The sequence below is a fragment of the Hyperoodon ampullatus genome (genome assembly GCF_949752795.1).
Source record: "Hyperoodon ampullatus genome assembly, chromosome: 6".
Lineage (NCBI taxonomy): Eukaryota > Metazoa > Chordata > Mammalia > Artiodactyla > Ziphiidae > Hyperoodon > Hyperoodon ampullatus.
In genome coordinates, this window is record NC_136919.1 from 113,102,193 (window position 1) to 113,214,357 (window position 112,165).

At 38.8% G+C, this 112,165-nt stretch overlaps 1 protein-coding gene across 4 annotated transcripts; it reads left to right on the forward strand.

Annotated features, from left to right (window-relative positions):
- Positions 1-13,588: 13,588 nt before the first annotated feature.
- PPP3CC (protein phosphatase 3 catalytic subunit gamma) lies at positions 13,589-103,186 on the forward strand (the record flags this gene model as incomplete). 4 transcript variants are annotated; one of them, XM_079706504.1, is made up of 15 exons in its annotated part: positions 13,589-13,637; positions 50,242-50,439; positions 50,777-50,901; positions 62,014-62,125; positions 71,775-71,920; positions 73,700-73,839; positions 76,577-76,654; positions 76,884-76,978; positions 80,665-80,790; positions 81,529-81,600; positions 91,826-91,852; positions 92,783-92,864; positions 93,488-93,585; positions 101,215-101,244; positions 102,342-103,186. In XM_079706504.1, the coding sequence occupies 15 exons, from the start codon at positions 13,589-13,591 to the stop codon at positions 102,557-102,559; spliced, it is 1,596 nt and encodes a 531-aa protein (XP_079562630.1). In that variant the 3' UTR covers positions 102,560-103,186. The 4 variants fall into 4 exon arrangements, with proteins under 4 accessions (XP_079562630.1, XP_079562629.1, XP_079562628.1 ...); XM_079706503.1 differs by lacking the exon at positions 91,826-91,852; XM_079706502.1 differs by lacking the exons at positions 91,826-91,852; positions 101,215-101,244.
- Positions 103,187-112,165: the final 8,979 nt, after the last annotated feature.

Genomic DNA, 112,165 nt, shown 5'->3' on the forward strand with positions numbered 1-112,165 from the left:
CACTGAGACATTTTGAATCCTTTGCCCGACAATGCAAAAAGATAGCCAGGGCTCACAACTTGGTTAGAAATATCAGGAGGTGAATCTACAGTTTGGGGCCCATAAATCTAAATGTGTTTCCTCGGCCTCAAGGTGACCCATTTTTAAGCGAATCCGCCTATTTTTACAGAAAAGGTATAGAAGACAGGAATCCCTCTTATTTTTTCAAAACCCGTTCAGTTGCCTATTCTTTCAAAGAGAACTGAAAGCTGGAAACAGATGAGTAGGACGGGAGGGAGAGGCAAGGATCACCCTGAGATGGGGGTGTGTGTCTTGTCAGGATGGTTACCTGTTCCCACTGGGATGCTTGGCACCGGTTCTGCACCTGGTGTTGCGTGGCCATCCAGGTGAGCCAGCAGGTAGGTTCTGTTGCCTGAACCTCCCCTCCTTTTGGATGAACACTGGCAGACTGGAGGGCAGAGAAGAGAGACCTGTGAGAAATCCGTTGGCTTTGCTGGGATTTCCAGCCCCCTTTCCGCACCCCAATCTCCTGGGAGACTCCCTGGAAGCACATTCTAAGCACATTGACAGTGCCCGTGTTCAGAGGGCAGACTGCACAGATTTACCTCCCTGGTCAACAGTCGTGCTGACAGGTGGCAAGCTGACTTACAGAATTGGAGTGCAGCTTGTGGTCTTGACAAGGGTAATCAGAAATGGAATCAGTGCAGGCAACGTTTAGGGTTTACTCATTCCATAAGTAACAGTGATAGAACTCTGAGATGGAAGGTCCAGAACTTGGATGGGGGCATCCCTGGGGTTTGCAGAATAGAGGACCCATGGGTTCTGCTGCAACGTCTGGGGTTCCCCCTTCCTCCCTCACCCCAAACAAGCAAGGGCGAATCCTGTATTGAACTGAATAGGAATTGCTCTAACTCTCTTCAGAAAAACGGATCGATAGACTTGTGTGTGAGACCGTAGGCCAGCCGCCGGCCCTGTGGAGCCCTCTCCTCAGAGCTCTGGCTTCTAGGGGAGCTAATCTCCAGGTTCACTAGGTGAATTGCTTTATTATTATCATATTGATAATGTGAGATTCTTTAGCCACTCTGGGGAGCCGACCTCTCCAGAAGCCTTCCTCAGTGGTGCCCACAGTCGCAGCCCAGGAGCTGTGTTCGCAAACTGACTTGTGCACGTGGCTGACGAGTCCTGGTCCGTCACCACCACCCGTTAGTTTTTCCGTTCTGACAGGAAAACTTTCCATTCTATGGTAGTTAAAAGCAGCATCTACTCTGGCTTTTTCCCCACCCCGCCTCCCCCCACCCCTTGGGAAACATCCGTCAAACCAGGACTATTCTTGAAAAGAACATGAGTGGGAAAACCGCTGGTGATGCTTTATAAGTTTTTCTCATCTTGCCTATTGACTTTGATAGATTTGAGAATGGGCAGAAGAAGAAGGAAAACTCAGTTCTCACGATTCTAGATGAACTATCAGGACACACTCCTGGTAGGATTATGGTCCAGTTTTTACCAAAGAACCAGTTCCTTGAATGTTGGAATCTAACTTTTTATATTGTCATTATTATTGTCATTGTTACTGTTTTAAAACGATTCTTTGTCTTTTCTGTTTGATTCCCCTCAAACTGCTTTCAGGAGCTAGCAGGAAATAACACTCAAACCTTAGGACTTCAGAAGATTTTGCTTCCCTTAATTCACATGGATGTATTAAATTTATAATTTTAGCATCCCCTATAGATCTGTCATTCCTTACAAATACTGTTATCCTTGGGGTAGAATCCTAAGTAAGAGTTAGTGGGTTTCTAGTTTTAGGAGAAGAGCTCAAAAATGTAACCTTGAGCAAATTAAAAGATAAAATACGAAGTAGCAGGGTGCCTTCCCTTCTCACGCACACCTATATTAAGAACTAACTTTCCTTTCACAGACAGCTGCCTCAAAGGGAAATTCTCTTCAAACTAATTGGTCCAGAGGCCAGTCGTAGTTTGAGCTTAGGGGTGGAGACACTGACATCGTGCAACTGATTATGTGTTGCCATTGGCAACAGATTTTCCTCAATTGAAAATGTGGCCATTTCTTTTTGAAGTGTTGGATTTGCTGTTTTAAGCATTTGTACATATTAGAAGTCTGAGGAGTATCGAGTTCTGAGGACCTTTTTTACCTCTGGCATTAGCATCTTCACCCTGCCTTTCCCTGCGTGGACCGGCTCCCGTTAAGGATAACAAGGAAAGTATGTGTCACGTGCAGGAGCAGTGACCCAGGAGCAGGGCTTCTGCTGCTTCTCACCCTCCCCCTGGCTTGCAGGTTGCCTTCTGTCCTTGCCCCAAAGGTTTTTTGTGTCTAGTGTCAACTTAGGTCTTTCCTTCATTGGTCCTTCACCCTGGATTTTAAAAAGAAGGCTTCTCTGTTCGGGTATCCTAAGACCTGTTTTTAGTAAGTCCTCTTCCACATGGTAATGTGGAGATGGTAATACGTTGGAAATCTGCTTAAAAAACGAAAAGTTGGGCTTCCCCGGTGGCGCAGTGGTTGGGAGTCCGCCTGCCGATGCAGGGGGCGCGGGTTCGTGCCCCGGTCCGGGAGGATCCCACATGCCGCGGAGCGGCTGGGCCCATGAGCCATGGCCGCTGAGCCTGCGCGTCCGGAGCCTGTGCTCCGCAACGGGAGAGGCCACAACAGTGAGAGGCCCGCGTACCGCAAAAAACAAAAAAAAAATGAAAAGTTGTCTGATTTTTGCAAAAGAGAGGTTAGATTTTTATTATTCATATTTCCTTTTACAGTTCTGCAATTCCATCACAGTATTTTTTAAATAACTCAGGTGTTATGAGGATAAATTAGGAAAAAAATAACTTAAGTTATGTGGACTGTAAATGTTTTTATTTGTAAAATTCTATAAATAAAGCTATATTCTGTAACTGTTGAATCGCAAGTGTCATCTTTGGCAATAACGTGGGTGTAATGAAGACTCTTGAACACAAGATGGGGGTGGTGTCTTGCTAACTTAGAAAGCTTCATTTTACTGGTTCAGCTTACATTTGGAGAGGGGTTTTAGAAGGAACCTCAGATAGCATAACATACTCACTTTAAATGATTAACTTATCTTTTAATGGAACCCATGACTTCATCAGTGATGGAAGAACTGTGGTGTTTCCTAAGAAGAGCTTTCTGTCACACTGTTTTCACTTGTATAAATCCATGATTTGAAACTTGGAGAGTACACTTGGTTCATTTAAACCACATCTCCTGTATGTCTTACAGGGAAACGTTCTCTCCTGAGACTTAAAATTCTAAACCTGTTCTTATTCCAATTCATTCAAAGGGCCAGGGATCTGTTGTTTATCTTCGACCACAAAAACGAGCAGTGGTGTAAAAAAATTGATGCCATCTTATTCATACATACATTAGAGATTCCCAAATGCCTGTTGCTCAGTACTCCCATTTTTTAAAAACTCAAGAATAATATATTAAGTGGCTCCTGTTGGCATTTTAAATTTCATTAAGTAGCTGCTATATTGGACTAATGTCTGCTACAGCTGTTCAAAATGATAGTCACTCTGTCCTTCGGCTTGTGCCACCTCTGGAGAGCCTACCCAGGCTGGGATTAGTGCCTCCCTGTTCACACCTCAGTTACTGGACTTGCACTGTAATCTCTCTTGTTCTTTATAAACTGAGTTCCTTCTGGGTAGAGGCTATATACCTGGTTTCTTTCTGTGATACCAGCACCTGCCACACAGAAAGAATGAATGAAAAGACGAAATGAAATGCCTGCAAGTTCTGTGTTGATGGAAGGGCTCCTTTTCCACTGGAAGCAGTTCCTGTTGTGTTTTCCTGTCTTTGGTGTTGGTTTTGCGAATGCCTTGTTTCCTGATCCTTCTTTATTTAGAAACAGAAATTTGAGAGGTGAGTTTGTGGCCAGTATAGAATAGAGCTAAGCAGAGTAAACAGGTCCCTAAGAAGATTAAAACTTTGATCTCAGCCATCTCTTTGTGATACTGCTAACCAGCTAAGCCATTCAGGACATTTTTGGTAGAAGGTGAATGCCCTTCTCCTATCACGTTGCTTCAGCACACTCTTCTTGACCATTCAGTGATGCTGAGATCTGATTTGAGCAAAATCCATTTCGAGAAATCATGAAGACACCGAACGTGGACACAGGGTTTTTGATTTGTGGGAAAACAAAATGCTCATCTATTTTAAAGATTTTTGTACTCTTAATGATCTAGTGCGATACATGTGGACTTCTCAAGGATGAGAGGTTTGAATCCCAGCAGAAGTGAATCCTTTTCATCCTTCTGGAATAAACTGAATTACATTCCATTTAAATATTTTTTTTTAAATGGTGGTTGGAAAAGATCCATAGGTCCTTATCATCTCACAGCTAAGTATGTTTAGATCTGTCAGCCAAAAAAATACTTTTCTTTTCAACATCACAATTCTTGCCAGATGTTTCTTCAAGGTTTATTTTAAATGAAGGAAGGGAGTTAGACTACCCTTCCTGTATAACAGCAATCTTTGACCCTAGCAGTGGATGGGATCCTGAAACAGTGGCATCAGTTATCGTTAAGGAATAACCTAAAAGTGTTCTAATTCTGGCAATCAGAAGCCAAGAAGTAGTTCTTTCTTCCATTAAGCTCTGGATTTCTTTTTTTTTTTTTTCTCCATCTGTGGTTTGCTTCTCTATTGAGGTTGCCTAAGAATGAACTTAGGCAGTAATCCACAGGTTGTCATAAATACACATATGTAATAGAAAACCATCAGGAAATTCCTAGCAGAGGCCCCTGGAAAGAAATTTTTTGATGAGGTAATTCTAAATGTGAAATGTGCTCTTAAAATACACGTCGTCCTACATTTGGCTTTTTGTGTGAACTCATTTCATAAGAGAGATGGGGTATTGCTGTCTTTGTGTGAAGGGTGGCAAACAGACCAGCAGAGGGCCTTGTGCTGTTCCACCCCAGGCTGGGGGAGTGGGGAGCAGATTGAGGGGACGGGGGAGGTGTGTAAAAAGGGTAGGGGGACGCTTTGCAGACATCACTGAGACCAGTCTAGGCCCACCCAGTTAAAAGCAAGAAACGAGGGCTTTCCTGGTGGCGCAGTGGTCGAGAGTCCGCCTGCCGATGCAGGGGATACGGGTTCGTGCCCCGGTCCGGGAAGATCCCACATGCCACGGAGCGGCTGGGGCCGTGAGCCATGGCCGCTGAGCCTGCGCGTCCAGAGCCTGTGCTCCGCAATGGGAGAGGCCACAACAGTGAGAGGCCTGCGTACCGCAAAAAAATAAAAAAAGTAAAAGCAAGAAACGAGTAAATAAAGAGCAACCCTGGGGTTGGGAGATGGGGAAGAGGAAGGCACCAGGGCACCCATGCCCACAACCCACGTTCAGGGCTGCCAGATTCTGGCCAGAGCCTCTTGTCCAGTCACCCCTAGGTACATCCTTGCGTGAGCTAGGCCGGGCCTCCATGCAGCTACTGGTGTAACATAGGCCTCATCTGCTTTAATTATTAAGAAAAGGGTACATTGGCCTAAAGTAAAGAATGTCCATGTTAAAAGTAAAGATTAGATGTCTCCCTTCCTGGGACGCCAATGCTGATACTCTTTCAATGATAAGACTCCTTTCCCAGATGCCAAGGTCACACTGACTCGCTGTGTAGTGCTGATCTTTTTTTTAACCTTGAAGGAATGTATCCCTGACTTGTTTAATGTTCTTTGTTCCGACAACATATAAAACTGCTGAAAACCATGCTTCTCTGGAGCAGTTCCTCAGAGTTATCTGAGATGCTCTCTTGAAGCTGTAGTCGTCAGTTTGGCTCAAAAAAAACCTCTTCTATTCCTATTATAGATTGTTAATTGATTATTTTCATTGACACCAGCATAGGCCGCCACCACGACGAGGGCATTGGAGGTCAGTGCCAGGCTCCATGGGTGCTACGATGGCTCTGCAGACTTGATATGAGGACAGGAATAACCCAGAGCCATGCAACGCCTGGGTGCCGCGCTGCCCTGGTCAGCCACAAGGATGTTGCTGCTGGAATCCACAGCTACTCCCGTGGGGGCGTTGAACTGCCCGTTGCCCTCCTGTGGGAGCCAAACCTGAAGAGGAACTCTAACAGCCCCGTCCACCTTCATGGAATGGTTATGGAAATCTGTCGCTACAATCTCATTCTTGTTCACAAGATGGGGCCCTGCAAAGTGTTGGTCAGTGGCCTCATGGCCCCCAAAATGGCCAACCAGCTTGCCACTGGGCCAGAAGGTAGAGATGCAGCAATTTCTCAAACACAATGATATGTCCATTCACTTCTATGGCTACTCCCTTGGGGCCTATGAGGCAACCAGCTCCAATCTTGGTCTTGAACTTGCCCTCAGAAGAAAAGATGCTGACCCAATGGTTGTCATAGTTTGCCTTGAAAATGTCTCCATCGGTGTCCACTGCCACACCTATGGGCTACTGCAGCTGCTCAGGGGAGGCCCTCGAACCCCATAGTGGAACTTGAACTGAACTTGAATTTGATTTCTCCTCATTGGAGAAATCCTGGATACCATGGTTACCGCTGCCTGCACCTAGCTGTGGACACACCCTGTAAGTGGATGGATTCATGCTTCTCCCTTCCAGGCTGTCCTTCCTTTTGCTGCCCTTGCTGTGCGTGAAGCTGGGCCTCTGCAGGCGGTGGGGATTGGGTGCTGGGCTTCACATTGTCCAGGGAAGGTGGCAGGTCCCAAGACGCCAGGCAGACACGCTGCTAGGCTAACATTTTTATATACATAAAAATCTAAGAATGACACCCAGACCGGTTAAAAGGAAATTCCTTCCAAAACATGACGTTAACCTTGTGGGTTTTAAGGAGAAGAAAACAACTAATTCAATAAAGGACACATTTTTTTCTTCCTTAAAATAAAGGATTAGGTCTTTAATTATAGATGCTCATAAGGAAGGAAAAAAGTCTCTTTGATCTACTGGATCCTCCCAGAATAGGAAATTCTTTCAAGTGACATGTTCCCTTTAAGTTCTTGAGATTAATGAAGGAAGCTCTTTTGAAGCTGGTGTCTGGTTGTATCCTACAGGCATGCCCTCCCCTTTTTTCTTTGATTGGAGTATAGTCGATTTACAATGTTGTGTTAGTTTCTGCTGTACGGCAAAGTGAATCAGTTGTACGTATATCCATTCTTTTTTAGATTATTTTCCCATATAGGTCATTACACAAGCATGGCCCTTGAGATGAAATATCTTTGCTGCCAAATTCACATGGTTTAAATATTTTGTGGTAATTCTCCAAATAATGTAGATCCCACCCCCCATCCAATTTCTTTTGAAAACTGCATGAGCAGGAGAAAGAGATTAAATTTAGATTTTTCTTTTCTGGGAAAACTAACTAACTTTAAAAAAAAAACTAGATTAATTGATTTTTCAGGATAGATGGTTCAGTTGTGTATGCTAACTAAAAGGGTAGGCAAAATCTAAACATTAGAGATCTCAACATTATTTTCATTCGGTTTTAAAGTGTGTTAAATTTATTCCTGCAAAGCTGTTTCCCCAGTTATGCTCTACTTAGCTTAATAGAAAACTCTTTTGCACCCCTTTGTTCATACATTAAATTTTTGCTTGAAAACTGCCTTGATCTAGCTGATGATAAAATTTTTTTCATTGAAAATTTTAATGCAGACTTATAAGCTAGTTTAAATAAGAAAGCCCTTAGAAAAGTGTTTAACTTTGATGTTTTTGAAGCAAATGAAGATAAGCAAGAATGGACTCTGTCTTGGTCTTCAGCCAAAAGGGCACAGGATTTTGAGTCCAAAAGAATGGATTTGTGTCAAGTCCATCGCTGACTGGCTGTGTGAACTCTGATATATTTAACCTCTTCACACCTCAATGTCTATTTACGAGGTAGAAATGATCATTTCTATACTATCTACCTGCATAAACGTAAAGAGAAGTAAATGTATAAGAAAGCGCTTTATAAATTAAAACTCTATACCAGTGGTCATTAACATTTTATTGTCTGGATTCCTTTGAGAAACTGAAAAATATATGCTTTCCTACATATTTCTCACCCATACCCCAAAGCACTTAAAAATATACTCAAAACCTTTATTTCATTTATAGTTGGGATCTGGATGAGGAGGGAATGATTTGAAACCCTGTGGTACAGCAAATGCAAGAGCTCTGGGACAGAAATGAGCTTGGTCTGTTTGAGGTTATTTGTATAAATTGCAGTATATACAGTATAAACAAGGCCACTATGTCTGAATTGTAGTGGATGTAAGGGAAGAGGTTTGAGCTGAGTTCAAAGAAGTAGACAGAAGTCTACTAAGAAGTAGATCACTTTCAGGAAAAAAGGAGACACTTGAGGGTTTTAAGCAGAGGAATGATAAAAATCAGACTTAAGTTGAGAAAGATCTGTTGTATGGAAAAATGGACTGTAGGGGGAGTAGGTTTACAGGATATGGTGTGTGAGGGATTGAGCCTTCCTCTCTGCCTGGCCCCTCTAAATTTGTGGCCCAAGCAACTTGATGAATGCCTGTGACGTTTACCTATGGCATCTTACCTGTGGAATGCTGGAGCCCAGGTATGAGAGAGGTATTAAATTCTATTCTCCTAGACTGTACTGTATTACGTAGCCAGTAATGACTGCCACCATTTTCTCTCCTACTTCGTAAGGATTTAAACAAAAATAATAGGGGGTGATGGCAGCTTTGGGGCTCCCCAGTCCTTGTCACAGTTATAGTATTGGGTTCTCCCAGGAAGACCAAGGGATAACACACTGTTAAGAGGTTTGAATATTACCCCCCAAATGGCCTGAATATCAACCTGTAAATATATATTTACCAGTCAGCAAAACTTTCATTCGCATTTTCTACTTACAAGAGTCTAAAGGGGGGAATTCCCTGGCAGCCCAGTGGTTAGGACTCCACGCTTTCACTGCAGAGGGCCCAGGTTCAATCTCTGGTCAGGGAACTGAGATCCCATAAGCCACAGGCAAAGCCAAAACAAAACAAAAAAAGGCTAAAGAGATTATAAATTTGATATCAGGCTATGATTGGTAGAATGTTGCTTTAGGCCATGTTTTTCCAATTGCAAAAAATATTTTTTTAATATGGAGTCGCTAATTTTTTTTAGACCTCAACTGTGGTGGGAGGAGTCCATTCTGAGGTAATTTAATCAAAATTAAATGCACTCATAGGAAGATATGAGTAAAATATAGTATACAATGTCCATACAATATGTATTACTAATAAAAACATTTATGTAGTGCTTTTTCATATAAAATGAGAGATTATACACTATAAAATACCTTTTGCTATTTTATTGCAGTTTTAAAAATATTCTGCAGTTCTCTGCATTTAACACAGAAGTTTAATATTTAATGGCTTCATACACGCAGAAACTGAAGCCAGGTTACTTTTGTACAACAGTGGAAACTAGGATTCCCTGTGCTTTTGTTAAATTAAAAGCATTCGTAATTATTTCTCAGAAGAGTTAGTCATTAATTAAGGTTTATGAAGTGCTTAGGGAGTGTCATAAGGAAATATACCAAGTCTCACGAGCCCTGTAACATGGAAACCTAAATTTGAAGAAATTAGTAGAATTGCCAACTTAGCATGAATCTTGATAGTTTTAAGTAGTCAATTCTGACCAATGCAAAAAGTAAAAGGAAAGAGAATCAAATTCATCAGTTAAATGAAAATGCAGCTGACCCAGGCCAGGTGGATATGTGTACAAGCTGAGTGAAATAGAACCCTCCAGTTGTTGCCAGGAGCTATTGATGTGATGACTAAAAACATTACCACTACCACCAGTACATTTAAGCCTTATCCATTAAAAAAAATTTTCTGGGAAGGGAGCTTAATGAGAGTTTTCTTCTGTTTATATTTTCATTGAGTGGTTCTAGATGTTTTGTTTTGATCAGAGAAGTCTCTCAGAAAGTTCCCCAAATGAATATTTAATGCTACTGGAAATAGGCGTGGACAACAGGCCTTTGAAAGAAAAGAGCATTTAAATACTTTTTTCTCCTAGTTATAAAGTAATACTTTCTCACCATAGAAAATCTGTAAAATACAGAAAATTAATTTTTTTTTATAAGTGACTTTTAATCATACCACCAAGAGATGGCTACTGTTAAGTTTTTTCCTCATCAGCTAGTGCTCCATGGTGGTATGAACTGTGTTGATTTTAGTTCATCACTGTAACCCTACTACCTAGCACAGTGCCTGGAACAGTTGGCACCTAATTAATATTTATTCAATGAGTGAACATATTAATATTTCCTTCTAGTATTTTTATGCATACGTTAGCTTGTCTGTTAATAATATGGGGTCCATACTGTACTTTTTCACTTTTCGTTATCTCCTGAGGCTTTTCTCATGATAGCCAATATCTTTCCATCTAAAGTATGATTTTGCATAATGCATAATGTTGCATCCAATTTCATACTTCATTTAACCATTTTCCTATGCAAATGAAATCATATAGTATGTACTATTTTTTGTCTTGTTTCTTTTGTTCACCATAATGTTTTTGAGATTCATCCATACTGTTGCATGCATCAGTCATTATTTCCTTTTTATTAGCTGAGTAGTATTCTACTGTTTGGGTAATTATTGCTGTTGGGTAAAATACCCAAGAGTAGAATTACTGAATCACAGAGTAGGTGTATATTTAACTTTACAAGAAACTTCCCAAGTAGTTGTAGCATTTTCCTCTCCCACCAGCGATGTAGGAGAGTTGCCCCCATCCTTGCCAACACTTCCGTGTTGAGAGTCATTTTCTAAAATTAATTAATTATTTATTTTTGGCTTCGTTGGGTCTTCGTTGCTGCGCACGGGCTTTCTCTAGTTGCGGCGAGCGGGGGCAACTCTTCATTGCGTCTGCGCGGTTTTCTCATTGCGGTGGCTTCTCTTGTTGCGGAGCACAGGCTCTAGGTGGGTGGGCTTCAGTAGTTGTGGCACGTGGGCTCAGTAGTTGTAGCACACGGGCTTAGTTGCTCCGCGGCATGTGGGATCTTCCCGGACCACAGCTCGAAACCGTGTCCCCTGCATTCTTAACCACTGCGCCATCAGGGAAGCCCGAGAGTCTTTAATTTTAGCTCTTCTACTAGGCTAGTAAAGTGGTATCTCAGTATGGTTTATTTTGCATTTCCCTGGTGACTAACAATGTTGAGAATCTTTTCATTGGCCATACATATATCTTCTTTGATTGATACTGCCAAATCCCTTTCCAGAGAGATTGTGCTAATTTATAATTCTACCAAGAGTGTCACCTTTTTAAAATGTTTTCCATTTTGCTATGTGAAAAATACCATCTTGTTTTAATTCTCATATTTTATTACTTATGAAGTTTGGTGTTAAGGAGTGGCTCCAATTTGAGACCCAGGGACTTCCCTGGCGGTGCAGTGGTTAAGACTGTGCTTCCACTGCAGGGGGCATAGGTTCGATCCCTGGTTGGGGAACTAAGATCCTGCAGCTGCCCAGTGTGGCCAAAAGAAGAAAGATATATCTGAGATCCAGATAGTTGGTTACTGCTTCCACAACTATTATTGGATAATCCATCTCTTCACATTGGTTTGCAATGTTTTCCTAAACTCTTTGTTTTTAGTCATCCTGTTTATGTTCTTCCAGATGACTTTTAGCCTCTACTACGCTGCAGGGGCCAATTTATTTTTGACCACTAGAAATTTGCTCTGTTTGATAGATGTGTGGAGCTCTGATTACTTCCTAAGTGAAGAACTTCCTCAGGATATCTGAACAATTCTCTTGGGTGGAAGCCTGAAGTCAAGACCCAAGAAAACAGAACCAAAATCTATTCACCTCCTTCAGGTGCTCCTGCCTTGCTGGGATTGCTATGAATGGCCTTAGGTCAAAACTGCAAGGCATAATTCAGGGTCTGACTCCAGTGTGTATCCCCAGATCTCCTCCCAATACATAAATCTATATTAAAGGAGATTTGGTTTAACTCCTATAATCTTTTACCTGGAAGCTGTACAAAAGAACTTTCTGCGGTGATGGAAGTGTCCTATTCTACCACATCCAATTAGTTAGCCACTAGCCACAGGTAGCTATCGAGCACTTATGTGGCTAGTGCACTTAAAGAAATGAATATTTATATTTTGTTTAATTTAAATGTACAGAGCCAACTATGACTACTCATTGGCCACCACAGTGACTGTTAAGACCGGTTTGCCTGTAATTTGCATATACTTCCTTGGATCTCAGTTTCAATATTTCACTATCACGGCTAAAATCAAAATACTTTTGACTTTACCAGGCACTATACTCGATGAAGGAAGACAGTTTCTATTCTAGGCTTACAATTTAAGGAGAGAAAAGGTCAGTTTTTAACCTGGAGAGGAGCCAGATTGCTGACTCTACGGAGACTTGCCCGTCGTGTTCCACAGTAAGGATGACCGGGGGAGGCAGGTACTGTGTCACTGCGTCAAAGGGGAAGAAAGGATTGCTTCTAGCTGTGTAGGTGACACGCAGAACTTATGAAAAGGTCAGTTCCTTGCACAGAGGAAGTCTGGCCCAGGGGCTCCATGGAGCCGGCTGCCGTCCCCTTCCTGACAAGTGCAAAGGCAGAGAGGAGGCCACGGCGCCTAGCGGAGGGTCTTATCCACCCACTCGGAAACCGCCCCTCCCCGCGCACTACTGGATTAGAACTAGGATGGACGCGATCGTCCTCCTTACTATACTAACCGCCCTCGACAAATGTGACAACTTAAACCAGGGGTTTAAATGGGTTTTCTGACTGGGGGGAGGGTAAACTGTGGGAAGGAGCCTGATCAAATTGATAACGACTCCTAGACAGACTGGGGGGGAGACCCCGAGGAAAGGGAGGGAGGTCACCCGTGGGGAAGGTCTGGGAGGACAAGGGATCCCTGCAAGGTGGCCCCAAGCGGACAGGAGGTGCACTGCTCCGCCGAGAGGCTGCTGGGTCGCTCGGGCCGGGTCACAAGATGGCCGCTGCTCCACTGGGGCCTTTGGTGCAGGACCGAGGGGCCGCTGTTAGGTGCTCCAGGCCCGGGCGGCGCAGGCAGCCGAGAAGAAGTCAGCTGCAGGAGGGGCAGGCAGAAAAGGGAAAACTACTGTCGGAAGCTAAAGCGGAAGGAAGCGCGCGTGCGCGGAGGGCGGCCGCGCGGGCCGAGAGCCTCCGCGCGAAGGGTAAAGCCGGGGTCGCCGACTGCCCGGGAGTAGGAGGTCAGGCGGCCGAGCCGGCTGAGGCAGCGAGGCCGCGCGCTGGGCCTCGGCGCGGCGGCGGCGGCGGCGGCGGCGGCGGCGCGCGGGCCGCCGGGAAGTTAGGAGGGCGTCGAGCGGGAACGCGCGCGCGCGCACGCGGGGCCGGGCCGCGCGCAGCCGCGGCCGCTGGGGTTGCCTCCCTCAACTGCGGTCGCGGGCGGTCGCGACTCCGCGCCTCAGGAGGGAGCGGCCGGTGGGTCTGCATCCTGTCCGTGGGGGTCGAGGCCGGGCTGCCGCGGCCGCCTCCTTCTGGTGCCTGGGCCGCCCTGAGGAGCCGGGCCGGGGCACGGCTGACTGACCGGCCCCGAGGAGCCGAGACCGCTGGAGGCGAAGGCGGAGGCGCACGTCTGGCGGTCTCCTGGACCGGGAGGAGGCCGAGGGGACCATGTCCGGGAGGAACCTCCACCTCTCCACCACCGAACGCGTCATCAAAGGTGCCAAGCGGGCCGGGCCTTCCAGTCGACCAGCGGGAAACGGCGCTCGGCCGGGCGAAGGCTCGGGGCCGGAGGGAAGGAGCCGAGGACAGGAGGCGGGAGGGCGGCGGGGTCCCTGGCGGCGCCCATCCCGGAGGAGGACCTGGAGGGGGTGTGGGAGACGGGAGGCCGGGATCCCCACCGGGGCTCCCCCGCGGGGGCGCCGGGCGTTTTCTGTTGCACCTGGACCAGTAGCTAGCTGGAGATTGCTTATTTCTCTCCCGTAGTGTCGGATTTCCAGGCAGGGTGGCGATTTCTTCTCCCACCACCCCCAAAGAGTCTGGATCCACATATTTTTCAAAAGAAACGATTCCTCGTTTCTAGGCTCTTACCTGGGGGAAGCCATCTAGGGGGATGTGGGTAGGGAGTTGAGTAGACCCTTCCAAGTCAGATCTTTCTGCCGCTCCTCTTCGGTAGGATCAGATCTTTCTTGCCTCTTCCCCACCCTTTTTTTAAGGATGGATACCACGTACCTTTTAGCCCACTTTCTTCAGATCATCACAATTCACTGCTGTTAGTAAAAGAAACAATAGAGTGAAATAAATGCAAATAAATTCATATTGTGATATTTGAAAGGGATCTCCAGATCTCTTGACACGATTTTTGGTGTTTTATTTTCCTTTTGGCCATAGAGACTTGGAGAATGATGTTCTCTGTTTCAGATGTCCAAAATAAACTAAAGTGTTCCTTACTAATACATACAGGGTTTTATATTGTAGTTGTTTCTGCCCTTAAACTAAGAATAGTGGTTTAAACATAACCACTAATTTATGTGCCTCTTTTGTTCAGACATAAGACAAGTACAACTCTTCTTTCTGAGTTTTAATACTCGGTTTGAAAGCACTATTTTGTAAGAAGGAAATATACCGAGACCAGGTGTGTTAGTGACCTCTGAATAAAGGGGTTAGCTGTAAGTGGGGAAAACTATTAAAATACTTTTATTTTTTCATTCTGGTAATTAGAAGGAGAAAGGAAACCAGGATTGGTGACAAGAAAACTTTTTTTTTAAGTGGAGAAAAATTATTGAATGTTCAATGAAGGGAGAGAATTCTAGTGTATAACTTAGGTGGTTTTTTTTCCCCCTTAAAAATTAAGCATCATAAATGTTGATTGTCTGCAGTATGTAATTTTAGTGTGTAATGTAGTTTCCCCCCCCAAAAAAGTCATCATCATAAGTGTTGATCATAAATGTTAATTATCTACACTATATAATATTTACTAAATGTAATGAGGTTTTTGAGATTCATCTACTCAGCATTTGTGTGGTATCATTAGGGGTTTAAGAGAATTGTTCATAGAACTGACAGCCCTTTAACTGCTAAGTTCTTTTGACCATTTTAATGTCAGTCTTTATAGTATATAACCCATGAAGAGTATATAACCCTCTCTTAAGATTCAGAATCTACTAAACATAATCTTTTTTGATAAATCAAGGTCATCATTATGTACATTAATTTCTGTCCTATGCAGTTAATATGGCCGGTGCATTCTGCTGTATAAGGGTGTTGGCAGTTTCCTCCTGTGCTAAAATGACTTCTCACTGCTATACCCGTTTAGTGCTTTTGTCTGTTCTTAGTTTATCTGCTGCAGTACTGCTCTCTATCTGTCAAAATATGCCCTTCTAATCTGCCACTTCTAAGCTGAAGTAGGCAGGGAAACCAGATAAACCAGAATAGTGTGTGAAGTCAGAATAAATAGGATCTGAGTGAAGCTTAGTGGTAGTCCTCAGACCTTCATGAATCTCAAATTCTGATCGCCATTGTAGTATGTAATTTCTACCATAACGTGCTGTAAGATATCAAGGAAATTTTTAAATGACCCTTTCAGACCCTTAAATATAGAAGTAAAGTAAAACAAAATGTCGCTAAAATGCAGGTGCTGGCTTATTGCTAGGCATGCCCACAGTTAAGTGAATACCCATAGTCTATATGATTCAAATTTGTTTTTTGGTGAAATTTTATAAATTACTGCATGTTATTATAAGATTACCCTTAAAAAATGAAACATAAATGATTTCAAGCCCTTAGAATGTGTGGATTTGTCTCGTATATAAAAACTTTAGTATAAGAACTTGAACACAGCAATTTTGGCTTCCTAGTGACTTACGTTGCTTTTTTTCTGGGTTTTCCTGAGTTTGAAATATTGAGGTTTATTCTAAGAAAGTAAGGTGTCACTGTATATATAGCTAAGGTCCGGTTGAACTGTACTGGGTTCTAAATCCTGATCTAATATTATCTTTTCTGGTCAGAGTTGTTTGCATTTATTCACAGCTGGAAATCTTTTTCAGAGGTGAGACCACACCCCAGTTATTCTTGGTTTTGTCATTTCCTGTTAACTTTAAATTCTGCTTAATTGTTTTGCTTGAGCAAATCTTGGAGAAGCGTGGGTGGGTGGGAGTGATTTGTATTTTGTGTCTTTTAAATAGCAACCTTCCTAAAAGGAAGGACTAGATTGGAGGTTTTACTCCTACTTCTCGGGCTTACTTGTGACCTTGCCTTTCTTTTTTAACCTTGCCTTTTTACTTAAACTCTCTCTTTTTTTGCTTCAATAATCTCATCTGCAAAATAGGGTTAATAATACCTTCTTTGTCAAGCATCTCAGCCACGCAAATGACATAACGGATGTGAAAAGCTTAAGACAAGGTAGTATTATGAAACATGATAGTAGTGTGAGACTAGATCAGCTACTTCATAAGTGGATAATAGAGAAATCATTAACATTCAAAAAATATCAGAATCGGAAAGCATATGAAATTATAAGTTAGGAAACTGTTCCCAGTCAGGAAAATACTTCTTCTACAATATAAAGGATATCTGGGTGGAATCCCATGGATAACAGCGTACAAGCCAATAGTACAGTCTGTCTAGTACTTCCCTGGCAGCTGGTTTCTCCTCTAGCAGTTGAAGGTATTTATTTTGTGTTTAAAAATATAAACATTCTTATGATTTCACTCATTCATTAAATGTTTATGGAGAGCCATCTGTAATGTACTCCTAATTGGTGCTCATTTGCTTCTTCTTTGTTTTAAAAATTAAAATTTGTGTGAGCCTCTAGAACAGTCCATATACACTGGGGGCAACACTACTCGTATCTGGAGCAGAAAACGAGAAACCCAAATAATTGCATTTTGAAAATCTTTCAGCTTGATTATTTTTCTGGTTTCCAAGTTTCTTTTCCTATTTGAAGGAATTTTTTTTCTTTGACAGTGATTTTTATAAAAAGTTTATTCCTGTAGGCTGAATCTTTTCAGAAGCAACAAGGAAATTTCACTAGGCATTACATAACAGATATAGAGAATCCATTGTCTGAGTTTGCCCTTTGGTGGCCGAATGGGTTTTAACAGATGTCAGACTTCTTTTTTTTTTTAATCATTGAATTGTGCACTTTATTTATTTATTTTTACTATTTAAAAATCTTTATTCAAATCAGATCTATGCTTATTATTTACATTATCTTTCATTTAGGATTAAAATATAATATCCATCTGTAGTTTAAATCATACTTTTAGCCCTTTACATAATATGAAGTTAAAGTTGTTATAGTTTAAAACTGAATAGAATTGGGGACATTAGATTTTTAAATGAAAATGAAAAATTATGATACATTAGAACATACATGTACACATACTACTGGACAAGGAGTGGTAGAACAAGATAAAATATAGTAATTTTCTATTTTTTCTTGTGGCTATTTTCTATATATTATAAATCACATACTTTTAATAAGTACTTACATAAAACTCTCAATTAATAAATCAAATGCCAAATGAAGGATTACAAGAAAAAAATTTTCCTGAACTTTTCACTTACTTAAACTGCATGTTTTCCTAGGTTAGAAATTATCCATGTTTAGAATATCTTAAAGTATAGATACATTTGATCCCCATATGTTAAACACTGTACAACTGGAAGTTCTCAAAAAAGAGGTAAAGAAAAAGAAAGAAATGGTACTCTCAATTTAGCTTCCCAAGAGTTAGAAGGATGCCCACAGTCTGTGCTTAGTTGTCTATATATGAAACAACAGTGTTCACACCCCTCTTACTCTTTGTTTATATCCTTGACTTTTTTATGATTTATATTACCTTTCTGTTTTCTTTCAAGGATGGAAACATCTGACTGCGATCTATCTTCTTTATTAAAATATAAATATTTTCTAGAATATGGACAGATAAGTTTTAATGACAAACAGCAAAATACAGCAACCAATATTCAATAGGTATTCTGCCACTTAGTGGAGTTTTTCAAGAAAGCAGTTCAGTACACCTTCTCAACTTACAAATGTATGTGCACTTTATTTTTATTTATTTTTCAAATAAATTTATTTTATTTATTTATTTTTGGCTGTGTTGGGTCTTTGTTGCTGTGCGTGGGCTTTCTCTAGTTGTGGTGAGTGGGGGCTACTCTTTGTTGCAGTGTGCGGGCATCTCATTGCGGTGGCTTCTCTTGTTGCGGAGCACGGGCTCTAGGCACGCGGGCTCAGTAGCTGTGGCTCACGGGCTCTAGAGCGCAGGCTCGGTAGTTGTGGCGCACGGGCTTAGTCGCTCTGCGGCATGTGGGAACTTCCCGGACCAGGGCTCGAACCCGTGTTCCCTGCATTGGCAGGGGGATTCTTAACCACTGCACCACTAGGGAAGCTCCAGACTTCTTTTCAGGAGGATGCTGATAGAGTTCTCCCATTCTCTTGGAATTCAAGTGTACAATGTACTGCCATTTGTAGCACACATTGAAGGCTGCTGGTTCTTTGATATCCTGGCACTGGGAATACTGTGGCTATAGCTTTCTTTAAAAATTTTAGGAAGAGTAGTATGGACAGAAATGGCTATTTCCACAAGTATATCCTGAACCCCATTTCAGTCCCTGGTACCTGTACCTCATTTATTTCCCCTCTGTCCCCTCTCTCCGTTTTTCATATTATGAGAATGGATTTACCAAGGATTAAAAATTTTTTTTCTTTTAAATGTAAGCGTAACCCTGCTAATTATAAAATTTGAAAGGCAAAAGGGAAGAAAACAAAGGCTTCATATTCTTTCCTTCCAGAAACTACTACTCTTAATACTTTTCATTACTATACTTTCATTAATACTTTTCAATACAGTTGACCCTTGAACAATACAGGTTTGAACTGTGGGCCCACTTATACGTGGATTTTTTTTCAATAGTAAATACTACAGTGCTACATGATCTGAGGATGGTTGAATCGAAGGATGTGGAACCACGGATAGGGAGGAACTTTGGGTATGGGGGAACCACCCGTGTATATACAGAGGGCTGATTGTAAGATGTACTTGGATTTTCTATTGTGTGGAAGGTTAGCACCTCTAACCACCTCTTTATTCAAGGGTCAACTGTATTTCCATCTACTGGTATATTTTAAATTAAAAGGAAAATGGATGACATATATTAAACCTTTTATTATGCAAATATCTCATATTATTTTAACATAAATATTGTAATTTTACCTAAATTCTTTCATAGTGGTTTCAGTCAGCATGAAAATGATTTGAAAGTGCTTGTATTCATTTTTTTTTGCGGTACGCGGGCCTCTCTCTGTTGTGGCCTCTCCCGTTGCGGAGCACAGGCTCCGGACGCGCAGGCTCAGCGGCCATGGCTCACGGGCCCAGCCGCTCCGCGGCATGTGGGATCTTCCCGGACCGGGGCACGAACCCGTGTCCCCTGCATCGGCAGGTGGACTCTCAACCACTGCGCCACCAGGGAAGCCCTGTATTAATATTTTGGTCCTTTATATTTTCAGTCATTTGATACAATGCCAACCCAGAAGAAACATTTTCAAGTATAAATATTCGATGTGAGCAAGTCATATAGCACACATCTGTTGAATTTGTCAACATTATTTAAGTTATACTTAGTTTACCATTGTAATTAACAACTGCCAAACTATAATATTTATTTTTTAATTTTTTTTTGGTGTATACATTTTTTTTTTACATCTTTATTGGAGTATAATTGCTTTACAATGGTGTGTTAGTTTCTGCTTTATAAGAAAGTGAATCAGCTATACATATACATATATCCCTGTATCTCTTCCCTCTTGCATCTCCCTCCCTCCCACCCTCCCTCTCCCACCCCTCTAGGTGGTCACAAAGCACCGAGCTGAGCTGATCTCTCTGTGCTATGCGGCTGCTTCCCACTAGCTATCAGTTTTACATTTGGTAGTGTATATATGTCCATGCCACTCTCTCACTTTGTCCCAGCTTACCCTTCCCTCTCCCCGTGTCCTCAAGTCCATTCTCTAGTAGGTCTAAGTCTTTATTCCCGTCCTGCCCCTAGGTTCTTCATGACCTTTTTTTTTTTTTTTTTTTTAGATTCCGTATATATGTGTTAGCATACGGTATTTGTTTTTCTCTTTCTGACTTTCTTCACTCTGTATGACAGACTCTAGGTCCATCCACCTCACTACAAATAACTCAATTTTGTTTCTTTTTATGGCTGAGTAATATTCCATTGTATATATGTGCCACATCTTTATCCATTCATCTGTCGATGGACACTTAGGTTGCTTCCATGTCCTGGCTCTTGTAAATAGAGCTTCAATGAACATTGTGGTACATCACTCTTTTTGAATTATGGTTTTCACAGGGTATATGCCCAGCAGTGGGATTGCTGGGTCGTATGGTAGTTCTGTTTGCAGTTTTTTTAAGGAACCTCCATACTGTTCTCCATAGTGGCTGTATCAATTTACATTCCCACCAACAGTGCAAGAGGGTTCCCTTTTCTCCACACCCTCTCCAACATTTATTGTTTGTAGATTTTTTGATGATGGCCATTCTGACTGGTGTGAGATGATATCTCATTGTACAGACTATAATATTTAAACACTGGAAATTGATGCTCTTTGAGATTCACACCTCTGAGTGAAAGTCTCAAACCTCAGAAAGGACATCTTAATTTAAACACTTAATTATTTCCAAGCAGGAATAAGATGTTCTTTTTTACCCGTATGATAATGGTTGTGATTGAAGCCTTATGTATATCAGACATTTGGTAATAAAGCTTTCTTAAGTAAAGTAACATTATCACATTTTACTGTAAAATTTAAAAAAAAAGCTATCGGATTATTGGAGAGACAAGTGCTAAGGACTCATTACTTAAAGTGAATTAAAGAATTAGTTAACACGGGACTATATTCAATATCCTGTGATAAACTATAATGGAAAAGAATATGAAAAAGAATATATATATGTATAACTGAGTCACTTTGCTGTACAGCAGAATTTAAACACAACATTGTAAATCAACTATACTTCAATACAATTTTTTAAAAAAAGAATTAATTAAAACACTTTTCCTAAGCAGTATTTGATAATAGAGTATTTTTCCATTAAAATGACATTTTGGGGAAAAGCTAATTTTTAGACATACGTCTATGAGAGACAGAATTATTCAGCTATTTCTCATATTTTTGGTCCTTTCAGAGCTTTGCTGCTACTAATGGCAATAAAGAGGTGTCTTTTAATCTTTTCATCCTTTGGTGCAATCATTAATAGAATATAACACTCTGTTTTAAAGTTTCATGTTAAATTTTAGCTTCATTTGAAATTGCAAAACTGAGGTCTAAAAATTTCAACCTAACCTAAGTGATGTCTGACTTAGTTATCCTTATAGTCTACCTAATTATTCAGATGTATGCAGAGAGAACTTTTAGTTTCCTATATTCAGTTTTATTTTGTTGGCAAACTAGATTTTTATCATGAAATCTTTTAGTTTCTTGAGTCTTTGTCTATTATTAGAAGAGGGTATAACTTGGTAATTAGGCTCTCTAGACTGGGTGACAGAAAAATATGCTATATTAGCTGGACAAGGGAATGTGTATCTTTGATGATCATTATTAGATTTATTGAATACTAAGAATTCATGATGTTTTTGTGCAGTGTCTAGACAATATCAGCCCAAGAGAGTGAAATTCTGAATGAAGTAAACACTACGAGATAATTTAAGAATTCATTCAAGAATTGCCAATGGAATCCTTGCTAAAAATGTTTAACCTGTATCTAGTTATAGTAAATGATCAGACAAATCCAGGTTATGGGACTTTCTACAAGACAAATGGTCTGAACTCTTCAAAAGTGTCAAAATGATAACAGTAAACATCAATTTTAATGGTAGAATTCTGTGGCTGTCCAATAGATTTTATTACAATGGCAACAGTGTTCTCCACACTGTCCAATAGAGTAGGCACTAGTCAAATGTGGCTATTGATCAGTTGAAATGTGGCTAATGGTATTGCAGAGCTACATTTTTAATTTTATTTAAAAAAATGTCAAAGTGATGAAAAATTAAAAAGGCAAGAGGACTATTCTAGATGAGAGAAGATGAAAGAGAAATGACAGTCAAGTACAGTGCCAAGCCTGGATTGGGAAAATGAAAAAAGTCATAGAGGACATTTTGGGGACAACTGGGGAAATTTGAATATGGAGTATATATTAGATATAGTATATCAATGGGAAATGTCTTGGGTGTGTGATATGGTATTGTGGTTATAAAGGAGAATGTTCTTATTCTTAGGTAATACCTGATGAAGTATTTAGGTTGAAATGTCATGATGTCTGCAATTCGTTTTCAAACGGTTCAGGAAAAAAAAATGTACTTGTTAAGAGAGAAAGCAAAAGTGGCAAAATGTTTACCATGGTGAATATGGGTAAAGAGCAAATGGATATTCATTTTACTATTCTTTCACTTTTTGATAGGATTTCAGTTTTTCAAAATATGAAGTTGAGAGAAAAAAGAGTACAGTTAAGAAATGCCTCACATAACTAGACTCAGGAAAGTCACTATCATATTTGAGGATTCAGTGGTGGCTTAGTGAAGGCAAGCTAAAGAGAAGAACATGAGTTTTAAAGTATATTATAGCGGGGTTCCCTGGTGGCGCAGTGGTTGGGAGTCCGCCTGCCGATGCAGGGGACATGGGTTCGTGCCCCGGTCCGGGAAGATCCCACATGCCGCGGAGCGGCTGGGCCCGTGAGCCATGGCCGCTGAGCCTGCGCGTCCGGAGCCTGTGCTCCGCAACGGGAGAGGCCACAACAGTGAGAGGCCCGCGTACCGCAAAAAAAAAAAAAAAAGTATATTATAGCTGATGTGGCGTGGGGGCAACTTGCTTAGTTGGAAAAGAGGTTGTTGCAGCTACATGATGGGTCTTGGAAGTAAGGATGGAGAAAACAAGTATACTTGACTAAGGACTTGAGAGGGTGGGTAAACTCGAAGTGTCAGAGAATGGGAAGAGGTTAAATGAAGAAAAGGAGAAGGAAGAGGAATAGCTGAAATCTATCAGTGATCAGTTGACAGTGATCTCATTAAGGAGACAGCAAGATTATTTCGATGGTTATGTGTTAAAAACAAACAAACAACTGAGGCTTAATTGGCTTATAAATGTAATCCAAAATTATGGAAAATGCAAACATTACCCAAACAGATATGGTGACAGACTTGTTCTTGTTTTTTAGAGAGATTCAAGTGAGTAAGGCGGTAGACGGATAAAATAAATATTAAAAAGCACCAATAAGGAGAGAAGATGGAAAGGATTTCCTAAGTATATTTCCCATCCCTGTTAATCATACCACTTACCCATTTAGTCACTGGCTCACATGACAAGCCTGGGAGTCAGGCCAGACTCTCCTATCCCTTTCACTTCACATCCCTTTCTACCAGAATCAGTTCTGTGGACTTCTGGTTTCTGCATAAACTTCTGCTTCATCTCCCTCTCTTACTTCTTGCTTGTACTACTGCAGTAGCCACTTGCTAGGGCTATTTAATCTAATCTCCATGCTGCCATCATGATCTTTGGATAATGTAAAGGATCATTCTTGTGCTTGAAATCCTTCATGAACGTTTCCAGACCATAGGATAAACTCTTAAGTTTGTTGATGTAGAAGTTCCTTCGTGCTAAACCTCTAACCTTGTGTTAGTTCCTCCTCGTTTCACACCCCCATTGCCAAACCTACTTTCCTACTCCTTGTGGTTCCCTAGAATGCCATGTCGTATTGTATCTGTGAATGGTCTCTTTGCATTACTTCTCTGAAGAATCTTGTCCCCCAGCTTGACTAGCTCCTATCTATCTTTCAAGATTTAGCCAAGAGGACATCTGAGAAGCTTTTTCTCCTTTACTTGGAGGTTGTATGAGTAATGGTTTTAGAACATGGGCTTTGAAGTCAGGTGAACCTGGATTCAAATTCTGCCTCGTTTGGTATCTGTGTGACCTTGGACAAATCACTTAACTTTGTTTTACCTCCGTTTCCCTATTTGAGGGAGAGGGATAATAAAACTTAGCTTGCAGGATAGTTGTGAGGATGAAATAGACTCCACAAAGTACAGTGACAGGCACATAGTAAGTGCTCAGTACATGTTAGCTGCTATCATCATCATCAGAAGAATTAGATATTGCCTCCCATGTGCTCCCATGAGCAGTCTCATTGCTTTACAAATTTCTTTAAATATTTTTATTTTATTTTATTTATTTATCTGGCCGCACCGTGGGGTGTGTAGGATCTTAGTTCCCCGACCAGGGATCAAACCCACGCCTCCTGCATTGGAAGCGTGGAGTGTTAATCACTGGACCTCCAAGGAAGTCCAAGAACTTTGTGTTCTTAATGTTGAATACAGTGCCTAGCACATAGGCGCTTAGTAATTGTTTAAGTGAAAGCATAAGAAGCTTATTTTATTGAAGACGGTGTAGGAAAGAACACAGGCGCTGCTAATTACTAGTTGTGTGACTTTTGTCATTTGTTTTCCTTGCTTCAAGTTTAAAATGGGAGATAACAGTACCTACCTCAGAATTTAAAGATTGTATTTCATATTGTACAATATTATGTAGAGTGCTTAGCATAGTGCCCATAGTGGGTGCTTAATAAATGTTAGCTGTTCTTTATTAAGTGAATTCTTCTTGAATCTTGGTGAGGTCTGACAGCAGGTCTGTTTGACTTTAAGTGGCATATGTGCAATGATAGTTTAGCAGTGTTATATTTTATATTTTCCAGCCTTAATCTCCTTAGCTTTTGAAAGGACTTAAACATAAAATCCTTAATAAAAATGGTAAAAATTTCCTTTTCTATAGTATAGATAGAATTTTGGAAATCATGTATTCAGAAACAGATATTTGATGAATTCCTACTTCAGGCAACACATTTCTGGTTATACTCAGAAGCTTAAATACTGTCTTGAAAAGTACTCAGTATAGCATATGATAACTTCCCAAAAATGTGACAGAAAATTAGAACTCTGGAGCTTCCTGTGACTAATAACCACCGGGAAGAGCAGATGACTAAACCGTGGACTGTATCTCGTAAGAAATGTTTGCTCCTTCACTCTATAAATTGATAATCCTTTCAGGTTTAAACTTTAATGGTTGATCAGTGGCCTAACGAGGTAAGACTTAATTTGTGTTTTTTTGTGTGTATGCCTAGGTACATTTTATTCTTGTGACCTAAGGCTTTGTGGAAGTTTAAAAATAAAGTAAGATCATTTTAATGAATGGCCAGAGTAATAATGGTAATTGGTGGATTTATTCATGAAAGCAAGTTAGTTGTTTTTTACTATTGTGCATTGTTTTATTGAACACATATGATCACTATAAAGATATTGTTTCTGTCAGACTAGTGAGTTCTGTGACTATCAAAGAACAGAGGGAATAATCTGAAAGAGCTATTTCAGATGATTGAAATAAAATTATTTGTTCTGATTAGTTATGAAAGGACCTGAAAGGTACATATGACTTTCACTAATAATATCTAATATAACCTCTTAAGCAGTGTTTAACTGGTTCATGATTGGACACGCAGGTGAGTAGATTAGGAAATAAGTCTGCAGAAGTAGGGCAGGCTTGCTGGCTTAAAATAGGAATGAAAGCAGGGTTATTTGCAGTGAACAGAGATAGCTATTTAGGTAAATCCTAGTGTCCCGTGAGGATAAGACCACACAGTAAGCTAAAAATAATAGCTTATAGGCCAATAACTTTTAAGGGTTAGCTTTCATACTTACTGTAGGATTAAAGTGGTCGTCACCAATGTGGTCTTTCTCTTTAATGCAGTTCTGCATCAGATGTTGGGCATATGAAAATATGTGTCATTTATGTATTGGATGTATATTGAAGCAATATACTGAATTGAATTGAATTTGACCATGGAAAGGCTGAAGAATTTCTTCAGTGTAGTTTAGGAACTTAGTTTTAAAAATTTATTAATTTTTTATTTTGATAATTATAGATTCACAGGATATTGCAAAGAAAGGTACAGGAAAGTCCTATACATCCTCCCCTAGGTCTGTTCCACAATGTCAGTATCCCACACTACCACAGTACTATACCAAAATAGAAATTGACATCGGCACAATCCAGATAGCTTATTCAAGTTTCACCAGTTATACATGGACTTGTGTGTGTGTGTGTGTAGCTCTGTGCAATTTCACGTGTGTATAACTACCACCACAATCAAGATACTCAACTGTATCATCACCACAAGACTCTTGTGTTACTACCCCTTTGTAGCCACACCCATCCCCTTCAGAAACTCATTTTTATAGTTTGCTTATTGTTTTGAATCATGTGCAAACCTGATTTGATTAGGGCTTTTGCTTCTGAGTTGGAAGCATTGTAAAATAATCTTTATTGCAATATAGGTAGTCTAACAGCAACTGACTCATGGTAAAAACTAGGTTAAAATGTGTTAGCAGTTTGGGAGCACTGAAAACTTTCTTGGCTAAATATATATAGACTTAGAATGAAGATTCTGAACTCTGGTTACCAACCAGAATCACCTGTGGAGCTTAAAAAAACATGAAGAAAACATGGGTACCTTGGCCTCATTCCAGATAAATCTGGAAAGCAATGTTGAATATAAAAATGCAAGTTACAAAAGGATACACAGGGACTTCCCTGGTGGTGCAGAGGTTAAGAATCTGCCTGCCAATGCTGGTGACGTGGTTTCGAGCCCTGGTCCGGGAAGATCCCACATGCCACAGAGCAACTAAGCCCGTGCGCCACAACTACTGAAGCCTGCGCGCCTAGAGCCCGCGCTCTGCAACAAGAGAAGCCACTGCAATGAGAAGCCTGCACACTGCAACGAAGAGTAGCCCCCGCTCCCTGCAACTAGAGAAAGCCCGCGCGCAGCAACGAAGACCCAACGCAGCCAAAAATAAATAAATAAAAATTAAAAAACAAAAGCACAGTGAACTACTGCTACACACCCATTAGAATGGCTGAAATTAAAAAGACAATTACCAAGTTTTAACAAGGATGTGGAGTGACTGGAACTCTCAGGCACTGCTGGTGGGAATGTAAAGTTGTAAAACTACTCGGGAAAATTGCTTGACAGTCTCCTCATATGTTAATTATACACCTGTCATACATCCCTGGCATTCCACCCCTAGGTATTTACCCAAGAGAAATGAAAATAAGATTTATCCACAAATGTTTATAGCAGCTTTAGTCATAATAGTCAAAACCAGGAAATATTCAGCAGGTAAATGGATAACCATATGGTATATCCTCACAATGGAGTACTACTCAGCAATAAAAAGATACAAACTACTGATATATGCAATAGCACAGGTGAATCACGAAATCATTATGCTTATGAAAAATACCAGACACAAAAGACTATACACTGGACAGTTCCATTCATATAAAACTAGAAAGTGCAAATTTATGTGTAGTGACAGATCAGTGGTTGCCTGGTGCTGAAGGCAGAGGACAGGATTCTTCAGGAGTAATAGAAATGTTTTATATCTTGATCGTGGTTGTGGTTTGACAAATAGAGACATGTCACGTTTTATCGAATTGTATACTTCAGTGGATACAGTTTATTGTACCTAAGTACACCTCAATAAAGCTTATTTTTAAAAAAGAAGTTATGGATGCTGTACCCTAAAATTAACACAGGATTTAGTGCAGATGACTTACTTTGGCTAAAACAAGATTGCAGGTTGATAGACTACTGCAAAATTGAATTGAAAACCTGAAAGAAGGAAATAAATAGAGACTCCCTCTGAACTAGGGATTAGTAGTTTGCTTTAGAAGGATACAGTTTACTTTGAAACATTGCCTAGAGTTGAAATGCCTCCTTTTAAAAGTATGCTTTAGGGATAAAATATTTGCACTTTATGGCTAGCTTCAATACATGGGTGTATTTTTAGTCATCTTTTATACTTATTAAAGAACTGCAAATCACACAGAAGGACAAAAGAAATGAACAAAGGATATGATGTGTATAGATAATTTATAAATGAATAAATTCAAATGGCCAATGAACATGTGAGATTATAGATGTATGGACAAAGATATTTGTTCCCACATTATTCATAATAGCAAAAATAAATAAGAATAACTGCATTGTTTAATAATAGCAGATTAATTAGGTGAATTATATTATTTCCATGATGCAAACTTTGAGAATTATATTGTAGAAGAATGTTTGTTGGTGTGAGAAAATTTTAGTAGTGTAATACAAAATTCAAAAGACAGATTACCAGTGAAGGATTCTGGAATATTTTTCAAAAGACAGATTACTAGATTGTATACTACAGCTGATTATAAAATAATATATTTCAATATTAAAAATATTAAGATACACACCAGAATTTTAACAGTGGTTATCTTTGGTTGATGGCATTCTAAGAAATTTGTTTTTGTTTTTATGGTAGTTATTGTTTTTTGTGCTCGTTTTTAAAAATTTTTTAAATTGAAGTATAGTTGATTTACAATATTTTGTTAGTTTTAGGTGTCTAGCAAAGTGATTCAGTTATATATAATATATTTATATTTTTATATTGTTTTCCATTATAGGTTATTATAAGATATTAAATATAGTTTCCTGTGCTATACAGTAAATCCTTATTTTTTAAAAAAATTTTATTTATTTTATTTTTTGCTGTGTTGGGTCTTCATTGCTGTGCGCGGGCTTTCTCTAGTTGCGGCGAGCAGGGCTACTCTTCGTTGCAGTGCAAGGGCTTCTCATTGCGGTGGCTTCTCGTTGCAGAGCACGGGCTGTAGGCGTGCGGGCTTCAGTAGCTGTGGCACGTGGGCTCAGTAGTTGTGGCTCGTGGGCTCTAGAGCGCAGGCTCAGTAGTTGTGGCGCATGGGCTTAGTTGCTCCACAGCATGTGGGATCTTCCTGGACCAGGGATCAAGCCCGTGTCCCCTGCATTGGCAGGTGGATTCTTAACCACTGCACCACCAGGGAAGCCCTACAGTAAATCCTTATTGCTTATCTATTTTATGTATAGTAGTTTGTATCTGCTATTTAAAAAATTCTTCTGCATTGAGTATATAGTTTCTTTGATGTAGAGAAATAAAGAGTAGCTTGAAGATTAGCAGAAGGTTGAACATTAATACTATAGTATTCATTATACTGTTCTTTCTATTTTTGTAAATTCTTTGAGAATTTCAAAAAAGTTTTAAAATAGCTTGAAAACCTTCACTTTATTTATAGCACTGTATGAGCCATATTTATCAAGCGTAGCTCCATTTATGAGGCTATTTAATGGCAGGTTAAAGGGTCTTTAAGCTTGATTTTAATAAATGCATAGTATAATAAAAATTTATTCACATTAAATACAAAGCAAATTATCACCTCTAACTGCTGGCTGATTTAGATTTAACTTCCAAACAGGAAGAGATTTTCAGTTTTGACACAAAGATCTGTTGATGATGTATTGAAGATCCATTAATGGTCAGTAATCTTTGGGAATGCCCTGGCAACCAGTGGTTAGGACTCGGTGCTTTCACTGCCTGGGCCTGGGTTCAATCCCTGGTCGGGGAACTAAGATCCCGCAAGCCGTGCGGCATGGCACCCGCACCCACCCCCCCAAAAAAATCAGTGATCTTTCTAGCCTTGTAGAAACAGGTGGTGAATTTTCCTCTTTGACATCCAGCAATACTGTGATTCCTAGGTGAGTTGCAGCCAAATTGGATATTGGTAGTATTTCTCTTAATTAATTCATTTATAATGAGTTATATACATTTCTAAATTCTGATTTTATTTATTTTTTGGATAAATAATACGGTATAAAATTTTAAAAGGTGTGTAGCAAAAAGTCGTCTTCTATTCCCTGACTCTGAGCCACCAGTTCTCTACCTTGGGGATGTTAAAGCCTACCACCAAAGACCACCAGGAACACATCTGTATCGTAACAAAAATAAGTTACATTTAGCTTGTTGCAGCAAGGAATAACATATACTAAAATAACTGTGGGGCATCTCAGAATGAAGGAGTTAGAAAGGAGGATATACAGGGTTTTAGGAACTGAGACTGGTCATAGAGTGATTTTAGGGTGGAAGTTAGTAGTCTGGGCAGGGACTGGCTGGAATATGTAATTTAGGTGAGTTGCTGGAATGGTCAATGGTTTTATCTTTAGTACACCCGAGTCCCTGAGGAGTTACTATCAGATCAGTTTGTCTATGGTACTAGAACATAATGAGCCGATGTTAAAAAAAAAAAAGGGCTTCCCTGGTGGCGCAGTGGTTGAGAGTCCGCCTGCCGATGCAGGGGACACGGGTTCGTGTCCCGGTCCGGGAAGATCCTACATGCCGCGGAGCTGGGCCCGTGAGCTATGGCTGCTGAGCCTGCGCATCCGGAGCCTGTGCTCCCCAACGGGAGAGGCCACAACAGTGAGAGGCCCACGTACCGCAAAAAAAAAAAAAAAAAAAAGTTAGAGCTTAGATAATCTGTAATGCATACTGTGGTTTGGTTTGGTTCGCTTTATCTGACTTTTTTTTTTTTTGGCTGTGCTGGGTCTTCGTTGCTGCGGGCTTTCTTTAGTTGCGGCGCGAGGGCTTCTCATTGCAGTGGATTCTCTTGTGGAGCATGGGCTCTAGACACGTGGGCTTCAGTAGTTGTGGCTCGCGGGCTCTAGAGCGCAGGCTCAGTAGGTGCAGTGCACGGGCTTAGTTGCTCCGCGGCATGTGGGATCTTCCTGGACCAGGGCTCAAACCCGTGTCCCCTGCATTGGCAGGCAGATTCTTAAGCCCTGTGCCACCAGGGAAGCCCTATCTGACTTTTAAGTCAGTGTTTTTCTGAGCGTTTGGGAGCAATTTGTAGTTTCTGTTTCAATTTTTACTCTTTGCTTCTGATCATTTGTTAACTAAGCCAGAGGATTTACCATTTAGGGTAAGTGATCAATCAAGATCTGTATCTTTGTTAGATAGGCTGTGAGTGTTTATCAAGCTTTTGATGGTAGTAATTTTGACCTCTGTAAGCACCAAGCCATTTTTTTTCTTTTTCTTAGATGATTGTTTTTTGAATCACCTGGCATGATAATGGCTGACTGCAGCATTTAAGACTCGAGATCACACACATGGCATCTGTAGCAGACAAAACCTCAAACAAGAATTATTATTAAAGTTTGAAATAATGTCCCATATATCCCGTATCTATTTGGATCTTCCTTTGGTAACCAAATCATTTTTTCCCCTTTAATTTGGATATGGATTATTCACCTTTGCCTGTGTCTAAAGAATTAGTCTTGCATTTGGTGATTATCAAGGATAAAGGTCTTGGTAGTACTAGGAATAAAGGTCAGGGTGTTTATTGACAGTCTAGAATCTTGAACCAACAGAGAGAGAAGAAATAGCCAAGAGAATAAAGGGCAAAATCATGGAAACTGCACGGTAATCAGTGGCTTCTGGCGTCTGAGAGATTGTGTTCTGTTGATCTTGGCCGTAAATGGTCTATTCACATTATCTTCTGCTTTTGGACCAAAACAATTCTGGAAATCCTAACTCAGACGCAGTGTCTGGCCATAGCAATGATGTCAGTAATACACATAATTAATTTGTTCTCTGTAGTGTTAATAGTTACAAGTACATGATACATACCTTAACAGAAGTTCTTTTGACATGTCTCCACAAGGCTCAATTCTTGATATTTAGATTATCACTGGGAGCTTTAGGTGAATGTAAGGAAGAAGCAGAAACTACTGTTGATGTTGAATCTGTAGGTTTTAGTTAATTTATTATTATTAACCAGCCTTATCAGAATGGAAGAGAGTGGAATCTTCTGTTAAAGTACATAATCAGTTTTATAAGGAGTCAGTCATTGATTATTCTGAAAGTAAGAATATGTTCTGAACAGAGAAGGACACTGACACATCTCCAGGCCTTCGATTTATCCTATAAAATATAAAATGTATTAAGAATTTCACCAATCCAAGCTTATTTAAACCTAGAGATAAAATCTTTTTGTAGACAGCTATTGTGTCATTCTTGGTATATCAATATATCTGTAACCTGAAAGTTGTACAAACATTGAAACATATCTACTTTTAACACATTTTACTTACACATGATTAACTTAGGAAGGCTGTACTCTTTTCATTCATTAGTTTTTTTTTTTCTTTTTACCCTATTTTTTTTTTTTTTTTTTTTTTTTTTGTGGTATGCGGGCCTCTCACTGTTGTGGCCTCTCCCGTTGCGGAGCACAGGCTCCGGACGCGCAGGCTCAGCGGCCATGGCTCACGGACCCAGCCGCTCTGCGGCATGTGGGATCCTCCCAGACCGGGGCACGAACCCGTGTCCCCTGCATCGGCAGGCGGACTCTCAACTTCTGCGCCACCAGGGAAGCCCCTACCCTATTTTAATAAAGCAAAGAGCTCTCACAATAGTTTGAGTTAGTTAAAAGTTGGAGAATGCCAAACAGAGCTAATAATTTCTGTAATCCTTCAAAAATATTTTTAATAAGGTAAAGGACCAAGTCTTTGTGTAACTTAGTGTAAACCCAAAGATATTGTAGGTGTGAGAAACATCTTCACAGTTTTATTATTCTGAATTTGGAGAAGAACAAAATCAAAGAGAATTGTTATGTGACAAAATATTAGCTGTGACTATCCAAAGGTGAGAAGTAGTCACAGGCAGTATCTTTAAAAGCACAACAATAAGTGACAGTGTTTATTAGGAATGTCAACTTGTTTCCAAAAGTAATGAACTTAAAAAAAAAGATTTATGAGTTTGTCAAAAAGCACAGAGTTAATAGAATATTTTGATGATTTAAGGAATGTCTTCCCTGGGCACAGAATAACTTTGCTCTTTTAGCAGAAAGAAAACAGTTTTACTCTGTTTATTATTCATGAAAGAATTTGCATTAAAAGGATTTATATTATTCCTTATGAAAACCCCCTCACATCTGACCAGTTTTGTCAGAAATTTTAACGTATTTTCTTTCTCCCTTCAAAGGTTTTTTTTGTTTGGTTTGGTCTGGTTTGGTTTTTGTAGCTACTACAAACCCAGACAAATAAAGTATACTAATTCTCATACTGTCTACCCTTATGGTATGCTGTCTCATTTGTCTATCACTATATTCTGTCACATTTTGGCACGACCAGAAATTTCTCTTTCTTCCCCCAGCTTTATTGAGATATAATTGACATATAACATTGTGTGAGTTTAAGGTGTAGAACGTGTTGATTTGATATATTTTGCAAAATGATTACCACAATAGCATTAGCTAACAACGTGTAACACCATATAATTACCGTTTCTTTTTTGTGGTGAGACAGACATTTCTTATTTTAAGACAAAATTATTCTCTTTATTTCTAGTTAAGCAAAAGCACATCTGATACCATACATTCACATTCCCCTGTCTTCACACACATTCTTTTACATTCATTCAAAATCAATAACGGAAGACATTGTTAAGAGTTAAAGGTTGAGGGACTTCCCCATGGTCCAGTGGTTAGGAATCCGCTTTCCAATGCAGGGGACACGGGTTCAATCCCCGGTCGGAGAACTGGGATCCCACATGCCACAGGGCAACTGTGCCCGCGAGCTGCAACTACTGAGCCTGTGCACCACAAGTAGGGAGAAGCCCGCATGCCTCAACGAAAAACCCCACATGCTGCAATGAAGGTCCCGCCTGCCGCAACTAAGATCTGATGCAGCCAAATAAATAAATAAATAAATATTAAAAATATATATATATATAAAAAGAGTTAAAGGTTGAATGAGAGGGTAATTCTGAGGGCGTTAGAAGTGAGTAATCTTATAACTTCCAAAGAGTTACAAATTGTAAGGGCTTTCCTTGTTTCTTAAGGATTAATTAATCTCTAAATTCTCTTTAGGGTGAGGCCAATTAGTCTTTTCTAGGTTTTGTATCTCCTAGGCACATCAAAATAGGGACTAATTGCTAGAGATCGGGGAAGACTACATAAGCCTGATTTCTTCAATAAATGTTCTTTTTTCATGGGGTTTGGGAAGTCTTTCAGGGAGGCACTTTTAGAATTTGAATTGCATTTGGAAGCCTCCTCATATTAAAGAATGCAGACCACTGGGTATTTAGAATTCTGTTTCCTATCTTGTTTTAAGGTGCCTCTCAAATAAACAATTTTGTTCAGGTTAAAATTTCCCCAAGAGGACTTCCCTGGTGGCGCAGTGGTTAAGAATCCACCTGCCAATGCAGGGAACATGGGTTCAAGCCCTGGTGTGAGAAGATCCCACATGCTGCGGAGCAACTAAGCCCGTGTGCCACAACTACTGAGCCTGTGCTCGAGAGCCCGTGAGACACAACTACTGAGCCCGTGTGCCACAACTACTGAGCCTGTGCTCTAGAGCCCGCGAGACACAACTACTGAGCCCTGGTGCCACTACGGAGCCTGCACTCTAGAGCCCGCGAGCCACAACTACTGAAGCCCATGCGCCTAGAGCCCGTGCTCCGCATCAAGAGAAGCCCATGAACCGCAATGAAGTGTAGCCCCCCACTTGCCACAACTAGAGAAAGCCCGCGTGCAGCAACAAAGACCCAACGCAGCCAAAAATAAATTAAAAAAAAAAAAGGTCTCCAAGAGGCCATTTGTAATTTTTCCTTGGTGAAATTATGGCGTTTATTGAGTATATTCATAATCTGAAAATGTGAAGGAAGCAGATAGAGGAGGCACAGAGGAGGCAAAGATTCAGGCTGAGAAAACACCATGTGACCTGCAACGATTGTTAAGGATGGCACTTTTGCAGCCATATGTCTCCAGAAGACATGAAGTGATACCAAAGATAAGCCGTCATCAATTGAGGGCTGATCAGAGCCTCAGCCCCAGACAGAACTAAGCAAAACACTTCTCAGGATTGTAAGGACTAAGGAAGGTCCTTAGGAAGTTTTAGAAAAATTGACCCAATGCAGAGTTTGCCTAAAGATACTGGTCTAATGAGACCTTCTGAACTTGTCAGCCTTTGGGGCTGGCTGGAAAATACACTTATTAGGTCCTAGTCTGTCCTCTGCCTATGGGCCTCCTCTTATAGATGAATGACACTCAAGATACTGAACAAGCAGACAGATGATAGGAATGCTGTTAATTAGGTAGAAGCCAGATTTCACTCCTGAACAGAACAATCTGATAAGACTGAAAGTCAGAGGACCCACGTATCACCTTAACCCTGAAGTGCTTGGGAAAATTATTGAAGATCAGGTAGCTCACTCTAGTAGGCAGGGTGGCCTTGAGCAGGTGGAAATCAAGTGGCCTCATATGTGCACACTGTTACAAAGTCATGGGTCTCCCCAGAAACAAGGTCAGCTGAAGGATTTATTTATAGTTAAAGAAAAAAAGTTAAGTTTATTTAACTTGCTGCAACAAGCAGAGAGAACTAGAGGAAATAGGGATCTTCTCTATAGGGGGAGGCAGTTAGGAAAGGCTACTCATTGGATACTGTTGTTAGATGAAGGACTATTGTTGGATTTTAGGGTGGAAGTTTGTAATCTGGGCAAGGACTAGTTAGAATTTGTAGACTAGATGAGTTGCTAGAACTCATGAAGTTCTAGTGTTAGATCAGATCTAGTGTCTATGCAGAGTTACCGTTAAATTAGTTTGCCTGTGGTCTTATCTTGAAACATATGGATCTGAAGCATCTGGTATTAAAAAGAATTTGAGGGCTTCCCTGGTGGCGCAGTGGTTGAGAGTCCGCCTGCCGATGCAGGGGACTCGGGTTCGTGCCCCGGTCCGGGAAGATGCCACGTGCCGCGGAGCGGCTGGGCCCGTGAGCCGTGGCTGCTGAGCCTGCGCGTCCGGAGCCTGTGCTCCGCAATGGGAGAGGCCACAGCAGTGAGAGGCCTGCGTACCACAGAAAAAAAAAAAAAAAAAAGAATTTGAGCTTAGATAGTCTGTGATGCATGTTGTGGTTTGGTTCGGTTCACTTCATCTGTTTTATGAGTCATAGTGCAGTTATAAGTTGGGACTTCTGTTTTGATTCTGAGAGGCTGCTGGTGTTAGTTTCTATGTGTATAAAAGTATATTTGTAATTGTTGAAAGGCTTTAGGACAAAACTTTGACTTCAAGAATTCAGTATTAGTTTTCTATTGCTGTGTAACAAATTACCACAAACTTAGTGGCTTAAAACAACGTTTTTTTAGCTCCTAGTTCTGTGGGTCAGAGGTACGTTCGTGGCGTAGACTTCTCAGGGCTCAAAGGCTGAAATCAAAGTGCCTACCAGGCTGAGTTTACATGTGGAGGCTTGGGGGAAGAATCTGATCTTTAGCGCATTCAGGTTGCTGGCAGTTCCTTGTGGTGGTAGGAGTGAAGCCCTTACTTTTAGCTGGGGGCCACTCCCAGCTCCTGGAGTCTGCCTTCATTCCTGCTCTGTGGCCTGCTCTATCTTCAAGCTAACAATGGAGAAATTGCACATCAAATCCCCCTCATGCTTCAGCTCTCTGAACTCCTATATCTGACCTCTAAATCCAGATTAAAAGGTCTTCTGTGATTAGGTCAGGTGCACCTGGACAGTCTCCCTATTTTAAGGTCATCTGATATGGGACCTTAATTATGCTTGCAGACTTCCTTCCAGCAGTACCTAGATGATTGTTTGATGGAGTAACTGGGAGAAGGTGTGTGTATACCATGGACCAGGCATCTTGTGGGGTCTGCCTTCTGCTCACCACAGTGCCTCTGTGTGTTTTGAAGCATAAGCCACAGAATTTCCTCTTTGTCATCTTAGTAACTCTTGGTTGTTTATAGGTGTAACTTAAATTTTAATGTTGCTGGTAAGAGTCAGTTTGGGGTATAGCTCTGCTCATTTGAGAAAAGTCTTATTTATGTATAAAACGGATTAACATAAGGAAAGTTATTGCCAGTGGGATTGCCTTTCTTTTTGCCCTTGGCATCTGTTACTTTTCTTTTAATAAAGTTTTTTATAAAAACATGGAAAAATGTAGGGCAGAGCAGATAGGAAAAAAAAAACTGTCTGTAGTCCAAACACTCTTGTTTATATTTTCATCCTTTTCTTCCAATTTTTTTCTTTTTTTTGCGGGCCTCTCACTGTGTGGCCTCTCCCGTTGCGGAGCACAGGTTCCGGACGCGCAGGCCCAGCGGCCATGGCTCACGGGCCTAGCTGGGCCCAGCCGCTCCGCGGCATGTGGGATCCTCCCGGACCGGGGCACGAACCCGTGTCCCCTGCATCGGCAGGCAGGCTCTCAACCACTGCGCCACCAGGGAAGCCCCCTTTTCTTCCAATTTTTATTGTTCAATTAAAAGAATATCATTATGACTATATAGTGTACAAAATAATTGTATACTGACTTCTTATATACATTTTTTTCTGATTATAAAAGTGATACAGGGTAATTGGAGAAAGTTTAAAAATAGGCAAGTCGGAAGAATAAGATAATTTGGAATCTTGTTACCTAGCACTAATACTTGGGTATATTTCCTTATTGCCTTTTCTAATGCATTATTTAGTCACAATTTAGATCATATTGTATGGATTTATTTTTAAACAGAGTTAAACACTGGACCACTTGTTAATTTTAAATAAAAGGTATTTGGCATATTACTTATCACCTATGAGTTTTTTGTATCCTAACCTTTAAAAGTGACTTCTTTAATTCTGTGTGAGTTTTAGATTCATAAATATGCCTTTTATTTTTAAACTTTTACGTGTGTATGTACATATACGTATATTTATGATCAGTATCTTATGGGGGAAAAAAATAGAGAAAGCATTCCATTGTCAGTTCAAATTGACTCACTCCCTCAGGATCCCTGACAGCTGAGTTTTCACTATACCTTATGTTTTAATAACATCAGTGGACCAAGGACATCAGCGTTTCCATTGGCTCTTCTTCCCTCTTGCTTTTTGAGACAAGATACCATGGCTCTGGCCTCCCTGTGGGGAATAGCAGCTCAGGAGAAGAAAATGCTTTGAAAAGAGGTCTTTAAAGAACATTCCAGACGTAGAGAGTGAAAGAGAGCACCATGTGCCTCCTTTCCCCTCTTCTCTTGGCTTCTCATACTGACTAGAATGCCAAAATGTCTCAGCTGAAGGTGCAGCCTGGTATCGGGCAGTATTTCCCTGCTGAAACATTGATAGACTGGGCACTCGCTATATGAATTTTTAAAGAATATAGAAAATCATTATTTGAGTTACTTGTTAATGAAAGTAGTTTGTTTTATTACTTACTATCCTTCTGTTTTTGAGGAGAGAGGTGAGGTAAAGACAAATATTTTGTTTTGTAATGTTCCTTGCAAAGTGTCCAAAATGTGATTTGGATGTGGTCATCAACCATGTCAAGAATGATTCTATTTTAACAGTGGCATGAAAAAAATCATTCTAGAAACACATTTCTTAGGATTGGGAAGGAACTGAAACATAGAATTTACACATGAGTGGAAGTTTGATCTCTGAGTTACATAATCTTCCTGAAATCAACCTAGACTTCTGAATCTGGGGTTCAAAGTGAATAAAGCTAGACTTGAAAATCTTTGGTATCATGACTTCTGCAGTTTTTTCCTTAATTTTAATTCAACTCTGGCTGGGGTCAGCTAGGCTCAAGTGTTTTTGCATTAAAAAGGTTTTTTAAAAAAATTATTGACGTATAATATACAAAAGTGCACAGATCCTAAGTGTACAGCTTGATAAATTTTCACAAAGGAAACATACTTGTGTAGCCAGTATTCAAATCAAGAAAATAGAACATTACCTACAGTAAGTGTTGAGGTAATTTTCTTTCAAGAAGGCTATGTAGGTGATATATTTTCTGAGTCCCTTTGATTTTGTGAATGTCTTTCTATGACCTTCACATATAATATAAAGTATTTGGCTGAGTACAAAACTTACCAGTTACAACCTTTTCTCCTTAGAGTTCTACACATATTCCAGTGATGTTAGAAATCTAATATTCTAGAAAAAAAACTGTAGACCATCATGATTTAAGTTTTTTCTTTATCCTTATAATTCAAAATTTTTTCAAGAATGTGCCTCCTGATTAGTTTTTCCTGAAATGCAGCAATTCAATGTGTTTAAATAAACCTTTCTATATAGCTCAGAAAATTTCTAATTTATTTTGAGTATTTTTCCTGTTACATTTGTTCTAGTTTAGTTTTTCAGGAATATCATTAACCTCTTATTTGGGCTCTCCATCCTCTATTCTTTGTATGTCATTGTCTCTCACCATTTTCATATTTGTCCTTTTCCTTTGTATTCCAAAAGAACTTCTCTAGTTTGTCTTACATATTATATACTTTATTTTTATCAGTTTCATTTCTGTTCTTTGCTCTCTCCTAGCGTTCTCCTAGAATTGTTACACAGTCAGTTCTGTTGTAATGATTGTCAAAATTCATTGAATTCTATGCTATGTAAAGATGATTAAGCAAAAAAGCATATATCTGATAAAGGACATACTCAGAATATATAAGAACTTTTATCAGTCAATGGAAAAAATATATTGAATAAATTTTTAAATGGACAAAAGAATTGGTTGATTAGACATGTCCCAAAAGGAAGATAGCCAGATAGTCAGTAAACAAGTGGAAGCGTGCTCAGCATCACTATTCACCAATGAAATGTAAATTAGAACCACAAAGAGATAGAAGTAGACACTCACTATAATGGAGTAAAATTTAAAAGTGACCAATACTAAGTGTTGACAAGGAGTAGTTGGAACCCTCACACCTTGCTGGTGTGAGTAAAATGGTATAAGACTTCGATGAACTGTTTGATGAAACCTGTGCCTACCCCCCTAACCTTGCATTCCCAATCCTGGGTGAAAGGGGTGCTTACATCCACCATAAGACAGATAGAAGAATGTTCATAGCAACATTATTCATAGTAGCTCAGAATTGGAAAGGTTATCTAACACATTTTACTGCCCCTAGCCTTATTAATGCAGTCGTGCTTAACATGTAGCCATCTGCTTTTAGTTTAATATGTGCTATTAATGAAAATTTATGTAGGGTATCCCCCCCAATTTTCTAATTTTTGAAATGTTTTTCAAATTTCTTAAAACTTTTTTCTTTAAACTAGTTTGATTTTGGAGCACTAAAAGAAAGAATTTGTTGCACAGATAGCCTAGAGCACCAATTATAAAAATGCCAACTTTTGGTCTGCATTTAGCCTAAATACTCTTATTCTTGGATCATTCTTAAGTTTCATTAATTTTAACTGCTCTTAGAATCTTACACGTTACTTTCCTATTTGAATGGTGCATTTATTTATTTATTTATTTATTACTCACTGCACTAGTTGTTTGCTCAGATTAACTTGTTAATGCTGTTTCATTTTTTGAATAAATATTATAGAGCAGTGCTGTTCAATATAACTTTCTGAACTGATAGAAACGTGTATTTATGCTCTCCAATATGGTAGTCACTGAGCACATGAGGTTATTGAGCATTGAAATGTGGTCAGTGCAACTGAGGAACTAAATTTTAAATTTTATTTAATTTTAATTAATTTAAATTTAAGTCTAAATGGCTAGTAGCTACCTTATTAGACAGTGTAGCTCTAGAGTTAAGAAGGATGAATTGAGAAAAATACAAGAATTTAGAATGATATGAAATTAGGAAAAAATGCATTTATCATTTAACTTAGAACATTGGTTCTCAATTTGCACATTAGGCTGCACATTAGGATTACTTGGAGAGCTTTTTGAAACTACCAGTTTCTGGGACACTAATCTAAAACCAATTGAATCCAGATTTCTAGAAATGGATGAGGGCATTATATTTTCAGAAACTCCCTAGGTTATTCTAATGTACAATTGGAGTTAAAAATCAGTAAATTATAGTAGTGCTTCTTAATGTGTACCTGAGCATCTTGTTAAAATGAAGATTCTGATTTCAGTATATCTGAGCTAGGCCAGATATCCTGCACTTCTAACAAGCTCCTGGGTGATTTTGATATTTTTGATCCCCAGACTACACTTTGAGGAGGAAAGAATTTTAGGATGAAAGGTTGATCAGGAGTTTACCATATCTGAAATGAACATTTGGTGGCATAATTGTAGAATTCAACAGTTGATATCTGGCTCAGACTTAGTTTCTATATGTCTCAACAATAGTGTGCACAGAATATATACCTCAAAGTACTTAATTAGAAATTGATGAAGAACCAAACCTTTTCTGCTGGCCAGTGTCTAGGGAAGAGGTTTTGTTTTGTTTTGTTTTGTTTGGATAAAATAGGGAAGAGATCTCTGAAGAAGTAACATTTAAGCAGAGAATTGAGTAGAATGAAGGGGCTGCCATGGCAGGTATGCAGTGGGAGTGATTGAGGTTCATGGCAACCAGCTCAACAGATAACCCAGCAGCTTTCACCACTGAAATAACAAAGATAAGAGTAGAAGTAAGTGAAATAGGACCAGGAAAACAATAGAAAAGATTAACAGAATTAAGAATTGGTTTTTGAAATGATTAACATAATTGACAGACTTTAGACTGAGAAAAAAAGAGAAAAGACAAATAAATAAATTAAGAAATGAAAAAAGGAGACATTACAACTGATACCACAGAAATATAAAGGATTATAAGATACTACTGTGAACAATTATCCACTAAAAATTGGGTAACCTAGAAGAAATAGATAAATTTCTAGACACATTTAACCTATGAAGACTGAATTATGAAGAAGTGGAAAGCTCTGAACAAACCAATAACAAATAAGGAGACTGAATCAGTAATCTAAAACCTCCCAACAAAGAAAAGCCCAAGACCAGATGGTTTCATTGGTGAAATCTGTCAAACATTTTAAAAAAGAATTCATACCAATCCTTCTCAAACTCTTCCAAAAAATTGAGGGGGAGGGAATGCTCCCAAACTCTTTTTTTTTTTTTTTTTGTGGTATGCGGGCCTCTCACTGTTGCGGCCTCTCCCGTTGCAGAGCACAGGCTCCAGATGCGCAGGCTCAGTGGCCAGGGCTCACGGGCCCAGCTGCTCCGCGGCATGTGGGATCTTCCCGGACCGGGGCACGAACCCGTGTCCCCTGCATTGGCAGGCGGACTCTCAACCACTGCGCCACCAGGGAAGCCCCAAACTCATTTTTTTTGAGGCCAGCATTACTCTGATACAAAGGCCAGATAAGGAAACTATAAGAAACGAAAACTGCAGACCAATATCCCTGATGAATAGAGATGCAAAACTTCTCAACAAAATATTAGCAAACCTAATTAACAGCATGTTAGAAAGATCATTCACCACAATCAAGTGATATTTATCCCTAGGATGCAAGGGTAGTTCAGCATATGCAAATCAACAAATGTGACATACATCACATTAATGGGATAAAAGGTAAAAATCATATGATCATCTCAATAGATGCAAAGAAAGCATTTGACAAAATACAGCATCTTTTCTTGATAAATACACCCAACAAATTGCATATAGAAGGAACACCTCAACTTAATAAAAGCCATATATGACCAGCCCACAGCCAACATCATATTTATCAATGAAAGGTTGAGAGCTTTTCCTCTAAGATCAGGAGTAAGACAAGGGTGCTTACTCTCATCTTTCTTATTCAACACAGTACTGGAAGTCCTAGCCAGAGCAAGCAGGTAAGAAAATCAATCAATCCAGATCAGAAAGTAAGATGTAAAATTGTCTTAGTTTGCAGATGACATGGTCTTACATAGAGAAAATCCTAAAGACTCCACCAAAACAAAAAACAAACAAAAAAACTTTTAGAACTAATAAACAAATTCAGTTGTTTCAGGATACAAAATCAACATACAGAAATAACTTGTGTTGCTATACACTAACAATGCAATATCTGAAAAAGAAGTAAAACAATTCCATTTACAATAACATCAAAAACAATAAAATACTTAGGAATAAATTTAATCAAGGAGGTGAAAGATCTGTACACTGAAAACTACAAGATTTTGATGAAATTGAAGAAGACATAAACAAATGGAAAGACACCCTATATTCATAGATCAGAAGAATTAATTAATTAATTAATTAATTTTTTTTTGCGGTACGTGGGCCTCTCACTGTTGTGGCCTCTCCCATTGCGGAGCACAGGCTCCGGACGCGCAGGCTCAGTGGCCCTGGCTCACGGACCTAGCCGCTCTGCGGTATGTGGGATCCTCCCAGACTGGGGCACGAACCCGTGTCCCCTGCATTGGCAGGCAGACTCTCAACCACTGCGCCACCAGGGAAGCCCGAGAAGAATTAATATTATTAAAATTTCTATACTACCCAAAGTTGTCTGGAGATTCAATGCAATTCCTATCAAAATGCCAATGGTTTTTTTCACAGAAATAGAAAAAACAATCCTAAAGTTTGTGTGGAGCCACAAAAGACCCTGAATAACCAAAGCAATCTGGAGAAAGAAGAACAAAGTTTGAGGCATACGTCCTGATTTCAAACTATACTGCAAACCTCTAATAGAACGGTATGGTATTGGCATAAAATAAAAACAGACACACAGGCCAATGGAACAGAACCAAGAGCTCAGAAATAAACCCTCACACATACAGTCAACTAATATTTGACAGGGGAGCCAAGAATACTCAGTGGGGGAAAGGATAATCTCTTCAATAAATGGTGTTGGGAAAACTGTATAACTACAATGCAGAAGAATGAAATTAGACCACTCACAAAAATTAACTCAAAATGGATTAAAGACTTAAACGTAAGACCTGAAACTGTAAAGCTCCTAGAAGGAAACATAGGGAAAAGCCTGTTTGACATAGGTCTTGGTAACAATTTTGGGGGTATGACATCAAAAGCACAAGCAACAAAAGCAAAAATAAGTGGGACTACATCAAACTAAAAAACTTCTGCAGAGAAAAAGAAACCATCAACCAAGTGAAAAGGCAACCTACAGAATGGGAGAAAGTATTTATAAATCATATGTCTGATAAGAGGTTAATATCCAAAGTATATAATAAACCCATACAACTCAATAGCAAAAAACCCAAACAATCCAATTTAAAAATGGAAAGAAGAACTGAGTAGACATTTTCCCAAAGGAGACATTACAGATGGCCAACAGGTACATGAAAAGGTGCTCAACATCACTAATCATCAGGGAAATGCAAATTAAAATCATAGCAAGATATCACCTCAGACCTGTTAGAATGACTGTTTTTTTTTTTTTTTTTAATGTGGATACACTTTAGGTGGCCTTTTCTAGCACCAATCATCTTTGAGTAACAAGAACCTCCTCTAGTCTTAAAAAAAAGCACTGTAGTTTTATTACCCCTAAATTATCACATTTCTGGATAAATGGCCTTTTGATTCATAGTCAAAAAATATTTTTAACTCTATGCTCGTGTTTTGAGACCGTTTAATCCCTCTGTTAACCCTACTTTCTTGTTGGTAATGATTATAGTTTATAAAATAACATGCCTGTATTAAAAATGAAGGAACCAGGAACCCCAAGTGACAATATGAAGAAACCAATAAAGCAGTAACTTGAGCGCTGACACTACTGACATTTTGATTCTTTTATTTAAAAATGCCTATTTAATTTTTTGAACAAATAAAATGTCTGGAATTACTTATTAGCCTTGTAATCACTTGAGTACCTTTTCTTTGAAATTTGAAAAATTGTGCTAAGACATGATTTTGGAAGGATGACAGCTTTATAAATGGAATATTTAAAGAGGCAACACACAGCCACAGAAACGAAGGGAAACTTCCATGTGTGGTGGTGAGCAGTTTATTTATAATTTGAAGGGATGCAAGAATTGAACCTCTGTGTTACAGTTCAGATACTTCATAGTTCAAAGCATGGGTAAGATGTTAGAAGCTACAACCTCAGAGTCCAAGTGTTTAAGTTGTATTTCTTATTAATGAAATCCTGTGTGCCATTAAAGGCAGTTTGAAATGAACTTGTCAGAGATTTGGGTTTAGATTATCATCCACTGTGAAGTGAGTAGTGAAGCCAGTTGAATATCATCTTTTGTATACATTAGACATAAGACATAATAAAATCTCCAAACTTGGGCTTAGAGACATGTATATGCATAGTATTTAAGTTTTGATTCTAGTATTATTCTTGTTCCCCCAAATCCACATTTATCCAAACCAGTGTTACTCAAAAGTGTGGTCCGTGGACCAATGTCTGTCCACAAATTGTTACCAACTGCAGTAAATACAGAGAGTGAGCATTTAAAAACTTTTATAGCAGCTTGACATTGGCATAACATCTGTGCATGTGATCATTTTTCTAGTAATTTATTTTTATTGCATTTTACAAAGTATAGTTTTCCACTTGTTGATGCTGGGGTGGGGGCAGTTCCAACAGACAGTTTACAAAGCGCTACTCTAGATCCTCTATTTTTCACTCAGAAATTCTGAACTCCATGTATTCATATGGCCACATAGGGGCTGGGGCAAGGGACATGAAGACCAGTAAACTATGACTATGTGATGACTGGGAATGCAGGTGCTGATTATCTGAGATTAGTGGGCATGAGAATTGCCTTGGGTACTTGTTAACCATGCGGATGCCTGTGTAGATCTCCAAAGATCCTGATTCCACACGTATGAGACCTAAGAATCTATGTTCTAAACAAATGCCTCTGATCAGTTGATTCTGATTAATTTTGTTCCCTGATAGGTTGTTTAAATCAGGATACTTGAGAGTAAAAGGAAGCATTATTAATAATTACATCAGGACAAAATAAATAAACCAGGATACTCAGACATATGGTCACTCTGTGTCTGGGGCATATTTTTTTAAACAGAGGTTTAAAGTTTACTTGGAAAGTTTCTACTGTTTCCTTTCATTAGCAAACTTAGCTTGATTTCCTTTAGTCTTCTGTGGATTGTGGCTCTTCCCAGTCTTCTGTGAATCAATATCAACTATAGTATGTATAGAACTATCCAGTACAAGAAGGGAAATGGAATTCAGGGCTCTAAACATAGCTAGGGGTAACTTGGAGGGTGGTAAGACCCACTCCTTTAAAGTTGAAGATTCTTTTTTTCTGACTTGAAGGATATTGATGTTTAAAATAACCCTTATCATTTATGATAAAAACTCTCCAGAAAATGGGCATAGAGGGAATCTACCTCAACATAATAAAGGCCATATATGACAAACCCACAGCAAACATCATTCTCAATGGTGAAAAACTGAAAGCATTTTCTCTAAGATCAGGAACAAGACAAGGATGTTCACTCTCACCACTATTATTCAACATAGTTTTGGAAGTCTTAGCCACGGCAATCAGAGAAGAAAAAGAAATAAAATGAATACAAATTGGAAAAGAAGAAGTAAAACTGTCACTGTTTGCAGATGACATGATACTATACATAGAGAATCCTAAAAATGCCACCAGAAAACCACTAGAGCTAATCAATGAATTTGGTAAAGTTGCAGGATACAAAATTAATGCACAGAAAGCTCTTGCATTCCTATACACTAATGATGAAAAATCTGAAAGAGAAATTAAGGAAACACTCCCATTTACCATTGCAACAAAAAGAATAAAATACCTAGGAATAAACCTACCTAGGGAGACAAAAGACCTGTATGCAGAAAACTATGAGACACTGATGAAAGAAATTAAAGACGATACCAACAGATGGAGAGATATACCATGTTCTTGGATTGGAAGAATCAATATTGTGAAAATGACTGTACTGCCCAAAGCAATCTACAGATTCAGTACAATCCCTATCAAATTACCAATGGCATTTTTTACAGAACTAGAACAAAAAATCTTAAAATTTATATGGAGGCACAAAAGACCCTGAATAGCCAAAGCAGTCTTGAGGGAAAAAAACAGAGCTGGAGGAATCAGACTCCCTGAATTCAGACTATACTACAAAGCTACAGTAATCAAGACAATATGGTACTGGCACAGAAACAGAAACATAGATCAATGGAACAAGATAGAAAGCCCAGAGATAAACCCACGCAACTATGGTCAATTAATCTATGACAAAGGAGGCAAGGATATACAATGGAGAAAAGACAGTCTCTTCAATAAGTGGTGCTGGGAAAACTGGACAGCTACATGTAAAAGAATGAAATTAGAACATTCCGTAACACCATACACAAAAATAAACTCAAAATGGATTTGAGACCTAAATGTAAGACCGGACACTATAAAACTCTTAGAGGAAAACATAGGAAGAACACCATTTGACATAAATCACAGCAAGATCTTTTTTGATCCACCTCCTAGAGTAATGGAAATAAAAACAAAAATAAACAAAGGGACCTAATGAAACTTAAAAGCTTTTGCACAGCATAGGAAACCATAAACAAGACGAAAAGACAACCCTCAGAATGGGAGAAAATATTTGCAAACTAATCAACGGACAAAGGATTAATCTCCAAAGTATATAAACAGCTCATGTAGCTCAATATTAAAGAAACAAACAAGCCAATCCAAAAATGGGCAGAAGACCTAAATAGACATTTCTCCAAAGAAGACATATAGATGGGCAAGAAGCACATGAAAAGCTGCTCAACATCACTAATTATTAGAGAAATGCAAATCAAAACTACAATGAGGTATCACCTCACATCAGTTAGAAAGGGCATCATCAGAAAATCTACAAACAACAAATGCTGGAGAGGGTGTGGAGAAAAGGGAACCCTGTTGCATTGTTGGTGGGAATGTAAATTGATACAGCCACTATGGAGAACAGTATGGAGGTTCCTTAAAAAACTAAAAATACGGGCTTCCCTGGTGGCGCAGTGGTTGAGAGTCCGCCTGCCGATGCAGGGGACACGGGTTCGTGCCCCGATCCGGAGGATCCCACATGCCGCGAAGCGGCTGGGCCCGCGAGCCATGGCCGCGGAGCCTGTGCGTTCGGAGCCTGTGCTCCGCAACGGGAGAGGCCACAGCAGTGAGAGGCCCACGTACAGCAAAAAAAAAAAAAAAAAAAAACAACTAAAAATAGAATTACCATATGATCCAGCAATCCCACTACTGGGCATATACCCAGAGAAAACCATAATTCAAAAAGACACATGCACCCCAATGTTCATTGCAGCACTGTTTACAATAGCCAGGTCATGGAAGCAACCTAAATGCCCATCGACATATGAATGGATAAAGAAGATGTGGTACATATATACAATGGAATATTACTCAGCCATAAAAAGGAATGAAATTGAGTCATTTGTTGAGACGTGGATGGATCTAGAGACTGTCATACAGAGTGAAGTAAGTCAGAAAGAGAAAAACAAATGTCGTATATTAACGCATGTATGTGGAACCTAGAAAAATGGGACAGATGAACCAGTTTGCAGGGCAGAAGTTGAGACACAGATGTAGAGAACAAACGTATGGACACCAAGGGGGGAAATCCATGGTGGGGTGGGTGTGGGGGTGTGCTGAATTGGGCTATTGGGATTGACGTGTATATACTGATGTGTATAAAATTGATGACTAATAAGAACCTGCAGTATAAAAAAAACAAAATTCAAAAAATAATAATAATAACCCCTACCTAAAAACTTAGGACTCTCCTGGAACTTTCTTTTATGCATGTTGTCCCAAGCCAATCTTAATTCCTCTTAGTGTTCCTGGCTCAGCTGTGTCCCATTTCTCTTAGCTAGGCATAATCCCCTTGATCCATTTCATCCTTACTTTCATTTAACTGACTTGTTCACTTGTTTTAAATAAATTACAACTGAAGAATTTGAGAGAAAGAAAAAATATCTTTCTAAATTTCCTCCTCAGGAGCTCTTTAGGTTGTTGTCACCTCTACTTAAGTAACTTTTATGATATATAAGAAAAACGGGTTTCCTGTTTTGTAAACTGTTCTCTGATTACAACTGAGATTGGAGGAGAATGATTTTTATTAGTAAGTAATAATACTACTGGTAGAAGTCAAATAGTATCTGTGGATCTCTTGTCTCTCATACTACCTCTGTTATGATACGTTTTTGTCAATTCCAACATATTTGATTTTGTATTATTTCATCTTGTTTTTAGTTTTTTGACCAATTTCTTTGATTTACAAAGTGGGCAATTAAAAACAATTTAGTAAAAATTTAAGTAAACTTGTTCAGGACTAACCTTCACCCTGTCTTATAGACTCACCAGATGAATGAATAAAAGACTCATCATAATATTTTATTTTTGTCTTATTTTAGATTTAGATTATCCTACTAAAACAATATATTGATATTCCATATGAATTACACAAATTAAGACTAATTTGTCCTTTAAATTGAGACAGTTTTAAGAGGGAAAGGGGATGCTATTAACAGTTATACTAGGAGAGCAGCTGAAATCTAGGACTGTCCTGAGTAAACTGGGATGTATATGGTCCCCTATCTCAGGATAATATTTGCTAGTTGGATAGCTACTATGATATTTTCAATGGGCTTTGAATAGTCAAAATGAGTCAAATTATAGCTAAGAGCATTACAAAACTTAACCATAGGACTTTCTTTACTTGTAAAAAATACAAAATGGAATGGCTAGATCAAGTCTAAAATTGTTTAAGTGCCTGTAGATTTCAACTTGGTTCTTAATAATACTTCCATAAAGCTAGAAGTGGAATAACCAGACAGTAACCACAAATTGAAATGAATCTCTCCTTTAAAACTTATGGTTTATAGACTTGTGGCTATTAGGTCACAGGGAATCTAAAGTAGACTACATTATAAGATAGGTAAAAGAAGAGGTGATAGCCAATTTTAAAATGTCAAAAAATTTTTTCTGTTCAAGTTGCTAATTTACCATGATGTTGTATATAAACTTTATATCCAGTGTAGACTGAAGTTGGTTGTTAGCATTTCGAGATTAGAAAACACAGCTAGACCTCCCATACCTAGTTTTCTCAAGTTTATGCTCTGTTACTATAGCAAGTTATTCTGTGGAAGAGCTCCACCCTGTTAGTTGTGTTCTTGTTATCAGTAATATTTTAAGCAACTACCTTTTAGTAATACATATGTACATACATAAAAAACACCTATGATTCCCCTGATCAGGAACTGAAGTCAAACTTCCAAGACATGGTTTCATTAGGTCTGTTCTTTGGAAGAAATAAATGCCCTTTTAGTGTTGTGATTTCTTTTCCTTCATTTTTTTAAACCATAGTTTCATTTTTAACACGTTTTCCATAGATAAAAGATACTCATATCATCTAGTCCCTTGTCTCACTTTTAGCTTATCTACTGAATCAACTTCAAGTCTTTCATCTTTATGTATAACATAATTTATACACGCACACACACGTATATCTTTTAAATGACTTTGACTTTAACTGTGGCCTTTTAAAAAATTAGCATCGATCATCTATAATATATAGTATCTTCGATTTTTTTTCCCATGTAGTTCTGGTGCTGTGGATGTGAAATCGTGGTGATGCATTAGGTTTAATTTGTTACGTAAAAGTAATGTGTTTATGGTTTTTCTCTATACCTTTAACTGTTAAAAATTTTTTTTTTCTCTCTTCCTAGCTGTCCCCTTTCCTCCAACACAGCGGCTTACTTTGAAGGAAGTATTTGAGAATGGGAAACCTAAAATTGATATTTTGAAAAACCATTTGGTGAAGGAAGGGCGACTGGAAGAGGAAGTAGCCTTAAAGATAATCAATGATGGGGCTGCCATCCTGAGACAAGAGAAGACTATGATAGAAGTAGATGCTCCAATCACAGGTATGAGAAGTATTCGCATGGTGGTACTTAGATTTGAGCTAATTTGAGAAGTGATTACAAATAACCAACTAAAATGTGTGATAATTATTTTAGGAATTGTGAGCAGTCTTAGGATTGTTTAGTATGTTTGTTATTCATTGAAGAAATACAATTTAAAATGTCTGATATTTCCAGTAGGACTATTTCGTATTGATAGATTGCCTGCAATTATCGAGCAGTCCAGTCGAAAGCTAGACTGATTTAAGTTAAAAGTTAAACTGTGGTCCTATTGGTGTAATGCCCTTTCTCTTCTAAGACATAATGTTTCACCTCACCCTAGGTCTGTTTTCTTTCCTAGTATGTGGTGACATTCATGGACAGTTTTTTGACCTGATGAAGTTGTTTGAAGTTGGAGGATCACCTAGTAATACACGCTACCTCTTTCTGGGTGACTATGTGGACAGAGGCTATTTCAGTATAGAGGTAAATATTAAACTGGATGTGTTGAAACTATCATATTATCTTTTTAAAAAAAATTCTTTCCATTCTTCAGTAGAAGAAATTAAAATGAGAACACTGGCAGAATTTATAAACTTTGTTAGTTTCAATAATTAAAGTGATAGAGATACGTTTTAATTGATATAAAAAGTACTATTCCTTTTATTAACCAGTAAAAATCTGACATATAGAAGGCTATGTTAACCCTGCTTTGCAAATAACTTAAGTGTTTACCAACCTTTCCTCTTTGTAGATAGTGTACAGGCTGTATATAAATGACATAAATTGCTATTCACCGTAAGTGGGGTTTGGATTAGCTCACCTTAATTATAAAACTATAAGCTGCTGAGCTACATTGAACGCTTAGACTAACTGCCAATGCTGAATAATCAGGCACTTAGCCTCTTGTAGGAATAATTTATGATACCGTTGCACATAGGAAGTACATGTTCATTGAAGGAAAAAATGATTACAGTTAATGAAGTTAATGAAAACTCAATTTATACATTTTGAAAATTGTATGATGACAGAAAAATGGTTAGATTTAAAACAAAGTATAAGCTTTTATGTACAAAAGATAAAACTATTTCAAAACCTAACGCAATGACTTGAGTACAGTGGAACCACAGTACATTCATATTTAGTGTCCATTGATTCAGCTCTACATGCTTGGCAAATAAAAGAGAAGTAACTTTTGAAATGGTGCAGGTAATCGAATTTATACTATCCCCAGAATAAGCATGAGATGAGAAATTGAGTCTGCTTGCTGTTCTTGCAGTCTTTAGTTCTGCCTCTCCCTCGTAGTGTGGGACCCTCACTGTACTATGTATGTTTCTGGTGGTTAAAGGTTTATTGTTCATGCAGCATCACTCCTACATACAAGTCAACTATCTCACCTGGTACTCAGCCAAAAAAGCAGCTGGGATACTAAGGCTGCCAGAAAAATAAACAACAAGAGAAATATATCTTACTCTTTAGTTAGATAGACAGTCTTAAGTTCATGAATCAAAAAAGTTCAGTGTTATCTTGCCAGTGTCTCAAATTCATTTAGTGTCATCTATGAGTTCTAAAGTTAATGATAGAAGCTAAGGAAATAAGCACATTCTCCCTGCTGCTCAGTAAATTCCCAAGATTTCTAAATAGGTACCTGGGATGGGTGGAGATCATACTTGCAGACTGTAACATTAAAAGCTTCCCATATTCCTATCCACATCCTATTTTAGTAGGCAGTATGTCAAAAGTATGGGTGTTTGAAAGACACATTGAATGCTTAGTTCTTTGTGTTTAGTAGCATGAGGAAGTTTTAGAGGCTGAAGAAAAGAATACAGAACTTACTGAATTTTTAATTAATTTTATTTAATGAAATAACTTTTTTTAAAAATTTAATTTATTTATTTTTATTTTTGGCTGTGTTGGGTCTTCGTTTCTGTGCGTGGGCTTTCTCTAGTTGTGGTGAGCGGGGGCCACTCTTCATCGTGGTGCGCGGGCCTCTCACTGTCGCGGCCTCTCTTGTGGAACACAAGCTCCAGACACGCAGGCTCAGTAGTTGTGGCTCACAGGCCTAGTTGCTCCGCGGCATGTGGGATCTTCCCAGACCAGGGCTCGAACCCGTGTCCCCTGCATTGGCAGGCAGATTCTCAACTACTGCTCCACCAGGGAAGCCCAGAAGTAACTTTTTAAAACGATAAATGTTGTGCCAAATCATCCTCTGATTATTAACTCATATACTTTAAAAATAGTTTCAATGCATCAATATATTCACAATACACACACACACACACACACAATGATTTTTGTACACATATGCCATATTCAGAATATTTTGTGTTAACGTATTTTTTCTGTCACTCATCAACAAATGTTTCCTGAGTGCCAACTTTATGGCAGGCTCTGAGCATCAAATAATGAGTAAGATTCATGGTCTCTATGGGAGCTGACAATCTAATAGAAAAGATATACTTATGAATAGATCGCTCAGTACGATATGAAAATATTTATTTATTTATTTTAATATTTATTTATCTATTTTGGCTGTGCCGGGTCTTTGTTGCAGCATGCGGGATCTTTTAGTTGTGGCATGCAGACTTCTTAGTTGCAGCATGTGTGCTTCTCAGTTGTAGCATGCGAACTCTTAGTTGCGGCATGCATACGGGATCTAGTTCCCCGACCAGGGGTCGAACCCCGGCCCCCTACCTTGGGAGCACGGAGTCTCACCCACTGGACCACCAGGGAAGTCCCCAAAAGTGCTTATTTCATTATTAGCAATATTCTTCATATTAGGACTGAGCACAGTGCCTGACACATAGTAGGCACTCAGTATTTGTTGACTGAACGAATGTTAATAAATCATAGTTTGTATTTGGCTTTATCATGTTATTTGATGTTTGGCTAACAAAGCGTTTTTCTGCAACAGCTTAAGAGATAAATGAATCAAAACTTTAAATTGACAACGCTGTATTATACCAGTTTTAAAACTGAACTGTAGGATATATCTCGTATTAGTTGGAAGCCACTTATAGACCACTAAGATTATAGATTTCTGTAAGCTACAACTTAGTCTAACATGATACAAGTATATACTTGAACAATAAATTTTTATCAATGTCCTTGATAAGCATGAGTGTGATGTTTTTGTCAAACAGATGAAAATAAGGTAATGGGGTCCCTATTATAATTTTTTGTTATAAGTAGTCAATTTTTGTAGAAAAATTGGGAAATGCAGAATCTAAGAAAAATAATTCTTATAAATGAATTATAATGAAATTACTGTTAACATTTTGTTGTATTTCCTCACAGTCTTTTTCTTCTTTTACATGTGTATATTTTTTAAAGAAAGTTGAGATCGTTGTGTGCATCCTCTTTTGTAGTCTTTCGCCCCAACTCATCATTGTCTTGAGAGCACTTTTCTCTATCGTTAAAATTTCTCCAAAAGTATGATTAATGGTATAAATACCATAATTTATTTCACCATTTCTCTTTGGATAATTTGGTTTATAGCAGGTACTGCTTATTTGCCTACCTCTTCTCTCCTTCTTACTTACTACCAAATCCCTGTTTTGTTCAGATAAATGGGATTGGGGGTTGTCAGGGAGAACTAAATAGGTACCTGGGATGGGTGGAGATGATACTTGCAGATTGTAACATTGCGGACTGTACCTATTTAAAAGTTCTCAGGGGGCCTCCCTGGTGGCGCAGTGGTTGAGAGTCCGCCTGCCGATGCAGGGGATACGGGTTCGTGCCCCGGTCTGGGGGGATCCCATATGCCGCGGAGCGGCTGGGCCTGTGGGCCATGGCTGCTGGGCCTGCGCGTCCGGAGCCTGTGCTCCGCAACGGGAGAGGCCACAACAGTGAGAGGCCCGCGTACCACAAAAAAAAAAAAAAAAAAAAAAAAAAAAAAAAAAAAAAAAAGTTCTCAGGGAGAACTTTTAATTTCAGGGAGGGAAAGCCCTTATCCCAGCCCAAGGGAATGAATTCTGGTTGGTTTGAACTAGTCATGGCAATCCATTCCCTGTTACCAGTGACTAGTCCAGGGTAAAGATGAGATCCTCTTTTGCCCAGTAATATATAAAGGGACTTCTGCACGTTGTTTTGTCGTTGTTGTTTGTGTGTGTTGTTTTGAAATTTTTTCTTTCCAGATGAAAAGACTCTTGCAAGGTGAAAGCTTTTGGACCCCCATTCCACTATGTCATGGCAAATGTGGGTGTGTGTGCTGTAGCAGCCATTTTGTGACCACGAGGAGGTGCTATAACTAAGAATGAAAAGCAGACCTGCTGGGGCTTCCCTGGTGGCGCAGTGGTTGATAGTCCGCCTGCCGATGCAGGGGACACGGGTTCGTGCCCCGGTCCGGGAGGATCCCACATGCCACGGAGTGGCTGGGCCCGTGAGCCATGGCCGCTGAGCCTGCGCGTCCGGAGCCTGTGCTCCGCAACAGGAGAAGCCACAGCAGTGAGAGGCCTGCGTACCGCAAAAAAAAAAAAAAAAAAAAAAAAAAAAGCAGACCTGCTGTGAATAGCAGATCAAAGAGAGAGAGAGGGCATGATTTCTTGGTGAAGATGTTGAGCTGGTACACTAAACCTAGACATCTTGCCTCCAGACTGCTTGTTTTCTGAGATGTTTAAATGTCTTTATGGCTTAAGCAGTAGTTAATTGTATCACTTGTACTGTAAGTGGTACAAGGTTGTTTCCAGTTGTTTCCATTCTGCATATTGCTGCAATTAACATCTTTTTGAATACATCTTTAATAGCATTTCTGATATTTCCTTAGATTGGATTCTTATAATAGAATGAGTATTTTTAAGAGTGTGAGCATTTTTAAGACTTTTGATATGTATTGCCAAATCGTTTTTACAGAACTTTATTTTCTCTTCCATACTTAATAATTTCTCTTTCCTCGAGCCTGTATGAGAGAATCAAGGCATGATGATTTTTTTTTTTTTCCATGCCCAGAGCAAGCATTGATCTTTCCTGAAGCAACGTGGTCTTTGGTAGTACACCAGGGACTGGTCCAAATGTGACTGATAAAACAGAATAGTAAAGTTTCACTTTTGTCTGAGCCTTTTTTTTTTTTTTTTTTTCTCTTTGTGGTACGCGGGCCTCTCACTGTTGTGGCCTCTCCCGTTGCGAAGCACAGGCTCCAGACGCGCAGGCTCAGCGGCCACGGCTCACGGGCCCGGCCGCTCCGTGGCATGTGGGATCTTCCCGGACCGGGGCACGAACCCGTGTCCCCTGCATCGGCAGGCTGACTCTCAACCACTGCGCCACCAGGGAAGCCCTGTCTGAGCCTTTTGATATTCCTTCTTCATTTGCACCCATTATAAAGTACTTCCTCTGTGGTAGGGGAAGCTAAATTTTAGTTTCCTTTCATTGATTTTATAATAAGAGAAAGGATTAAAGGGAACATTTTCAGCATAGGATGTGTTGTACTAAATGCACAGGAGCCACCAAAGAGAAAATGTTATCAGATGTTTAGGTGATGTAAATGTTATCAGATGGACAACTAATGAACAATTGTTGACATATAGAAATGATTCTTGAGGTGGAGTAAAAATTCTGTTCACATAGAAATACAAAGAGTATTGAACAGATCTTCTGATAATCATGACCTTTAACTGATGTGTACAAGATAATTGTACAGTTGCATCCTGATGTATAATACAAGGAAATAAAACTTGAGATTAGAGGCTGAGAAGTATATCAACCAAATTACATTGTAGTGTGGATGAGCATTATATAGCTCGTTACTTCAAAAAGTTTAGTTGGTCATTTCAGGAGGCAGAGATAAAGACCAAATAATTCAAAAGATATATCATGTTCTTGGTTGGGAAAGGTAAAGAGAAAGTGCTTTCTATGTTTATATATGAATTTAATGTAATTTTTCCTTGGAATATTTTGTGAAATTTGAAATATTATGTTGAAAACAAAAGTCAACCCAAAAAAGGAAAAAGCCATCCAATTATATTTGTATGTGTCTATATATTTACATTTTATAGTGTTTATTTTGCAAGGTCTGTCTCAAAATATACATTATTTTGATCCAACAATTTCCTTTTTGAGAAACTATACTGCACATGTACTCATGTACAATGACATATGAATGGTTTGTCACAATAATTGAGAAGTTCTGGGCTTCCCTGGTGGCGCAGTGGTTGAGAGTCCGCCTGCCGATGCAGGGGACACGGGTTCGTGCCCCGATCTGGGAAGATCCCACATGCCACGGAGCTGCTGGGCCCATGAGCCATGGCCACTGAGCCTGCGCATCCGGAGCCTGTGCTCTGCAATGGGAGAGGCCACAACAGTGAGAGGCCCACATACTGCAAAAAAAATAAATAAATAAAAAATAATTGAGAAGTTCTACTGGCATTTAATGAGCAGGGTTCAGGAATACAGAACATCCTGCAACAAAGAATTATGCTTGTTAATAGTACCTAAGTTGAGAGACATTGTTAAATTCTGGGGATGTGGAGATAAACAAGCAAAGCCAAGTCCTTTATTGTTTTGTTTTGTTTTTTTAATATTTATTTGGTTGCACCGGGTCTTAGTTGTGGCAGGTGGACTCCTTAGTTCTGCAGTCAGGCTTCTTAGTTGTGGCATGCATGTGGGATCTAGTTCCTGACCAGGGATCGAACTTGGGCCCCCTGCATTGGGAGTGCGGAGTCTTAACCACTGCGACACCAGGGAAGTCCCTATTGTGTTTTCTAGTGAGAGAGATGGCATCTTATATTTGCTTAGTGTCTATGAAAATCAAATCAGGGTAAGGGACAAAAGGGGGACAGGAGTAGCTAATTTAGTTGGAGATCAGGGAAGTCCTATCTGAAGAGGTAATATTTGAACAAAAACTTGAATGACCTGAGGGAATGAGCCATGCGTAGATGGAGGGGTGGGGTGAGTACATTCCAGGCAAAGGGCATATCAAGTGTAAAAGCTCTGAGGAAGGAGCAAGCCTAAGGCAGCCCAGGAATAGAAACAAGGTCAGTGTGGCTAGACAGAACGAGTAAGGGGACAATGTAGACAGTGTATCAGAGACATAGGCAGGGTTTACACGATGTCAGGCCTTGCAAACCATGGTAGAGTTTGGGTTTTATTCTGAATGCAGTGGAAAGCCATTAGAGCTTTTTTGTTTGTTTATTTGTTTGTTAAGCATGGAAGTGACATATTCACATTTATGTTTTAAAACAATTACTCTGGCTGTTACGTGGTGGACTGACTATGGGAGCCCAGAAAGACTAGTTAGTAATCTCATCCAGTAAGCATAGGCAGGAGATGTTGGTGACTTAGAGTAGGCATTTTGAGAAGCATTTGGATTCAGGATTTTGAAGTCTTTCCTTTCAAAAAGGTGGGAAATCTTGGTTGGATTAAGCTCTTAAGGTCATGGCACATTTATTATTAGTCTTTTCTAAGTCCCTTTGTTGTTTTGTTTTGTTTTTCTTATCTGTGACCTCTATTTTCCTTACTCCCTCTCCCAACTATACATGTTTCTGTTGTATTTAGTATATGTCTCAGAATACATATATTATTATTAATTTTTTAATATATAACATTTTTGTGAGAAAAGTATTTTAATTTTACATAAATGTTATGGTGCTATTCAGTCGCTCTCAAACTTTAGCATGCATCATAATTACCTGGAGGGCTTGTTCAAAAACAGATTGCTGGAGCCCACCCCAGAATTCTGATTCTTTAGGTCTGGGATAGACCCTGAGAATGTATATTCTAACAAGTTCCTGTGTGATGCTGATGTACCACACTTTGAGATGAATGTGACCACCCTGAGAGAATCATTGCTGTAGCTCTCTTGTGGTTGATTTTTGTTTTTACATATCAGTATGTTTTTAAGATCTATCTGGGTTTCTGTCTGCTCCATAGTATCCCATAGTATATATCTATGACATTTTAGTTCTCTGTTCTCAGTGGTGGACACTAGGTTGCCTCCAGTTTCTTTCTATCATGAACACTGCTGTGAGGCACACCCTTATATAAATCCACTACGGTCCCATGTTTTAGTTTCTCTATGGTTTATGAACAAGAGTGGGATTGCTAGGGAAAAGGGTACCTACTTCATATAATACTTGAACCGATTATTGCAGATCACTCTTCAGAACAGCTGTACCAGTCTATACTCCTACCAGTAGCACCTAAGAGTTCATATTTCCTCATGTCCCTCCTCCAGAATTTGGTTTTATCTCATTTTCTAGTATTTACCAAAATGATAAAGTAGTATCTTATTGTCATTTCAAGTAATATTTCTTTAATTACTAATGACACTGAGGATCTTCTCATATATTAGCCATTCCACCCATACAATCACTGTTGAGTTTCTTGTATGACATTTCAGAGATAGGTTAAGCATATACAAACATATTTGCATATATGTTTTAAAAAATAAATGTACTTATTAAGGTACATTGCCCTTTAAGTGCTGCTTTATCTGGGTCCCACAGATTTTGACATGTATTGTTTTTATTATCATTCAACGTTTTTTAAAGAATTATTTTTAAACCCTAAGACAATGAAGCAGTATGTTTTTTGTTTCCAGTCATGTGGGATTTTCTTAGAGTTAGTATTTTGTTACTGATTCTAATTAGTGTAATTTAATTAGAGAACATAATCTGAATAATATTCATTCTTTGGAATTTATTGAGACTCCCTTTGGAATTTATTGTGGTACCCAGTAGATTTTTGTGACTATCCCATATATACTTGAAAATAATGCATTCTATACTTGTTCACTTGTTTTCTATAAGTTTGATTATTTTTGTTTGCTTGAACTATGATTTACTTTTGGGTTTGCATCAAAATCTCCAGCTACAGTTATTGATTTATCTGTTTCTCACAATAGTCCTGTCAATTTTTGCTTATGTTTTGAAGCTGTATATGATTAGATATGATTAGATTTCATGATTAGACTATATGATTGATTTTCATTATTCATGGATTCTGTATTTGTATATATGCCTCCCTACTAAAATTTATTTGTAATCCCAAAATCAATACACATAATGATTTTGAGGTCCTAGGCCCTCTCAGCAGAAGGAGCTAGGGGATATATATGCATATGCGTGTGTGTATATATATATATATATATATATATATATATATATATATATACACGCACATGCATATATATATATATGTAGCTTGGTTATATATAGTGTGTGTATATGTATATTATATATTATATACATATATAACTTGGGTTAGTTCTCCCCCATCCCGTCCCTTTCTTTGTTACCTTGTTATCCATTTATAATACAGTTAGGCTCATTTGTTACTGTTCATATTATATTTGGGGTTTCTATCACATGCTGGTTGATTTAAATACTTATTTTGAGTAATTTTAATACCCAAGTAATTTTAATTACTGTGGTTCTAGAGGTCAAACCTATCCGAAGAGGTGTGCTTTGAGAAGTGTCACTCTGGCCTCATCCCTCCTAACCTGTTCCCAATCCCCACTGCTTTCCACCCATTTCCTCTATGCCTGCTCTAGGTAACCAGTCTCTTTAGTTTATGATTTATCTTTCCCTTATTTCTTATGCACAAATGAGCAGCTAATATATGTTTTTCTTATACCCTTTCTTTATTACATAAACAGTAGCATACTGTAGATACTCTTTCATTTTGCTTTTTTCTTAACAGTGTATCCTAGAAATTGCCCCAAATCGGTTTATAAGAGAGGTCTTTCTCACGTTTTTTTTCATAACTTCATAGTACTTCATTGTGTGGATGTATCATAATTTGCTCAGCCTCTCTCCTTTGTATGGTCATTTAGGTTGTTTCAAATACTTTGCTGTTACAAATAACACTGCAACCTGTGTGTATGTATTTTCTTATTGTTGGAAGTGTATCTTCAGGGTAGGCTCCTAGATGTGGTCAAAAGTTAAATGTATATGTGATTTTGTCAGTTCTTGCCAAATTGTTTTATACCATGCAAATTATTTTTATGTAGTCAAATTTACCCATCTTTTCTTTTTTTGCCTTTGGACTTTTAGTCATTAGTTTTAAAGTTTTTCCCTATGCTAAGGCTAAAGAAAACTCACCTACATGTTTTCTTTTAGAACTTGTATGGCTGCATTTTGATATTTAGCTCCCTTATCCATTTGTTATTCATTATGTGAGATATGGATCTAATTTTTTTTTGAAATAGCACCAGTTGTCCCAGAGACATTTATTAAGAAGCTCATCATTTCTCCAGTGATTTAGGGTGCCACCTTTCTTATATCTCAAATTTTTATATGTACGTGCATTAATTTCTGACCCATTTTATTCCACTGATATATTTATCTACATATGTGCCAGGACCACTATTTTAATTTAGAACGTTTATAGTATGTTTTAACCATCTTTTTCAGTGTTTTTCTGGCTGTTTCCTGGCTGTTCTTACATGTTTATTTTGCCATATAAATTTTATTATCAACTTGTCTAACTCCGTAACATAGCTTATGGCATTTTTATTGGAAATGTAATGGGTTTATAAACTAGGAAGAACTGTAATCTTTTCTTTTTTCTTTTTTTGGCTGCACTGTGCAGCATGTGGGATCTTAGTTCCCCGACCAGGGATGGAACCCTCGCCCCCTGCAGTGGGAGCGCAGAGGCTTAACCACTGGACCGCCAGGGAAGTCCTAAGAACTGTAATCTTTTAATGCTGAATCATCCTATCCAAAAACAGGGAATGTCTTTCCATTTGTTCATGTCTACTTTTGTGTCTTTCAGGAGTGTTTTTTAAACTTTTTCCTGGTATGAGTTTTGTACATTTCTTGTTAAATTTATTCCTATGTAGTTAATCTTCTTTGCTGCTATTGTAAATGGAGTTTTGTCTACCATTGTGTCCCACTTATTGTTTGTGTATATGAAGGCTATTGATTTTGTATGTTAATTTTATATCCTTCCTTGTTACTGAATTTTTTATTAGTTTAGTTAGTTGTATCATTGATTTTTCTGGAGTTTATCAGGTATGCTATTATATCATCTGCAAATAGAGATAGTTTTTGTTTTTCTGTACTCATTCTTAAGCCTCTAACTGATTTGTCTAATTCAGTTGGCTAATACCTCTAGTACAATGTTGAATAGTAGTGGTATTAGTGGATATCCTTGCCTTGTTCCTGATTTTAGTGGAAATGTCTCTACTGTTTCTCCACTAAATAAAATACAGGTTTTAGGACTAAGGCATGTGTGTGGGTGACTTTATCATAGAGATCTAGATATTTGGATGGAGCATGGGAACAGAAATTAAGAAGAGATTTCTATGAAGGCTACTCTCTTACGTCCTTTCAAATTCTAGGGCAGGGAGTTCCCTGGAGGTCCAGTGGTTGGGACTCTGTGCTTCCACTTCAGGGGGCACGGGTTCAATCCCTGGTCTGGGAACTAAGATCCCACATGCCGTGTGGCACAGCCAAAAAAAAAAAACCACAAAACCAAAAACAACAAAAAAGACAAATTCTAGGGCAATAGCACAACACACTCAAAAGCTGGAATTCTTCATGTTTCAACTTGGGAATATCAGTGAGATACGCCATTATAGCAAGTCATTTGAATTTGTATAAATTGTCTTTATGTGTTATTGTGATCAAAAATAAAAATTTTATCCTTGTGTTTGTCTTGTAGTGTGTGCTGTTTTTATGGAGTTTAAAGATTAATCATCCCAAAACATTGTTTCTGCTTCGAGGAAATCATGAATGCAGGCATCTTACAGAATATTTCACCTTCAAACAGGAATGTAAGTATAATCACTCCTCCAGAACTTTTTAAGTTATCCTTTAGCCAGTCCCAGCGAATTAAACACAAAGAAAAGAAACTAATGGACCTCAAATGCTTCCTGTTCTGTTTTTGTTTTTGTTTTGTTTTATTTTCTGATGAGAACCTAGATTCCACTTTTTAACACTTATTTTGAAAATAACTTTTGAGTATCCCTCTGGGTCTATAAGTAATACATTTAGGATATTTGGAAAACGTTAAAAAGTCCAAAGATATTAATTGTCCACAATTACACCACTTAAAATTAATCACTGTTATCTCACTATTTGGTATATAGTCTTCTATTCTTTTCTGTATACATAAAAACCTATCATGAAATAGTTCAGATATATCTATATCCATACAATCCTCCCTTGATTTCCCAGGAATTGGTTCCAGGACCCCCACAGATACCCACATCCGCAGATTCTCAAGTCCCTTATCTAAAATGGTGTAGTATTTCCATATAACCTTCATATATTCTCCTGTATACTTTAAGTCATCTCTAGATTATTCATAATACCTAATACAAATGCTATGTAAATAGTTGTAAATACAATGTAAATGTTATGTAAATAGTTGCTGGCCCACTGCAAATTTAAGTTTTGCATGTTGGAACTTTCTGGAATTTTTTTTTCCCCAAATATTTTAGTTCCGCAGTTGGTTGAATCCATGGATGCAGAACCTGTGGATATGGAGAGCCAACTGTATATATTTTTGCAATAAAGTTGGGCTCATAGTATATGTACTGTTTAATAAATTGCTCTTTTCATGTTATGTAATAGCATTTTTCCATTTTGTTAAATACTTTTTAACATGACTTTAAAATATAATATTAATGTTTTTAAAGTATTCCATCTTATGAATGTAATATCATGTGTGTGGCCAATTTAGTAGCAACTGTAGGGCACTTAGGTTGATTCCAACTACAAATAATACTGTAATAGTAAAAAAAAATTTATTATTAAAGGTAGAATTTTTTTGAAACTCAAAACATTACAAGCTGATTTAAAAAAACAAAAACAGGGAATTCCCTGGTGGTCCAGTGGTTAGGATGCCGTGCTTCCACTTCCACTTCCACGAGGCCCAACTAAGATCCTGCAAAGCCTCAAGCCTTGAGGCGAAGCACAAACAAAAACAAAAACCTCACAGATTTCTTTGACCAGAATCTAGGTACTCACAATTGGCTCTAAGTAACATGCAGCATGATGGTGACTATATTGAGCTTGTTTGGGAGAACTTGCCTCTGGACATTTGCACGTATCATCTCTTGTTTCCCCAGGTGTCTATCTGCTTAGAAGACCTACATCCTTACTTCATTCGTGTCATAGCCTCAGAGATTTTCTTCCCTGGTTGCTTTTTCTAAATTAAAATCTCATCACTTTATTCTCATACCCTACTTTTTTTTCCCATAGTATCTATCAATACCTGAAATTTTTATATATCCTATATATATAAAATTTATATTTTAAAATATATTTATTTATTTACTGCCTTTCTCTCCCACCAGAATTTAAGCTGCATGACAGCAGGGACGTGTTTTGTTCTCTGTTGTTTTTCCAGAACACTATCTAATAAGTCATAGTAGATGCTGAACAAATATTGGTTGAATTAAATTGTTGAATGAATGCTCCTTTGTGATTTATATCTTTAGGATAGACTCTCAGAAAAGAATTACTAGGTGTCAGGGCATGAACATTTTAAAGACTTTTGGTACGTACTCTAGCATTCAAAAAAATTATATATCAGTTTATACTACATGGAATTTTTGTATTGTTATAGTGAAAGGAAAATATTGAAACAAAAAACAGAATTATACCTTTTTTGATTTCTAAAGTGTTAGTATATTCTTTATAAAATAAGAAAGGTAAAATTATCTCTTGTCTAGCCCTAAAGTCTACCTCTTTCCCCCCATAATCCTGAATATATAAAAATGGTTTGGGACTTCCCTGGCGGTCGACTGGTTAAGACGGCACTTCCACTGCGAGGGGGCGAGGGTTCCTCCCCTGGTCAGGGAACTAAGATCCCACCTGCCATGTGGTGTGGCCAAAAAAAAAAAAAAAAACCTTTATTGTTCATATAATTGATATTTTGATCATGGATTTTACTTTGTGTCCTATTCAGATTTCTCTTCAGATTATCATCTTGGAGGAATATATTATATCTGAAGTTTTATTACCAAAAGAACATTCAAAGTTGAAAAAAACTTTTAAATTTGTTTTCAGAGACTCAGTTTATTCAGCTGCCACAAAGTCCCTCTACTTACAATTTGAAAATGTTCCCAATGCTCATTTTAACTCTTGTTACCAGTAGCTTCCTACATTGAAGTTAGCAGTTGTGATGACAGCCTTCCTCCTAGTAATGCCTGAAAGGAAAGGTCTTTCTTATTGAAAGAAATTTTAGAGTGTGAACACTTAAAAACCCTGTGAGAGAAAAGTCAGCTACAAATGGGCAAGATATAGATCATTCCAGGCCTTGGAACTTATTGAAATAAACACTTTAAATCAGTAATTAACCAGGAAGTTTAAAAAAAATTAGATCTACTGTTGGTGAGTGTTTAAATTGGTATAAAGTACTTGAAGAGTAATTTTGGAATATCCGTAAAAATTTCTGACCCAGCAGTTTGGCTTCTAGGAATTTATCATGCAGATTGTATCTTTTCTTTTTTAAATTTATTTATTTTTATTTTTATTTATTTTTGGCTGCTTTGGGTCTTTGTTGCTGCACGTGGGCTTTCTCTAGCTGCGGAGAGCGGGGGCTACTCTTCGTTGTGGTGCACGGTCTTCTCATTGCGGTGGCTTCTCTTGTTGCGCAGCACGTGCTCTAGGTGCGCAGGCTTCAGTTGTGACACACTGGCTTAGTTGCTCCACGGCATGTGGGATCTTCCTGGACCAGGGCTCGAACCCGTGTCCCCTGCATTGGCAGGCGGATTCTTAACCGCTGCACCACCAGGGAAACCCTGTATCTTTTTTTTTTAGTACTGCATAACAAATTACCACAAATTTAGCTGCTTAAAACAGCACATTTGTTATCTCATAGTTACTGCAGGTCAGAAGTCCAGGCACAGTATGGCTAAATTTGCTGCTCAGGGTCTCACTGGGCCAAAATTAAGGTGTCACCAAGGGCTGTGTTCTCATTTGGAGCTTGGTGTCTTCCAAGCTCACTAGTTGTTGGTGGTCCTTATTGACTGTAGGATTAAGGCCCCTAGTTTCCTGCTAGCTGTTGGCTAGAAACTGCCCTCAGTTTCTAGAGCCCAAATGCATCTCTCTGCCTTCCTCTTCTGTGATCAGCCAGCTGGAGAAAACCCTCTGCTTTTCAGAGGCTCACCTGATTAGGTCAGGCCCACCCAGGAGAATCTCCCTTTTGTCATAATGATACATAATCATGGGAGTCTCAGCTTATTTCCAAGTTCCACACTCAGAGGGGCACAGATTATACAAAGGTATAGGTCATTGCAGGTCATTTTAGAATTCTGCCTATCATACTATATACTCAAAAAGATAAGAAGATATGGATGTATAAGGATGTTCATTATAGTGTTAATTGTAATAGCAAAAAAAAAAAAGAATCTAAATGTCAATAAAAGACTGCTTAAATAAGGGATAATACATCTAAAAAATGGAATGCTAGGCAGCTGTTGTAAGATCAAGGTGGATCTAGATGTACTGATATGGAGAGCTGTTCAGATATATTGTTAGGTGAAGGAAGCCATTTGCAGAACACGTATAGTGTGATCTCCTTTGTAAATTAAAAATATATAAGGTGCAGAAGTAATTGGTAACAGTGATTACCTGTGGGAAGTTGGACTAGTACTTTTAATTTTTTATCTTCCCATAGAACTCCATGAATTAGCGTTTCATCACCACTATGTAATACTATTATAACAATTTTTTAAACTGGTAACTTTCAAATTATCCATTTAGGGCCTAAGCATTTAAAAGGCTTTTTAAAGCATCCCAGGTAATTCTGTAGCACACTGCTGGTTAAGAACACCTCTTCCAGAGGCTTGGAAAGTATCTACTGTTTGTCATTTGAGAACCACTTCATCAAGTACTTTAAAAATTGTAAATATTTTGCATTGTTTTTCTAAGCCAAATATTAGGGTGGTCCTCATTACACCTCTGTTTCTTTACCTGGGAAAATTAAACAGTGCCTATCAAGCAGTTAACAAAGGCCCTGGAATGCTCAGTATTTGGCAATAGATAAGTAATGAAGAAAAAGATGTGTATGGATGCCTCTGAATTAAGATTCATGTTTTTTTGGTAACATTCTATCTAATTCTTCCTCTGTTTTTTCAGAGTTCTTTTTTTGATTAGTATAATTGGTTCAGACTGTTTTCAGAAAATAGAACAATAGGTTTGGGAAACATTTTGAGTGTGTCATTTTGCACAGGATTTCTTATCTCAGGTTTTTCTTTGCTTTTCACATGCTTTAATTTAGTTAAACCACGTTTCTTTCTTTTTCTCTTATCTGCCAAGATACTCCTGTTTCATTCTAATGCTGCATCCGAAATGTTAATAAATCTTGGAATAAGCACACAAATTCAAGTACAATTTTTAATTTTGTTCCTGTATAAGGAAAGAGCATGTGTGCCACTTTGCATGAGTGTTTTTACTGATAAGCTGATCTTTCTTAAAGGGCCACAGTGACATTTAGAATCAGCACCTTATAATTACTGTTAAGCGATGCTTAGTTCCAAATTGTGCAGCTGCAATCTTGTTAATATTTCTAGGAGGGGCAGGTGGAGGCTTTTTTTTTCTTATATCATGTTTTGAAGTGCTTTATATTGCAGAGTTTTTTTTTTTTTTTTTTTTTTGCAGTAGGCGGGCCTCTCACCACTGCGGCTTCTCCCGCTGCGGAGCACAGGCTCCGGACGCGCAGGCCCAGCAGCCATGGCTCACGGGCCCAGCCGCTCTGCGGCATGTGGGATCTTCCCGGACCGGGACACGAACCCGTGTCCCGTGCATCGGCAGGCGGACTCCCAATCACTGCACCACGAGGGAAGCCCCAGAGATTTTTTTTATTTCTTTCAAATCCAGAGATAATTTGAGTAGCAAAGTATAACAGTTAATTTTTGACATATCATTTATCTTTGCAAAAACATTTCTTTATTGTTATGTACTTGGAAAGCAAGAAACCTAGTGGTTTTATGATTCCATCTCATAGCTCTGGGTCCATATTTCTAAAGTAAATTAATTTCTTATTTCCAAGGGCCCCTTTTTTGATGTGTAGTTAAACAGCTTACTGAAATTACAGGAGGTTCCAGAAACTCCTGTAATTTTGCTAATGAAAACAGTATTGTTATGACAGGTTGATTTTTTTTTTTTTTTTGAAATAAACAAATGTTTGCCATTGTTCATTACTTATAGTAGCAAGAGATTGGTGTGGTTAGATTGTGGTATATCCATAAAGTGAAATATTATATAGATATTTTAAAAATAACAAAACTCTTCATATAACGATATGGCATGATCTCCAAAATATGTTAGTAAGTCCAAAAAACGGGAATTCCCTGGCGGTGCAGTGGTTAGGGCTCCATGCTCTCACTGCCAGGTGCCTGGGTTCAATCCCTGATCCGGGAACTAAGATCCCTCATGCTGCACAGCGCAGCCAAAAAAGAAAAGTCCAAAAAGGGGCGTCCCTGGTGGCGCAGTGGTTAAGAATCTGCCTGCCAATGCAGGAGACACGGGTTCGAGCAGCGGAGCAACTAAGCCCGTGCGGCACAACTACTGAGCCTGTGCTCTTGAGCCCGAGAGCCACAACTACTGAGCCCGTGAGCCACAACTACTGAAGCCCGCACGCCTAGAGCCCATGCTCTGCAACAGAAGCCACCACAATGAGAGGCCTGCACACCGCAACGAAGAGTAGCCCCCGCTTGCTACAACCAGAGAAAAGCCCACATGCAGCAACGAAGACTCAACGCAACCAAAAGTAAAATAAATAAAACAAAATAAATAAATTTATATTAAAAAAGAAGTCCAAAGAGCAAGCGAAACAGTGTACACATTCTACATTTATGTTAAAAAACAAAAGGATGTTGTGAAAATGGAATAAATATACATATCTGCATATGTATGCATAGAATATCTTTATAAAGACACCCAGGAAGCTAGTTGCCTGCAAAGAGGGGGAGGAGGCACTAATTCTGAACCTTTTTTTTTTTTTTTGAACCTATTACCTTTGTTTTAGAAAAACAATGAAAACAAATAAAAATTAAAACAAATATATAATCACTGTTTAGACCGGGTCATGGTTTCCTACAAATAGTGCTGACTCTCAAAATTACTTTCAAAGAATATTGTTGAGAATTTTGTTTTGTTAATGTTATATTATTGATACTAGTTAGAACTTGTATCCGTGTGATCCTATGGCTGAGGTGCATGTTTCCTTCATTATGGGATATATCTTACAACTTATCATGAAAATAAAACACTTGAGTCAGCTAATTTAACCTTTGGTAATTATATATTTGGCTCTTTAGATTCTCCTACTAAATATTTCATTTAAAAATAATGATTGGGGGCTTCCCTGGTGGCGCAGTGGTTGAGAGTCCGCCTGCCGATGCAGGGGACATGGGTTCGTGCCCCGGTCTGGGAGGATCCCATGTGCCGTGGAGCGGCTGGGCCCGTGAGCCATGGCCGCTGAGCCTGCGCGTCCGGAGCCTGTGCTCCGCAACGGGAGAGGCCACAACAGTGAGAGGCCCGCGTACCGCAAAAAAAAAAAAAACAAAAAAAAAAACTAATGATTGGGAGGAGTATTGCATCATGTTAAGAGCATGAACAGGTTCTAGTTCTGCCACTTACTAGTTGCAGCTTTGGACAAGTGAGCCCAGTTTCCTCAGCTTTTTAATGAAGATAATGTACCTACTCCACAGGGTTTCAGTGAGGATAAAATAAGGTAATTTTATTGGTTAACCAACTTTGTGTCACACATTATTCAAAGCATTTTACATATGTGAATTAATTTAATCCTCACAGCAACCTTGTAATGTAGGTGGGTATTATGTTAGGCCTATATTATAGATGAGGAAGTAAAGGCACAGAGAGTCAAGTAATTCGTCCAAAGTACTATTGCTAGTAAGTGGCGGAGCTGAGGTTCGAATCCAGGCAGTCAGGTTCCAGACTCCATTCCACTGTGTTGAGCACTTAACTCACTGATGGCACAGGTACATTGTGAGCCTTCAACAGATTTCAATAATAAAGGTGATATAACAATAAATATTACTATACAAGGATTATATATCCATCCTAGAAAATACAGCTAAACTAAGTCATCTTCAATCTAACCCCTCAGAAAATAAAAAATGTTGGTATTTATATACATATTCATAAACTTTAAGAAAATTAAAATGGTAACATTCTGTAACCCATTGTGGTTGTGCGTTTTGTTTAATTTGATTTGTGACTTCCTGTTTTTTTTTTTTTTGCGTTTTTTTTTTTTTTGTGGCACGCGGGCCTCTCACTGTTGTGGCCTCTCCCATTGCGGAGCACAGGCTCCGGACACGCCGGCTCAGCGGCCATGGCTCACGGGCCTAGCCGCTCCGCGGCATGTGGGATCTTCCTGGACTGGGACACGAACCCATGTCCCCTGCATTGGCAGGCGGACTCTCAACCACTGCGCCACCAGGGAAGCCCATTGTGACTTCCTGTTTTAATTTACAAAATGGGTTAAGACACTGTATTACTTTCTGTCTTTCTCCAGACTTGGTAGTCTTCTGGAAGTAGGCTAAGGAACTCTTTTGAGTCATTCTTTGGGTTGAAAGGCATCTTATTGATGTAACATGGTATTTGGAGCATGAATTAATAACTAATTAAAATCCCTGCCTATATGCAACCTTAGGACTCTTACAAAGGAATTCCTTATTGATGTTGGCAACAGGGGAAACTCTGACTCCATGGATTTACAGGAGAAAAAATCAATCACTGGCCACAAATGAAAGGGTTTTTTCCCTTGATTTTTTTTCCTTTAACACACTTTTTGGCCATTGCTGGGTCTACTTCTGAGATAGCCAAACGTGTAGTGCTCAGATACAAAGCAGAATATAAGGATGTAATTGCAAGGAGATAAAAAGATGCAGAAGACATGGCTCTTATTAACTTGGATGTCATAATAGAGTTAGCATATATTGTGAAATAGATGATCTTAACTGCCTTTGTGGTAATACAGAATGCTCTAAAAGTTTATAAAAGGAGCTCACAGCCTCCCTTAATGCCCTCAAATCCTGATCAGTATTGGCAATAGACAGTCTTCACCTTCAGGGATGAAGCACCTTAAGTGTGGTCCACTGGTTACACCTTCCCTTTAGGGATCTGCACTCTGGCCCAAATCTGGACACATCACCCTTCATATTATTCCTCAAAGCCTTGCCAAGACCAGGCTCTGATGCTTGAACATGTCTTTTCTAAAAGCATGGAGATTACAAGAAGAAAATAAACACAGAAATAATTACCAACTAGATAATCTGACTCACTTGCTATAGTGTTGTTCTCTGGGCCCTGTAGGCTTTGTCTCATCTTCACAGCATCTTGGAAGAGAAGGAGCTCACAGTTCTGTAGGGCTGCCTGCCTGTATAACTTGTGGCCATCTCCACCAGTATGCACCTCCTAGCATATTGGCTTTTTGAACCCAAGGCCAAAGAAGAAAACATTCCCTTTCTCTTTAAACTAAAGCCATCTGCCAACTATTATTTCATGACCTGTTCTTTTTAGATAATTGTGGAAGCCAACCCACTGTCTGCCCACTGGAGTGTTTTTTTGTTCTGTAGCCTCAAAATGACAACCACATCAGAATACAGTTCACTGAGATGAACATTTTTACATAAAATAAAATCAGGACATAATTTGCTTGAAGACCTTAAAAATCATGAGCAAAAATATTATTGACATCTTGTTGATGACGTCTAAAACTTCAGTTTCTATTTATATATCTTCAATACCACCAGGAAGTCTTTTTAGACCCCACAAAATATTCAGACTCACGAGAGACCATGGGGCATACATGGCATCCATCCTAGAAGAGTACAGTTCAGGAAGGTCAGCATCAGCCATCCCTTTTCCTGGAGTAGTCCTCATAGAAGTACATGCCGCAGTCTGGAGCTTTTCTGCCTTTTGCCTCCCTTTCTCCCACCCTCTCCTAGTCACAGCTCAGGTGCAAGGAAACAGTATCCACGTTGGGCAGATTAGGGAGCCACCCTGGCTTAGAAGCCTCATGCACCACAAGTGCCAGTATCTCTTGTAAAAGCTTTATTGGCATAGCTTCCAGGGTCCCACGAGGGACATACCTTATGAGTCACGGCACTCAGAGAAGCCCAAAGCTATAGCTTCCGCCAGGTAATTGGGTAATTTTTGCCATAAGAAATGTTGCCTAATAACACAGCTGATTACACTCACCTTATCAGGTTTCCAGGACAACAGAGCTAGAAAGTTAATCCAAGGTCACACTTGTAGAAAAAGAGGGAGATTTTGTTTGCCCTTTATCCACAACTTTTCAGAAATATCTTTACAAAGATGGTTGTGTTTTCAAATTTGCCTGTAACAAATGGCTTTGGAGTAGCTTCATAATCAACTGGCATATATCCTTTTTCATGTATGATAAATTTTAACTCTCTTCCTTTGTTTTTCCTTTTTTGATAGGTCGAATCAAATATTCTGAACAGGTGTATGATGCGTGTATGGAAACATTTGACTGTCTTCCTCTTGCTGCCCTCTTAAACCAGCAGTTTCTGTGTGTACATGGAGGAATGTCACCTGAAATTACTTGTTTAGATGACATTCGGAAAGTAAGTAATCTTTCATTAGTCTCATGGAGTAAATATGCTTTTAATTTTGTTTTTTATTACAGTCAACTAATATGTTTTTATTGCTAAAAATTTTTAAATACATATAATTAAAAGTAAGAAAATGGAAATCACCTGTGATCTTGTCATTGGGCAATTACTGTTAACATTTTCCTATATATCTTTCAGAAAATGTCTAATTTTTTAAATAAATTTATTTATTTTATTTATTTATTTTTGGCTGCATTGGGTCTTCGTTGCTGCGCGCAGGCTTTCTCCAGTTGCAGCAAGCGGGGGCCACTCCTCGTTGCAGTGCGCAGGCTTCTCATTGCAGTGGCTTCTCTTGTTGCGGAGCACGGGCTCTAGGCATGCAGGCTTCAGTAGTTGTGGCTCGCGGGCTCTAGAGTGCAGGCTCAGTAGTTATGGCTCACGGGCTTAGTTGCTCCCCGGCACATGGGATCTTCCTGGAGCAGGGTTCGAACCCGTGTCCCCTGCATTGGCAGGCGGATTCTTAACCACTGTTCCACCAGGGAAGCCCAGAAAATGTCTAATTTTTAACGAAGTCTGTGCTTTTACCAACTAGAAACATATTTTGAGTATAACCCTGAAACTTTAAATTATGTAGCAGTAAGGAAGGAAGAAAGCCAGGGTTCTAATCCCTGTACTGCCATTAATTGTGTAACCTTTACCAAATCACTTAACCTCTTAGATTTTCTTCTCTGTAAAATGAGGACGTTGAAATGGATGGTCTGAGGACTCTCCCAGCTCTGGAATTCATTGACTTTGACATTTCAGATGATAGAGTTTAATTGCTACACTTGCCTTAGTTGGTAATTACGATTTTCAGGATTGTGTATCTTCATGACTGAAAAAAGGTGATCAGTCTTTTTTCACTTATATTGTTCTACATCACCATCTTCTCTTCTGTACCTTGTATTCTCTTACCTCTCTTATATAGGTACAGAAACTAAAAAATTTTCTGTTTGTAAAACTGTTTTCTCTGAATTAAAGTTACTATCCTCAAGGTAAGAGGGTATGCCTGTATGCACAGCTTTTTCTGCTGCCGTATTGTTATTAAATAAACAACATTTCTCTTTTACATAGTAAATCTTGAATTTTACAATTCTGAATCAATTGTATTAATAAAAAGCTCCCCTTTCACTTAGTAGAGGTCCTCTTCTTATTCAGGTACCCTAGTTACTTGTTTTCTCTTGGCTTTCATGCGTTAACTAAAGCAGCAAGTGACTAAAGGCTTGAGTTAATAACTTATGTTGAAATGCCTCCACTGAATAGAACGGAAAGGATGAAAGCCTTTTGCAAAATAAAACTAGCATTCTTTAAAATAAAGAAATCTCCATTGGAATGAGATAAACAATGAACAGAACCATTGCAAAACCCTTCCTGCTCTCATGGTAACATTGGCTCACCTAGGCAATTGAAATAAACTTTACAGGGTCTTTCAAATAAATAGTATGTTTCTATAGTGATGGATTTCATATTCAAATTAAATGAGCACCGCTTTTAAGATTAGGATGTAAGGAGGTCCTTTTCTACTGTAGGGATAGGGATATTTATTAAAATTTAATACCAAAAATAAATAAAAATTGTATCTACATTTATTAAATGTTCATTTTCTTCCTAAAGGAAAATTCTTTAGGGGCTTACCGCCCACTCTCCTAATACATTCTTATGGGTGGAAAGGTGTTTTTTGACCCATACCATTTTCCAAAAGCTCTTTTGCTTTCATGATTTTTCTTCTTTTGGCTTTTACGTGTCTTCTAGTTAGACAGGTTTAAAGAACCTCCAGCCTTTGGGCCAGTGTGTGACCTGCTTTGGTCTGATCCCTCAGAGGATTATGGCAATGAAAAGACCTTGGAACACTATACCCACAACACGGTCCGAGGGTGCTCTTATTTTTACAGGTAAGCTAATCCTCAGTTAGAAAATTAGAAAAAGGAAATTGTAACATATTTTATCAAATTATTTTTAACTACATATTTTGTATCTTGAATTTGTGTAGCTCAGGGACTTCTATTTAATTTTTTGATTAACTGAAGGCAGAAAACTGTTTTGTTTTTTATATTTTACTAGGTATTATGCCCTAATAAGTGTAATATACTGAACACGACTGAATAGAACATCAGGCAGTGCTTAAATATTGTTGTCTGACTCTAAATGACCTAGATTATTTGTTCCCAAACATCATCTATTGACTTTTTTTAAAAATAAAGATTTCTTGGCTCTTCCCTCAGAGATTCTGATTCAGTAAGCCTGAGACAAGGGAATCCTGTTATTTTTTTTAAAAAGCTCTCCAGCTTTTGGAACCACTGATATTGGCAAAGATATAAAAAGAACAGGACATTGTGAACTAAGCCCAGGACATTTCCTGGAAGTTGGTTGTTGTCTTAAATCTCATATGTGAGCTTTAATTGTGCTTTGCCACTCCAAACTAGGGAGATTCAGGGAAGTTTGAAGCCTGAATTTTTTTAAAATCCCAATATTTTATTCTGATAAATAATACCTGTATTTAGTACCCTGAAAAATCTTTGATAATTGCCTAAGATAATGCATTCATTAAATGAAATCCTGCACACAAAAGGAAGCCTCAGTTTAGCCATAGTTTTAACATTCTTCTAAGTAAACTTTTTTCATTCCATTCTGCCAACTTTAGTAGCGACTAATATGATGAAGTCATTTAAATTTTACTTCTCTTTACATTGCTTAAAATAAAGAACATAAAACTTTTTTATTTTTAGCACATTATAAATTGGTACAATTTCTATGGCAGTGAGCTTGACAACATCTCTCAATTACAAATGGCCATGGCTTTTGTTCCAGAATTCCTACTTCTAAAATGTAATCCTGTGGCTATACAGTCAGTCCTCATTATTCACGAATTCTGATTTGCAAATTTGCCTACTTGCTAAGATTTATTTGTAACCCTGGAATCAACACTCACAACACTTCCAGTCATTCACAGACATTCAAGTGTACAGAGCAACGGAAAATTTGAGACACCCTGTGTGCACGTTCCGGCTGAGGTTGAACGTGCAGCTGCTCTGCCTCTTGTTTCAGCTCTCCTACTGGAAGCAAGTATTCTTTTTGTGGTCTGTTTAGTGAAACATTTCCCACAGTTTTGGTTGGTGTTTTGCTGTTTAAAATGGCCCCAAGCATACTGCTGAAGTGCTATCTAGTGTTCCTATGTGCAAGAAGGCTGTGATGTGTTATATAAGCTCCATTCAGGAATGAGTTATGGCACTGTTGGCCATGAGTCGCATGTTAATGAATCAACAATATACATTAAATAAGGTGACTTTACACAGAAACACACATAAAACAAGGTTATGTGTTGATTAGTTGACGAAAACGTTGTGACCAGAGGCTCACAGAACCGTAACCCTGTATTTCCCCTAGGAGCAGTCGTTCAGTATTCACTAACTCAGTTTTTGCAGCAACTTTATAGAACAGAGCTACTGCAAATGATAGGAATCAACTGTACTTGAAAACGTGTAAAATGCATGTACAAGTTTTTCATTGTTGCATTATTTATGATGATGATTTTAAACAACCTAAACGTTCATTAGGAGACTAGTTAAATAAATGCTTGTACATCCAGACAGTGGAATGTACCAGACAATGCAATGAGGCTGTTTTTTAAAAATGAAAAAAAGAAAACAAATCCTTTTATACTGATTGGAATAATCACTAGTGTAAAGTGAAAAAGAAGACATAGTAAAAAGCTATGTGTACCATCTGATGACATTTCTAAAAGGGGGGCTGTGCATATGTGTGTGCATAATTGCTTGAAATTGAATATGGTATCTCTGAAAGGGCACTCAAAGAAACCAAGAACATTGGTTGCTTCAGGGTAGCTGGAAGATAGAGGTAAGATGGAGGGAGACATTTCACTGTATAACTTTTTATATCTTTTAATTTTATGCCATGTGAATGTGCAGCCTATTTTAAAACTTATTTTTTTCTAATGAACATAAGAAACAAATATTAAACGTAAATTAAATAATTAACACTTGGATAATTCCAGGATAATTTTGTATTCTCCAGTTCTTCGTATCAAACATTTGCCATTCAGAAAGGTACTAGTGCTAAAAGAATACAATAGGAGAGATGCAAATATCATACCTTTCATTTGAATTAGGTTGGATATAGTATTTGTATTTACTCCTGAAATATTCCTGCATAATATCATCTTGATATTGATATTACCTGTGAAGCTATAAGTAGGTTCTTTAACTTTTCTAACCGTTTGACAGTTTGAAAATTGTGTGTTCAGTTTTTAGCACCTACTACACACACCCAGACACACACACACACACTGCTGTGATACTTCTTTTTATATCAAGATACCAAGAAAAGTTTTGGTGGTGTATTATTATTGTTGTGGGTTAAGAAAAAAAAAGGTGGGGGAGCTCTTCTGTCCTAGGGTTGTCTGTTATCTGTGTCCTTGATCTGGAATGAGGAATATCAGTGACATGGAAAAACAAGAGTGATGATTGCTAAGCTATTAATAAAAGTTCAGTGGTAATGAAAACCTATAATTTTGAAACAAATTCAACTCATTTCGTCTTGACTTTTCCCCTTTCTCCTATTAAAAAACAAGTGTTTTAATTCTGGATTTGTGTTTTCTATTTTCTTTTTCAGTTACCCTGCAGTTTGTGAATTTTTGCAGAACAATAATCTGTTATCAATAATCAGAGCCCATGAAGCCCAAGATGCTGGGTAAGTTACATTAAAACTGTACCATGACTTCCCTGGTGGTCCAGTGGTTAAGACTCCACGTTCCACTGCAGAGGGGCACGGGTTCAATCCCTGGTCAGGGAAGTAAGATCCTGCTTGTGGTGTGGTGTGGCCAAAAAAAAACAAAAACAAAACAACCAACTGTACCAAACAGCACTGCAGAGTTTTTGCCTTTAACCTCAAGACAGACGGGCTGTCATTTCTCTTCCAGGTATCGAATGTACAGGAAGAGCCAAACGACAGGCTTTCCATCACTCATTACTATTTTCTCTGCCCCCAATTACCTAGATGTCTATAACAATAAAGGTAAAGGAAACCAGCAATATTTGAGTTTGAATTTGTGAGTGAGTAAATGTGAGCTCTAGTTTAATATGTATGTGCATAGGTAATTTTCTGAATATATATAAATTTTAAATAAGAAAAAAATGGGTCTTAATTGAAACAAAGGCCAAGAAACTTAGCATTTAGGCTTCTGCTTGGTTTTCATCTCCTAAGGATTATTGGGCTCTTTGTGAGTATAAATAATGATTACAAAAATAGGTCTGATTTGTATGACTGAATCAAAATATAAGAAGAATAAATTACTTCAGGTTCAGGTTAGAACAGTCAGCATAAATTATTGGTTTTGGTGAATTTAATTTATTTATAACAGTACTACCTCAATAAGATGTCACTGTTTAGTGTTTTAATGCCTGTCCGTTAAGCTGTTTTTGCTCTTAAGAAATGATACAGTTAGAATGAATACTCTACAAAAAGTCAGAAAAATCTTCATTTTAGTCCAAGCCCTGCCAGAAACTAATAGTGTGACTTTAGGTAAGTCATATGATCTTTCTTAACCTCAGTTTCCCATATAAAAAAGATAATTGGATATACACATGCCTTTTGATCCAGAAATTCTAAGACTTTTAGTCTATTTTAGTCATTTTTTTAAATTTAACTTTTATAGTTCCTAGTTCATAAGTTTTGTATCAGGGCAGTGGTCTACTTAAAAACCTCCTCTGTAACTATTTTGTTGTATGACTATAAAATAATAGAACTTTTAAACAAACATGCCAGAACAAATATATCCAAGTGAGTATTGTCCCTTCAAGGTAGTTACCTTGGGAGGTTATACACTTATTCCAACAATGCTGCCCGTTGTTCAAACATTTTTGGAACTCCTCTTTTGGCATTGCCTTCAGAGTCTGCGACACATTCTTTTGATTATCCTCAATGATGGGAAATCTTCGTCCTTTGAGGGTGGATTTGATTTTTGGAACAGCCAAAAGTCATTCGGAGTCAAGACTGATGAATAAGGTGAGTGATCAAGCTAGACGATACCATTTGGGGTCAGGAACAAGGTATGATTATAAGGTAATGAGACTGGTTTTTCTTGTGTTGCTTATGAAATGGCTCTGGAGGCAATTCCAAAGGAGGAGTTCCAGAAACGTTTTGAGTGATGGCAGCATCTTTGGATTAAATATACGGTAAGGCAGCAAGGTATATTGATAAGAGCACCGAGCTAGGAGTCAGAAATCCTAGTCTAGTCCTGCTTCACTTTTAAATTCACAGTTAATGAGATACTTAACTTCTCTGAGCCTCAGTTTGTCCTTAAAATAACTGTGATATAGGCTTGTTGGAGATAAGTTGGAATAATCAAAATGAATATTAAAAGCATTGGTCAAACTATAAATTGCTCTACTACTATAACATTCTACTGTTATTGTGCCTGGTGTGATTACAGCAAAGGACCACACTCATCTGATATATAAGGTCTGGTGTGTTTGTCGTTGGTGGTTTCTTAAGTCTCATTACTTTATAGTCATATCTTGTATATGCAGTTTGGGAGAGAAGTTTAAAAGAGGTCCACAACATATTTACTACTTCCTCTATTTCAGAGTAGACTATGAAGTGACACATCTCATTTCAGTCTGTTTTGGAACAGTTATCTCTGAATGTCCTTAGTGACTTGCTGTCCATTTTAAAAAGACATTTCTTTGACTTAAATTCTCTTCCAGTCTTATATTTCCTTTTTGCTACTCGTCAATCTTTCCTGAGTCTTAGCTATCCTATAATACTCTGCTTCTCCCTAACTCCATTCTTTCTTATTTCCTTTTTCCTAATATTTCCAATACATTAGAGACTTAGTTTTTGTTCTCGATTCCTCCCTTATGAATGGTATGTGCCACTTATGTTGTCAAACTTCCTCAAGGACAGTGTCCCTAGTCCTCTTATCTATGATGAAGACTTTCCCTTCTTACTTCCTTTATTAACCTTACTATTAAAAGTGTGTCTATTGAGGGAATTCCCTGGCAGTCCAGTGGTTAGGACTCGGCGCTTTCACTGCCAGGGTCCCAGGTTCAATCCCTGGTTGGAGAACCAAGATCCTGCAAGCTGCACAGCATTGACCAAAAAAAAAAAAAAAAAAAAGTGTCTATTGATTGCCCAGTGGATTTATCAGTGTGCTAATCTGAAACATGTCATCTAAATCAGCAGTCACTTTACTAGCTTACTAACTGCCAGTTCATTCTTTGCCATATTCTAATCTGGTCTTGTTCTTGATTATTCCTTTAGTAAACTGTTAAAGTCACAGTTGATTCTGAGTTTTTTGTTGGCTTTGACATAATTGGTAACATACTTTACCTTGAAACAATCTTATTTTCCTTGGTTGTTTCTTAACCTTTGGCCGGGGGGAGGGGAGCATGTGGCATCTAAAATAATCTCTGGTGGTGCTCAGTTATTCACCACACAAGTACCTCTTTTCTTGAAAAAGGCAACTCTATCCCCCTTTCCTTCTTCTCTTTCTTTTACTGTTGTTTTTCTTTCTTGTATATTCTTTAGACTTATTGGTACCAACAGGCATGTCTTAGTTCCACTGGTTACATGAAAGATCTTTAAGTCATGATTTTTAAACATCTCTATTTCTATTTTTGTGTCCACCTCCCACCTCTTTTTCTTGTGTAGATTGAGGGAGTTGTTGAATATTTACATATTCATCTAACCTAAGTAAAATACATATACTTGAAAATAATGGGACATGTACATTGTAACCAGCATTAGAAGCTTCTTAAAAGCTGAAAATCCTATTTTCATATATTTTCTTTATAATCTATGGTGTACATTTTAAACATCCAGTGACTTTAATTTTGAGAATACTAGGCTATCCTGCAATAAGCAAAGAGACAGGAATCAGGAGATGACCTATAACTGTCATTTCTAGAGAACTATTATACCCTATTCTATTTATGATCATAGTAAGAATGATTAAGAGAATAATGCAAGCCACATTGCATTGCTGGTGATGAAAACTAAGGGATTGGATTTTTAAAAGTTTTAAATATAAAGAAAATCAGTTTGATACCAAAATATATATATGAACTGGTTAATATTAAACATTTATAGAGTGTGAGCAATATACTAACTGTGTATAGGAGAGATGGGCATTTTTTTCTTCACATACTGTATGCAGAGATGATTTAATCTACTTTGAACCTTATTAAATTGCTCCAAGTTTACCATCTATCTGTATCCCCCACTATGAATTAATAACTACTAGTTATAAACTCCTAAAAAGTTTATAAAATCTTTGGCTCTGGCTAATGACTAGGAAAACAGGCTGTATTCATTTAATGAGAAATGTTTGCCCTCAGAGGAAAGTTGTAATTGTAACCACTTGGCCTATAAAGGGAAATTATGATGAAATTTTTCTCATGTGGAATCTGAGATTTCTATAGATAGTTACTGTGCAAGACCCTTTGAAGTTTCAGAGCTTAGTTTCTTTTGTACTTTTATTATATATAAGAGCTCTTCAGGTAACTTTGTTTCTTGGAATAATTCTTAAAAGAATGAACTATATAAGTTTTATAAGATTTTTAAGATTTTCCATCTGTCTTGAATTTATAAATGGAAAGTAAGTTCTTGAATTCTGCATAGTAGGTACACAGCTGTACAAAGTGTACCAGTTGCCATGTCATTTTCCTCTGTGCCAGACTTTCCTCCTTTTTCCTTTTTAGCTGCTGTGTTAAAATATGAAAACAATGTCATGAATATCAGGCAGTTTAACTGTTCTCCACACCCATACTGGCTTCCAAACTTTATGGATGTTTTTACGTGGTCTTTGCCTTTTGTTGGGGAAAAAGGTAAGAGAGCTAAAGCATCTGGACCATCAGTTGTCCTAACTAGTGACTGAGCACGCTTATATTTGCACGAGTCCTCTGATGGTTCAGAAATGTTTTTCTTAAAGTTATCAGAAATGTTTTCTATTTTCATTGTTCTCTACAAAGATTTTTAAGTGACACTTAATTGGTTTTTAAATTGTAATTCTAGTTGATTATGCTTTTCTTATTCTAAATATCAATTTAAAATAGCTGTCGTCCTATAATCAAGATGTTAAAATAACATAAGTAACAATAAAATAACCATTCCTTCAGTGATTTCTGCAGTGATAAAGAGATTTAAATAGGAATTATTTTTCTTGGAATTTTATTTGTGCACCTATACAAATAAGCTATGCAAATATATAAGCCTGTTGTACATAGGCCTGGTGGCTTAACTTCTTTGTAAAATGGGAGGAAATCCTTTCATATGTATATCAGTGAAGAAAAGGCTCTGGCAGCAGTCTAATGAAATCAAGTAGTAAGTATTCAATGGAATCTTCAAAGACTCCATACTTTAACTGGAGCAAGTAATCTCCCCCAAATCTATATAAACTTGAAGGTCTGCATTTAATGCTGTTCCTTACAGCTACTCTGAATAGCAAAATGACAAATCATTTTTATCTATGTTTATTTAACATGTATGTTTATATATCCACATCATTTTAGAGAAAGTACCTTATTAATTATATAAATTTTGAGTTATTTTATCTTATCATCTAGTCACAGAGATGCTGGTTAACATTCTCAACATATGCTCTGATGATGAATTGATTTCCGATGATGAAATTGAAGGTAAACTTGCCTTTTCCTCCTTTGAATCAGAAACGAAGAAGTTTTGGTTTTGGTTTTAGTTTGTTGTGAATAATTTTCCTTGTCTAATTAAAAAAAGAGTTCTGCTCATTGTAGAAAAATAAAATTTGAAAAATACAGGAAACCATAAATAAGAAAAAAAAGTCACCCATAATCCTACCATCTCATAGATATCCACTGTTAACATCTTGATATAAATACATTTTTGGTGTCTTTTTTTCCTCTTTTTTCTTTTAAACAAAAATGAAGTCATGTGATAGTTTCACAAACATTTCCTGGGTTTTTTGTAGACTACTTTTTAATGGTTACATAGTTATCCATGTCAGTCATTCTTTCTTTTATCCAATCCCCTGCTGTTGGATATTGGATTTTTTCCAAATTTTCTTTTAAAACCCCACAGTTTTGAAAAATTTTATAGATAGATCTTTGCCTGTTCTGTTCAACAACCAATGCTTATTATATGCCTTATATGTGCCAACAATTGTATAGGTCCTAAGCTCTCAAAAAGCTTATATTCTGGTGGTGGGAAAACAAACAAACAATGCATATGAGTCAAATATTGATATGTGGTATGAAAGAAAGGAAAACAATACTAGAAAATGAAAATTAACACTTTCTTGATTATTTCCATAGGATAAATTTCTAGAAATTGAAAATTTGTGTCAATTAGTACTTACAGTTTTAAATTGGATACAGATGACCTAGAAAAGCTTTATAGTTTACAGTTCACAGTTTACATTTTGTGTATGTGATACATAGTTCACAGTGTTCTCTCCAATACTATTTATTATAATTTTTATAGTCTGCTGTTTTTTTTAACTTAAATATTTATTTTTATGATGACTAATGAAGTTTTTTTCTTGTATTTATTGACCACCTTTATTTCTTTTTATGAGTTGTCAATTCATTTATTTTGCCCACTTTTCTACTGTTATGTGCATGTTTGTTTGTTTTTCTTCTTATTGGCCTGTGAGCGATATTTATATAGTTACATTTTGTTGTACACATAGCCAAGTATTTTTTCCCTAATATGTTTCAGGAGGTTTGATTTTAAAGATAGGCCCTAACTTATCTGAGAATGCAGAAGATTCTGGAGAGATGGTAGCACCTTAGCACAAACCTCTGACCGTCTCATTCTCCCCAAGCTTATGCTAAGGTGATTCACTCAGCTGTTAGGATGAGCTATGTACATAGTGGAGAAAGCCTAGCTTACTTTGAGAATATAGATGAGAGTCCTATACATACTTATGCTTCAGATTCCACATTGAAGTTGCAGAGCAGATGGAGCATAGCTTGTGTTTACCTTTATGAATGGGATAGTAGATCACTGCAGGGAACCAGGTCTTGAGAAAATAGTGCAGCCAAGTGAAAATTAAAACAAAGAATTTAAGTTAGGAAAGGATGAAATATGTAAGAAATACATCTAGTAAATTTTATATTTAAATCTAAGTGGAAATGGAAATTATTGTGAACTCTATTGTATGTATTAACTCTATTGTGTGTATGTATCCTTGATTATCATAAGGACATGCTTACTAAATTATGCCCAAATATATTTATTTGGATATATTTATTGAAGTATCATCTGTAGTAGCAAAAGAGTCAAACAGTCTAAATATCCCTCAGTGGAGAGCTGGGTAAATCAGTCACGCTATATCCATATGATAGATTCTCCACATGGAATATTATTTCCCTTCTGTAAGCCTCCTTTCTTCTCCCCTTCTCTTCTAGTTAGTTCCTATTCAGCTTATTGTTACTTCGTCATGGAAGATATTTCTGATCTCCCTGACTAGAACCAACACCCCTGTCATGCTCTCATATCAATGGTGCTAACTTCTTAGCATTTGATAAAGTTGCGATTTTACATTTATTTATACTGTTACAGGATTAATATGTTAATGTATTTACTAAGTGACTTAATACTGTTAAGTCATTCAACAGTAAATTCCCTGAGTGCTGGGACAAAATTCGTTCTTGCTTACCATTATCACCTTAAAGCCAAGTATAGTGCAATGAGCATAGTAGGTAAATATTTGTGGTATGAAGTACAACTATTAAAAAAATAAAAGAATGGCGTAGAGCTGTTGGTGCTGATATGGAAAGTGTATTAGATGTTAAGTACAAAAGTAAATGGATAGAATCCTCTTACTCCCATTTTTTACAAGGTATGTGGGTGTAAGCTGATACAGGATTTTAAAACTTTTTGTCTGAAAGGAAATGAAGAATAACCGTTAGGTTAAGCTGGTGAATTGAACACACTTCTAATTCCATTCCTTCCTGAAACCACACTAAAACTACAGTACAATTTTGGTTTTATCTAAGTGATATAAACTAAGGATTTTCACTTTAGTAATGCCAGACAGATAGTTTAAATCAATCCTGGCTCTTAAGACAACTAGAAAAGCTAGACAAAATATTTTAAAAAGTTGATTCAAAGGCACTCAGAAAACTAAGAAAGTAATAAAGAATTACCAAGTAGAGATCTGGAAAAAGGCATAAATCCAGAGATATAAGACATTTGGTTAGGTATGGGACCAATTTCCTCCTAAAGGCATTCATGAATATCAAAAGAGGGGGCTGAGAGGTTGACCAGCCCTCTTGATAGAAGCTAAAAAAAGTTGGGGTTCCTGACTTGCCAAAGATGAATTGAGTGCTGGTAAGCTTCTGCTCATTGGTTTGGGACCCCCAAATGTTGCATCTATATAAGAGTAAGGGTGAACTGGAAATAGAATGCCCTGGAAGGGACTACAGCCTGTCTTCAAGTCATTTCAGTCTCTGAAATTTAAATAAGGTAGTCCCAAGCATCTGGCAAAAGCAAACCGCTTTAGACTAAGGTAGCATTACGTGGAACTTTAAACTACTGCAAACTGTCTTTCAAATATAATACATGGCTCACAACCAAAAATAACTAGGCATATGAGGAGACATAATGAAATGAATGAGAACCAGCAGAAAAAGCAAAAAGTAAAAACAGACCCTCAGGTTCTCCAGACACTGGCTTTATCAGACCAAACTTTAAAATAACTATTCTAAAAAATAAAACAATGCTAACTGTTCAAGAACATAAAAGACTAGATTAAAAATTTTGGCAGAGGACTGTGAATTATAAAAAGGGATGAGCAGAGTTAATAAAGCACAAAAAGAAAATTCTAGGAATGAAAAATAAAAAACACAGCAGATGAATTAATAGCAGATTCAATAAAGCTAAACAAAGAATAAATGAACTAGAATATAGGTCAGAAGAAACAACCTAGAATAAATCACAAAAAGAAAAAATAAAATACCCCAAAAAGTATACGTGACATGGAGTATACAGTGAATAGGTACCACCTGTGTGTTTGGAATCCTAGAGAAGAGAGAGAGAATGGGGTAGAACCAGTATTTGAAGAGATAATGGATTGAAATTTTTCTAAAACTGACAAGTTAAGCCACAGATTGAAGAAGTCCCCCAAACCAAAGCAGAATGAATACAAAGAAAACAATATCTAAGCACATCATAGTAAAAGTGCTTCAGGTGAAAGACAAAGAAAAAAATCTTAAAGCAGCCAGGAAAAAAAAAATCGATTACTTTCAAAAGAGAACAATTAAACTGACAGTAGATTCTCAGTGGAAACAATGGAAGCAGAAAACCATGGAATGACATATTCAAAGCACTGAAAGATAATAATTGGTACATCTAGAATTCTATACCTAGCAGAAATACCCTTCAAAAATGAAGAAGAGGGCTTCCCTGGTGGTGCAGTGGTTGGGAGTCCGCCTGCCGATGCAGGGGACACGGGTTCGTGCCCCGGTCTGGGAGGATACCGCATGCCGCGGAGCGGCTGGGCCCGTGAGCCGTGGCCGCTGGGCCTGCGCGTCCGGAGCCTGTGCTCCGCGGCGGGAGAGGCCACAGCAGTGAGAGGCCCGCGTACCACAAAAAAAAAAAAAAAAAAAAAAAAAAAAATGAAGAAGAAATAAGCATTTTTCAGCTATTCCTCCCTTTAAAAAAGGTACGAAGAGAATTACCAGGAGACCCACACTAAATGAAATTCTAAAGAATATTATTCAAACAGAAGGAAAATACCAGATGGAAGCTTGGAGAGTCAGGAAGAAATAAAGAGTACAAATAGTAGAAAATATGTGGGTAAATCAAGTGAATTTAGACCTTATTAAACAATAATAATTTTTGTTGGATTTAAAAGACAATTAAAATATATGACAATAATAGTCGGCAGTGGGATAGAGTTAAAGTGTGTGAGGATGCTGTATTATCTGGGGAGAGGAGAAAAGTACCTGTTAACATTATACTTTGATAAGAGATGCATGGTATAAGAGTAATTTTCAAGAAAGGAGGGCTTTTTAAAAAGTATGTACCCTTTGGGCTTCCCTGGTGGCACAGTGGTTGAGAGTCCGCCTGCCGAAGCAGGGGACACGGGTTCATGCCCCGGTCCGGTAAGATCCCACATGCCGCGGAGCGGCTGGGCCCGTGAGCCATGGCCGCTGAGCCTGCGCGTCCAGAGCCTGTGCTCCGCAATAGGAGAGGCCACAACAGTGAGAGGCCCGCGTACCGCAAAAAAAAAACAACAAAACTATGTACCCTTTAAGTTATAGAAAAAATGGCATGATAAAAAAAATAACCTAGAAGGCAAGAAAGGAGGGAAGGTACCTATAACACTAGGACAAATAGAATAAATTATGTTGATAAATTTATCAGCAACTTCATTAAATGTAAATGAATAAAAGACAGATTGTCAGGTAAGATTTTTTAAAAAACATTTTATGATGGTTTATAAGAGACAGATCTAAAACATAAAGATACAGAAAATTTGAAAGTAAAAGGAGAATAAATATATAGTCCAAATACTAACCAAAGAAAAGCTGTTGTAGATAGATTAATATTACGTGAAATAAATGCTAAAACAAAAATAAGATGGGGAATTCCCTGGCGGCCCAGTAGTTAGGACTTCACGTTTTCACTGCTGAGGACGCGGGTTCAATCCCTGGTCGGGGAACTAAGATCCTGTGTGCCACATGGATCAGCCAAAAATTAAAATAAAATTAAATTAAATGAAGTGAAATGAATTACCCATGGGTCATATATCACAATGAAAATTTCAGAATATTTTGAACTGAATGAAAATAAAAAGCAGTACATATTAAAACTTGAGGGCAGGCAGTGCACCAGGCAGGCCTGGGTTTGGGGCTGGAACCAGAACCTCAGCAGATGTTCACTGGTTGACAGCAGAGGAGAAGAACCGAGTTATACTTGACCTTAAAGCAGCAGGATGGTCAGAATTAAGTGAGAGAGATGCCATCTACAAGGAGTTCTCTTTCAAATATTGTAATCAGGCATCTGGCTTTATGTCTCAAGTTACCCTACAAGCAGAGAAGATGAATCATCACCCAGAATGCTTCAGTGTGTACAACAAGGTCCATATGCCCCTCACCTCACATGTCCATGGGGGACTGACCACAAGGGATGTGAAATTAGCCAAGTTTGTTGAAAAAGCAACTGTTTCTGTGTGATTTCTTCCAAATGTTTGTAAAATTTTATATACATCTTAGCTGCAATGTATTTTGAAGGCAATTTACATGAACAAATTAAGTTGTAAATTTAGTTCACCTTTATACCACATTTTGTAAAATCAGTGCTTAAATACAAAATGATATAAATTGGAAGAAAAAAATAGAACAACAAAACTTGAGGGTTGCATCTAAAGCCATGCATAGAGGAAAATTTGTAGCCTTAAATGCATAAATTGGAAAAGAAGAAAGGTGAAAAATCAACATCTATCTCAGGAAGTTAAAGGCAAAAAATGGATAGCACATTAAACCTAAAGAAAGGAGGTGGAATGAAATAAAAAGTTAAGAGTAGCATAAGAAAACAGAAAATAAAATATAATGTAGGGAATTCCCTGGTGGTCCAGTGGTTAGGACTCCACGCTTTCACAGCTGAGGGCCCAGGTTCGATCCCTGGTCAGGGAACTAAGGTCCCACAAGCTGTGCGGTGCAGCCCCCCAAAATAAATAAATAAATAAAATATAGAGGATATATAATATAATATAAATATAGAGGATAGAGGAGCAGTAAAACCAGAATGTACTCTTTTCAAGAGACTAATAAAATGGATAAATCCCTGGCAAGACTTATGAAGTAAAAAAGATAAGATAAAAATAACCAATGACAGAACTGAAAAAGGAGACATCACGACCAATCCTATAGATATTAAGAAAAATAACAAGAATAAATTTATACCAGTATAATTTAAAACTTAGATGAAATGGGTAGATTTCTGGAAGAATATAACTTACTCAAATAAAATGTTTGAAGATTTAACATTCAAAATTCATTGAGCACATTCTAATGTAAGATATTAATAATATTGGAAACTGGGTGAGGGGTACAAGGGAGTTCTCTATGCTATCTTAACGTTTCTGTACATCTAAAACTATTCTAAAATAAAAAAATTTTATTTAAAAACTCAATCAGTCAACCAGTATAATTCACTACATTAAGAAAAAAATAGAGAAAAATCATTACCTCATCAGATGTAGAAACAGCATTGGATAAGATTCATGTTTCATTTACAGTAGATCTCTTAAACTAGGCTTAGAAAGGAATTCTTTAATCTGACAAACAAACATATCTGTGAAAATCGATAGCGAACGTCATACGTGAAATATTGAAAGCTTTCCTTAGTGACTGGGAATAGACAAACATGCCAGCTCTCCATACCTCTTTACAATATCATATTAGAAGTTATAGCCAGTACAATAATGCAAGAAAAAGAAATGCAAGGTATAAAGATTGGGAAGGAAGAAACAACGATCATCATTTATAGACAATAAGATTGTGTATAGTGGAAATTTAAAAGAGTCTATAGATTATTTATGTGAATCAATAAGCAGATGCAGCAGAGCTGCTGGATACAAAGTCAAAAAGCAAAAATCGGGCTTCCCTGGTGGCGCAGTGGTTGAGAGTCCGCCTGCCGATGCAGGGGACACGGGTTCATGACCCGGTCCAGGAGGATCCCACATGCCGCGGAGCGGCTGGGCCCGTGAGCCATGGTGGCTGAGCCTGCACGTCCAGAGCCTGTGCTCCACAACGGGTGAGACCACAACAGTGAGAGGCCCGCATACGGCTACAAAAAAAAAAAAAAAAAAAAAAAGCAAAAGTCGTTCGTATTTCTGTTTACCAGCAACAAACAGAATGAAATTTTTAAAAAGATGCCATTGACAATGTCATTCCTAACAATAAATCTAACAGATGATGTGTGATACCTCTAGGCAACAAACTGTAAAACGTTATTAGAAAAATTAAAGGACATCTAAATAAGTAGAAAGAAATAACATGTTCATAGATTATTGGAAGACTTAATATTATAAAGATATGTTATTCCCAAATTGATCTACAGATTCAATACAAAGTCAAATATTAACAGACAATTTGACCCTAAAACTTATATGGAAATACTAAGGATAGTTTCTGAAATTCACATGGAAATACTTAAAGTCTTGAAGAAAAATAAGGTGAGAGAACTTGTTCTATAGGATATCAAGATTTATTACAAAGCTAAATTAACTAGAATTATTAGTGCAAGTACAGACAAGCAATGAAACAGAACAGAGAATCCAGAAATAGATCCACATATATATGGACACTTGATTTACACTAGAGGTGGCACTGCAGAGTAATAGGAAAATGATGCTATTGGTATGGTTTGGGGATATCTATTTGAGAAAAAAATTAAACCTGACCCCTATCATATTCCAAACAAAAATAAATTCCAGATGGATTAATACATTCAAGTATGATAGGCAAAACAATAAAGCTTCTAGTATTTATAATATAGAATGTGTTCATGACCTTGAGATAGAAGAAAGTTTCTTGAACAGGACACAAAAAGCACTAACGATACAGGAAACTATTGGACTACATTAAAAAATTAGAACTTGTATTTATCAAAGGACTCTATTTAAAGAGTGTGAAGGGACTTCCCTGGCAGTCCAGTGGTTAAGACTCTATGCTTCCACTGCAGGGGGCACAGGTTCGATCCCTGGTCAGGAAGCTAAGATCCCGCATGCGGCGGGGTGGAAAAAAATAAATAAAATTAAATTAAAATGTAAAAAAAGAGTGTGAAAAGACAAGCTACAGAGTGGGAGAGGATATTTGCTGCACAACCAAAAAATGGCTCATGCAGAATGTATAAAGAACTACAGATCAGTGAGAAGAGACTTGAATGAGCACTTCACAAATGAGGATATCCAAATGGCCAGTAAAAATATGAAAAGTTATCCAACCACATTAGTCATCATGATAATGCAAATTAAAACCACAATGGATGATTCTACACACCTACCAAATTGGCTAAAAGTGAAGATGAATCACATCAAGTGTTGGCCAGAATGTGTAGCAACAGGAATGCTCATATACTGAAGTGTAAATTGGTACATCCACTTTAGTAGATAATGCTAAACTGTTATCCAGAGTTGACCATATACATACCCTATAACTGAGCATTCTAATTATAGGAATGTACTTAAGAGAAATATGTGCAGCAAAGACAAATGCACTGGAATATTCACAGCAGCTGAATTCAACATAGCCAAAAATTGGAATCAGCCCAAATGACCACTGACAGAAGAAAGGATAAATAAGTTGTGGCGTATTCATATAGTTGAATTGTATACAATAATGACAGTGAACTACAGGAACAGGGAAAACATGGATGCGTCTTACAAACATAATGTTGAGCAAAAGAAGCCAGACACAAAAATACATTATTTGATTGTTCCAATTACATAAAATTTAAAAAAAATTAAAACTTGTACTTGTGGATACATGCTTAAATGATAAAACTATAAAGAAGAGCAAGAAAGTGATTTCAATAGAAGTCAAGAGAATGATTTTCTTTGGGAAGAGGGAGACTCTAATTATTAGGAAGGGCCCAAGGTGGGGAATCTGGGGGTGCTGGCAGGGTTCTGTTTATTGTCCTGACTGGTTATATGGCCATTTGCTTTTAATAAATCATTGAGTTATACATTTGTTTTGTGCACTTTTCTGTATGTTTATCATACTTCACAATAGAAGAGATTTTTACAAATTTATAAGCCTACAAAAATGTGGAGATTTCTGTAGGGATTTTGGAAGCTGGAAAACAAATGAATTAGTATTACTGACTTGGCTGATTCAGGAAAGCTAAAGACCAGTTTCGTAATGGGGAATACTGAGTTCCAGTACAGAGTCCTCAAAAAGCAAAGGAATTGGTAGCCTACAGCAGTTGCTAGAATTGGGGACCTTGAGTTGAGGGGAGGAGGGAGATGGGGGCTGAGCTAAAATGAGTAGAGGTAAAAGCTGTTTGAAAGGCAGCTAAAGTCCTAGCTGCTGCTTCTCCGAGACTGCAGGCTAACCTCTAAAAAGCATAAAGCAAAGAATTTCTGGACCAGGATACAACTGAGGGCATCGATACTGTGCCAAAAACAGGTGAATTAAGTGACCATATGCATTCTCAGTACTGATACAGAGAATTCCCTAACAAAGACCCACCCTGGTTATTCTGTGTATGTAAAGCTCCAAGTCAGCAGCTCACCAGCAACTCTGAAAGCTTCCTAGTCCCGCATTCTTAATGATGAGCAGGCACCAAGGATTATAGGACTCCTCGGGAAAGTCTCCAAGAAAGACAACAACAAAAACAGCAAAAAGCAACTCAAATGAACTTGAGATTCCGAAGAAAATATAAAACTTAAAAATGGAAAAACTAAAAAAAAAAAAAAAAAAAAGGAAAAACTATATCTCTAGAAAGATATGAAAAGATATTGAATCCATTATATAAAAACATGATGCTCTTATGAAGAGATTTGTAAGCTGTTCATTCCGTCCTTTGTTTTTATTCATTGTTTTCAGCATTATTTGTTCCACAAATAATATCTTTTTCTTTGTCTAATTTTATTTTCATGATCTATGGGGATATAGAATATGTTGGAAAATAATAGATGTCAACTGATGTAAAACTTTTAAGAAATAGAAACACTCCTGGCAAGAAATCTGTAATTTAATATTCTATCATGATACCAAGGATGTCTCTTCTGAGCTGATAAAGATAAAAGCCTGCTTCTCTCATTGCATTTTGCTTTGATTTTTTCTTTTCTCTCTTCCATGCAAACTTAAATTTCTCTTCCCATATGTCTATTTTCATCTCCTTGTTTCTTGGTGTCTCTTCTCCCTGAAGATCACTACATTTCAAGCTATCAGAAAGGTATCTGACCAAAATGTGCTATGAGCTTACTACTCGCTGTCTGTCCCACCACAATCTATTAATTAGACTTTTTTAGTTGTAGTTGAATAATTTCAGACAGGCCCTCCATCCTCCCTTTCTGTTTCAATGTATACGTTTTCTCTGAACCCTGCTGTATGATCCTGCAGGATATCTAGAGCTGGGGGGCGAGGAAGGAGAGGCCACATTTCTTAGTTTCTGACGTTTGAATGCGGTCACCTGATGCATGCCTGGACATTGGCTTCTCATGTGTGAGCTGTTTCCTAAACCTTGGATGAGAAAAGGCCATAAAGTCTTAACGTTAACTTTTTTGATGTTGCTTTATAAAATACCTTACCCATCATCATAATTTATACTGCACAGTTGTCTCTGGTAGGAAATAACTCACCAGTTTGTGAGTAAGTGAGGACTGTAAAATGAAAGCAGCTCTCACTAAGTTCAGGAGAGCTAGCTGTGTGTTGTGTTTACATGCAGAAGACAACTGCTCAAGTCATCACTTGCCATCTGGCAGGCTAAACCCTGCATCCTGAGGTGGCCCACAGCATTCTCAAAAGAGATCTTTGCTGTAGCAGCTGCCTTTGTTTATATGTGTGTATTTAATTCTTCCCTGTGTTCTACATTTCAGAACCACAGATAAGTTCCTACCTCATAGATCCACTCAGTCTGTCTTTTTTGTGGCCCCTCCATTTTTTACATCATCTTTTTTTTTCTCTCTTCTGGGTTTTTTTTTGTTTTTTTTTTTCTCTTGCTCCTTACAACTTCCTGGGACTTTGGTTTGTTTAAACAAACTTAGGCCTTGATCTCTTTTTTAAAAACAATTTCTTTAACTTAGAAAGACGCTTCATCCTGCATTTTTAAAAACTAACCTGTTAACATATTCCTTTAACTCACTTATTCTTTGTATTCTCTAAGGAGGCACTACAGTTCGAAAGGAGATCATCAAGAATAAAATCAGAGCCATTGGGAAGATGGCACGGGTCTTTTCAATTCTTCGGTAAGGATAACTCTGTCATTACACTGTGGGATAAAAGCATTTTGAGAGTAATTTAGAAGTTGATTTCAGAACAGTTTTTTTAGAATTGGAGTTTGGTATTAGAACTGTTGGTCTTTGGGTTGAGTACAGTTTGAATCAGACCTACATGTTAAAGTGCCTAGAAATGCCTGGCAAACATTTATTTGGTATGAGCTTAGATACAGTGCAGTGAGTGCAGTGATTTAGTGTGGATTCTGGAGCCAGATTGCCCGTGTTCAGATCCTGGCTCTGCATCTCCTCAGCTGTGTGATCTTGTGCCTCATTTTCCTGGTCTGTAAAAGAGTGATAATAGCACATCTGCCTTACAGGGTTCTTTGGAGGATTATATGGGGTAATATATGGAAAACATTAGAACAGCACCTGATTATTAAATGGCTTTAATTGAAAAGCAAGACCTGGCTAATTGTTGTTAATTGGAATATTTACAGAAAACATCCCTTTCTTTGGGTCAGGGAAGGGATAGGGAGAAGGAGAACCTATCCTCCATCTCTGGGCATCTTTTCTTAACTTCTTTCAAGTATCTTTGTAGGTACTGAGCGGTAGACACCCTAGCATTAACCCTGGGCTTTGATCTTCCTTTGCAGGGAAGAGAGTGAGAGTGTGCTGACTCTGAAGGGCCTGACTCCTACAGGTACCCTCCCTTTGGGTGTACTCTCAGGAGGAAAGCAGACTATTGAGACAGGTGAGTATGAGAAATGCTCCTTTCATGGACGGTGTGCTCCCGTTACCTAGCAGTCAATGTCAAATTGAAACGTAGGGCTTCTTTCAATAAATGGTACTAAAGCAACTGGATATCTATCTCTGGGGGAAAATGGATCTCCATACACAAAAACTGAATCAAAATAAATGTAAAATCGGGCCTCCCTGGTGGCGCAGTGGTTGAGAGTCCGCCTGCCGATGCAGGGGATACGGGTTCGTGCCCCGGTCTGGGAGGATCCCATATGCCGCGGAGCGGCTGGGCCCGTGAGCCATGGCTGCTGAGCCTGCGCATCCGGAGCCTGTGCTCCGCAACGGGAGAGGCCACAACAGTGAGAGGCCCGCGTACCACAAAAAAAAAAAAAAAAAAAAAAAAAAAAAAAAAAAAAAAAAAAAAAATGTAAAATCTAAGACAGTAAAACTCCCGGAAGAAAGTATGGAAACTAGGCATTGGGGTAGATAAAGAGTCCTTAAATATGACACACAAAATACTAACCTTAAAAGAAAAATTGAATAAATGGCTTTCATGAAAATTAAGAATGTGTATTCACAGAAATTCATGATTAAGAAAGGAAAAAGACAAACCATAAACTGGGAGAAGATTTTTGCAGTACATATGTCTGACAAAGGACTTATATTCAGAGTCTATAAAGAACTACAACTCAGGGACTTCCTGGTGGTCCAGTGGTTAAGACTCCACGCTTCCATCACAAGGAGCATGGGTTCGATCCTTGGTCGGGGAACTAAGATCCCTCATGCCGCACCCCGTGGCAAAAAAAAAAGTACAACTCAATAAGAAAAACACAAAACAACCCAATTTTTTTAATGGTCAAAAGATTTTAACAGACACTTCACAAAAGAGGGTATTAAAATGGCCAAAAAGCATATGAAAAGGTGCTTAAAATAGTTACTCATCTGGGAAATGGATATAAAACCACAGTGAGATACCACTACGTGTGACTATACCAAGTGTTGATGAGTTTGTGGAGAACTAAAACTAGATACATTGCTGGTAGGTTTGTAAATTGGTTCAACCACTTTGGAAAACTGTTGGGCAATAAAGCAAAACATATGTCTACCCTACAACCCAGCAAATCCATGCCTGTTTTTTTTGTTTGTTTGTTTATTTTATTTTATTTTTGGCTGCGTTGGGTCTTCGTTGCTGCGCGCAGGCTTTCTCTAGTTGCGGCGAGCAGGGGCTACTCTTCCTTGCGGTGCACGGGCTTCTCATTGCAGTGGCTTCTCTTGTTGTGGAGCATGGGCTCTAGGCATGCGGGCTCAGTAGTTGTGGCTCACAGGCCCAGTTGCTCCGTGGCATGTGGGATCTTCCCGGACCAGGGCTCCAGCCCATGTCCCCTGCATTGGCAGACAGATTCTTAACCACTGCGCCACCAGGGAAGCCCCCAAGCCTGGTTTCTATCGAAGAGAAATTAGTGCATATGTCCACCGAAGGATGTGCATAAGAATGCTCACCTTAGCTTTACTCATAATAGTCCAAAATGGGAAACAACAAAATGTCCATCAATAGTAGAATAGATAGATAAATTGTGTTATATTTATACAATGGAATTTACTCAGCAATAAAAAATAACATTATGAATACATGCAAAAACATAGTTGAATCTCACAGACATCATGGTAAACTAAAAAAGCTTCCCTGGTGGCGCAGTGGTTGAGAGCCTGCCTGCCAATGCAGGGGACACGGGTTCGTGCCCCGGTCCGGGAAGATCCCACATGCCGTGGAGCGGCTGGGCCCGTGAGCCATGGCCGCTGAGCCTGCGCGTCCAGAGCCTGTGCTCCACAACGGGAGAGGCCACAACAGTGAGAGGCCTGCGTACCGCAAAAAAAAAAAAAAGCTACACCAAAAAGAGCACAGACTGTCTGATTTATATGATGTGCAAGAACAGGCAAACTAACATTTCTGGGTGGGATCAAAGTGAGGTGGCGGGGAAGCAACCGCGGCGTATATGGGCCTCACGGTGCCTCTCGTCATGATGAGCGTGTTCTGGGGCTTCGTCAGCTTCTTGGAGCCCTGGTTCATCCCTGAGGGTCCCAACTGGGAGTTATCATCACCTTGCTGGGGACCTGTTCAGTTTGCTGTTATCTCTAGTCATGAAGAGATGTTAAATCACCTCCATACCTAGACCACCTTCCTTGATTTGCCTATTTTGGCCATCAGCTGCCTTAAACATTCACAGCATATTTGAACATCTTATTCTACAATGCAGTATTTTTTTTCCCGTCACCTTTTTTACACTTTGATGAATTATGTACCTACTTAGACTGTGCAGGCTCCATAAAATGTCTATGCACTCCTCGGAGATAGAAAATGCTGTTCTTCTGAGAAATATATGACTCTCTCTTTGGAACCTGTGGATTTGAAGGTGGCTCCTGCCTGCTCACTACATGGGAATCATCAGTGTTTAAGAACTGTTACAAGACAGGAAGACTCCAGTGGGGCGGTCAATAGGAGAACATGTTCAGAGGGAAGATCTATCCCACCAAAATTATGCCAAAGTATATTTTTAGGATGAATTTATTTCTGCTATCTTTTGGAATAAATTATTTTTCTGTTTTCAAAAAAAAAAAAAAAAGAACTGGGACTTCCCTGGTGGCACAGTGGTTAAAAATCCGCCTGTCAATGCAGGGGACATGGTTTCGAGCCCTGGTCTAGGAAGGTCACCCATGCCATGGAGCAGCTAAGCCCACGAGCCACAGCTGCTGAGCCCGCATGCTGCAACTACTGAAGCCCGCGCGCCTAGAGCCCATGCTCCGCGACAAGAGAATCCACCGCAATGAGAAGCTTGCGCACTGCAACGAAGAGTAGCCCCCACTCACTGCACTAGAGAAAGCCTGCGCACAGCAACGAAGACCCAGCTCAGCCAAAAATAAATAAATAATTATTTTTTTTTAAAAAAAGAGCTTCACCGTGTCCCAGGCACTGAAGTGAAACACTCGATAGGTATTTGTGCTTTCTGTTCTCAGAAACACAAGCAACAAGAACAAAAAAGGAACTGGCAGGCTCATCAATGGTAAAAGAAGTCAGAATGGCACGTCCTCTGGTGGGAGCATATGGACCCAGAAGGAGCACAGGGGACTTCTGGAGTAGTGGGAATGTTCTATATCACTATCTAGGTGATAGTTACACAAGTGCATGCATATATAAAATTGTATTAAGCAGTACACTTCAGATTTATGCACATCATATGCCTCACTTGTGTGTTTTATACCTTAATTTTGGGGGGTTAGAGTTTCTCAATCAGAAAGGGAGTTTGCCTCTTTGCCTGCAAACCATATCCTACAACAGTGCCTCAGTCACCTCTTCAACCAGAGTGTCAGTTCTGAAAATTACGTGGGCATTGACTTTAAGGAGAGGGCTTTATGGAACCCAGGAATGATAAGGTTGATATTTGTCAGAATAAACAGATCTGGTCAAGCAAGGGGAAGAAACGTGAGATCAAATCATTGGATGACTAATTCTAGGCAAGAAAACTGGAGTTGAAGCATTAACAACTTAAAGCAGAGTTTCACTGCTTTTTTTGCCCCCCTTGTTTTTTGAATTGCTTCTACTTAAGTTTTTCTTTTCCTTGTCACCCTGCCTCTTATAAGAATTCTTTGCATTTTGTGAACATTCCAGGGCTATTGATTAATAGGAACAGCCCCCTTTCCCCCTCTTCTTTTTATAGGATTGATTTCCTCCTCTTTCAAATTGAATACTGAAATATTAGAGTTGTTATTTATAAGGAAGAGTGAACATTTTCTCCTTGGAAGTATAAAATTAATTTTCTTAACTTCTGTAGTTTCATAGGAAGGATCAGTAAACTTTCAGATTGAATTTTTCCTCTCAGATGTGCAGTTTCTTGTAAGCAAAATACTTTTCTGTCATTGCTCTGCTTATTAGTCATGTGAAATATTCTGAGAGCAGCTCTGACAAAGCATTTTAGAGTTAATGGGTAGTAATATGGGTAAAGAAAAAAAGGAACATCCTATACGTTCTTTCTTGAAAAGTTTTGGAAATTTGCTGATCCACAGAGTTGTTGTTTTAATCTGAATGAAATTTTTCTAGACCTTGACTTGAAAGAGTAAATCTGCAAATCTGGGATAAGTAGCAAAGAGAATTTTATGGATGTGTTATTTGGAGATTTGTTGTTTATAATCCTTGGTCTATCTTTTGTTCTCAGTCCCAAATATATGCAGTTTCTCTTCATTACTGATTTGAATATGAGTGTTTTAATCAATATAGGATTGTTTATTGATACTCCAAAATTGATAGAAATCTCAGGAATGTGTAAGAACAAAACTAAAGTTGCAGCCAACCTTTTAGAGCTTCTTATTCTCTCTTATTGATTGACAAGAACTGAGTTTATTTGTCATTTTCCCATCAGAGTCTCAGTTCCACAGGTTCACTGGCAAACTGGAGCATTAGCTGAAAAAGATCTTTTATTGTTCATGTAACTTTACTTGGAGAGCCTTCAACCAACAATATCCCATCCTATATGGCCTTATAGCCTACATTCATTTATACCCCACCTTGTTCCACAGGGGATTTGAGTAAGTTACAGTATACATCCAACACAGTGAAGGGAAATAAATATGCTTGGAAATTGGAGCACAAAGGAAAACAAACCAGTGAAAGCCAATAGTCAGTCACAAATTTGACTCCAAGCTTCCTAGTAGCCAAAGTAAAGAGGGAAGACCATAAGATAAAAAACAGGTCAGTTATAAATTGGACTCCATCAAAAGTTTTAAAGTTTTGTGCTGAAAATGGAACCATCAAGAAAGTGAAGGGCTTCCCTGGTGGCGCAGTGGTTGAGAGTCCGCCTGCCGATGCAGGGGACACGGGTTCGTGCCCCGGTCCGGGAATATCCCACGTGCCGCGGAACGGCTGGGCCCGTGAGCCATGGCTGCTGGGCCTGCGCCTCCGGAGCCTGTGCTCCTCAACGGAAGAGGCCACAACAGTGAGAGACCCGTGTACTGCCAAAAAAAAAAAAAAGAAAATGAAAACACAACCCACAGCATGGTTGAAAATATTTACAAAGCATACATCTGATAAGAGACTAGTATCTAGAAACTGTAAAGAATTCTTGTAACTGAATAATAAAAAGACAAATAACCCAATTAAAATGGGTAAAAAATTGAATAGATGTTTTTCCAAAGAAGACATACAAATGGCCAATAAGCATGTGAAAAGATGTTCCACGTCATTAGACATTAACCACAATGAGATACCACTTTAAGCCCACTGGATAGTTGTAATCAAAAAGGCAGAAACAAGTGTTCGTGAGAATGGAGAGAAAGTAGGACCCTCATACACTGCTGGTGGGGATTTAAAATGGAGCAGCACATTGGACACCAATCTGGCAGTTTCTTAGATGATTAAACATACCGTTAATCATATGACCCAGCAGTTACACTCCTAGTTACATACCCAGAGAAATGAAAACATAGCCACACAAAAACTTGTACACAAATGTTCATAGTAACAGGCTCTGTAATAGCCAATAAGTGGAAACAACACAAATGTCTATCACCTGATGAATGGATAAACAAAATGTGGTATATTCATACAATGGAATACTATTCAGTCATAAAAAAGAATTATGTACTGATACAATCCTCACATGAATAAACCTTGAAAACATTATGCTAAGTGAAAGAAGCTAGTCACTAAAACCACATATTATATGATTCCACTTATGCGAAATGTCCAGAACAGGCAAATCTGTAGAGACAGAAAGTACTTTAGGGGTTGACTGTAAAGTTAGGGGAAGGGATGAGGGAGGGAAATGGGGTTTTAGGGGGTGATGAAAATGTTCTAACCATAGATTGTGGTAATGGCTACACAACTCTTAAAATCATTGAATTATCACTTTGAACAAGTGAATTTTATGGTTATGTGAATTATATTTCAGTAAAGAAATCTCATTCAGTAAAGAAAAGTATATTTCAGTAAAGGAAAAGAAAAAACAGTTTCTCAGTTTTATATGACTGTTTCTTGTAAAGAATATCCTTCAGTGCAGGCTATCTTAATACCCAATGCAAAAAGCAATTCTAGGAGGACCCAAAACAATGTGATACTAGTACACATTTTGCCACAGACACAGCTTTTAAATTCTAATTAAACCGACACTGTGTATACAATTTCAGGTAAAGCTTTGTTCTCCCACTTCTTAACAGTTGCTTTAGCGATGTACTGTTTGAAGGCACTATCGTTTTCTTGTGAAAGTTTGTTCTATGTGAGGAGATTTGAGAGGGTGTGACATTGCTTTAACACATGCCAACACATGGTTGACAAATGTAAGCAGTTGATAAGTTGATTCCAAGTTTCCATTTTCCCCATTGCCTTCGGAAGTTAATTTTCAGTTCTTCCAGTTTCTCCTCTCTGATTGATATAAAAAGCCTCAGGAACAGCAAACTGTTACTGTTCATTATCCTTCCCTGCCTTCTTTTAAAAAATTAGGATTGGAGGAACTAACAGGGTTCTCCTAATAAGATCTTTCTTGCTACAACTGGTAACCTTTTCATATATTAGCGCTTTTACTGTCTTAAAATGAAGATGCAAGAAAGTTTACCTGTTGATACTAATTTTTAAATAGCTTCCTTTTCCAAAAGTGAAGAAGAGGGCCTTCTTAGTAATTGGCCTGCTCTCTTGCACAGCGAATGGAAGCCACGTGGGTTGGAAACGTCAGCCTCTGCTGTGTCTCTCCTTCCAGATGGTACATAAATTTGTATTCAGAATTGAATAGATGTATGCCTTTGCCAGCTTAGTACTCCACCCCCGGAAAAGAGATAACCCCTCACTTATAACCCATTTTTCTCTCCTTCCAAATGCCAGTCTGTTATTCAACGGCCACTCTCTTTCATTAAGGACAGTTGGACCCCACACAAGTTGCTTGAAATCATTAAGAAATAGTTTTAAATAACTTCCCCCTCCCCGCCCCCGCCCCCGCCCCCGGTACGCAGACCTCTCACTGCTGTGGCCTCTCTCGTTGCGGAGCACAGGCTCCGGACGCGCAGGCTCGGCGGCCATGGCTCATGGGCTCAGCCGCTCCGCGGCATGTGGGATCCTCCCGGACCGGGGCACGAACACGTGTCCCCTGCATCGGCAGGCGGACTCTCAACCACTGCGCCACCAGGGAAGCCCTAAATAACGTTTTTTAATAGAACACAGCAGCTACAGATCTAATATCATCTGAACTATCACAAACTAAAGAACAGTTGTAATATTAAATGATTTGACTGGACATATTTTGATATGTGAATGTTAAGACATAGATTAGCAGCTGGCTATCTAAAATGAGGAAAACGTCGTAACTCTTGTTTCTTCTAGTCAGCTTGATTGACCCCATTGTCTTAGCTGTGGATGACATTAGCTAAAAGGTTCTCGTGCCGCTCACAATGTGAACAATCTTAGAAACTCTCCCCACCTCATATTTCCCCCCAATTTAGTTTTTCGCAGTAATCCTGTCGCTTCTCTAACTAGTCGACTTTTATTAGGGATGGGAGTAGGCTTAAAGGTGGGACGCTGGGATGTCTGTGCTGGCAGCAGTGCTGTTGGTTTACTCACTCTTTTTCTGCCTTCATTTTTGCATGCCACTGCTCCTGCCTCTTACAGCCACAGTAGAAGCAGTAGAGGCCCGGGAAGGTATGGCCATATTCCTGTGATAGATGTGATCATGTGTCTGTCTACTAGTTTTAAAAGCTTTGTCAACATTCGAAATCTTTTATTATTGCATCACCAGAACTGTAACAGTGAGGAAAGGAAGAGATATCTCTAGGCGTGCTCACAAAGTATTTCCTTTGTGTCCTGTATTTGTATTAATTTAAATGACCTTCTCCACAGCTGAAGTCCTTTCTGGGCTCTCTCAGTTTTAATGCAATGACTGAAGCTTAAGCAACTGGTCATGGGGGTTCAAATGGTGTAATCTCATAGCCCTTCCATATCCAAGAGGCATCCACTTGATTATCAGAAATTCAAACCGTCAGCCTCTTTATCTAATGATTTCAAAGGACATCAAAAGTGGAGGCAAAAGTAGATAGGAGTTAGTTGGATTTGTTTCTGAGGTTGCCCTAAGTCAGTCAAGCTAAATTATCTTTGTTTCTATGAAAACAAATTTTAAGTCACAAATTATCTATGAATTCTGAGGATGAAAACCATTGGAATCGATAAACTTGTGTTATAAATTTAATTGTTCTGTTAGATAAGATGGTTCACAACGGGAATGCCTTTCCTTGGTGATACAAAAGTTCAGTCAGAAAGAAAATATCTAGGAACTATTGTTTAGATGGCTTTTAACTTACATTCAGCTCCTGGTTGTGCAAGATAAAAAGCTCTCCTTCTAAACTTTTTTGTGTGGTCTATGTGATGTTTGTGTTAGAGCAGCTACTCTGCTTAACTTGTTCTGTTATTCTAGTGTTGCCTTTTTTTCTCTCTCACTGAGCACGTTTCTGGCCCATAAGAGACTCTTTCAAATGTATTGGGGCTTTTTGTCAGGTCTACTTCTGCTGTGATTAATTGAGCTATGAAAATGACTTTCAGTTTCCGTGGCCCTTTGGGCCTTAAGGAAGCAGTAGCTTCAGACCAGGCTAATTGAAATCAAATATTGCTCAATCCCTTCACCAGACATGTGCTCCACAGCCACCCTTCTGTATTTTTCTCTAGGAGGTTGCTGTATGCTAAGATACTTAAAGCTGGTCGCTTTACTGTCTAATTGAGCTCCTCCCTTTCCTGTTTTTCTGTAGCCATCAGAGGGTTTTCGCTTCAGCACAGGATCCGGAGTTTTGAAGAAGCCCGAGGTCTGGACCGAATTAATGAGCGGATGCCACCCCGCAAAGATAGCCAGTACTTTGATGGGCCGGTGAAATTGGCCCAACCAAATGCTGCGCACAGGAGTGACAAGGGGAGAAGAGCCAGTAATGACTCAGAGCCCTGCTGTGGCACAGGTGGATCCAAGACTTAACAATCAATTTTATTTATTTATTATTGGAAAACAAAACAAAAACAACTGAAACAACTTAAACCTGGAGGTGCATTCATAATACACTCTGCATTTACTCTGTAAGAAAGGTGACCATTTTATAAATTCTTTTAATTTATGTTTAATATATACATAAAAAGTGAATGTGTTTTGTTTTTCCTTTTTTTTTCCCCGTAATTTTTAGGAACTGATCTGATTGTCTGATACATAGTGAAGTCTTGTGCTATAAAGGGGACCTTCCCCTAATAAAAGGGCCTTGGAAACCTCTACCCTGGGTTTCTGACTTGAACTAGCCAGCCTTTTCTCTTTTTTTGGAGGGTAATATCTTTCATTTCAGACTAATCATTTTTCAAACACAAAAGGGTTTTTTCTTTTCTTTCTTTTTTTTTTTCCTTTCTACAGGGTACCATTGAAGAAGATCTCTTAGATTTCAGTGGCTAAAACGTCTCTTCTTATGGAAAACTTGATTATAGTAGAACTCCTAAGTGAATAACCCAAACCCAGTGATTTTAAGGGTCAAGGGAAATGTTTTCCATAAAAACTTACTTTCTTCTGAACTCTCAATTACTCAATGTATTCTAGTATGGCGAAATAAAAAATAATGAGGGATTTTCGTAGAGTTACTTAAAATTTGTTCATCTAACCGTGGGCATGATTGATTGGTTTAAACTTCCCTTAGAACTTTGGAGGTTTCTTAACTGTTGCCAGATCCTTTTGCTTTTGTTTTTGAACACTAGGTGATTTACCCCATCTGCAAAGGAAGCGACATTTCTAAATATTCTATAAATGCCCTCTGTAGAACCTTCGATGGTAACAAGTGTTTATGCCCTTCTGTGTTACTGCATCAGCTCTCACATCTATCCTCCCCGTCGTCCGTCTGTTTTTCTGTGTCAGCATTTTTGAAACCAACTGGGGTAATGGAAACTGACTAGGTTAAAATGGTCCCCCTGTGAACTGGAAGTCTTGCTAAAGGGCATTGGATGAGTGAGGATTTCCTGTCTATCAATTACTGGAATGTTCCTCCATTTTTCAACACTCATTATATTGAACTGTGTGTCAGTCTCTGTCAGCATATTTTGGAATACAAAAACAAGTGATCAAATACAAGGTTTGAATAATCTTTCCTTAGTTTTTCAAGTCACAACCAACTAGTGAAGGAAATTTCAGGGATCCTTAGGCTCCCATTTTTGGTTTAGCCTGATGACAGGTGCCATGTCATAATACTCACTGGTCAGCCTTGTAGTGAAAGTGCATGTCTGGGCCACACTACACCAAAGTGCATATTTGTGGAATTCCTTAATGTCATTTGGGATGTAGGAGTCCAGCATGAAAGCAAGTATCCCAGACAGTAGTACTTTATGTTTGGAGCTTCAAGGACACCAGAAACCTTTTCTCAAAAAACATAATTTCAGGGAATTCCCTGGCAGTCCAGTGGTTAGGACTCTAGGCTTTCACTGCTGAGGGCCCAGGTTCAGTCCCTGGTCGGGGAACTAGGATCCCACAAGCCGTGTGGCACGGTTCAAAACAAAACATAATTTCATCAGAAGAATGAGGGTTTAGCCCATCTATCTCTGTTTTCCTATGCCTTGCTAACAGTTCCCAGTTTGTTTATGACAGAGATCAAAGCACTTTGGAGATTGGAATCTGGTGGCTAGACTGCTCTGTTAACAAAAAAGATAGGAAGGATGTTGGGAAGGAGAGGAAAGATCTCTTACTGGGTTGTGAGTAAAATCTTTGAAAGAGGAGAGAAAGAGTCTCCAGTCGCTGTCTTTACTGATCATCATTTCTTTATAATCAAAGAGGAATTCATCACCTGGATATCCTCATACTCCTCCCTCCCCCAATCCCAATAGGGAGAGGGCCGCTGTTGTGGAAATCTCACCTAATGTGACAGTCAGTTCACAGGACAGGTTTGATAGATGGGAGTCCCTGATTCCTTTCTCTTTTCCATTGAGGCTATTGTTATACATATACAGTCCACAGGTAGAAACCGTGGGCTTCAATCTTAAGGGCTTCAATCAGCAGGCAAATAGTGAAATAGTTACTACAAATCCTTATAAGCAAAAAGTAGTATTAGGAAAAAAAAAAAAAAAAGACAATTACTTAGGAAGGTCTTCATTTTCTTCCCAAAATGAAGTAGTACGATTAAGCAATTTTCCTTGACCGAGCCGTGCGAAAAGGTGTATTTTACAGATAACTTTTGAGCTGTTGAAGGTTCAGCCAGAGTAGAGAGTTAAGTGGTCACGATTCAAGAAAATTGGAGGGGGTTTAAAAGAGCATAGCAGCAGCTCTGGAAGGAAGTTAAGTTTGAAGATCCTGTTGAATTCTAAAGGTTAAGGCATTTCTTATGTTCTGTAGAAAGCTGGGGTGTGTATTTCAGCACTTTAGAAAGTTGTGTGGTGAGTGTGTCTGTCTGGTACAAGTAGCTTTTTTTTTTTTTTTTTGGCTGCATTGGGTCTTGGTTGCTGCACGCGGGCTTTCTCTAGTTGCGGTGAGCGGGGACTACTCTTTGTTGCGGTGCGCAGGCTTCTCATTGCGGTGGCTTCTCTTGTTGTGGAGCACGGGCTCTAGGCACGCGGGCTTCAGTAGTTGTGGCTCATAAGCTCTAGAGCGCAGGCTCGGTAGTTGTGGCTCATGGGCTTAGTTGCTCTGCGGCATGTGGGATATTCCCAGACCAGGGCTCAAACGCGTGTCCCCTGTATTGGCAGGCAGGTTCGTAACCACTGCACCACCAGGGAAGTCCTACAAGTAACTTCTTAAAGCCAGACCAGCAGGCAGTGCACCTATATATGCATTTGTACCTGTGATTCAAGACAGTTTAGAAGGCGTAAACCGGGGCTTCCCTGGTGGCGCAGTGGTTAAAAATCCACCTGCCAATGCAGGGGACACGTGTTCGAGCCCTGGTCCGGGAAGATCCCACATGTCGCAGAGCAACTAAGCCCGTGCGCCACAGCTACCGAGCCTGCACTCTAGGGCCCATGAGCCACAACTACTGAGCCCACGTGCCACAACTACTGAAGCCTGCACACCTAGAGCCCGTGCTCCGCAACAAGAGAAGCCACCGCAATGAGAGAAGCCCGCGCACCACAATGAAGAGTAGCCCCCGCTCTCTGCAACTAGAGAAAGCCCGTGTGCAGCAGCGAAGACCCAACGCAGCCAAAAATAAATATTTAAGATAGATAAATTTTTTTTCAAAGGTATAAATAAATAAATAAATAATAATAGAAGGCGTGAACCTTAGGAATATATTGATATAACAACACTTGTTCTTCCCTTTAGACTTCATTGGAGGGTTTTAACATATTTTTTAACCTTTTAATCTGAACAGTAGCTCCCAAGACGACTGGTGGCCTGCCCTGAGTTTGCCGTAAAACTACCTGGGGCCTGATAGTCTGACTGGGGCCATCATTTCAAACAAACATTTTGACTGCTGTCAGCGCTCTGTGGTGTTGCTGTTTTCAAAGCCTCTTCTGTTTTTACTAAATCTTCCCCCGAATGTTCTAAAGATACTAAGAATACTTTTCTCTTGTTCTCCTTCACTTAAAAGTCCACAAAGACCTTATTCAACTTCTCTCATGAGGGTGGGGGGGACGCGTCAGAGGGCTCCTTTGTAAACTTTTCTGAAATACCAGTTTAGAAATGACACTTCCCGAAGACCAGTTTTCCCAATTTTGTTTACATCCACGTCATACGAAGTTACAAATTGATCAGATGACAGTTCTTGTTAATAAAAATTTTACAACTCATCTAATACAAGTTCAAAACATACATCTTTTTTTAATCTCTGTGTTCTGAATATTTAGAGAAAAAGTAAAAGAATAAGCCGCGTGTGTGTGCGTGTGTGTGTGTGTGTGTGTGTGTGAGAGAGAGAGAGAGAGAGAGAAACGGAATGCTAAAACAAAAGCAGCCTGTTTTCTTTAAAACCTCAAGGTAACACTTAGGTTATGGGTACAGACATTGCTGATTCACTGGCCTTTTTTGACTAGATATTGACCAGCAAAGTGAAAATGGCTTATGGATGGGTATGATGTGGCTTCTTGCCTAGGGATAGAAGAATCAGACTCTCCAGGAATATCAGTATTTTTCATACCCTTTCATCTATATTTACATTGCCTTTTCTGTTCCTACAGAACATTTGCAGTTCCATGAATCAAGTTTTTCTCAATAGCAAAGATTTGCTTTCTTATCCTGATAACAGGATAACTGACTTCGTGACACTATTCAAAATAGGAAAAGGAAAGCTCTTAATAGTTTTGTAAACACATTATTATTACTTAATGTCATTATGGAGCAAGGGTGGGATTCCTTCAAATTGGATAACTTGGGACCTTGGCATTGTCCCTTAGATCCTCTTCTGAGTAATTTTAAAACACAAAGTTTGGGACTTCCCTGGTGGTCCAGTGGTTAAGACTCCACACTTCCAACACAGGGGACGTGGGTTCGATCCCTGGTTGGGGAACTAAGATCCCACATGCCTTGGGGTGCGGCCAAAAGATTAAAAAACAAAACAAAACAAAAAACAAAGTTTGAGGCAGCTGCTCTCTGTAAGAAAAATATTGCAAACCACGCCTACATGAGATACAGCCAGACTTATTGCTCATGGACATTATTCAATAGTCCCTCTAGGCTCTTGGAGTAAGTAAGGCTGAAATCTGTTCCCTCTACCCTCCCTTGTTTTATGTAAATATTGTAGTTGATCTCCAGAAGTTTTGACTGTCCCATATCTGTAAGTATAAAACTCAAGCTCTTGAGAGTTACGTTCATCCTGACCAATCTGGGTGACCAGTCAGTTAAAATGGTTTAGGAAGAGCTTGTACCAGATTGACTGATTCATAGTTTTTCTTTGTATTAATTTTCAGGTTTTTTCCTCCAGTTTTTGTATTGAAAATTACTTTCGTACCCAGAAAGACTTGTTGACATATCATTCTAGGATCTCCGATATTTATTATAGTTGTTATAGTAACAGTGGAACCCAAGTGTTTTTCAAAGCATTATTCAGCTTTCCCTACCCTGGGAGAAAAGACTTTTGAGGGAGTGTGAACCCAGAGCCCCAGTTGTGGGAATGAGGCTCCAATTTCCTAAATCACTTGTGGTTATAAACATGGATACCACCTTGTCTGGCACCCAGGTCCATATCTTTTCTGAAATCTGCTATAGCAGAGAGTAAAGGGTAGTTTAGGGAGCCCAGCAATAGCTGGAGGAGGGTTTGGATTACCTGGAGGGCACCTCCGAAGCATTGTAATGCCACGGTCCCTCTTCAGCACTGCTGTGATCAAACACTCAAAGGAAAGCCATAAGAAAGGGCAGACGCGCATAGAGCAAGAAAGTTGTGTAGTCGAAAAACGGGGCTGTTACTCTTGAGTCCAGCAGAGAACTGTATTCACAGTAGAGCTTTGTGCCACTGATAGAGTGTGAAAGAGGAAACCTATATTACTTTGAGACTTGTGTCCTGACCTGCCTATGTCTAGCCAGCCAAAGTGAATGGGGTCAGGGTAGGCTGCCTTCATCTGTGCAGTCACAAAGGTAAAGATGATACTGGAGACTATGTTCCCTCCCGGGAGGCCTTGGCCTCACGCCCCATCAACCTTGGCAAGACTTGCTAAATAACACCTTTGTCCAAGACGGGGTTATGCATCCTCTCGTCTTCTATACCCTCATGACAAGCCGAGGTGGTTTAAGATCAAGAAGTGAGGACGTGGATGTGGATCATCCCTCTGAGCAGCTCTAAAGGAGGGCCATGTATACTGCCTTCCTGTAAGTTCTTGCCCAAATTCCCTTCACTCCCTTAACATAGCTGTCTCCAAATAACGTGTGTGTGTGTGTGTGTGTGTGTGTGTTCATGTTAAAGTGAAGTGCATGTAGTAAGAAGGAGCTCTACTGTACATTTTGATTTGTGGCAATAAAGATGTGGGTTTTGTCTGTCAAAGAAACTTTTTGAAGATACCATCATGAATGCCCCACTTTTCCTTTCTCAGTGCGCTGTGACCAATAGCTCTGTTTCCTAATAGAAATGTCAGCAGGCATTTTCCAAGAAAGGATCCTGGTTTTGCTTCCTAAATGAGGGGGTCAGACACATGAGACTAGCTAGTGGTGTAACTTTTTTAAGGCTTTTCTGAATGATGAATTATTTGCTTGTGCTTAGAGGTTACTGGCTCTTTCTTGCTTTCAGTTATGTTAAGGCAAATGGTGGAAATGTTATTTATTGGCAGAAATCATAAGTCTTTTTTGTGAACAAGAAATTAATTTGTTAAAACTTTCTTACTGTATGTTGGAAGTCATCTTGAAAAAAAGAAGAAATTAAATGATAACTTTATTGGCTCCCTGTGTCTTTATTTCCTTGATTTCCTTGTGGAGCACACTTGTATTTGGCTCTTACCCATTCAGTAATTCCAGAAGTCAAGGGAAAGCCTGATGTTTGATGTCTGGTCTGGTCTCTGACAATGCCAAGGCATTCTCCCCTCAAGGAAAGGAATCCCATCACAATAAAAGGAACCTCTTTTCTTCACCTCTTCAGCTCCCTCGTTTTCAATCTGCTTTGCTGGCTGCGGTGGTGGTTCTATTTCTCCCACTCAGAACCCGTTCCCTTGCCCTGGCCTCGTTCCTGGCACTCTGCCCACCACGAAATCACGCTCATGTCCCAGCTCCTTCTGTGGTTTCTCCGGCAGAGGCCGCTAATTGAAGAAAACAAAGAAAGACATCCCAGAAAATGTACAGTCTTTACAAAAGATAAAAATAATTTTTATTATAGCAATTTAATAACTCTGCACATGGTCCTAATTATAGACACAGATAAATTCCATCTTGGGAAAAGTTGAAGAAGAAGAAGCCAGAGAGGAATGTGGAGTTGAACCCCTCAAGAGAGGAAGTGTCAGACCAGCCTTGATTCCTCTGGAAAGTAGAAATACCATGAGGTGCTGTGGACTCACAAGGAAAAATAACTCTCTGGGCAGGTGGGGGTTAGGGGATAGGTTCTTTAGAGAGGAAAATGCATCAGTGAGCGGATTCTATGAGCTCTGGCAGTAGAGGCAGAAAGTCTAAATCAGGACCAGCCAGGCCTAAGTAAGGCAATTTCACCATCGGTACAGACACACCAAGGGCCACATACGGGCTCGAAAACGAGCCCAGATTTCTCATTCCAAATGGTTAAGTGTGCATTTTGGGATCTTTGTTTATCCCAATAGCATCCTAACTTAGCAATGTCCTTATACCTCAGCTAAAGCTTCAGTAAAACGAGGTCATATTTGCCCTTATTTCAGAGTTGTGAAAAAAAAAAATTTAAGCCTGGAAATTAAGAACTCAAATGCAAATTCATATTTACCTCTCACTACATCTAGATCCAATCCCTACTTTCTTGCCTGCTATGTGTAATCGCCTGGTCTTTTTGTTTTTTTTATCACAACTTTCAGGTTTTAGAAAGTTGGTTCAGTTTTGATACAGTGGATTAATAATGGTAAATTATCCTTTTTAATGTTGCTGCAGCTCAGGAGAAGATTCATTTTAGAATTCAAGGAGGTGGGAAGACAAGGTCATTCTTTGTTTGGAGGCCAGACCTCGTGGTGTCCACTGGCCAGCAAATCAACCCGTCTTATCTTCCTTATCTCAGTTTACCTGCTAGGAAAGGGTGATGCAGACCTAGTTTTCCAGCTCTTGGTCTGTGTGCCCTTCTTTGTGGCTGAGTTAACTTGGCTGGGTTTTCCCTCTGAGGTCATTGCTTATTTATCTTTCCCTTATAAAATCTGCTTTCTGAAGAGCTGACAGCCACTTGCTTGCTCTTTCTCTCCTGAGAACTAAAAGAGGTTCGTCTAGCTCAGTTCTTCTCAAAGACACTCCATCTGCACATTGTGCTTGTTTGCTCATCTATAAAAGGAGGGAGAGAGAGAACAGTCATTGGTGTGATGTCAGTGTAAAGGCCTCCTTGAAGACAGACTAGATAATTGGACAGAAGGCTGAGTTCTCTCCCAGCCTTTGGGGTTTGGATGTGGCTGACTCTGAGAACCTTGGATAGACTGCTGTTACATCATGTGTGTGCTATGGAAAGATCTGTGCCAGGCAGGCCTGAAGGCCTCATTCTGTATCCCATGGGGATCCACTCACCCTGGCTGCCAGGCTCCAACACTGACTATCCATGACCTGCAGTGGTATTTTTTCACTCACAGAGATCCCTTGCTTTACAGCAACTATACCAAAACACTTGGGTTAGGCCATGCCATTGTCAGCTTCAGAGGGTCTTCCAAGACCCACAGTGGGTCACTTGTGTTCCCCTTCTGTTGCTCCTGTTCCCATGAATGTTTGGCCTGATGAGGACCTTGGGTAGAACTTGGCTGGCAACATTAGCAAGAGCTGGAATCAGGAGTGGACCCAGGAGAAAGGGATGGAGCCCAGGGGATGAAACACTCCAGATCTGTACTCATGTCTCTGATGTGACTTGGTTTCTGTTCCTCACTAATGGGTCACTGTGGTCCTTCCCCTGTAGAGAAGTCCAAAATCCTCAAAAGGCACAGTGCTTTCTTTGCTAATCCATTTGGGTGTGCTTTGCTCAGTATCCCTGGTGGGAAGAAAATGCTCTTCTGAGAGCACAAATTAAACACCTGCTCACAGCCTGACTAAAGAATATACGAGAGTTCGTTCATTCCTGTGGAGCAGAAAAGAAGGAATAGCAGATGCTCTTCCTTTGTCTAACATGGGGGAACTGAGGCACAGAGCCCGGGAGCCACTTGCCTGCTCAGGGTCGATCTGAGTGTGACATTCGAACGCCAGACCCCCAGCACCAGACACAGACACTCCTCAAGAACGGAGAGTTCAGGTTTACGTCTTCTGGGATCCCTGGCTTCCCTTTTCCCATTGGAGAAATGAACCTGAATTCTCTGCTCACTTAAATAAAAAGCTACCTAAGCCATTCATCCTTCCTCCTGGTGACGGAGGCTGGTGTTCGGAGCGACCCGCATTCCTGTATGAACAGCCAACCCTCTTCTCCCCCTCCGTGTGAAGAGCCACCACATCTATTGGTAGTCTCTTGGCTAATCATCCTGTAGTGTGGTGGGTGTGGACGGACCCGAGTTGACACGGGGGCCACTGGGGGATAATCCGTGGAACAAAAGGTGGTGGCCTCAAGGAGCAGGGTGAGGGTAGGGCCCCTGCGACCAGGATCAGATAGCTAGAAAAAAACACAGCGGTTATGTAACAGTGTTTACTATGGCTCAGGTGGCCCTGAGAAGGCAGAGGCAGTCCCCTGACAAAAGACCGTGCCAGAGATGGGGAAGACTCCCAGGGACAGAGGTCCCTGTCAGGCGATAAGCGAGTTGGCCGGAGGAGATAGTGCATTGGGATGAAAGGAATCTGCTCTGTTGTTGACAACAGCTAGGTCACCTAGCACGGCCTTCCCTATCCTCAGCTTCTCCCTAAGCCATGCCAGCTCTCTGCCTGGTCAGGCCAGCAGCAAGCAGAGCTGAGGCTGGGGGGAGGAGCAGAGAAATCAGACACCTGGTTTTTGGCTGAATCTCTGGATTTCACTGGTCTTTTTCCTTTAATCTCCCACTTTTCAAAGAGGAGGGATTCTTCTCCCTAAACATGGGCAGAAAAGGAGTCGTC